A 123,316-nucleotide genomic window follows, 5' to 3' on the forward strand; every position below is an offset into this window, starting at 1 on the left:
TTGAAGTTGGAATCTTTTGAGTTGAATTATACATGTTAATTTTGATTTGAATATGAAAATTCTATGCGGTCAATTTTGAATTGGAATTTGAGTCAATTTGATTTCAGGTCAACAATCTAAATCTATGCAACTCAAACTTGAAATAATTAGAATTCAAAATGGTTTAAACCTGAAGGGTTTTAACATGAAATTAACTAAAAAATTTTAAGGTAAATTGCACCATTAGTCACTAAATTATGGGTAAGTTTTTGTTTTGATCACTTAACTAAAAAAAGTTACAATTTGGTCATTGAATTATTCGAAAGTTTTCATTTAAGTTGCTGAACTATTCAAAAGTTTTTATTTAAGTCATTGGGTTATTAAGTTTTTTTTAAAGTCCAACCAGTGAGTTTTAAGTGACGATTTGATGACTGATACGGTGGATCAATACTAATCGACGAGAGTAGAAAAGCATACCTTTAATCCAATTTGATTTGGCGGTTAGTATCGAAGATCAGAGAAAAAAGTTGTTTGAATTTTGGTTCACAGATTTGTGATGTCTAATGATATTTCATGAAAGAAACTAAATTGTAGAAAAGAGGAGGAAAGAGAGCTTTCGATTGGTGCAGGTATTGCGAACAGAGAAAGTCATAGAGTATCGATTTTAATAGTCTAATGACTTAAATGAAAACTTTCAATTAGTTTATTGACCAAATTATAACTTACTTTAGTTAAGTGACTTATCTATAATTTAATGACTAATAGTTCACTTTACCCAAAATTTTAAAACTAGACCCAAATTTGATTCCACCCAAAACCAATACCACTTGCCAACATATAAAGGTTTAATTTGGGTTAATCCACTAGATATCCTTGAACTATGGCTTAGATTCTAGATTAGTCCATAAACTTTAAAATGTTCTAATTGATCCCTCAAATGATTACTATTCCATCAATCAAGTGCTGATTCAATCAATTTGGAGCAACTACAATAACTTATTTACCGACATTGTGACCATTAAACGGTCTTATTAAAGTAGCAGGACCGTTCTCCAACCCTTCAACAATGTCTTCTACATACTTTATCTTCCCTTCTTTAATGTAAGGCCATATAAACTCCAAGAGCCTCGAATACTGCTGACTCTAATCGCATGTAAAGAAACATGTATGAATTTATTAAACAATCTTTAGCCAAGACTTGTTCCTTTTACTATCTATGTTCAGGGTTCGTGTCTATCATTTCTAACAATGTTATCTCCAAGATTCGAACCTACATTCTCCTCTTGAGAGTCAATGTGTCTTATCATTGCACCTAACATGTACAAATATCAAACACGTCAAAATAGACATAAAAAAAGAATCATTAACATGTAAACTAACCGAAAGGTTAGCAACATTGTAATTAAAAAAAGTGATACATATATAGTAAGACGCATTGCATCTTTAAGAAGAGAATGCAAGTTCGAGTCTTGGAGATGACCTTATTAGAAAGGACAGCTACGCACCCAAATATGGACAACAAAATAGACATGAAAGATACCAAAAACACCTAACATAAATTCATATTATGGATCAATTTATTGATAATGCGTCTATAGTTCACTGTATCAAATACAAACCTTTATTAAAATCATTGCGGGGCAATTACAACCACTTGTTTGCCCACATTGCGACGACTAAAGAGCCCGATTAAAGCTGCAAGGCCATTCTTCAAACCTTCAACAATGTCGTCCACATATTTTACCTTCCCTTCTCTAATGTAAGGCAATATAAAGTCCAAGAACTTCAAATATTGTGGATAGTAATTGAATACCGCGAATCCTTCAATTCGGACCCTTCATGTAAACAATCGACATTAGATCGTGTACCCCTTCAGGTTGATCACGATTGTATTGTGAGATCATTCCACAGATGGCGATGCGACCATGGACTCTCATGTTGAGAATCACAGTATCCAACATTTTACCCCTGAGTTCTCGAAGTAGATGTCAATGCCTTCGAGAAAACACCTGTATTCAAAAAGTCGATTCAAACAACTTGAACTCATATAAAATTTGATTCTATTGGATCATAAAAGAAAGTCGACAATTCAAACATGTCCAACTAAACAACTTGAATCCGAAATATCTAAACATTAACTTGACCTAAATCGAAATAGTCTAAAATGTGTAAACCTAAATTGACCTGATCCAAACTATCGAATTGACAAAGTCTCTATAGAAGTGATTTTTTAGTTAGTTAAATGTATTGAGATAATCAATTACCCAATCTAACATGGTTTGAGAGTTTTTGTATTTGAATCTTGTCAATCACTTTTCCTTTTTATATGTATTCATGTATTTGAATCTTGTCACCATACATAAATTATGAATTTAATTTTTTATTCTAATTTTAGAAGGGTCTAAAGAGGAATTTTCCATTTTTAGAGGCAAGGCCTCTGCCTACCGGCCTTATTACAAATACTCAAAAAGGTAAACTACATATTAGGCCATTAAATTATTGGTAAGTTTTTTCTTTAGTCATTTAATTTTTAAAAGTTATGAAATGGTCACTGAACTATTCAAAAGCTTTCATTTAAGTCACTGTGCTATTAAACTTGTTAATATATGATTTTCGCTGTTCACACCACTCAGTGATTAGATAAAAACTAATAATTAACGAATTTATATACTACTAAAATAAAATAAAAGAATAAAGACTGAATCCGCAACTTATAGCACCTATGAACTGAAAATTTCAACATTGGTTCTTCATCGAAAGTCGCATATAAGGATCATGATAAGTAATGCGATAATTACAATGCTCTAACGCCGCAATGAAGCCTTCTCTAGGCAGACAATTACTGCTCCCTTCTTCACTCGATAGTACGAACTTTTTTCTGTTTTTTTTTTTTTTCATTATGCTCCATTTTTTTTTATATCAGATGTTGCTCATATTAGAGTTGGGTCTTACTATGAAATTGATCATTCCAAGCTTCCCACTGAAAATCCAACCACCATCCTTTGACAACATCGTTCCCTGAAAATTCCGACAACACTTTACAGCTGTCCATAGCCACCACCTTGTTCCAAATTCCAATGCTATAGTCGCCCAACTTGGACTGAACCTCTTCCGCTTCCTCACTACTGGATCCTCTGCTCCGCCTCAAGTTGCTCTCGGACCCAGATGAGGACGATTGATCATAACAGCAACATTGACCTTTAGACGTAGCAACCAATTCATCCTCTGTAACCTTCATTGAACTCACCCCACCTCTTTGCCATAGTTTGAACAAGAGTTCCTTTACATGAAACCCATATCCTTCTACTGTCAAGCCAACACTTTCTCAGACCAAATGTCTCTTCTTTCAAACATTGATCCAGAGCATCCCGCCTCTCATTTTGAATCATCTGGTACCCTTCCAAATCATTGAACTCTACAAGCACAATGGATCCTGAGATTCTGTAAATCCTAAACCCAGAGAAACCTTTCTTCGTTATTTGTTCAGAAAATAATACTCGTGACGCCATCCAACCAAGCAACGTTCAAGCCTGTGTAGCATTTCATCATCAATGACTCCAGTAATGGAGCCGTCATCTGTTCCTTTTTCCACGGACGATCCATCCTCTCCACCTTTATCCCCATTCGGTTTACTACTTTCCCTCTGGGTGTAAACTCCAATAACAACATCAGCTTCTCTTAGTATCCCTATCCTTTCTTCTCTAAACTCTTTTCTCGGCTTAAACTTTGTCATATTCGCTCTAAGCTTAAACTTAAAGTGCCAAGCACCATACAATCTATTCACAACATTTCGAGCCTGCTCCATTGTTGCGAACCTCGCAAATTCAAACCTGCTACCAGCTTTACTTCATCCAATACCCTGTCGAATCTGGAACACTATTTATTAAAATGAATTATATTTGATATACTAACATAAATTTATTTCTGCAATGGTAAGACATAATGCAATCCTAAGAAGAGAATGCAAGTTCGAGTTTTGAAAATAATATTATTAGAAAGGGTAGCCACAAACCCCAAACCCCAAACGTGGATAGTAATATGGATATAGAAAATGCTAAAAACAACTAACATAAATTCATATATTATGAAACAATTTATTGATATATAATGCGTCTAAATACAGTTCACTATATCAATTTATATATTGTTAATGTATCAAACACAAAATTTTATTAAAATCTTTGCGGGGCAACTACAACCACTTGTTGCCTACGTTGCAACCAAAACCTTTATTAAAATCATTGCGGGGCAACTACAACCAACAACCACTTGTTTGCCTACATTGTAACCAAAACCTTTATTAAAATCATTGCGAGGCAACTACAACCACTTGTTTGCCCACATTGCGACCATTGAAGAGTCCGATTAAAGCGGTGGGGCCATTCTCCAAACCTTCAACAATGTCTTCCACATACTTTATCTTCCCTTCTCTAATGTAAGGCAATATAAAGTCCAAGAACTTCGAATACTGTGGATAGTAATCGGCTACCGCGAATCCTTCAATTCGGACCCTCTTGTAAACAATCGACATTAGATTGTGTACCCCTTCAGGTTGATCACAGTTGTATTGTGAGATCATCCCGCAAACGGCGATTCGACCACGGACTCTCATGTTGAGAAGCACAGCATCCAACATTTTACCCCCGATGTTCTCGAAGTAGATGTCGATGCCTTCGGGAAAATACCTAAATTCAAAAAGTCGATTCAATCAACTTGAACTCATATAAAATTTGATTCTATTGGATCATAAAAGAAAGTCAACAATTCAAACATGTCCAACTAAACAACTTGAATCCGAAATATCCAAACATTAACTTGACCTAAATCGAAATAATCTAAAATGTGTAAACCCAAATTGACCTGATCCAAATTATCCAATTGACAAAGTCTCTATAAAAGTGATTTTTTAGTTAGTTTAATGTATTGAGATAATCAATCACCCAACCTAACATGGTTTGAGAGTTTTTATATTTGAATCTTGTCAATCATTTTTCCTTTTTTATATATGTATTCATGTAATCCTTTGTTGTCCATAGAACTTGTTTTTCACAAATTACATCTAAAGGGAAATGCCCAAAAAAGCCTACCACTGCACTCTTGGAGGTTTGAACCCAGGTGGGTTCTAGGATGAACAGTCATTAGTCATCAAGCCAATCATAGGAGTTCAAACCTAGTTTAACTATGAATCAAATTTTAAATTTATTCATAAGCTTCAAAATATTTTTAATCGAATCTTCAAATTAAAATATTATTTCAACAAGATCATTCTTCCACTTTAGTAGTCGAATTTAACATTAAATATTAACTTGGATCTGATCAAGAGTGTGGTGGGGGCCATCGCCCCAACCCAGAAAAAATTTTGAAAATTTTAATAAGCTTGTAAAAAGTTTTGAAAGTTAAAATTTTTAAAATTTTAATTAAGTTTGTTCAAATTTTTTAAAATTCTCATTAAGTCTCTCAAAATTTTTGAAATTATGTATTTGAACTCTCAATTTTTTAAGAAAATTCTCATTAGACCCCTCAAAATCTATAAAAATTTTAATTAACCCCCAAAACTAACTATTAGGTCTAAGATACATTTAATGCTAAAACTAACAGCTAGATTAGTAGAAAGTCTTGATTGAAACAATATTTTGAGAATTCTATTAGAAAATTTTGGAGTTTAGAGATCAATTCAAAATTGAACCGATGTCGAATGCAATTAACACTAAAACAATTGGATCATTTCCTATTAACTTAAACACATATGGGATAAATAATCACTACACATATATACTGACCTTTTCACAGCTGCATTCAAATCAGGCTCTTCCTTGTAGTTGAAAGCATCATCAAACCCAAATTTATTCTTCAATAATTCAACCTTGTTTTTTTTTCAAAACAAATGAAAGTTAGTTTTTTAAATATACAAAATATAATGATGTATAAAATAAATAGGATATATGATAGCATGGAAAATTTGCATTTATGGATATTTTCTTTAATTGAAACATAAACAAGCATTTTAAAAAGTAAAAACAGTTGATTGAGTCTTAGTTCGATTGATATGGGTATTGTTATCAATGCAGGAGGACGTGAGTTTGACTGCGCAGAGACACATTATTCTCCTATTTATGGGTTGGGGAGGGGCTATGGGTAGTTCTAGGCATTGTATAAAAAAATAGCAGATATGATCAAAACCTATAATGGGATTAATAGAAAAAAATTTTAGTTGATTGAGTCTTTTCTCAGTTGGCAACGACAATATTGCCGGTACAAGAGGATATGGGTTCAAGTGCACTAAAGCGCAAGATTAATTTATGGTTGAGTATTTGGTATATTGCAATATATATTTTTTATTCCACAAGCAGCCTTAAAAAATTAATGTCCCTTTTTTGTAAATATCTATTTCTTTAATATTTTACTATAGCTCTATAGGATACTTGTGAACCCCTTATCCTTTGATAAAAATAATATTATCCAAAGAATAAAATTGATTATACTATTAAAAAAATATTATTAAGGTTCGAACAACAAAAGTAATTATTATGACTTGAACTTAAGCCGCACCTAAGGTGGTGAACAACCATGACCATTAGGCTGTTACATAGGGTTCCAATATTAATGTTTTTAAAAGAGTTATTACCCATATTTATCATCCACATACTTATATATATAATTGGTTAAAATATGCTTCAAGTCCCTGCACTTTTTTATATTTAGAATTTAGTCCTTTTATTCTTTTTTTTAAAAATTAATTCTGTCAACTCTTTAAATTTAAAAACTCAAGTCCAATTGCTAACATGATTAATATTTTTTCTCTTAAATTCATTGATGTGATATTTTCTAAATTAAAAGGAATTTATAACCTTGTCTTGAGTCCCAGCACTGCCAACAACATAGCAACCCATTAGCTTTGCAAATTGGCCAACAAGCTGTCCAACAGCACCAGATGCAGCTGACACAAACACATATTCCCCTTTCTTTGGTGCACACACCTCATAGAATCCTCCGTATGCAGTCAAACCAGGCATCCCTGTTAAAATTTGAGATTTACTCATTATATTTTAATTTGATATAATTTGATCCTTTTATTATTACAATTTTATCAGTTAATCATTTTGTAAAAATAGAAATTTACTAATAGTTGAATAGTTGGATGATCATTTGTAACTTTTCATAGTTGGACAACTAAAAATGAAATTTACTCACCACTAGTTTAGTTTACCCATAAAAATAAGAGATGATGAAATTATGCCTAATATAGGGACTAATTCCCAAATTATAATACAAAAAAGAAAAAAAGGAAACGAAACCATAATTTCAAGAAATTCCCAAGAATTCTAGTATAATAGGAAAGGGGTATATCAGTATGGTGAATTTTAAAGAGCCCTTCACTTGATTTCAGCAATGAATACTCTTCCCATCCTGTTATACCCCAAAACAAATCTCCTTCCTTCAATTCTGGGTTTCTTGAATCAATAACTTTACTTACTCCTAACCCAGTTATTGGCTGCAAATAATTACACCATTAATAAATAAAAAAATAAAAAGTAAAATTCTGTCATTAATCCATCAACAATACATAAATTATGAATTTAGTTTTTTATTCTAATTTTAGAAGGGTCTAAAGAGGAATTTTCCATTTTTAGAGGCAAGACCTCTACCTACCGGCCTTGTTACAAATACTCAAAAGGGTAAACTACATATTAGGTCATTAAATTATCGGTAAGTTTTTGCTTTAGTCACTCAATTTTAAAAAGTTATGAAATGGTTACTAAACTATTTAAATGTTTTCATTTAAGTCACTGTGCTATTAAACTTGCTAATGTATGGCCTTCTCTATTCACACAGCCTAAGGACTTGAACAAAAATTTTTGAATAGTTTAATGACTATTTTATAATTTTTTAAAGTTAAATAGCCAAAACGTAAACCTACTAATAATTAATGAATTTACATACTACTAAAATAAAATAAAAGAATAAAGACTGAATCCGTAACTTATAGCGCCAGGAGTGTATGGATCGAAGATTTCTGTACTTTGGTTCTTCATCAAAAGTCGCATATAAGGATCACATGATAAGTAATGATTCTTCACGAGAATATTTTTAGAATCATCGGTGACCTTCAATTTTAGATTCTCGTCAATGGTGACCACCATGTTTGATTCTTTTGGAAACCCAGAAACATAATCCTTGAATATCACCTTTTTGTTGCTCACCACTGCATTTTTCTCACTACCATCCGCCATTGTTGTTTTGCTTGGTGCTTTTTTTTTTCTCTATGGTGAATTTCACATTCTGAAATAAGCCGAGCTTCTGTTCTATTATAAAGTAGGTCTGAAAGTGGTCAAATTATGATTTTGGTCGTTCTATTATTTTCAAATTTGAAAATTATATAGTCTATGTATTTTAATTTGGTATAATTTAATCTTTGTAATCTTATGAAATAGTTAACTATTTTGTCAAATTTTATACTATTGGTCTTTATACTTTCGTACTGTTTGAATTTTGAAATTTCAATCTTAATCAAGATGGTATACACAATCCTAATCAAAATGCCATATCAGTTTGTTATTTACACAAAATAAAAAAAATCTTTTTATTTTTAATCCTTCTAGCAGAATCTAACCTAATTGTTCTAATTAAAATGCGGATTTGATTTTTTCTAAAAAATATCCCTTGAAAAAAAAAGAAATAAAAAATCCATGTTGATGGAAGAATTTGAGTAAATACTTTTTTTTTGAAAAATCCTCACCAATATTTTAATAAGAAGGGTTATATATTTTAACTATTAGATTTACTAATGACGTTATAAATATAGATGACTACATTATGATAATTAAAATATAAAAACTAAATCTCATATTTGATTATAAGAGAGGGACTAAAATCAAAATTTTACCTTTAAATTTCTATTTTAATTTGATTGCGTATTGTGTCTTTATTGTGAGGTTGAAAAGTTAGAAGGGATATTTAAGTCCAATAAATTTCGACCAAACAATCTTTCCTTTTCAAAAAACTTCATGCCTACACGTAAGTAACTTAATAAAATTTGAGTTTTGACCCCGAACATGAATTACAAAATGGATATGGAAGATACAAACAAGAAAACTTAATATAAATTCATATTTTGAATCAATTTATTGATAATGCGTTTAAATATAATTCATTGTATCAAATTATATATTATCAATGTATCAAATACAAACCTTTATTAAAATCATTGCGGGGCAATTACAATCACTTGTTTGCCCACATTGCAACCACTAAAGAGACCGATTAAAGCGGCAGGACCATTCTCCAAACCTTCAACAATATCTTCCACATACTTGACCTTCCCTTCTCTAATGTAAGGCAATATAAAGTCCAAGAACTTCGAATATTGTGGATAGTAATCGAATACCGCGAATCCTTCAATTCGAACCCTCTTGTAAACAATCGACATTAGATTGTGTACCCCTTCAGGTTGATCACGGTTGTATTGTGATATCATTCCACAGACGGCGATGCGACCATGGACTCTCATGTTGAGAATCACAGCATCCAACATTTTACCCTCGACGTTCTCAAAGTAGATGTCGATGCCTTCGGGAAAATACCTAAATTCAAAAAGTTGATTCAATCAACTTGAACTCATATAAAATTTGATTCTATTGGATCAAAAAGAAAGTTGATAATTCAAACATGTCCAACTAAACAACTTGAATCCGAAATATCCAAACATTAACTTGACCTAAATCGAAATAGTCTAAAATGTGTAAACCTAAATTGACCTGATCCAAACTATCCAATTGATAAAGTCTCTATAGAAGTGATTTTTTTGTTAGTTTAATGTATTGAGATAATCAATCACCCAATCTAATATGGTTTGAGAGTTTTTGTATTTGAATCTTGTCAATTATTTTTCCTTTTCATATGTATTCATGTAATTTTTCGTTGTCTATCGAACTTTTTTTTCACAAACTACATCCAAAAGGAATTGCCTAAAAAAGCCTAACACTGCACTCTTGAAGGTTCGAACCCAGGTGGAATCTAGGATGAACAATCATTAGTCACCAAGCCAATAATCATAGGAGTTCAAATGTACCTCAACTATGGATCAAATTTTAAATCTATTCATAAGCTTCAAAACATTTTAATCGAATCCTCAAATTAAAATATCATTTCAACAAAATCTTTCTACCACTTTAGTAGTTGACTTTAACATTAAATATTAGCTTGGATTTAAACAAGAGTGTTCTGGGGGCCATTGCGCCCAACCCAGAAAAAAATTAGAAAATTTTAATAAGTTTGTAAAATTTTTTAAAAATTTTAATTAAGTTTCTTAAAATTTTCTAAAATTCTCATTAAGCCTCTCAAAATTTTTGAAATTTTTATCGAACTCTCAATTTTTTTAAAAAAAAATCTCATTAGACCCCTTAAAAATTATAAAAATTTTAATTAACCCCCAAAATTAACTATTAGATCCAAGATACATTTAATGCTAAAACTAACCGCTAGATTAGCAGAAAGTCCTAATTGAAACAATATTTTGAGAATCCCATTAGAACGTTTTGGAGTTTAGAGGTCAATTCAAAATTGAATCTATAAATTGAGGGTGTCCAATGCAATTAACACTAAAACAGTTGGATCATTTCCTATTAACTCAAACACATATGGGATAAATAATCACTACACATATATACTGACCTTTTCAAAGCTGCATTCAAATCAGGCTCTTCCTTGTAGTTGAAAGCATCATCAAACCCAAATTTATTCTTCAATAATTCAACCTTGTTTTTTTCAAAACAAATGAAAATTAGTTTTTTAAATATACAAAATATAATGATAAATAAAATAGATAGGGCATATGATAGCATGGAAATTTTGTATATTTGGATATTTTCTTTAATTGACACATAAACAAGCATTTTAAAAAGTAAAAATAGTTGATTGAGTCTAAGCTCAATTGTTATGGGCATTATTATCAATGAAAGAAGGCATGAGTTCGAGTTTGTTTAAGACTAAGAATTGTGATGCTATACTCATATGAAAGGAAGCATATATAAAAAAAGATAAATTTATGGGTGAGATTTTAGTGTATTGCAAATTTTTTTATTTCACAAAGCCTTAAAAAATTGAGATGTCTCTTTTTTGTAAATATCTATTTCTTTAATATTTTATTATAGCTCTACAGGATATTTGTAAACCCTTTATTCTTTGATAAAAAAATAATATTATCCAAAGAATAAAATTGAATATACTCTAAAAAAATTATTAAGATTTTTTTTTATGAATTACAATAACAGGGTAAAACAATAAAGGCAACTAGTGCGACTCATACCCAAACCACATCTAAGACGATGAATACCCTAGATCATCATGCCATCATGTTTTTTAAAGAGTTATTACCCATATTTATCATCCACAGACTTACATATATAATTGGTTAAAATATGCTTCAAGTCCCTGCATTTTTTTTATATTTAAAATTTAGGCCTTTTATTATTATTATTTTTTAAAAAAAATTAATTCATCAACTCTTTAAATTTAAAATCTCAAGTCCAAATTATGTTAAATTCATTGATGCGATATTTTTTAAATTAAAAGGAATTTATAACCTTGTCTTGAGTCCCAGCACTGCCAACAACATAGCAACCCATTAGCTTTGCAAATTGGCCAACAAGCTGTCCGACAGCACCAGATGCAGCTGACACAAACACATATTCCCCTTTCTTTGGTGCACAAACCTCATAGAATCCTCCATATGCAGTCAAACCAGGCATCCCTGTTAAAATTTCAGATTTATTCATTATATTTTAATTTGATATAATTTGATCCTTCTATTATTATAATTTTCTTAATTAATTATTTTGTAAAAATAGAAATTTACTAATAGTTGAATAGTTGGATGACCATTTTGTAATTTTTCATAGTTGGAAAATCAAAAAAGAAATTTATTAATAGTTGGATGACTATTAGTGTAGTTTACCCATAAAAATATGAATTGTGTCCAATATAGGGACTAAGTCCCAAAATTATAATATAAAAAGAAAAAGGAAACGAAACCATAATTTCAAGAAATTACCAAGAATTCCAGCATAGTAGGAAAGGGGGTATATCAGTATGATGAATTTTAAAGAGCCCTTCACTTGATTTCAGCAGTGAATACTCTTCCCTGTTGGGTATGGGTCCCACTATGTGGGAAACCCATAGTTTCTGCCATAATGTTTTGTCAAAAGCCATTATGGGGTTTTTAACGGGTATTGGGCAGAAAATTTGATAGAGAGCAAAAAAAAAAAAAAATCTCAAATTAAAACAGAGAGAAAGAGAGAAGAAAATTTCAGTTTTTCAAGTTTGGTGCAGCAGTGATCAACTCTTCGATCGAAGGTTCATCTGTGGTTCGATTGAGCTGATTTTTGGACAGCAGCTAGGCGATAAGGTGTTCTTGACTTTGTACGGTCGGATTTTTCATCCGAGTCTTGTAGCGTCGGAAATACCCATTTTTCAGCAGCTACGTTTTTGGTGATGTTCTCTCATTTTTCTCTCTTTTGCTAAAGATTACATATTGTTAGCCTTGTCGGAGTTGAATGCTTGTTGTAGGCTTGATATTGTGATCTTGTAGTAGAACATTTGATGATAGTAGAGCTCTTTATCGGACTCTAAAGTCCCGTGGTTTTTTACCCTTGATTTAAAGGGGTTTTCCACGTAAAAATATCGGTGTCTCTATTTATTTTTGTTGTGGTTGCATTAGTTGATTTGTGGTTGATTAAGGTTGCTAGAGAACATATCTTGTGCTATTGTGCTTGCCATAATTTTTACAGGAGTTATAAGGAGAGAAAGAACACCGGTTGTGCTTTCGCTTTGTTTCGGTTGTTCGGTTTCTTCCCAACAAACTGGTACCAGAGCTTGGTTATTGTGTCAGATAATTATGGAAATTAATACGAGCAAGATGATTATGTTGAATGGCACAAATTATCAACTTTGGCGGAATAAAATGAAGGACTTGTTGTTTGTGAAGGCTTTGCATCTTCCGGTCTTTACTACTCAAAAACCCGATTCGAAAAGTGATGAAGAATGGGAATTTGAGCATCAACAAGTGTGTGGCTTTATTCGGCAATTTGTTGAAGAAAATGTTTACAATCACATTGATCAGGAGACACATGCTCGAACATTGTGGGAGAAGCTTGAAAGCTTGTATGCTTCGAGGTCGGGCAATAACAAGTTATTTTTGCTGAAGAAAATGATGGCGCTGAAATATAAAGAAGGAATGTCTATAGCTGACCATGTTAGTGAATTTCAGAGTATGATGAATCAGTTGCTTGGTATGGGTGTCAAATTTGATGACGAGATTTTAGGACTTTGGTTGCTTGCTACTCTACCAGACTCTTGGGAGACCTTTCGAGTCTCACTCATTAATTCTGCCCCACAGGGTATTATTACTTTGGATTTGGCTAAGAGTGGTGTGTTGAATGAAGAGGTTAGAAGAAGATCTCAGGGTTCTACATCACAGTCCGAGGTGTTGGTTATCGAGAACAGGGGGAGAAACAGAGACAAAGATGGAAAGGGTAGAGATAAAAGCCGAAGCAAGTCAAGATCGAGATACAAGAATCTTGAGTGTCATCATTGTGGTAAGAAAGGCCATATCAAGAAATATTGCTTCAAGTGGAAGAAAGAGAACAAAAGTGGTGGTGATAAACACGACCGGAATGACGATGAAAAATTCGAGCGTGTTGCTACTGTTACTCGTGAAGATTTGTTAGTTATTTGTGATCAGAATTTGGTCAACCTAGCATGCGACGAGACTAGTTGGGTGATTGATACTGGTGCATCACTTCATGTCACGTCGAGGAAGGAATTCTTCACATCTTATACTCCTGGTGATTTTGGGGTATTGAAGATGGGTAATGATGGTTTGGTTTCGGTTATTGGTATGGGAGATGTTAGCTTGGTAAGTAACAATGGAACAAAGTTAACTCTCAAGGATGTCAGACATGCACCGGATGTCTGTTTGAATTTGATTTGTGTAGGAAAACTTGATGATGAGGGATTCTGTAACACCTTCAGTGAAGGGCAGTGGAAGCTGACTAAAGGCTCCTTGGTTGTGGCTCGAGGAAAGAAGAGCTCAAATTTGTACTTGATGCAAGCTTTGACTTCTCGAGAGACGGTGAATGTGACACTGAATGACAACTCAACTGAGTTGTGGCATAAACGACTCAGTCACATGAGTGAGAAGGGGCTTAGTTGTTTAGCGAAGAAGAATCAACTTTCGGGTTTAAAGAATGCTACACTGAAGAATTGTGCTCATTGTCTAGCAGGAAAGCAGAAAAGAGTTTCATTTAGAAGCCATCCTCCTCATAGGAAATCAGAGTTGCTAGAGTTGGTCCATTCAGATGTTTGTGGTCCGATAAAAGTAAGATCACATGGTGGTGCACTTTACTTTGTGACTTTCATTGATGATTGTTCAAGAAAGCTATGGGTTTACACTTTGAAGTCTAAAAATCAAGTCTTTGAGGTGTTTAAACAGTTTCAAGCATCAGTTGAAAGGGAAACTGGGAAGAAGTTGAAGTGCATTCGTACTGATAATGGTGGCGAGTACACAGGGTCGTTTCATGAGTATTGTCTGCGACAGGGAATCAGACATCAGAGAACACCACCAAAGACTCTACAGTTAAATGGGTTAGCTGAAAGAATGAACCGAACATTGATTGAGAGAGTCAGATGTTTGTTGTCAGATGCAAAGTTACCAAGATCGTTTTGGGCTGAAGCTTTGAATACAGTGACACATGTGATAAATCTGTCTCCTAGTGTTCCTTTGAAAGGTGATGTGCCAGATAGAGTTTGGTTTGGTAAAGACGTGTCATATGATCACCTACGTGTGTTCGGTTGTAAAGCATTTGTTCATGTTCCAAAGGATGAAAGATCCAAGTTGGATGCCAAGGCTCGACAATGCATTTTTATTGGTTATGGTCTAGATGGTGAGTTTGGTTATAGACTCTATGATCCAGTTCAGAAGAAACTCGTGAGAAGCAGAGATGTTGTCTTCATTGAGGATCAGACCATTGATGACATTGATAAGACGGAGAAAGTGGATTCACAAGGTAGTGGTGACTTGATCGATGTAAATCCGGTTCCCCTAGACTCTTCACCAGATCCTATCCAGGATGATGTGCATGGTGATGTTAGTGGTGACCATCAGACTATAGGTGACTTTGATACTCCCATAGATGATGTTGTGAATGATCAACAACAAGCACCTATAGCTCCACCAGCAGTTCCACTTCGAAGGTCTTTTAGAGATCGACGATCTTCTGTCAGGTATTCTCCTGATGAATATGTTCTTTTGACTGACGGGGGAGAACTTGAATGTTATGAAGAGGCTATGGAGAGTGAATGCAAAGATCAGTGGGTTGAAGCGATGAAAGGCGAACTTCAATCATTGCATGAGAACCATACTTTTGAATTGGTGAAACTGCCTAAGGGCAAAAGAGCTTTGAAGAATCGGTGGGTTTACAGGTTGAAGCAAGAAGAGAAGTCTTCATCTCCACGATACAAAGCTAGATTGGTCGTCAAGGGTTATACTCAGAAAAAGGGGGTTGATTTTGAAGAAATATTTTCTCCGGTTGTGAAGATGTCCTCTATCAGAACTATACTGAGTTTGGCAGCTTGTTATGACCTAGAGGTTGAACAAATGGATGTGAAAACTGCTTTTCTTCATGGTGACTTGGAAGAAGAGCTTTACATGGAGCAGCCAGAGGGTTTTGTTGCACAAGGGAAAGAGGACTATGTGTGCAGATTGAAGAAGAGCTTGTATGGTTTGAAGCAAGCTCCAAGGCAATGGTACAAGAAGTTTGAGTCTGTTATGGGGGAGCAAGGCTACAAGAAGACTACTTCTGATCATTGTGTGTTTGTTAAGAGATTCTCTGGTGATGATTTTATTATTCTTTTGCTCTATGTTGATGATATGCTTATTGTTGGTCAGAATGCTTCTAGAATTGAGAAGTTGAAACAAGAGTTGAGTAAATCCTTTGCAATGAAGGATTTGGGGCCAGCAAAGCAAATTCTTGGCATAAGACTGACACGTGATAGAAAGGCCAAGAAATTATGGTTATCACAAGAGAGGTACATTGAGAAAGTACTTCAAAGGTTTAGTATGGACAAAGCTAAAGCGGTGAATACTCCATTTGCTATGCACTTTAGATTGAGTGTTAAGCATAGTCCTTCCACAGAAAAGGAGAAGGAAGAGATGCAGAAAATTCCTTACTCTTCAGCCGTGGGTAGTTTGATGTACGCAATGGTTTGCACGAGACCAGACTTGGCTTATGCCGTTGGTACAGTTAGTCGGTTTCTTTCTAATCCAGGCAGAGAGCATTGGAATGCAGTGAAGTGGATTATGAGATATCTTCGTGGCACTTCCAACATGAAACTTTGTTTCGGCAATGAGAAACCTGTTCTTGTTGGGTATACAGATTCAGACATGGCCGGAGACATTGACTCGAGGAGATCTACTTCAGGTTACTTAATCACTTATGCAGGGGGAGCTGTGGCATGGCAATCGAGACTGCAAAAGTGTGTTGCATTGTCCACCACCGAATCAGAGTTCATTGCAGCAACCGAAGCGTGTAAGGAGATGCTTTGGATGAAGAAGTTTGTGCATGAGCTTGGTTTTACTCAGAAGAAGTATGTCCTGTACTGTGATAGCCAGAGTGCTATTCATCTTGGTAAGAACTCAACTTTTCATGCTAGATCTAAGCATATTGATGTGAGGTACCATTGGATACGAGATGTTCTTGAAGCTAAGCTGTTAAAGCTTGAGAAGATACACACTAATGATAATGGTGCTGATATGTTGACGAAGGCCTTACCAAGAGGAAAGTTTGAAGCATGTTGTTTGACCTCCGGCATGGAGGCATTCCCCACATAGTTGGAGGGGGAGATTTGTTGGGTATGGGTCCCACTATGTGGGAAACCCATAGTTTCTGCCATAATGTTTTGTCAAAAGCCATTATGGGGTTTTTAACGGGTATTGGGCAGAAAATTTGGTAGAGAGCAAAAAAAAAAAAAATCTCAAATTAAAACAGAGAGAAAGAGGGAAGAAAATTTCAGTTTTTCAAGTTTGGTGCAGCAGTGATCAACTCTTCGATCGAAGGTTCATCTGTGGTTCGATTGAGCTGATTTTTGGACAGCAGCTAGGCGATAAGGTGTTCTTGACTTTGTACGGTCGGATTTTTCATCCGAGTCTTGTAGCGTCGGAAATACCCATTTTTCAGCAGCTACGTTTTTGGTGATGTTCTCTCATTTTTCTCTCTTTTGCTAAAGATTACATATTGTTAGCCTTGTCGGAGTTGAATGCTTGTTGTAGGCTTGATATTGTGATCTTGTAGTAGAACATTTGATGATAGTAGAGCTCTTTATCGGACTCTAAAGTCCCGTGGTTTTTTACCCTTGATTTAAAGGGGTTTTCCACGTAAAAATATCGGTGTCTCTATTTATTTTTGTTGTGGTTGCATTAGTTGATTTGTGGTTGATTAAGGTTGCTAGAGAACATATCTTGTGCTATTGTGCTTGCCATAATTTTTACAGGAGTTATAAGGAGAGAAAGAACACCGGTTGTGCTTTCGCTTTGTTTCGGTTGTTCGGTTTCTTCCCAACATTCCCATCCTGTTATGCCCCAAACCAAATCTCCTTCCTTGAATTCTGGGTTTCTTGAATCAATAACTTTACTCACTCCAAACCCAGTTATTGGCTGCAAATAACTACACCATTAATCAAAAAAATAAAAAAGTAAAATTCTGTCATTAATCCATCAACCATACATAAATTATGAATTTAGTTTTTTATTCTAATTTTAGAAGGGTCTAAAGAGAAATTTTCCATTTTTAGAGGCAAGGACTTTAGCTACCGGCCTTGTTATAAATACTCAAAAGGGTAAACTACATCAAAGGTAATTAAATTATTGGTAAATTTTTGCTTTAGTTACTCAATTTTAAAAAGTTATGAAATAGTCACTATACTATTCAAAAACTTTCATTCAAGTCACTGCTAATGTATAACCTTCTCTGTTCGCACACCATTTTGTAATTTTTACGTACTACTAGAATAAAATAAAAGAACAAAGACTGAATTTGTAACTTACAGTGCCCGGAGTGTATGGACCGAAGATTTCTGAACTTCGGTTCGTCATCAAAAGTCGCATATAAGGATCACATGATAAGTAAAGATTCTTCACGAGAATGTCTTTAGAATCACTGGCAACCTTCAGTTTTAGATTCTTGTCGACAGTGACCACCATGTCTGATTCTTTTGGAAACCCGAAAACATAATCCTTGAATATCACCTTTCTGTTGCTCACCACTGCATTTTTCTCACTACCATCCGCCATTGTTGTTTTGCTTTGTGTTTTGGTTTTTTTTTCTAGTCTGTTATAAGCTGAGCTTCTAGTCTGTTATAAAGTAGGTCTTAAAGTGGTCAAATTATGGTTTCGGTCCTTCTATTATTTTCAAATTTGAAAACTAGTCTATATATTTTAATTTGATATAATTTAATCTTTTTAATCTTATTAGTTAGTTGAAATAGTTAACTATTCTGTCAAATTTTATACTATTGGTCTCTGCGTACAGTTTGAATTTTGAAATTTCAATAACTAATCAAAATGGTATTTGCTAAATTATGATATTTTCTAAAGCTTATGTGGCAAATATATTATCAAATGTGTAATGCTATGTCAGTTTGTTGTTTGCACAAAATAAAAAAAAATATTGTTATTTTTAATCCTTCAAGCAGAATTTAACCTAACTGTTCTAATTAAAATGCGGATTTGATTTTTTCTTAAAAATATTCCTCGAAAAAAATCATGTTGAAGAATGAATTGGAATAAATATTTTTTTAGAAAAACCCTCATCAATATTTTAATAAAAATGGTTAAGTATTAGATTAACTAATGATATTATAAATATATATGACTACATTATGATAAATTAAAACATGAAAGCTAAATCTCATATTTGATTATAAGATAGGGACTAAAATCAAAATTTTACCTTTTAAATTTACTGTTTGTATTGTGAGGCTGAAAACTTGAAAAGGATATTTAAATTTGGACCGTAGAATTTCTTTTTCAAGAAACTTCATTTAAAATCAATATAGGGCTCCAATGCCTCCACGTAAGCAACCAACGTGATAATCGTTTGGGTAAATTATTAAGAAAATCGAGTTTTATTAGATGTTGAAGTTTATTTTCATAATTTTCTTAAAGACAGATTCAGCCGCTCTTATGGTACTTAGAAAAATATTGGTCAACTGTCTCTCAAGATACAACAATAATATCATCAAAAAGCAGTAGCATCTCTGCAGTGATCAATTAACAAACCTTGCTTTCTTCTATCACCGAAACATTTAAAAATTTAGAGAGAAAAAGAAAGAATTTTGAGAGTGAAATAAATTCGTTGTGTCTTTAATGAATTCTAAAGATATAAATCTACATTAAATGAGCCTTTAAATCAATTTGATTGGAATCAAATCAAATAGAGATATTTGTCCTTTTAAAATAGGTTCTATATAATATCTATTGAGAAAAAAATAAATTATATATTAGACTAAAATATCTACAGGCCCAAATATTTCGCATTGTGAAGTACAAACCCAACCTCATTGAATTTGGATTCGCACCCCCGCTATGCACAAGGGAGAGCACTAAGTTGATTTACATATATATACAAGCTCCACATTTGATTTCCAATCAATGTGAGACTAATATTTTTCATTTTTCTCAACATAATTCACAAATAGTTTACTTTAAGCATAAATTTCTCATTCGCCACTCAAGCATTTTGAGCATATAATATATTGTTGTAAATGTATCATGTAGTAGAATATAAAACCATAATTTTATGATTCAACTCTCTACCTTTACCAATCTAGAATATACCTTAAAGTTTCTAAAAATTACATTTTTTTCCAACGTACACTTCAGCGAACGAAATCGGGGCAAAGTGGATGCAAAGTTGTTACCAAAATTAGATTAACAGTACACCATCGGATCGGAGATTGTTGGAGATGTTTTATATCGTAGGATTTTACCGCATGTGGTTGCAGTGCAAAGGAATCAATAGAGTTTTTGGTTAATGGAGGTTACCATATTTTAAACATTTGACGGTCCTTTAAAATAAGTCAAATCCTAGGATGTTATGTTAAAAACATTTTCCCAGGTTTTTATTTTTATTTTATGGCATCATCGTCACCTACCCCTAGGAGATCAATGTTGTTGCTTATTTTCAGATTGCAAATCACAGTTTCAATACAATTCGTTGATTATTATTGAATCCAAACTAATTAATTCTGTCCATTTTATAATGTATGATCTTATCTGCTCGCACCGCTAAGTGACTTAAATTAAAAATTTTGAAATAATTCAATGACCATTTTATAACTTTTTAAAGTTGAACGACCAAAACGAAATAATTAACAAATTTACATGCTATTAGAATAAAATGAAAGAATAAAGACTAAATCTGTAACTTATAGAGCCTGGAGTGTATGGACGGAGGATTTCTGAACTTCGGTTTGTCATCAAAAGTCGTATATAAGAATCACATGATAAGTAAAGATTCTTCACGAGAATGTCTTTGGAATCACCGGCGACATTCAGTTTTAGATTCTCGTCGACGGTGAGCATCATGTCTGATTCTTTTGGAAACCCAGGAACATAATCCTTGAATATCACCTTTTTATTGCTCACCACTGCATTTCTCATTACCATCCGCCATTGTTGTTTTGCTTGGTGCTTTTTTTTTTTTTCTCTATGGTGAAGATCACGTACTGAAATAAGCTGAGCTTTCTTCTATTATCAAGTAGGTCTAAAATTGGCCAAATTATGGTTTTGGTCCTTCTATTATTTTCAAATTTGAAAATTAGTCTATGTATTTTAATTTGGTATAATTTAATCTTTGTAATCTTATTAGTTAGTTGAAATAGTTAACTATTCTGTCAAATTTTATACTATTGGTCTCTGTAGTATTTTGTTCTGTTTGAACTTTGAAATTTCAATCCTAATCAAAATGGTATTTGCTAAATTATGATATTTTCTAAAGTTTATGTGACAAACATATTATCAAATGTGTAATGCAATATTAGTTTATTATTTCCACAAAATAATAAAAAATATTATTATTTTTAATCATTCTAGCAGAATTTAACCTAACTATTCTAATTAAAATGAAGATTTATTTTTTCTGAAAAATATCCCTTAAAAAAAATCACGTTGAAGGATGAATTGGAATAAATATTTTCTAAAAAAATCCTCATCAATATTTTAATAAAAATGGTTAACTATTACTATTAGATTAACTAATGACCTTATAAAATATAGATGACTATATTATGATAAATTAAAATATGAAAAATAAATCTCATATTTGATTAGAAGATAGGGACTAAAATCAAAATTTTACCTTTTAAGTTTCCATTTTAGTTTGATTGCGTATACCGTTTGTATTGTGAGGCTGAAAACTTGAAAAGGATATTTAGTCAATAAATTTTGACCGTACAATCTTTTTCTCAAGAAACCCGTTTAAAATCAACATGCAATGCCTACATGTAACCAACCTAATATGATAATCGTTTGGTTAAATTATTATCATTTTTCGATGAATGAGATAATTACAATGCTTCACGAGTACTTTTATTTGTATAAAAAATATGTAGGACAAAACACAAAGCACACGTTAACGAATAAATTTTATAAATAAATATTTATATCTATGTAAAAAACAATAGATCTAAACAAAATAAATTAAATAAATATTTATATCTATTTAAAACATCAAATTTGGAAAAACAATTAAGCGAATTGAGTTTTATTAAATTTTGAGGTCTATTTTCACAATTTTCTTAAAGAATTGTTTGTCGTCTATCTCTCAGGATATAACAATAAAATGACCGCGACAATAGTACCTCTGCAATGATTAACGAACAAACTTTGTCTTCTTCTATTACTGGAACGTTTGAAAATTTGGAGATGAAAATGAAGATGAAAAGTCTCTTGATATATCTTTGAACTCCATCACTAATGTTGTAGAGAGGAATGATGCAGGAGAAGCCACAATAATAGAGCATTTCAAGCATAATCACTACTTAACCTTAAGTGACAAAATCAAGGAGCATGGTGATAAATGTTGTGATGGGTGCATGTTGCTAATCTCGGCTGCATTCTACTATTGCTTTCAGTGTCAATTCTTTCTTCATAAAGATGAAGCCTGTTTGGCATCATGGATGCCAATTAGAAGCCCTTGTCTTGACTTCAGACAACATTTTCAAATGTGAAATTTGTTGTTTCCTTTCTAATGGCTTTGCCTACAAATGTAACGAATGTGGAGGGTATGTTTGCCTTCGTTGTGCGACACTTCGTCCTGATGCTCTAACATGTCCAGGACATGATCATCCCCTTCTTTTCTATTATGATTTTAACGGGCAGTGTTGTGCTTGTGGTGAGGATATAAAAGTGGCATTCAACTGCAAGGATTGCAATTATTCTGTAGATCCTAACTATATGCTACTACCAATTAGAGCTAGACACAAATGTGATGAGTATCTTCTTGCACTCAGTTATCACGAGATAAATGATTATTTAGAACATTATTACTGTGACATTTGTGAGCGAAAAAGAGATCCGAAGAGCTGGTTTTATCATTGCACAATTTGCGACACATCTGCCCATGTGAAATGTGTTCTCGGTGAATCTGTAAAGAAAGGGATCATCCGCACCCTCTCCCATTTGTGAAGAAGATAAATTACTACCCTGGATGCACTAAATGTAGAGAACCCTGTGAAGAGCTCGCTCTTGAATATGCAGAACCAGAGTGCAACTATCTCGTTCACTGGAAATGTATGAAACCATATGGCTTTGAATATGGATGCTTGATAGGTAGAGGCTTTTAATTGGCATTTCAATTGTAAGTTGAAATAATGTAATTTAGCCAATTGATTGGGTTGAAACTTGTGTGGTTTGGGTTAAAACTGTAATTGAATCAAATTGACTTCAATCTGTAATATTTTTTTGCTGAAACAAAAAACAAAACAACTTTAGCAACAGTTACAATATCAAAAAAAATCATTAGCTTTGTCATTATCAATGTCTTCTAATAATTTCATAGAAATTAATGTTGTCAACACATTAACTCTCGTCATATCAACAGAGACCATTTTGAAAATCCTGTTAGCAACACAATTAGCTTCGATTAAGATGTTTTTAACCGCCCAAAACTCTCTATGTCGTAGTAGCTTTTGGATTTGCCTAACTAGTGTGGAGATTGAACTAGCTGAAGAGTCCCTTTTTATTACGTGGAACACCTCGAGATTATCTGTATGAATCAAAATTCTCTCCAACTTTGTTCTTTTAATAGGATAAGACTATTCAAAATACCCCATAACTCGGCATTAAAGACAAAGCATTTTTTCAAGAAGTGGTTAAACCCCACAATCCATTTCCCAGGGTAGTTTCTCATTACTCCCCCAGTGAATGTATCTCCTTGGCAGGGACGTAGTGTTGGCAAGGGTCTCCTAAAATAGAAAAATTTATGTTTAGTTCCTTCAAATTTTTTAAAATTTTAAATTAATAAAAGTGAAATTACACTTTAATCCCCTAAAAATAATAAAAATTTAATTTAATTATTTAAAAATTATAAAGATACAGGGTATTTAAATAGTGAAATTGTATTTTTACTATCGTTACAAAATAAATTTAATTTCAGTCCCTCTAAAAAAAAATTTCTACCTTTATCCTTGGTCGTTGGTGAACACTTCCATTTCTCAAACTCGGGAGTATCACTGAAGCACATGACATTCATGAGCTCCCTGTCACTGTTGTGAAGGAGATCTATTACTATCCAAACTGCAGTAAGTGTGGTGAGCCCTGTTTAGATTTGGCTGTCGAATATACTAAATGCAACTTCATTGTCCATCATAACAAGCTCACTTCTTCAGATTGGGAGGACTAAGGTGGCGTTGTGGTGACTATACTCCAGAACCACCACTTTTCTTTGGCGGGGAACACAGAGTAATGCTGATTGTATTTATTATCCAAACTAGGTTTCCTATTTGAAGTTGAAATGTAAGGGAAGCATGTTTTAAGTTGGAAAAGAAATTCAAATCTTAGAATCGGAAAACATGAAATTGTTAAATATCGGGCCGTGGGTTATGGGAGCCCACTTGTTTATGTGTGCCCTACTCTTTATGTTTTGGGGGCAGCAAACTCTAAGCGACCCTCTGCCTCTGCCACTTCCTGAATCATTAGCTGTCTTCACTTGTATTATTGTTTTCCCATTGACACTTTGCTCCCAAAATCAAGCTTTTCCTTTATTTATATTGCTCGGGGAAGCAAAAATGGTGGGGTCTAACAATTATGGCCACCAACATCCCCTGCTTCTTTTCGTGAATGAAGATCAGCTGCTGAATGTAGCTAAGTGCTCAAGATGTGGCGAGAAGGTGTCAATTCCATGTTTTAGCTGTGCCGAGGATTGTGTGGGGTTTTACCTTCACAAGGTATGTGCTGAGGCACCTTTGGAGCTTAATCACCCTTTTCATCCTGATCATCCTCTTCTTCTTATGCAAGATGCACCTTATTCTGGAGGGTACGATTGCAAATTTTGCGGTAAATACGGTAATGAGTTTGTTTATCACTGCTCTTGCGAGTTTGACTTTCATGTTAAATGTGCTTTGTTTACATTTAATATTGCTGAGAATAATTTGAAAGTGCTTGAGCATGTTGCCCTTCAAGATGAAGAACTTGAAGATGATAGTAAGTGCTTTGGGTGTCGGGAACCATTAGCAAAGTATACACACTTTTCTCTTGACTGTGTATTTAATTTACATGAGAAATGCCTGAGCTTCTATTCAAATAATATTATTTAAATAGTTATAATTTTTTAATTAATTATATTCATTCATTTATAGCTATTACAACACTATAAATATTTAGAAATGTTCCGACAAGCACTATAACAGCTTAACCAAGAATGACAATAAACATGGATCCCTTCTGCCAGCTTCTACTTTGGGATTCCATTCCTTACACCTAATGTTTTAGCTATTTTCCCATCTCTTTTTTACTCTCTTATATCACAACCTTGTATCAAATTTCCTTACTCCTTTTCTCTGGGATGGCAACTCATTCTCATCTTAAACATCAGTCCTATTTGATTGCATGATTCAAATATATAACCAACTTCCATAGTACAATTTATCCCATTAAGATGGACATAGATGCAGCATTTGTTAATCATCTTCTATAATAAATCTATAAAATAAATTAAAAATTACAAAAATATACTAGTTTCTATTCAAACCAATCATACCATGTTAAAGCAATAAAATATTATATCAAACACAATAATTTGCATCTCATACTACAAATTATTATCAATATATGATCACATGATTATACATAATAGTAATACTAGAAATTATACATATTTACATAAAAATTAATTACAAACTAACATTATCAACTCAATTTTGATTTCTGAAGTCAAAATAATAATAAAAAATCTCGATTTCTGAAATGAAAAATAAATATTCTTAATTTTGATTTTGATTTCTAATAGCTGTATGGACCCAAGTTTGAAACTTTTTTCATGGTTTTAAATTTAAGATTTCTCTCGTTTAACTTTAATAACTCAATATATTTTTCTCTCTCATTTTGTTTTGGAACTGACTGACAACAACAAATTTATTTTTGAGACTTGGAAGATTAGTTTAGAAACAAATTTAGTACTGCCACACTGTTAGGCGACACCCTCCCCAATGTGACTCACGAAGCCTCAACATTTTCATTTTTTTTATAATTTGATTTATTTCTTCGGCATTATACGAGATTTAAAGAAAATGCAAATATTTTTTAGTATTGTCTAATAATGTGGCACCACCACTTAAAAAATGTTTTTTTTCATCTAGAATGAATGGATGCTGATGGGTGGATGATGTTGTCTAACAAATTGGCAAAACCTAAATTTACCGTAAAAAAATGCTATTTACGTAAATAATCTATAACATGCCTTATTTTCGTAATTAATTTTTTTATTTAATTCCATTTCAATTTAAATTAAAATAATAAAAAATTATTTGTTAATGTAAAAATGTTTTATATATGAAAATATCAAATATTAAGCGGCAGCAGCAGCTATAGCAATAGCAATACTGAAATTAAAAAAACAATAAAAAAACATAAAAGCAGCAATGACATATTAATTAATTAAGACAATATGTAAACAAACCACAGCAAGTCATGTACTGTAATAATCATATCTTATATTACATAAATACATGGCACATGCTACTCAGCTCCAAACCCAATACCACACTAATTACAATTATTCTTGTCGAAATCATCCCTCGATTTTAAAAATTTTAATTTTAATGAAAAATGGTGAAATCGACTTTTTGAAAAATGAAAATATGGAGTCGCCACTGATATTTTGTTTTGGTGTGATCGGATCACCTAGGAATTTGGTTATTTTAATAAAACATTTTGGTTTACTAAAATAACAATTCTGGTCTACGAAAATATGAGAAAACGGGCTCGGGAGTCGGTTACGTATGAGGAAGGATTAGCACCCTCACTACGCCCAAAATTGGTACCAAATCGATTAAATATTGTCCTTATGTCTAAAATCAAAAATGTTTTTGAAATGTGGTTCTTGTTAATAACATTTGAATAACCCGAGTTGGTTGCTAAAAATCTTCTTGTTTCGACATCCGAAAATTTATAATTCGAAAATCACAAAAGGATGCTCAACTATTCAGTCCAACAGAAAACCGAAACCCAGCACAGTAGGGTACGATTCTTCGAATTTCCAAACATCGACCATTGCCTTACTTTATAAAATACGTGGGAAAATTCCGAGGAGATATTCGATTATTTTGGACAAATGAAAAAGCGCAACCCAGCACGATAGGGCTCGATTCTCAAATCGCTAAACATTGAACATCGTCTTCGTTTTTAAGTATTATTATTTTTAAACATGAGTGAGAATATAAAGAAATGTTCGATCGTTTTGAGCAAACGAGGAATCACAACCTAGCACGTTAGGGCATGGTTCTCGAATTATCAAACGCTGAATATTGCGTTTGTTTTAAATAGTTTTTAGAAGATACGAATGAAAATTTGAAGGGATATTCGATTATTTTAAGCAAACGCAAAATTGCAACCCAACACGTTAGGGCACTATTCCGCGAATTGCCAAATATCGAATTTCGCCTTCGTTTTAAAGAATTCTTTTAAAAGGCATGAGGGAAATCTTGAAGGGACATTCGATTATTTTGAGCAAACGCGAAATTGCAACCCAACACGTTAGGGCACTTTTCGCGAATTGCCAAATATCGGATTTCGCCTTCGTTTTAAAGAAAATTGTTTTAAATGGATACTTATAAAACTAGCTTAAAACATATTAATGCACTTTTGAAATGAGACGAAATTGATTATATGTAACAGCCAAATTTTTCAGTGGTGTCGAAAACAGTGATTCGAGATCACTAAATCTGACGAGTAAGTTTAGAAATTTTAACAAATAATAATTATAGGCCAAGCGCGAACTTAAAATAATTATTTTTAATAAAAGAATTAATCAGGTAAATTTGGTTGAAAACGAGGTATCGAGACCTCGGATTTATAAACCGAGCTATAAATATTTATGGAGTATTATTAAGTTAGTATTAAAGTTTCGTTAGAAAATTTTAACGTTTGGTTAGTCAATTAATTAAAAAGGACTAAATTGAAAATAGTGCAAAAATTATTAAATTGTGATTAAATAGTTTAAGTGATTAAAAAGGAGGGATTTAAAAGACAATTGGACCCAAATTGTATGGGCTGGACGGTTGGGCAAGAAAATCAGCAAAAAAGACAAGGAGAAACAAGGGCAAAATGGGAAATTTTGCAAATTAAACATATAAAACAAGACAAATTTGAAAAATCTAGAGATATCATCATTTTTCTTCAGCAAAAACGCCATGGGAGGTCTGAAGCTGCTGGTTTTTCATACTTTGACATATGTGAGTTCAATTCTTACCCTTTTCTTTGAGATTTTTATGTTTTTGTGACTTTTACAATTAGGTCCAAGTGTTTAATTCATTAGTTTTTGATTTTATGAACAAAATTAAAAGCTATAAATGATAAGTTTTGGCTGTTTATGATGAAATAAAATGAATTTGAAGCTTTGATTTTGTTTTTTGATGATTTTATCAAGTAATTTCAATAGAAATTGATTTTAGGACCTAATTGTGAAAAAGTTGTGAATTAAGGTTTAGAGTTAAAATGATGATTTTCAAAGGTTGTGTAATAGTTTATAATGATGGAATAAAATGTTAATTGAGAAAAATTAGCTTAATAGATGGGCTAATTGAGCAAGGACTGAATTGTATGACCTTTGAAATTTAGAGGAAAAATGGTAATAAACATCTTGAACTAAAACAATATTGGACAGCAGAAGTAGACTAACTTTGAAAAATCACCATAAATTGTAAAAATTGAATTATAAGATGAATAAAATATGAAATTAAAGCTTATTGAGTCTAGTTTTTCATAGAAGAAACAGTGTAAGCAATGGATTTGTAAATTATGAGATATAATGAATTTTGTGAGACAAGGCTAGAATGAATTCGGGTTCTCCTGTTTTAACTTTGAAAAATCACCAAAAATTGGATAAAATTAATTAGAGTCTCAAATTTATATTCTTAGAATCCTTAATGAGTCTATTTTCAATAGAAATCAATGGGAACATTATCCGAGTTTTGTACTATGATATAATTAATTTTTAGTGAAGAGAGGTCAGAACTGTTGGATAATGAAACAGGGGAAACTTAAATGAATAAACTGTACTAATTGGCTAAACCAAAAATTCTTAAAATTTTATGGTGGAATGATATGTGAGTCTAGTTTTAGGGAAAATTTACGGATCTTAATTTTGAGCTCTGTAGCTCTAATTATAAATAATTGAGTGACTATGACTCGTGTGAACAGATTGATGTGAGTATTAATAAGTAAATTGTGAAATCGTACTTACAAGAATGTTATATACATTAAGGATGTGGAATGGAGAGGAGGAGGAGGAAAAATATATATGAATTTTCAGTTAGCATGGCTAATTTGCATGTTTTAAGCTAATGGACTAAATTGAATAAGAGTAAAACTTTAGGGGGTAATTTTGTAAAAATATTAAAAATGACTAAATTGAAGAGAAGAAATTGTTTTATTATATAAATTAATAAATTGAATGAAATTATCAATTTAAGATTGGGTGAAATTTGGGAAAATGGTAAATTACCAATATGCCCCTAAATCTTGGTATTTCTGCAATTTAGTCAGGTAGGTTCGGATACCCTGAATGAGCATGTAAATATGAAAATTTAATATCGTATCGTATTTTATATGATATTTTGAATTGAATATATGAAAAGGATGTTACATGAAACATGAAAATGAATACTAAATAATATAAATTAATTGAAATTATTCTGAAAATTTCGGTAATGCCTCGTATCCTATCCCGGTCTCAGGTACGGGTATGGGGTATTACATTATAAAGATTTGAATTTTATAAAACCACATTTCGAAAGTCAAATGGAAGACGATGAATGAGGTAATATGCATCTACGAGATGTGATCAACTAACGTACTAATAATTAAAAATAGCTAACCTAAAAGCGTAATCCGATCGCAATAATACATGGAGAATAGCTACTATGAAACAATGAATAAATGGATAATGCCACGATAACATACATGGGAAATAAAATGATTAACATTAGATATACGAAACAAAATGCAAATTAAAGAAGCAATGTGGCATAAAATCATTCTAAGGTAACGACGAATAAAATGGTACTTAAAACGTGGATTGACAAATTTGTGCATATACAAGAACTAAGGCTAGATATATATATTTTTTTTGAAATGGATGTTAAGGAATGAAAATTCGAATCAAGCTGCATGTAAAAACATTTTAATCACAAATGCGTTTAAAAGTTGACAAAGTACATGGTTGTCCAAATAATATATATAATATAGAAAATAATAGTGAAGATACATACAACAAGACATAACATACAAAATAGATTTATAAAACATATGTACATGTAAGTTTATTGTAAAAAAAAAAAAGACATGAAATTAATAATAAGATATACGAATTTTTTAAATAGTCCAAAAATTATACACACCCCTACATTAAAACATTTGAATGATAGGATACATAAAGAACCAAAGCGATGTAATATAAAGAAACATAAAATAATAATAATAATTTTAATTGAAAGAGTTTCTAAAATTATTTCATATGTATGAAGATAAGGTTTGGTAAATCACAAAGAAAAGGTATTTTAACATAAAAGAAAATCTATTACAATAAGTGTTAATACGTATATATATACATGTAAATCTAAGAGTAAATACATACAAATCTTCACTAAAATATTAATAACATGTTTAGATTTAATAATGTATATATCGGATATAAATGTCTATAAACATATACGTACATAAAGATAATTTAGGAGATGTGTTATATAGGATTGTGTAATAAAATACAATAATAAGTTTAAGAAACATATGAGTAAAATAGCATAAGGCAAACAATGTATATATATATATATATATGAAGTAAAATTAACTCAAATATAAGGTAAAATATACGTATATGATGGCATGAAAGAAATGAACATTTGAAGTATATTAAATGTAATATTAACATTACGCAAAGAAAAAAGAAAATCACAATGAAAAGGGTAACAATTACCAAAGACATTTAAACAATACAAATAACTGATTAGAAATAAAATGGATTATAAAACAATTAAGACTTAATTAAAAATGAACTAAAACAGAGGGGATAATTCGAAAATAAACAAAAATGATAATAGGGACCAGTATGCCACGCACGTAAGTGCATAGGGGCTCAAACTGGAAATAATCTAGGCCCTACAGCACTGCGTTTAAGCGCAGATTCGATTGCAAGTGAACACAAATGATAGGGCGAATTTAAAAAACAAAAGAAATACAAAAGTAGTTGATTGAAATACATCTCAAAATAGGAGGGACTTATGTTGAAAATATCCCCTCACCGCAAAAACGAGCGGATCCCAGGGGTCGGGCGTCGGGTCGGGTCAAATGGGCTTATACGACGCCGTTTTGAGGCCGTGGGGACAAAGCCTTAAACAACGTCGTTCTCACGCGCGTTTCATCAGACTTTCAATGCTCCAAACCCTAACCCTTTTTCCATCAGCCGCTTACATGAGGAAAATAAAAAAAAAAGATCTACACTTCTCCCTTCAATATTAGGCCGACCGATGGTTACCCATGATTGTTCATCTGCCTCTCACTTCGACTCCCTGGAACGGTCGATCAAGGTTTTATTGAACCAAGGAGATTCATGGGTCTCGCTTACCAGCCCCAAATCGCCACTGTGTTTCGATGGTGGCGAAACAAGCGGAAACTCGAAGGCTTCGGAACGCAGGTAAGCTTCATCACTTTTCTTTTTTCTTGTTGATGATGAAGTAACAGAGGACTCGAGTAGATAAAAAAAACAGGAAGAGCAGAGAGTTTAAAAAAAGAGAAGGGAAAATCACCTTCTTTTCGTCTATTGCTTTTTCTTGCTTTGCTATTGCATATGTTTTCAGTATCTTTTCAAAAGGGGAACCCCTTCTTACAATTGAAACAAAGGCTTTATAGCCGAAAAGAAAAGAGAGAAAACCAAAAGGAAAAAATAAAAAATCGAAATACAAATTTCATTCCTCTCTCTTTGCTATTTTTTTTGTTTGTTTGTATTTGCTGTGCGTTTGTATGTTTTTGCAGGTACGGGGCATGTGTACGAGGGCTGGGCGCTGGCGCTGGAGGGTACGGAGACTGGGGCGATGTAGCTGCTGAGGCGCTGGCACCGTGCGGGGTCTGGAGGCTGCAGAGGGCTGCGGCGCAAACAAGGGAGGGATGACCTAGGGTTGCTGAAACCTTTTGGGCCATTTGGGCTCATTTTTAGTATTGGGCCATCAGATTTGGGCTAGAGGGACTGTTTTGCATATTTGGGTTTGTAATAGGACATTATTGGCCATGTAATATTTGTTGGGTTTTTAATTGTATTTATTTAATTACTTGGTTCGTTTGTAACGGGCCCGGGCATATTTGGCCCACTACAATTCTTTTATACTGAAATCAGTCAAATTAACGTTAACCAATGCTTATTTTATTACAATTTGAGTTTTAATAAAAAAAATATTGGACTCAAATATAAATTTAAATAATAAAAATTCATTTAAAATTAATACAATATGTAAACAAAGCACAGCAGTGATATTAGACATGTACTGTAATAAAATATATGAAAATGATGACACGTTGTTTACACTCAAAAACTTTTTTAATTGTAAGTTTTAGGTATAAAAAAGACATGGCATTGGCACATGCTACTCATCCCAAAACCCAAAACCCAATACCCAATCCCTACTGCAGAGCTCTACAACAAAAAAGGTAAGATAATAGCATTGACTAACCTAATTGAGTTGACCTCTGTTTACCATAAGCGACCCTCTGCATCTGCCACTTCCTCAATCTTTATCTTTCTTTACTAGTATTCTTGCTTTCCCAGTCAATCTTTGCTCCCAAAATCAACCTTTTCCTTTCTTTATATTGCTTGGGGAAGGTGAAATGGAGGAGTCTAACAATTATGGCCACCAACATCCCCTGCTTCTTATCTTGAATCAAGAGCAGATGATCCACAATCAAAGCGGTGTAACTGATTGCTCCAGGTGTGGGGAGAAGGTCTCTGCTCCATGTTTTTGCTGTGCGGAGCTCTGTGGGTTTTATCTTCACAAGGTATGTGCCGACGCACCTTTGGAGCTTAATCATCCTTTTCATCACGATCATCCTCTTCTTCTTATGGATTCACATCTTATTACAAAACCGAATTATTCATCAGGGTTCAACTGTGATTTTTGTGATGAAGAGGATAATAAGTTTGTTTATCACTGCTCTTGTTGTGAATTGGACTTACATATTAAATGTGCTTTGTTTACATTTAATATTGCTGAGAATAATTTGAAAGAGCTGGACCATGTTGCCCTTCAACATCCTTTGATTTCCACTGAAAATGGTGATGAAGAACTTGAAGATTATATTGAGTGCTTTGGGTGTAGGGAACCATTAGCAAAGTATACACACTTTTCTCGTGACTGTGGATTTAATTTACATGAGAAATGCGCCGAGCTTCCTTTCAGACTGAATCTTGTGTGCCATCAAGAACATCCTCTTGTTCTACAATTTTATAGCGAACAGCTTTCTTGCAAGATATGCTGCCTCGAAACAAGGCGAATAGGATTTGTTTATGGTTGTTCTCCTTGCAAGTTTGTTGTTCACGTTGAATGTGCATCGCAATCACCATTACATACAAATCATGAACATCCATTTACCTTGTTTAACGGGCATCAACATCCCTTGTTTCTTATGTTGAATCAAGAGCAGCTGATGGACAATCAAAAGGGTGTAACTGATTGTTCGATGTGTGGGGAGAAGGTGTCTGCTCCATGTTTTTGCTGTGCGGAGCACTGTGGGTTTTATCTTCACAAGGTATGTGCCAAGGCACCTTTGGAGCTTAATCACCCTTTTCATCTCAACCATCCTCTTCTTATGCAAAATGCACCTTATTCATCCGGAATGTACATTTGCAATTTTTGCAATAAATCTGGTCACAAGTCTGTTTATCGCTGCTCTTCTTGTGAATTGGACTTTCATATTAAATGTGCTTTGTTTACATTTAATATTGCTGAGAATAATTTGAAAGAGCTTGAGCATGTTGCCCTTCAACATCCATTGATTCCCACTGAAAATGGTGATGAAAAACTTAAAGATGTTTCTAACTGCTTTGGGTGCCGGGAACCATTAGCAAATTATACACGCTTTTCTCCTTTCCGTGGATTTAACTTACATGAGAAATGCACTGAGATTCCTTTCAAATTGAATCATGTGTGGCATCGCAAGCATCCTCTTGTCCTACAATTTAATAGCGAACGGCTCTCTTGCAAGATATGCTGCCAGGTAACAATGCGAAGAGGATTTGTTTATGGTTGTTCTCCTTGTAAGTTTGTTGTTCACATTGAATGTGCATCACAATCACCATTACAAGTTATTAAGAGTACAAATCATGAACATCCATTCACCTTGTTGTTAAGACAGGTTCCATTCACATGTGATGGGTGTGGCACTGAAGGAAATCATGTTGCCTATACATGTGGTATATGCAACATTATAATCCATAAAAATTGCATTTCATTGCCTCTCATTATCAAAAGTAAGTGGCATGACCATCACCTTCTTCACACATATTTCCATCATATTGAAGATTTTAGGGTTTTGAATTGCCTAAGATGCCATGATGAAGTCAATACAGAGCATGGTAGTTACTATTGTTCAAAGTGCAATGGTATATTCCACGTGAAGTGTGCATTGAAGGATAAAGATTCATATGAAATAGTAGAAAATGAAGATGAGACTGAGATGCCCAATGAAAGTTCCATCATTGTTATTGAGAGCAACGATGCTGGAGAAGCTACAAAAATAAAGCATTTCAAGCATATGCATAATCTAATGTCAGGTCCCTTTGTTGGAGGATATGAAAATAGTTGCGACGGGTGTATGTTGCCAATCTCGGATCCGTTTTACTACTGTTCAGAATGTGTTTTTTTTCTTCATAAAGCGTGTGCCGAGTTACCTAAGATGAAGAATGTTTGGCATCATGATTGCAAAGAGCCTCTAGCCCTTATTTCTGACAAAGCTTTTGTGTGTCAACTATGTTGGCACATATCTAATGCCTTTGCTTATGAATGTTGTGGATGTAAGAGAAAAACTTGTCTCCGATGTGTGATTGCTCTTACTCCTGGTGCTCGAACATGTTTGAAACATGAACACCCCCTCTTTTACTACACAAAGCACAATGGGAAATGCAATGCTTGTGGTATGACTAGACATTGGGGTATGGCTATACAGGGGGCATTCTGTTGTAAGGATTGCGATTTTGTGCTACATCTTCGTTGTTTTTCACTTCCAATTACAGCTCGTCACAAATGCGATGAGCATCTTCTTTCACTCACTCATCATGATGATAACAGTTATTCAGAACATCATTATTGTGATATCTGTGAAGGAAGTCGAGATCCAAATTATTGGTTTTATAATTGTGCAACATGTGATACTTCTGCTCATGTTTATTGTGTTCTTAGACAATATCCATTCCTCAAACTCCGGAGCATTTACGAAGAAAATGATCATCCACACCCACTCACCTTTGTGAAGAAGAAGTATTATTACCCAGATTGTGATAAATGCGGTAAGCCTTGTGAAGGTATGGCTCTTGAATGCTCAAAGTCAGAATGCAAATATATTGTTCACTGGCATTGTGTAAGATCCATTTCTCTATGGGATTGATGAGTGTGGTACAAGCGGTAATTCAGATGTAATCATGTTTGAAACCTACCACTTCGTTTGCAGGAAAACTCAAGACTAGAAAACAGGGTTTAATCTTTTCCCTGTTACTTGTGATATTAGTTATTGTTGTAACTGTAATTTGGTTTTTCCAACTTTTTAAGTTTTAAATAAATGTCATGTAAAAACTTGGAGGTGAAAGTTGTGAGGTTTGATTATTGATTTTAGAATTTCTTATAATTTGGGAGTGTGACTGTGCTTACAATAATAAAAGCGTTGTTTCTCTTTGTTTTTTTATATAACCCTTTTCTGAAATAATTTCTCTGTTGCTGCAACAAAATTACGTTTAACGTTTAGCTCTATGTATTTGATAAAGAAACGAAGGACGTGTCTCCTTCAAAAAACCAAACATGTCTTTTAATGATATATTTCGCATATTAAAATTTTATTGCAGAATTTATGAAGCTTCATCATACCTTAACCCTATTATTGCCTTACCATATAATTTTGAAAACAAAAGATTCAACAGCCTCCCTAATCTTTCAATCTACCTTCTGTAACAGATAAACTGAAATTGCTACAGTCCCAAGTAAAATTGAAGGATTAGTTCATTTTTTCCATAAAAAATACATATTAAGACAAAAAAGAAAATGCAAAGCCGAGAAAGGTCATCATCCACACAATTTCACAACAGCTCAAACCAGTAATCAATGGAAGGAGTGATTATGGCCCAAACACTGCAATAGCTTAACCAAGAATGACAATAATATGAATAATAAACATGGTTCCCGTCTCCAAACACAAATGAGTGACACTACTGCTTCTACTTTGGGATTCCATTCCGCACACCTAATGTTTTAGTTATTTTCCATCTCTTTTTTACTCTCTTATCTGGGATGGTGTTGGAGTTTAGAGAAGTTGAGAGAACAAAATACAGAGAAAACAAAGAAAATTACTTAGCGGAATTTTTTTGACTGCTATCAAATTTTCTCATATGCTTTTCATTCAACAAGAAATACAATATATATAGGGGTGTAGTGGTTACAAGAAAGTCAACAAACCCCACTAATACACTTTGAAAATACAAAAATATAGCTTGTACATAAACTGATTAGGTAAAAGTCAATAGCTAATAAACATCAAATCAACACTAACTCTGCTTATCTAACAAGTGATCTTAGCAAGCACTAATACAAAAATCATCATCAGCATATGCAAACCTTTCTTGAAATACGTCAGGTGGTTTGCCAACAACACATAACAGCTCACACTCTGATAAGCTCGCAACTTCAATTGAGCTTGCACTTTTGGTTGAGTCTGCAGCTTTGATGAGCTCGCAAATGTAGAGCTTGTAGGTGTAGAGCTCACAACTTCAAGTGAGCTCGCAGCTTCGTAGGAAGAGTTTGCCATTGCAGAAATGAACACTTCGCAACACTCCTCCCAATTCATGGGATTAAGATATGATTTAAACAAATATCTTAAAATTATCCAAACTCAAGTGTCAAATTCAAATAAAAATCCAAAATGACTCGAATCAGTATACTCAATGACCCAGACTCGAAAAGTTGATCCTACTAATATGAATCCATATCCGACCAACCTAGTTTGACCATAAAAATTAACAATTTAAATCAGAAATAACAATAATACAAAATGATTTAAACCAGTCCGAATCCCAAACCCAAGATTCTTCAAATTCTCAAATTTAAAATATTCAAATCATTTTGGTTTGGGTTAGTTTCACATTCAGATCAATTTCAATTTAGGATCTTTTCAAATTTGATCATTTTAGACTCATATTGAATGGTGTTGGATTATTTTTTTAGTCAAACAGGGTTTTAAAATTTCTGGATCATTTTAGTTATGGTTAGTTGCAAGTTCAAATCATTTTACGTTCAAGTCATTCGGTTTTGGATAATTTCGGGCTTATATTGAACGGTGCTGGAAAAAAAAAATTAGTCAAATCGAGTTTAAAATTTCCAAATCATTTTGGTTCAGGTTAGTTTCAGGTTCAAATCAATTTCGGATTTGATCATTTTGGGCTCATATTGAACGGTGTTGGGTTATCTTTTTTAGTCAAATCAGTTTTAAAATTTCCGGATCATTTTGATTCGGGTTAGTTTCAAGTTTAAATCAATTCCGATTTCAAATTTGATCATTTCAGGTTCATATAGAACGGTGTTGGATTATTTTTTAATCAAAACGGGATTAGAATTTCCAGGTTTCGAATTTGACCATTTCAGGTTCATATGGAACCGTGTTGGATTTTTTTTAATCAAATCAAGTTTTAAAATTTTCGGATCATTTTGGTTCAAGTTAATTTTCGGTTCAAATCAAATTCGATTTCAGATCATTTCGAGCTCATATGTTACTATGTTGGATTATTTTTTTAATCAAATCAAACCATATATAATTTGTATTCAATTTGATAAAATCGAATTTCTAAATTCAAATCAAAATTAACCTATCACATCAATCACAATTTTTAAAAAAAAACTAAACTGAATCAAATCAAAATCAACCTCAAATATCTCTCCTTTAAATTACAAGCCACTTTGTAAATCTAGATCTCTCTCCATAGTAATCGTTACCAAGTAAAATGGCGACGGGTGGCATGGATGAAGCTAGCAACATGAAGGTGGTACTGAAACACTATGCATATGGTTCAGCACAAGAAACTGATATGCATTTGACAGCCAGAAACATCAAACTCAAAGTACCAAAGGATTCTAATTCCATCATCCTCAAATCTCTCATGCGATCCCTACATAATCTTCAAAGGTTCAGCCGTTCTCTCATGCGATTCTTTGCAATATAGAAATAAAGGTGTGAAGAGCTTCAAAGATAATTTAGAGTCCAATGAGGGGGCAGGGGCTCTCCCCACCCCTAACCCCTAAAATGAGAATTTATTGCTTTAAACTCCTCAAAATTTATAAAATCTTAGGTTAATATAGTTTGGCCCTCCAAAAATGCTAGAATTTTGGTTTAATTCTCTATGAAACTGTAATTTAGCTTTTATAAAAATATATAATTTAATTTGGGCCTCCTCTACAAAAAATAATTAGAGCAGGCACTGATTAAATTACTTTTAGACTCCTTGGAAAATCATAAAATTATAAATTAATATAGTGATAAATTTATCTTTTAACATCTCCAAATAATTTATAATTCAATTCTAGTCCTCTAAAATTTTTGAATTATAAAAAGGAGGGCAAAGTCTTAATAGCAACGCGACTAGCGCGACTCAAACCCAAGCCACACCTGTGACGATTAACATTTTGCCCATCAGGCCAACATACAAGATTCTTTTTACACTAGATTCTTTAATTTCATTGCAATAAGTGAACCAAATAATAACACTTGATCAAAATATTTTAAAATTAAATTCATTTAACTTCATTTTTAATGTTATGTAATCACCGATAGTGTCGGTATGCATATTATTAGTAATTCAGATACACACGGACTAATTTTAGCTCGAATTTGCAGCCTATAACTGGATATGGAGTGGCTAAAGTTTTGGATTCAGCACATCCTGGCTTTGCAAAGGATGATTTGGTGTGGGGAATAACTGGTTGGGAAGAGTATAGCCTAATTTCAGACCCTAAAAATTTCTTTAAAATCCAACAGACCAATGTTCTTCTTTCCTACTATGCTGGAATTCTTGGTAACTATCAATTCTATTCTATCTTAGGTTAAGGTTGTTCGGGATTGAATTGCTCCTAATTACTGGAATTAAGGGTCCATCATTTTACCAACAGATCACAAATTGAATTTTGGTGTTAGTCCTTTTAATTTGGTATAATTTTATCTATATATATATATGTTATAATGTCATTAGTTAGTGCAAATACTTAAAATCATTAACTGTTTATGTTAAATTGTTGATATTGATTTTTCCTTAAAAATCATCCTTCCAATAAATAAAATGATCCAATTGGAGGGGGTGTTTTTAAGAAGAGAAAAAGCCATGTTAGCAACATTTTAATCAGAATAGATAAGTATTTGGACTAATCAATGACATCAAAAATAGAAATGCTAAACTGTGTTAAATTAAAGTATGAGGGTTAAATTCAAATTTCGAGCATAGTAAAAGGATCACAATGACAATTTGACCCAAATCATGGGGTAAGAAATGGTTAAATTCTACTATTAATCCCTCTACTTTGTTAAAGTTATGGATTTAGTCCTTATACTTTTATTTGATCAATTTTAGTCCCAATACTTTTTTAAATTTGAAACTTTAGTCTTGACCCAAACAATAGTAGTTAAACTTGTTTAGTTAATTTCCACTAAAAATGAGAATAAGTTGAAAGAGATTGAGTATGTTGCCCTTCAACATCCATTAATTTCCACTAAAAATGATGATGAACTTATACATGCTGTTAACTGCTTTGAGTGTTTGTTGAAAGCTGGACTGCAATGCAACATGGAGCCGGAAGCATGCTACTGTCGAGACCAGCAGCTATCGAGCTCAGCTCATTTTGCTTGGTGCGCACGAATGGTTTTCAGACCAAATGAAGCAACTGATATTGCTGTTTTGTTTTGATGTAACTTAGTTCAGTTTGATTGTAACTAGCTTTAATAGTTAGTTGGATTAAGTTTGTGATTGGATTGATGATGTAAAAGCTGATATGTCAGCTTATTTTGTATTTGACTTAAGCTTGTATTAGTTTAGTTTAAGTGGGAGTAGTTATGTCATTAGGTAACTGTCAAATGAACCAAAAATTTGTAACTCTTTTATATATTCAAATTTTGAATGAAAAATGAGTAATGTTCAGTTACAACTTTGCTGAGTATTTAATTTTGTTCATTGCTTTGCTTTTTCTTTGCTTCGATTCTTCTTGCTTCAGTCTTACAAATACAGTTTTGTAACTTTGTTTGATGTTTGCTGCTGCCATTGTTCCAACAAATGGTATCATGAGCCCGAGTTTTTGAGGGGCCTTTGTATGCAATCTGTTGTGTTCGAATCAAAACCAACAGCAAGTTCAAAATTTGGTAAGATCGAAGCATTTGGATTCAGTCTAGCAGGATGAGTTTCACTCCACCTCCTCCATCTGTGTTCACTGGAGAAAAATATCACATTTGGATAGTCAAAATGAAGACTTACCTCCAGGCACATGATCTCTGGAGTGTGATCGAGAATGATGCTGAACCACCTCCATTGAGAGCCAATCCCACCATTGCACAGATGAGGCAGCATGCTGATGAGCGAGCCAAGAAGCATAAGGCTATGGCCTGCTTGCAAAATGGAGTCTCTGATGTGATATTCACTCGTATCATGGCCTGTGACTCACCAAAACAGGCCTGGGAGAAGCTGAAGGAGGAGTTCATGGGGACTGACAAGACAAGGCAACAGCAGGTGATCAACCTCAGGAGAAACTTTGAAAATTTGAGGATGAAGGAGTCTGAGACCATCAAGCAGTACTCAGACAGGATAATGGCCATTGTCAACAGCATTAGGCTCCTAGGAGTGGACTTCACAGATAGCAGAGTTGTTGAAAAGGTCATTACAACTCTTCCTGAGAAATTTGAGTCAAAAATCTCTTCACTTGAGGACTCGAGGAACTTATCAGCCATTTCATTGTCTGAGCTGATAAACTCCCTGTATGCACTTGAGCAAAGGAGGGCAAATAGGCAGGAGGAGAATCCTGAAGCTGCTTTCCAGGCTAAAGCCAGTGAAGGCTCGAGTGTGAGTGCAAAAGGCAAGAAGCCTTGGCACAATAGAAGGGTCAAGTCAGGAAGAGATGAAGCAAAAAGGGTGTTCCCACCATGTGTTCATTGCAAGAAGACAACACATTCAGAAAAGTATTGCTGGTTTAGGCCAGATATTCAGTGTAGAAAATGCAAGCAGTTTGGCCATGTGGAAAAGGTGTGTAAGGGCAAACCAAGGGAGGCTGCTCTGCAACAAGCTAGACCTGCTGAGGACATTCAAGCTCAGGAGGAGTAAGTGTTCACAGCAACTTGTTTTGTTGGCACAACCAAGGCCAGCAATGATTGGCTACTAGACAGTGGCTGCTCACACCATATGGCAGCAGATGAGAAGCTGTTCAAGGGCCTAGACAGAAGCTTTCACTCGAGGATTAGAATTGGAGATGGCAGGCTGATTGAGGCTAAAGGTAAGGGCAGTGTGTTGATTAGCACTGGTTCAGGTAACAAGCTGATCTCAGATGTGTTTTTTGTACCTGACTTAGACCAGAATTTGCTTAGTGTAGGCCAATTAGTTGAAAAGGGCTATACATTGGTTTTTAAGAATGGTTGCTGTATTGTTCAAGACATGAATGGTCTGGAGTTAGTCACAGTCTCTATGACTGATAGGTGCTTCATGCTGGATGTTAGCCAAATAGAAAGAAAGGCATACACCAGCCTTGTTGAAAGCACTGACTTGTGGCATAGGAGACTGGGCCATGCAAATTTTAGATCCATCGATCTGTTACATAGGCTGAATTTGGTTGATGACATTTCAAAAATTGAAGTTAGTGGGAATATTTGTGAGGTTTGTCAGCTTGGTAAGCAGGCTAGACTACCTTTTCCTGCTGACAGTGCTTGGAGAGCTCAAAACAAGCTCGAATTGGTGCACTCTGATGTTTGTGGCCCTATGAGAACACCTTCAATCAGTGAGAACAGGTACTTTGCCCTGTTTATAGATGATTTAACAAGGTTGTGCTGGGTCTACTTCTTGAAGCAAAAGTCAGAAGTGTTTGAAGCCTTCTGCAAATTCAAGGCTTATGCTGAAAATCAGTCAGGCTGCAAAATTAGAGCCTTGAGGACTGATAATGGCTCTGAATATGTGTCTGAGAGATTTCATAAGCTTTGTGACAGTGCTGGGATTCACCATCAGCTCACAACAGTCTATACTCCTCAACAGAATGGAGTCTGTGAGAGAAAGAATAGGACTGTACTGAACATGGCCAGGTGCCTCTTGTTTCAAGGCAAGCTTCCAAGTCAGTTTTGGGCTGAGGCAGTCAACACCTCAGTGTATCTGCTCAACAGACTGCCAACTAGAGCAGTCAAGGATAAGACTCCTTTTGAGGCTTGGCATAGAGTCAAACCTGTCGTAACACACTTGAAAGTGTTTGGCTGTGTGTGTTATGCTTTTATTCCAGTGGAAAAGAGGACTAAGCTCGAGAGCAGGGCTACTCCAGGAATCTTTGTTGGCTACAGCAGCAACAAGAAGGGCTATAGAGTGTATGATCCTACAGCAAAGAAGGTTTTAGTCAGCAGGGATGTAAAGTTTGATGAGGAAAAGGTGTGGAATTGGAATGGTGTTGAGGCTGACTTGTCTGAATTGGACCAGTTAGACTTGGTTGCTGAACCTGCAGAAAAAGGACCAAGTAATGATGCTGTTGATGATACACCAGTGAGGGGCACCAGAACTTTGGCTGATGTCTATCAGAGGTGCAATGTTGCTGTGATTGAGCCCTCAGACTTTGAAGAGGCTGCCAAGGACAAAAGCTGGATGAAAGCTATGGAAGCTGAGTTGGAGATGATCAATAAAAATCAGACTTGGGTGTTGGTGAGCAGACCAGAACACAAGAAGGTCATAGGAGTAAAATGGGTGTACCGGGCCAAGTACAATGCTGATGGCTCACTGAGCAAGCACAAGGCCAGGCTTGTGGTGAAGGGCTACAGTCAGCAGTATGGTGTGGACTACTTGGAGACTTTTGCTCCAGTGGCAAGACTGGATACAATTAAGCTGCTGTTTGCTTTAGCAGCTCAGAAGTAGTGGAGAGTTCACCAATTGGATGTCAAATCAGCATTCCTGAATGGTTTTCTCAAGGAGGAGATCTTCATCGAGCAACCTAAGGGTTTTGAAGTTGTTGGACATGAAGACAAAGTGTATAAGTTGAGAAAGGCCCTCTATGGCCTGAAACAGGCACCAAGGGCCTGGTATGACAGAGTTGATGCTTACCTGACCAAACTTGGATTCGTGAAGAGCCTTAGTGAGCCTACTCTGTATGTTAAAAGGTCAGAACATGAAACCTTGCTGATTGTCTCCTTGTATGTGGATGATTTGCTTGTGACAGGGAGCAAAGTTGGGCTCATTGATGAGTTCAAGGTCCAAATGCAGCAAGTGTTTGAAATGACAGATTTGGGGATCATGACTTACTTCCTTGGCATGGAAGTTCACCAGTCTGATCGAGGTATCTTCATCAGCCAACACTCATTTGCTTTGAAGATCCTAGACAAATTCTGCATGCATAACTGTAAAGCAGTCAGCACACCTGTGGCCCAAGGAGAAAAGCTGACTAGCAGTGGTGATCAGCAGAGGGTTGATGAGAGGCACTATCGAAGCCTAGTTGGTTGTCTGTTGTATCTAACAGCAACCAGGCCAAACATCATGTTTGGTGTCAGCCTGTTATCGAGATTTATGCATTGTTGCAATGAGGCACATTTGAAGGCAGCAAAGAGGGTCCTTAGATACATCAAGGGCACTGCTAGTTTTGGTGTAATGTTTGAAAGTGGGAACCAACTGAAACTAGAAGGCTACTCTGACAGTGACTGGGCAGGATCCCTCGATGACATGAAGAGTACCTCAGGATACTTCTTCACACTTGGATCGGGGATGTTTTGCTGGAGTTCAAAAAAGCAGCAAACTGTTGCTCAGTCCACAGCTGAAGCAGAATACATTGCTGTAGTAGGAGCAGTTAATCAGGCCATTTGGCTAAGGAAGCTGCTTCATGACCTTAATGAAACTCAAGATGAAGCAACTGAAATTTGGGTGGATAATCAGTCTGCAGTTGCAATAGCCAAGAACCCTGTGTTCCATGGTAAGACTAAGCATTTTAAAATCAAACTGCATTTTGTTAGAGAGGCTGAACAAGCAAAGGAAGTCAGCCTTGTGCATTGCAGCTCAGGGGCACAATTGGCTGACATGATGACCAAGTCCTTGGGGGCTGCTCGATTTGAATCTTTGAGAAGTGCAATTGGAATGTGTTGCATACAGTCCAAGGAGGAGTGTTGAAAGCTGGACTGCAATGCAACATGGATCCGGAAGCATGCTACTGTCGAGACCAGCAGCTATCGAGCTCAGCTCATTTTGCTTGGTGCGCACGAATGGTTTTCAGACCAAATGAAGCAACTGATATTGCTGTTTTGTTTTGATGTAACTTAGTTCAATTTGATTGTAACTAGCTTTAATAGTTAGTTGGATTAAGTTTGTGATTGGATTGATGATGTAAAAGCTGATATGTCAGCTTATTTTGTATTTGACTTAAGCTTGTATTAGTTTAGTTTAAGTGGGAGTAGTTATGTCATTAGGTAACTGTCAAATGAACCAAAAATTTGTAACTCTTTTATATATTCAAATTTTGAATGAAAAATGAGTAATGTTCAGTTACAACTTTGCTGAGTATTCAATTTTGTTCATTGCTTTGCTTTTTCTTTGCTTCGATTCTTCTTGCTTCAGTCTTACAAATACAGTTTTGTAACTTTGCTTGATGTTTGCTGCTGCCATTGTTCCAACAGTGTTGATAACCATTAACAAAATATACACACTTTTCTCTTGATTGTGAATTCAATTTACATAAGAAATGTGCTGAGCTACCTCTGGAGATGAGTCATATGTGCCATAGACAACATCCTCTAGTTTTGCAATTCAATAGCGAACGACTCCTTGCAAGTTTTTTAGGCTATAATGAAACACCGATCAGGTTCTTACTGATAGCCAAGGACAAAAGTTGGATTCTTTTGAGGCTATTTCTACTGAATTGGTACATTTCTTTAGTAATACTCTTGAAACTGTGGATAATAGGGTACGTTCTTTTCCAGTAGTAATAAGGCCTTAGGGCCAGATGGATATTCTGCTAAATTTTTTCAAGCTACTTGGGGTATCGCTGGGAAGGATTTTATGGAGGCTGTGAAGTATTTTTTTTCTTAAGTAGAAAGATGCTAACTTCTTTTTTATTCTAATCATATTTGAAATCTGCGGCTTCATTTGCCGGAAAACTCAAAATAGGAAAATAGAGTTTGATCTTTGCCTTATTACTTATGATATTAGTTGTTGTGGTTGTAATTTTGTTTGTTATGATATTATATTACAAGTTACATAAACATATAATATATTACGTAAATACATGGCACATGCTACTCAGCTCCAAACCCAATACCACACTAATTACAATGATTCTTTTATAGTGAAATCAGTCAAATTAACGTTAACCAATGCTTATTTCATTACAATTTTTGATGTAAAATGAGCTAAAATTATGGTGTATATATATACATTCACACGTATACATATGGTGTATTGTATAATATAATATGGGAATTTCGAAATAAAACAACAAAGGATTTATTAATAAATCTCATAAATATCAAATGAACCCACCATGAAAAGCAAGTGTAACCTTGAATAAAAGCATCGACTGGCTAATTGAGTTCACCTCTGTTTACTATAAGCAACCCTCTGCCTCTGCCTCTAAATATCAAATGCTTTCCCACTTCCTTCTTCACTTCTGATATTGTTTTCCCATTGACACTTTGCTCCCAAAATCAAGCTTTTTCCTTTATTTATATTGCTTGGGGAAGGAGAAATGGAGGGATCTAACAATTATGGCCACCAACATCCCCTGCTTCTTATCTTGAATCAAGACCAGCTGATCCACAATGAAAGTGGTTTAACTCATTGTTCCAGGTGCGGGGAGGAGGTGTCTGCTCCATGTTTTTGCTGTGCGGAGCACTGTGGGTTTTATCTTCACAAGGTATGTGCCGAGGCACCTTTGGAGCTTAATCATCCTTTTCATCACGATCATCCTCTTCTTCTTATGGATTCACATCTTATTACAGAACCGAATTATTCATCAGGGTACATTTGTGATTTTTGTGATAAAGGGGATAATAAGTTTGTTTATCACTGCTCTTGTTGTGAATTGGACTTACATATTAAATGTGCTTTGTTTACATTTAATATTGCTGAGAATAATTTGAAAGAGCTGGACCATGTTGCCCTTCAACATCCTTTGATTTCCACTGAAAATGGTGTTGAAGAACTTGAAGATTATATTAAGTGCTTTGGGTGTAGGGAACCATTAGCAAAGTATACACACTTTTCTCGTGACTGTGGATTTAATTTACATGAGAAATGCGCCGAGCTTCCTTTCAGACTGAATCTTGTGTGCCATCAAGAACATCCTCTTGTTCTACAATTTTATAGCGAACAGCTTTCTTGCAAGATATGCTGCCTCGAAACAAGGCGAAGAGGATTTGTTTATGGTTGTTCTCCTTGCAAGTTTGTTGTTCACGTTGAATGTGCATCGCAATCACTATTACATACAAATCATGAACATCCATTTACCTTGTTTAACGGGCATCAACATCCCTTGTTTCTTATGTTGAATCAAGAGCAGCTGATGGACAATCAAAAGGGTGTAACTGATTGTTCGATGTGTGGGGAGAAGGTGTCTGCTCCATGTTTTTGCTGTGCGGAGCACTGTGGGTTTTATCTTCACAAGGTATGTGCCAAGGCACCTTTGGAGCTTAATCACCCTTTTCATCTCAACCATCCTCTTCTTATGCAAAATGCACCTTATTCATCCGGAATGTACATTTGCAATTTTTGCAATAAATCTGGTCACAAGTCTGTTTATCGCTGCTCTTCTTGTGAATTGGACTTTCATATTAAATGTGCTTTGTTTACATTTAATATTGCTGAGAATAATTTGAAACAGCTTGAGCATGTTGCCCTTCAACATCCATTGATTCCCACTGAAAATGGTGATGAAAAACTTAAAGATGTTTCTAACTGCTTTGGGTGCCGGGAACCATTAGCAAATTACACACGCTTTTCTCCTTTCCGTGGATTTAACTTACATGAGAAATGCACTGAGATTCCTTTCAAATTGAATCATGTGTGGCATCGCAAGCATCCTCTTGTCCTACAATTTAATAGCGAACGGCTCTCTTGCAAGATATGCTGCCAGGTAACAATGCGAAGAGGATTTGTTTATGGTTGTTCTCCTTGTAAGTTTGTTGTTCACATTGAATGTGCATCACAATCACCATTACAAGTTATTAAGAGTACAAATCATGAACATCCATTCACCTTGTTGTTAAGACAGGTTCCATTCACATGTGATGGGTGTGGCACTGAAGGAAATCATGTTGCCTATACATGTGGTATATGCAACATTATAATCCATAAAAATTGCATTTCATTGCCTCTCATTATCAAAAGTAAGTGGCATGACCATCACCTTCTTCACACATATTTCCATCATATTGAAGATTTTAGGGTTTTGAATTGCCTAAGATGCCATGATGAAGTCAATACAGAGCATGGTAGTTACTATTGTTCAAAGTGCAATGGTATATTCCACGTGAAGTGTGCACTGAAGGATAAAGATTCATATGAAATAGTAGAAAATGAAGATGAGACTGAGATGCCCAATGAAAGTTCCATCATTGTTATTGAGAGCAACGATGCTGGAGAAGCTACAAAAATAAAGCATTTCAAGCATATGCATAATCTAATGTCAGGTCCCTTTGTTGGAGGATATGAAAATAGTTGCGACGGGTGTATGTTGCCAATCTCGGATCCGTTTTACTACTGTTCAGAATGTGTTTTTTTTCTTCATAAAGCGTGTGCCGAGTTACCTAAGATGAAGAATGTTTGGCATCATGATTGCAAAGAGCCTCTAGCCCTTATTTCTGACAAAGCTTTTGTGTGTAAACTATGTTGGCACATATCTAATGCCTTTGCTTATGAATGTTGTGGATGTAAGAGAAAAACTTGTCTCCGATGTGTGATTGCTCTTACTCCTGGTGCTCGAACATGTTTGAAACATGAACACCCCCTCTTTTACTACACAAAGCACAATGGGAAATGCAATGCTTGTGGTATGACTACACATTGGGGTATGGCTATACAGGGGGCATTCTGTTGTAAGGATTGCGATTTTGTGCTACATCTTCGTTGTTTTTCACTTCCAATTACAGCTCGTCACAAATGCGATGAGCATCTTCTTTCACTCACTCATCATGATGATAACAGTTATTCAGAACATCATTATTGTGATATCTGTGAAGGAAGTCGAGATCCAAATTATTGGTTTTATAATTGTGCAACATGTGATACTTCTGCTCATGTTTATTGTGTTCTTGGAAATTATCCATTCCTCAAACTCCGGAGCATTTACGAAGAAAATGATCATCCACACCCACTCACCTTTGTGAAGAAGAAGTATTATTACCCAGATTGTGATAAATGCGGTAAGCCTTGTGAAGATGTGGCTCTTGAATGCTCAAAGCCAGAGTGCAAATATATTGTCCACTGGAATTGTGTAATACCCATTTCTCTATGGGATTGATGAGTGTGGTACAAGCGGTAATTCAGATGTAATCATGTTTGAAACCTACCACTTCGTTTGCAGGAAAACTCAAGACTAGAAAACAGGGTTTAATCTTTTCCCTGTTACTTGTGATATTAGTTATTGTTGTAACTGTAATTTGGTTTTTCCAACTTTTTAAGTTTTAAATAAATGTCATGTAAAAACTTGGAGGTGAAAGTTGTGAGGTTTGATTATTGATTTTAGAATTTCTTATAATTTGGGAGTGTGACTGTGCTTACAATAATAAAAGCGTTGTTTCTCTTTGTTTTTTTATATAACCCTTTTCTGAAATAATTTCTCTGTTGCTGCAACAAAATTACGTTTAACGTTTAGCTCTATGTATTTGATAAAGAAACGAAGGACGTGTCTCCTTCAAAAAACCAAACATGTCTTTTAATGATATATTTCGCATATTAAAATTTTATTGCAGAATTTATGAAGCTTCATCATACCTTAACCCTATTATTGCCTTACCATATAATTTTGAAAACAAAAGATTCAACAGCCTCCCTAATCTTTCAATCTACCTTCTGTAACAGATAAACTGAAATTGCTACAGTCCCAAGTAAAATTGAAGGATTAGTTCATTTTTTCCATAAAAAATACATATTAAGACAAAAAAGAAAATGCAAAGCCGAGAAAGGTCATCATCCACACAATTTCACAACAGCTCAAACCAGTAATCAATGGAAGGAGTGATTATGGCCCAAACACTGCAATAGCTTAACCAAGAATGACAATAATATGAATAATAAACATGGTTCCCGTCTCCAAACACAAATGAGTGACACTACTGCTTCTACTTTGGGATTCCATTCCGCACACCTAATGTTTTAGTTATTTTCCATCTCTTTTTTACTCTCTTATCTGGGATGGTGTTGGAGTTTAGAGAAGTTGAGAGAACAAAATACAGAGAAAACAAAGAAAATTACTTAGCGGAATTTTTTTGACTGCTATCAAATTTTCTCATATGCTTTTCATTCAACAAGAAATACAATATATATAGGGGTGTAGTGGTTACAAGAAAGTCAACAAACCCCACTAATACACTTTGAAAATACAAAAATATAGCTTGTACATAAACTGATTAGGTAAAAGTCAATAGCTAATAAACATCAAATCAACACTAACTCTGCTTATCTAACAAGTGATCTTAGTAAGCACTAATACAAAAATCATCATCAGCATATGCAAACCTTTCTTGAAATACGTCAGGTGGTTTGCCAACAACACATAACAGCTCACACTCTGATAAGCTCGCAACTTCAATTGAGCTTGCACTTTTGGTTGAGTCTGCAGCTTTGATGAGCTCGCAAATGTAGAGCTTGTAGGTGTAGAGCTCACAACTTCAAGTGAGCTCGCAGCTTCGTAGGAAGAGTTTGCCATTGCAGAAATGAACACTTCGCAACACTCCTCCCAATTCATGGGATTAAGATATGATTTAAACAAATATCTTAAAATTATCCAAACTCAAGTGTCAAATTCAAATAAAAATCCAAAATGACTCGAATCAGTATACTCAATGACCCAGACTCGAAAAGTTGATCCTACTAATACGAATCCATATCCGACCAACCTAGTTTGACCATAAAAATTAACAATTTAAATCAGAAATAACAATAACACAAAATGATTTAAACCACTCTGAATCCCAAACCCAAGATTCTTCAAATTCTCAAATTTAAAATATTCAAATCATTTTGGTCTAGTTTAGTTTCACAATCAAATCAATTTCAATTTCGGATCATTTCAAATTTGATCATTTTAGACTCATATTGAATGGTGTTTGATTATTTTTTTAGACAAATAGGGTTTTAAAATTTCTGGATAATTTTAGTTCGGGTTAGTTGCAAGTTCAAATCATTTTAGGTTTAAGTCATTCGGTTTTGGATAATTTCGGGCTTATATTGAACGGTGTTGGAAAAAAATTTTAGTCAAATCGAGTTTAAAATTTTCAAATCATTTTGGTTCAGGTTAGTTTCAGGTTCAAATCAATTTCGGATTTGATCATTTTGGGCTCATATTGAACGGTGTTGGGTTATCTTTTTTAGTCAAATCAGATTTAAAATTTCCGGATCATTTTGATTCGGGTTAGTTTCAAGTTTAAATCAATTCCGATTTCAAATTTGATCATTTCAGGTTCATATAGAACGATGTTGGGTTATTTTTTAATCAAAATGGGTATTAGAATTTTCAGGTTTCGAATTTGATCATTTCAGGTTCATATAGAACGGTGTTGGATTATTTTTTAATCAAATCAAGTTTTAAAATTTTTGGATCATTTTGGTTCAAGTTAATTCCCAGTTCAAATCAAATTCTATTTCAGATCATTTCGAGCTCATATTTAACTATGTTGGATTATTTTTTTAACTAAATCGAACCATATATAATTTGTATTCAATTTGATAAAATCAAATTTCTAAATTCAAATCAAAATTAACCTATCACATCAATCACAATTTTTTTTTTAAAAAATAACTAAACTGAATCGAATCAAAATCAGCCCCGAATATCTCTCCTTTAAATTACAAGCCACTTTGTAAATCTAGATCTCTCTCCATAGTATTCATTACCAAGGAAAATGGCGACGGGTGGCATGGATGAAGCAAGCATCATGAAGGTAGTACTGAAACACTATGTATCTGGTTCACCACAAGAAACCGATATGCATTTGACAGCCGGAACCATCAAACTCAAAGTACCAAAAGATTCTAATTCCATCATCCTCAAGAATCTTTATCTCTCATGCGTCCCTAAATGATCTTCAAAATGATGAAGCTCGAACGACAATTAACTGATCCTTATGTCTTCGGTTCGGTAATTTTAATCACTTTCTTTCATCTTCATCATCGTTATCGTAATCAAGTTTTATTATGTTTTGATATATTTTCTTGTTTATCTTTTTGAAAAAATCGAAAATTTAATATTTGATTTTCAACATCCGTCAAAATGAATCGTGGTATGATTGTAAAAATGAAATGTGATTGATTTTTGTTTGGATTTAGCCTACAAAATACTCAACTACGTTGTCAAAGATCCGAGATTGTTTCAATGAGTGTAGAAATTAATTAAGCCTCATAAATTTCTATCAACTTTTCATTATTAGTGATGGATATTTATAGCATTGCGTCGAGTGCTAAGAAATTTGATATTTCTTTTCGATTCTTTGCAATATAGAAATAAAGGTGTGAAGAGCTTTCACGATAATTTAGAGTCTAATGAGAGGGCAGGGGCTCTCCCCACCCCGAACCCCTAAAATGAGAATTTGTTGCTTTAAACTCCTCAAAATTTATAAAATCTTAGGTTAATATAGTTTGGCCCTCCAAAAATGCTAGAATTTTGGTTTAATTCTCTATGAAACTGTAATTTAGCTTTTATAAAAATATATAATTTAATTTGGGCCTCCTCTACAAAAAATAATTAGAGCAGGCACTGATTAAATTACTTTTAGACTCCTTGGAAAATCATAAAATTATAAATTAATATAGTGATAAATTTATCTTTTAACATCTCCAAATAATTTATAATTCAATTCTAGTCCTCTAAAATTTTGAATTATAAAAAGGAGGGCAAAGTCTTAATAGCAACGCGACTAGCGCGACTCAAACCCAAGCCACACCTGTGACGATTAACATTTTGCCCATCAGGCCAACATACAAGATTCTTTTTACACTAGATTCTTTAATTTCATTGCAATAAGTGAACCAAATAATAACACTTGATCAAAATATTTTAAAATTAAATTCATTTAACTTCATTTTTAATGTTATGTAATCACCGATAGTGTCGGTATGCATATTATTAGTAATTCAGATACACACGGACTAATTTTAGCTCGAATTTGCAGCCTATAACTGGATATGGAGTGGCTAAAGTTTTGGATTCAGCACATCCTGGCTTTGCAAAGGATGATTTGGTGTGGGGAATAACTGGTTGGGAAGAGTATAGCCTAATTTCAGACCCTAAAAATTTCTTTAAAATCCAACAGACCAATGTTCTTCTTTCCTACTATGCTGGAATTCTTGGTAACTATCAATTCTATTCTATCTTAGGTTAAGGTTGTTCGGGATTGAATTGCTCCTAATTACTGGAATTAAGGGTCCATCATTTTACCAACAGATCACAAATTGAATTTTGGTGTTAGTCCTTTTAATTTGGTATAATTTTATCTATATATATATGTTATAATGTCATTAGTTAGTGTAAATACTTAAAATCATTAACTGTTTATGTTAAATTGTTGATATTGATTTTTCCTTAAAAATCATCCTTCCAATAAATAAAATGATCCAATTGGAGGGGGTGTTTTTAAGAAGAGAAAAAGCCATGTTAGCAACATTTTAATCAGAATAGATAAGTATTTGGACTAATCAATGACATCAAAAATAGAAATGCTAAACTGTGTTAAATTAAAGTATGAGGGTTAAATTCAAATTTTGAGCATAGTAAAAGGATCACAATGACATTTGACCCAAATCATAGGGTAAGAAATGGTTAAATTTTACTATTAGTCCCTATACTTTGTTAAAGTTATGGATTTAGTTCTTATACTTTTATTTGATCAATTTTAGTCCCAATACTTTTTAAATTTGAAACTTTAGTCTTGACCCAAACAATAAAGTTAAACTCGTTTAGTTAATTTCCACTAAAAATGATGATGAACTTAAACATGCTGTAAACTGCTTTGGGTGTTGAGAACCACTAACAAAATATGCATACTTTTCTCTTGATTGTGAATTTAATTTACATAAGAAATGTGCTGAGCTACCTCTGGAGATGAGCCGTATGTGCCATAGACAACATCCACTAGTTTGCAATTCAATAGCGAACGACTCCTTGCAAGTTTTTTAGGCTAAAATGAAACACCAATCAGGTTCTTATTGATAGCCAAGGACAAAAGTTGGATTCTTTTGAGGCTATTTCTACTGAATTGGTAAATTTCTTTAGTAATACTCTTGACACTGTGGATAATAGGGTATGTTCTTTTTCTGTAGTAATAAGGCCTTGGGGCCAGATGGATATTCTGCTAAATTTTTTCAAGCTAGTTGGGGTATAGCTGGGAAGGATTTCATGGAGGCTGTGAAGTATTCTTTTTCTTAAGTAGAAAGATGCTAAATTCTTTTTTATTCTAATCATATTTGAAATCTGCGGCTTCACTTGCCAGAAAACTTAAAATAGGAAAATCTTTGTCTTATTACTTACGATATTAGTTGTTGTGGTTGTAATTTAGTTTGTTTTAAATAAATGTCATGTAATAATCTGAAATTGCATTAAAATTTGATTATTATTTTAGGATTTTTTATAATTTGAGAGTGTGATTTTAGAGGTGTTGTTGGAAGCTTGTCTTTGTTTCTTTATATAAGCTTATTTGAAAATACAAGATTTTCTGAAACTATTTGTCTCTTCTCTTAATATTATAGGTATTACATAAATACATGGCACATGCTACTCAGCTCCAAACCCAATGCCACACTAATTACAATGATTCTTTTATAGTGAAATCAGTCAAATTAACGTTAACCAATGCTTATTTCATTACAATTTTTTATGTAAAATGAGCTAAAATTATGGTGTATATATATACATATTCACACGTATACATATGGTGTATTGTATAATATAATATGGGAATTTCGAAATAAAACAACAAAGGATTTATAAATAAATCTCATAAATATCAAATGACCCCACCATGAAAAGCAAGTGTAACCTTGAATAAAAGCATCGGCTGGCTAATTGAGTTGACCTCTGTTTACTATAAGCGACCCTCTGCCTCTGCCTCTAAATATCAAATGCTCTCCCACTTCCTCAATCTTTATCTTTCTTCACTTGTATTCTTGTTTTCCCATTGACACTTTGCTCCCAAAATCAAGCTTTTTCCTTTATTTGTATTGCTTGGGGAAGGAGAAATGGAGGGGTCTAACAATTATGGCCACCAACATCCCCTGCTTCTTATCTTGAATGAAGACCAGCTGATCTACAATCAAAGTGGTGTAACTCATTGCTCCAGGTGCGGGGAGAAGGTGTCTGCTCCATGTTTTTGCTGTGTGGACCACTGTGGGTTTTATCTTCACAAGGTATGTGCCGAGGCACCTTTGGAGCTTAATCATCCTTTTCATCACGATCATCCTCTTCTTCTTATGGATTCACATCTTATTACAAAACCGAATTATTCATCAGGGTACATCTGTAATTTCTGTGATGAAGAGGATAATAAGTTTGTTTATCACTGCTCTTGTTGTGAATTGGACTTACATATTAAATGTGCTATGTTTACATTTAATATTGCTGAGAATAATTTGAAAGAGCTTGACCATGTTACCCTTCAACATCCTTTGATTTCCACTGAAAATGGTGATGAACAACTAGAAGATGATAGTAAGTGCTTCGGGTGTAGGGAACCATTAGCAAAGTATACACACTTTTCTCCTGACTGTGGATTTAATTTACATGAGAAATGCGCCGAGCTTCCTTTCGAACTGAATCTTGTTTGCCATCGCGAACATCCTCTTGTTCTACAATTTTATAGCGAACGGATCTCTTGCGAGATATGCTGCCGGCGAACAAGGCCAAGAGGATTTGTTTATGGTTGTTCTCCTTGTAAGTTCGTTGTTCACATTGAATGTGCATCGCAATCACCATTACAAGTTATTAAGAGTACAAATCATGAACATCCATTTACCTTGTTTAACGGGCACCAACATCCCCTGTTTCTTATGTTGAATCAAGAGCAGCTGATGGACAATCAAAGGGGTGTAACTGATTGCTCGAGGTGTGGGGAGAAGGTGTCTGCTCCATGTTTTTGCTGTGCGGAGCACTGTGGGTTTTATATTCATAAGGTATGTGCCAAGGCACCTTTGGAGCTTAATCACCCTTTTCATCTCAACCATCCTCTTCTTATGCAAAATGCACCTTATTCATCCGGAATGTACATTTGCAATTTTTGCAATAAATCTGGCCACAAGTCTGTTTATCGCTGCTCTTCTTGTGAATTGGACTTTCATATTAAATGTGCTTTGTTTACATTTAATATTGCTGAGAATAATTTGAAACAGCTTGAGCATGTTGGCCTTCAACATCCATTGATTCCCACTGAAAATGGTGATGAAAAACTTAAAGATGTTTCTAACTGCTTTGGGTGCCGGGAACCATTAGCAAATTATACACGCTTTTCTCCTTGCCGTGGATTTAACTTACATGAGAAATGCACTGAGATTCCTTTCAAATTGAATCATGTGTGGCATCGCAAGCATCCTCTTGTCCTACAATTTAATAGCGAACGGCTCTCTTGCAAGATATGCTGCCAGGTAACAATGCGAAGAGGGTTTGTTTATGGTTGTTCTCCTTGTAAGTTTGTTGTTCACATTGAATGCGCATCACAATCACCATTAAAAGTTATTAAGAGTACAAATCATGAACATCCATTCACCTTGTTGTTGAGACAAGTTCCATTCACATGTGACGGGTGTGGCACTGAAGGAAATCATGTTGCCTATTCATGTGGTGCATGCAACATTATAATCCATAAAAATTGCATTTCATTGCCTCGCATTATCAAAAGTAAGTGGCATGACCATCGCCTTCTTCACACATATTTCCATCACATAGAAGATTTTAGGGTTTTGAATTGCCTAATATGCCATGATGAAGTCAATACAGAGCATGGTAGTTACTATTGTTCAAAGTGCAATGGTATATTCCATGTGAAGTGTGCACTGAAGGATAAAGATTCATATGAAATAGTAGAAAATGAAGATGAGATTGAGATGCCCAATGAAAGTTCCATCATTGTTATTGAGAGCAACGATGCTGGAGAAGCTACAAAAATAAAGCATTTCAAGCATATGCATAATTTAATGTTAGGTCCCTTTGTTGGAGGATATGAAAATAGTTGCGACGGGTGTATGTTGCCAATCTCGGATCCGTTTTACTACTGTTCAGAATGTGTTTTTTCTCTTCATAAAGCGTGTGCCGAGTTACCTAAAATGAAGAATGTTTGGCATCATGATTGCAAAGAGCCTCTAGCCCTTATTTCTGACAAAGTTTTTATGTGTCAACAATGTTGGGAGATATCTAATGCCTTTGCTTATGAATGTTGTGGATGTGAGAGAAAAATATGTCTCCGATGTGTGATTGCTCTTATTCCTGGTGCTCGAACATGTTTGAAACATGAACACCCCCTCTTTTACTACACAAAGCACAATGGGAAATGCAATGCTTGTGGTGGGACTACACATGGGGCATTCTGTTGTAAGGATTGCGATTTTGTGCTACATCTTCGTTGTTTTTCACTTCCAATTACAGCTCGTCACAAATGCGATGAGCATCTTCTTTCACTCACTCATCATGATGATAACAGTTATTCAGAACATCATTATTGTGATATCTGTGAACAAAGTCGAAATTCAAATCGTTGGTTTTATAATTGTGCAACATGTGATACTTCTGCTCATGTTTATTGTGTTTTTAGACAATATCCATTCCTCAAACTCCGGAGCATTTATGAAAAAAATGATCATCCACACCCACTCACCTTTGTGATGAAGAAGTATTACTATCCAGATTGTGATAAATGCGATGAGCCTTGTGAAGGTATGGCTCTTGAATGCTCAAAGTCAGAATGCAAATTTATTGTCCACTGGGATTGTGTAGTACCCACTTCTCTATGGGGTTAGTGAGTGTGGTACAAGTGGTAATTCAAATGTAATTATATTTGAAATCTGCCGCTTCATTTGCAGGAAAGCTCAAGACTGGAAAACGGGGTTTAATCTTTTCCCTGTTACTTGTGATATTAGTTATTGTTGTAGCTGTAATTTGGTTTTTGAGACATTTTAAATTTTAAATAAATGTCATGTAAAAATCTGGAGCTGAAAGTTGTGAGGTTTGGTTATTGATTTTAGAATTTCTTATAATTTGGGAGTGTGATTGTACTTACAATAATAAAAGCGATGCTTCTCTTTGTTTTTTTATATAAGCTTTTTCTGAAATTATTTCTCTGTTGCTGCAATAAAATTAGGTTTAACGTTTAGCTCTATAAGGACCTGTCTCCTTCAAAAAAAAAAAACATGTCTTTTAATGATATATTTCGCATATTAAAATTTTATTGCAGAAATTGATTAAAAAATTGATTAAACAAATTTTAGGATCCCATTCCCCACACCTAATGTTTTAGCTATTTTCCCATCTCATTTTTCCTCTCTTATATCACAACCTTGTATCTAATTTCCTTACTCGTCTTGTCTGAGATGGTGTTGGAGTTTAGAGAAGTTGAGAGAACAAAATACAGAGAAAACAAAGAAAATTACTTAGCAGAATTTTTTTGATGTAGTTACAAGAAAGTCAACAAACCTCACAAATAAATACACTTTGAAAATACAAATGCATAGCTTGTACATAAACGAATTAGGTAAAAGTCAGTACCTCATAAATATCAAATCAACACTAATTCTGCTTATCTAACAAGTGATCTTAGCAAGCAGACTAATACAAAAATCATCAGCAGCATATCCGAACCTTTCTTGAAATACGTCAGGTGGCTCGCCAACAACACATAACAGCTCACACCCTGATGAGCTTGCTACTAGACTGAGCTTGCACTTTTGGTAGAGTTTGCAGTAAGAAGAGTTCCCCACCACAGAAATGACCACTTCGCAACACTCCTCCTTAGCCATAATGTTGTGAACTCCATTATCTTGTCTTAGCTTCTCAAACCTCATTCTTCCAAGAGGTTTTGAGAGAATATCAGCAAGTTGGACATCTGAACGACAATGAACCAACTTCACCTCATTCGATTGCTCGACTTCTGTAAAAGGTCCTCGGTCTTAGGTAATATTACTTGTAGGTCCAAGGTCTTTTATAGTAGTTGTGTTGGGCTCATCGAGTTCCCAACAAAAACAAAGAAAGCAAAGAAATCTAACAGGCCTGGTCAGAGATGAGCTATAATGATAATTGATTTAATGTTGTTTTTAATTATTTTTCATTTATATAAAGCCGATTTTTTAATGAATATTAATAAAGCGATGAATCCGCTCTGCAAAGCATATTGGAGCATATGAAGCAGATGCGAGCAGTGGCTGGGAAGCCTATACTGCGCTCAAAATTGGTGACTTTCCTAGACGAAACTATGAAGATTAAGAGACAAGGTAAGGTGACTAGACTGTTGACAGACCTGGTGGGGATGGTCGCTCTCGACGGTGAACAGATATGCAAAATGGCAAAAAATCGCAGGAAGAACGGGGCTCACGAATTTACATGGAACAAATCATAATGATGCAGCAATTAATAAAATTTTTTGAATGAAATTTACATGGTCAAATCTTTAGAGTGTGTTATTAACAATAAAATAATAAATAAAAATTAAGATATGGAATCAAATTAAAATTTGAGTATTTCACGAGATTAAGATATAATTTAAACAAACAACTCAAAATTATTCAAATTCAAGTGTCAAATTCAAATAAAAATCTAAAATGACTCGAATCAATATACTCAATAACCCAGACTCAAAAAGTTGATCCTACTAATACGAATCCATATCTGACCAACCTAGTTTGACCATAAAAATTAACAATTTAAATAAAAAATAACAATAACACAAAATGATTTAAACCGGTCCGAATCCCAAACCCAAGATTCTTCAAATTCTCAAATTTAAAATATTTTGTTCGGGTTAGTTTCACATTCAAATCAATTTTAATTTCGGATCATTTCAAAATTGATCATTTTAGACTAATATTGAATGGTGTTGGATTATTTTTTTAGTCAAATCGGGTTTTAAATTTTTTGGATCATTTTGGTTCGGGTTAATTTTAAGTTCAGGTTCAAGTCATTTAGTTTCAGATAATTTCGGGCTCATATTGAACGGTGTTTGAATAATTTTTTTAGTCAAATCGAGTTTAAAGTTTCCAAATCATTTTGGTTCAAGTTAATTTTGATCATTTTGGGCTCATATTGAACGGTGTTGGATTATCTTGTTTAGTCAAGTTAGGTTTTAAAACTTCCAGATCATTTTGATTCAGGTTAGTTTCAAGTTTAAATCAATTTCAATTTCGGATTTGATTATTTCAAGTTCATATAGAACGGTGTTGGATTATTTTATAATCAAATTGGGTTTTAAAATTTTTGAATCATTTTCGTTCTAGTTAATTCCCGGTTCAAATCAAATTCGATTTTAGATCATTTCGAGCTCATATTTAATCATGTTGGATTAATTTTTTTAATCAAATCAAACCATATATAATTTGTATTCAATTTGATAAAATCGAATTTCTAAATTCAAATCAAAATTAACATATCACATCAATCACAATTAAAAAAAAAACTAAATTGAACCAAATCGAAATCAACCCTAAATATCTCTCCTATAAATTACTAGTCACTTTGTAAATCTAGATCTCTCTCCATAGTATTCATTACCAAGGAAAATGGCGACGGGTGGCATGGATGAAGCAAGCAACATGAAGGTGATACTGAAACACTATGTATCTGGTTCACCACAAGAAACCGATATGCATTTGACAGCCGGAACCATCAAACTCAAAGTACCAAAGGATTCTAATTCCATCATCCTCAAGAATCTTTATCTCTCATGCGATCCCTACATGATCTTCAAAATGATGAAGCTCGAACGACAATTAACTGATCCTTACGTCCTCGGTTCGGTAATTTTAATCACTTCCTTTCATTTTCATCAGCGTTATCATAATCAAGTTTTATTGTGTTTTGAAAATCGAATATTTGATATTTGAATTTCAACATCCGTTAAAATGAATAGTTGGATGATTGTAAAAAAGTGAAATGTGATTGATTTTTGTTTGGATTTAGCCTACAAATTCTCAACTACGTTGTCAAAGATCTGAGATTGTTTCAATTAGTGTAGAAATTAATTAAGCCTCACAAATTTCTATCACCTTTTCATTATTAGTGATGGATATTTATAGATTTTGTTGAGTGGTAAGAAATTCGATATTTCTTTTCGATTCTTTGCAATATAGAAAATAAACACTGTGAAGAGCTTTCACAATAATTTAGACTCCGATGACGGGACGAGTAGGGGCTCTCCCCCGCCCCTAAAATGAGAAATTGTTGCTTTAGACTCCTCAAAATTTATAAAATTTTTAAGTTAATATATAGTTTGGCCCTCCAAAAATGCTAGAATTTTAGTTTAGTTCTCTGTTAAACTGTATTTTAGCTCTTATAAAAATATATAACTTAATTTCGAACCCAAGTCACACCTAGGACGATAAACATTTTGCCCATCAGGCCAACACACGAGATTCTTTTTACACTTGATTCTTTAATTTCATTGCAATAAGTGAACCAAATAATAACACTTCATCAAAAATTTTTAAAATTAAATTCATTTAACTTCATTGTTAATGATATGTAATCATTGATAGTGTCGGTATGCATATTATTAGTAATTCGGACACACGGACTAATTTTAGCTCGAATTTGCAGCCTATAACTGGATATGGAGTGGCTAAAGTTTTGGATTCAGCACATCCTGGCTTTGCAATGGATGATTTGGTGTGGGGAATAACTGGTTGGGAGGAGTATAGTCTAATTTCAGACCCTAAAAATTTCTTTAAAATCCAACATACCGATGTACCTCTTTCCTACTATGCTGGAATTCTTGGTAACTATCAATTCTCTTCTATCTTAGGTTAAGGTTGTTCAGGATTGAATTGTTCTCTTCTATCTATGTACGTGTTATAATGTCATTAGTTAGCCCAAATACTTAAAATCATTAATTGTTCATGTTAAATCGTTGATATTGATTTTTCTTTAAAAATAATCCTTCCAACAAATAAAAGGTTCACAATAGTATGATGAGTTGGAGGGGGTGTTTTTAAGAAGAGAAAAAAACCTGTGTTAAATTAAAGTATGAGGGTTAAATTCAAATTTTGAGCATGGTAAAAGGATCAAAATGATAATTTGATCCAAATCATAGGGAAAGAAATGGTTAAATTCTAATATTAGTCCCTATACTTTGTTGAAGTTATGGATTTAGTCCTTATACTTTTATTTGATCAATTTTAGTCCCAATACTTTTCAAATTTGAAACTTTAGTCTTGCCCCAAACAATAGTAGTTAAATTCGTTTAGTTAAATTCAATTACTAGTCCTATACTATGTGTACGATTGTAGATTTAGTTCATTTTCTCCAATTGGATCATTCTATGTCTATACTTTTCGAATTTGAAATTTTAGTCTTGACACAAATGACAATCATTAATCCGTTAACTAGATTTTTAGTGAGTAATATGTAAAAATAATAAGCTGACATAGCATTACACATATGATAACAAATTTGGTACATTAGATTTTAGAAATAGCAGAACTTAATATAAGAATGTAACCAAAGAAAATCTAAGAACATATAAGAACGAATGCATAAAAGAGGGAATTGATATATAATAAAATAGGTTACTTAGACTCCGTGTGAGTGTTGAATACAGTTATGTAATATCGATAATAAATGTAAGATGGTTAATAGGTATGCCTGGGATAACAGCATATATTGGTTTCTATGAGCTTTGTGCTCCAAAGAAAGGAGACTATGTGTTTGTTTCAGCAGCATGTGGTGCAGTTGGTCAGCTAGTGGGGCAATTTGCCAAGCTCCATGGTTGCCATGTTGTTGGAAGTGCTGGTAGCCCAGAGAAGGTAGCCTCTTTGCATGCTATTCCTATTCTTTTTAGGGTTAATATACTATTTGATATCTAGATTTGGCTTAAATGTTCAATTTGGTATCCAGATCAATCACCATTATGTAGCCCGTATTGAATTGAATATTAAAACTAAACTCAAGAGGAGCCTATATTCATTTCTGATATTTATACCCCAGTGTTTTACCACTGCTTACAGCAATTCTGACAAAAGAGAAAACATTTTTCAATTGGATTGTTATTGCATTTGAAAGAATAGAGGACTTTGAGTCTTAATACTATTGTTTCCTTTAAGGTCTAATCCCGGTTTTAGTCCCTCTATTATGCTAAAATTTGGATTTAATCCCTTTAATTTGCCCTAATTCTTTTTTTATCTTATAATGTTATTAGTAGGTAGAAATTGACTTCTTTGGCCATGTAGGTAGGAATTGATAATATCATTAGTTGATGTGGTTAAAGTGATGACATGGATTTTTAAAAAAAATAGGGTTAAGCATTCGATTGATATGTAACTTGATTATCGAATGAGGTTAAAATATGCTCCAAGTCCCTGTACTCTTGTACATTTGAATTTGGTCCCTTTACTTTTCAATTTTAAAAATTCTAATCAATTATTAACACTAGTAAAATCCTTTTAAATTCATAGGTGTGACATTTTGAAATTTTAAAAAAGAAACCCATTTGAGACCCTTGGAACAAAAAATGACGTTATAATGGACCTTATTACATTTTTAAATTAAAAAAGTAGAGGGTTAAATTTCTGAAAATTTAAGTAGGAGATTAAATTCCAAATATACGAAGAATACAGAGACTTGGAGCATATTTTAACCTATTGATTGAAAATGGTTATCTAGGATTCTAAATTGATAGCATTGCTAGTTAACAAATAAAATTTTGAAAAAATCCATGTCATCACTTTATGATGGCAACTAATATGGTTAAAAATTGAGACCAGATTACATCAAATTAATGTAAAGGGATTAAATCCCAAATTTCAACATAGTAGAGAGACCAAATTCATAATTAGCCTTTTTTTTCACTTCTTCAATGTAAGGTTGATATCTTGAAGAACAAATTTGGTTTTGATGAGGCTTTCAACTATAAAGACGAGCCCAACTTCGATGCAACATTGAAAAGGTTAGTAACGCACAATTTCTCACACTCATGCTCGAATCCAAGCACCATAATCGAAATCTAACGTCGACCCTTTATTTTCGAAACAGGCATTGTCCTGAAGGCATTGACATTTACTTCGACAATGTCGGCGGGAAGATGCTAGACGCGGTGCTACTCAACCTGAGACCCCACGCCCGCATTGCGGTGTGTGGCATGATCTCGCAATACAACAGAGAACAACCCGACGGCATCCAGAATTTGTCGTCGATGGTATTGAAAGAAGCTCGAATGCAAGGCTATCTAGCGACGAACTACTACCATCTTTACCCCAAATACCTAGAAATAATATTGCCATTGATCAAAGAATCCAAAGTAGTTTATGTTGAAGATGTTGCTGATGGCTTGGAAAATGCTCCCAAAGCGCTCGTCGGGATCTTTAGTGGCCGTAATATTGGTAAACAAGTGGTGGCTGTTAATTGCTTGTAATCGAAATTTTAGATCAAAACGCTTTATTTATAATTTTGCCCATAAAGTATATTCGATTTCTCATTTTGGTATATGAATTATCATTGCGGCAATAAGAATGTGCTACATGTCATGTTCTTATTGTTAAATTTTTTATTTTTAGGGGTAAACTAAGATGAAAAGGATAGTTTAGTATCAAAGTGGGACAAAAGTTTCATATACTAAAGTGGGAAAATGAATATAATTTAAAGGTCAAATCGTGAATTAAGCTAAATCAAAATATGGACACTTTTGGGCTAGAATTTTTTTTGAATGTATTTTTTTATTTCTAAATTTATTTCATTAGGAAAAAAAAGCATAAATTATTTTAATTTTGCTTGTGAAATTTTTTTCTGTTTTTTTTAAAGAAAATACTTTCATTAATAGAAATCATGAACAATAAGAATATAAAGGCACAATATATTGTGCAAATGATAAATAAGACACTACAAACTGATATTCAACAAAGTCCGAAAAAATAATCCTCTAAAAGGAGAAAGGCCATCTGACAATAATAGCAACACTTGAAGAATTCTGAGACAAAACAGAAATGTATCACATTGATCAAACCGTTAAAATTTACATCCTTGCATTGTCATCATTATCGTTAAAAATAAAAATAATAAAAAAATAAAAGCAAAAACACCCTTAGACCCTTCCTTTTTATATATATAGTAGTGTAGATATATGTTACCATATAATAAAATTCAATTGTAATATATTTTACCATATATGTGTATGTATATATATATATATTATAAGACATTAGTTTATATGGTAAAATATTATAGATAGTAATATCATTTATTTATCATTTATTTGTAATATATATATATGGAAACATATAAATACACATAATGGAAAAATCATATCAAATCTAATGTATCAAAGTTTCCTAATTTATTATTTTAGAAATTAGGAATATATTATTTATTTTTAAGAAATATAATTTTGCTTGGATTATTATTTTATACACGGTTAGTTGAGTAAAAGAACGTCGTATATTAAGCTCGACCTGGTCCGAAATATAGGTTTAAAATTTTATCTATATTTGTAAAAAAATTTATTTAAAAATTATTTAACAATTTTATACATTTTTTATTTATTGAAATTTTTTATATAATCATCTTAACATTATTTTACTGTTTACATTAGAGTAGTATTATATATTTAGTATAAATTTATTTTTTTAATATGTTCTAAATTACATAATATATAAAAATAACATAATATAAAAAATTATAAACTTAAAAATGAGTTGGGTCGAGTTAAGCTAGAGCCTTCAATGTTACTCATATTTTAAACGAATCTAATTTTTTTGTTCAAACTCACTTTTCAAGTTTAATATTTTTTTTCGAGCCCTTTGACCTAGACAAATAACTCGACTTATGAACAAGTATAATTTCCCCTCGAATAAAATATCTTTCTAAAAGGTTTCCCTTTAAAAAAATATCTTCCCACCTTCACTCTCTTTTTCTTTTTTTTCTTTTTTTTGTTTTTTTATCAATTATTTTCTTTGATATAATCACCCGGTCATTTCCATCTTTTTAACTTTTGCCATTAAAGTCTCACTCTTTTTTTCTTAAAACTTTGAATCTTTTTTTTTTTTTTTTTTTTAGTTTCAAGCAACAAAAATGGCTGATGAAGCGTTAGTGAAGAACAAGCAAGTGGTTCTCAAGAACTATGTGAATGCCGGTTTGCCCAAGGAATCAGATATGGAAATTAAAGAAAAAAGCATCCAATTGAAAGTTCCAGAAGGGACTAAAGATGCAATTTTAGTGAAAAATCTCTACTTATCTTGCGATCCTTACATGAGAAATCGTATGAAGAAGCTCGAAGATTCGTATGTGCCGTCTTTTGAGCCCGGATCGGTGAGTTTCATGAATCTGAACTGAAAAAATTTCCCTTTTTTCCCATGTTTTTATTTTCAATTTTGATCTGTTTTTTTTTTAGTAAATAGGTTTTGTTTGATGACTTTGCTGGTACGGTTTATAAGAAGCTTGGTAGGGGAATTTAATGAGAATTTCAAAAAGAAAAAAATTTGGAGAGTTTAATTAGAATTTTTAGCTCAAATCAAGGTTTTTAGTTCCCAATGCTGAGTTCTGGCTGTTTAGGATTGAGTTGATTCAGTGTCAAATACGTGTATCCAGTGGTAAAATTGCACTTTGACCGCCAAAAAATGATAAAATTTTGATTTAATCCTGCCGGCCCCCTAAATCCGACCAGTACAAATGTTGCAATTTGTCAACCGAGCTCGTAACATAATGATAAAGTCTTGGTTAACATCAGATCTAGATCCGTAGACACCTACTGTCATAATCAATTTCGAGTAATAAAAGATCAACATTTTATCGAACAATGCCTTAATTTACCTGTTAACTAGTTACATTACGCAGCCTATATCCGGCTATGGAGTGGCCAAAGTCGTGGATTCGACTCATCCGGAATACAAAAATGGCGATCTCGTGTGGGGGACGACCGGTTGGGAAGAGTATTCTCTCTTAACGGCGCCTGGTCTTTTGTTCAAAATTCAACACACAGATTTGCCTCTTACCTACTATACTGGACTTCTTGGTAAGTTGATACTCGGACTCGATTGCTGGGTGTCAGATATATGTATGTGCGACACAAAGTCGAGTCGCATGGTTTAGATTCGTGCCACTTATATGATCTGGGTTATGTTTCATGGTTAGTAATAGGTTAATCTTGATAACGTAATAAGAACATACGTGTGCTCGTTTGATTGTTCATTGATTTCATCATTATAGGTATGGCTGGTATGACTGCTTATACTGGTTTTTACGAAATCTGCACCCCGAAGAAAGGGGAATATGTCTATGTATCGGCTGCATCCGGAGCAGTTGGTCAGCTTGTTGGGCAATTTGCGAAATTGTTAGGCTGTTATGTTGTTGGAAGTGCCGGAAGCAAAGAGAAAGTAAGTTCTCGGTTTTGTCATTTATTCCTCCATTTCTTGTTTCTTCCCCTTTTTATCTAAACGTCTTTGATGATTTCCGTATCAAAGATTGATCTGCTGAAGAATAAGTTTGGGTTCGATGAGGCATTCAACTACAAGGAAGAGCCGGACTTGGATGCTGCTTTAAAAAGGTCAGTAGTTACTAGAACTCAGATTGGTTCAACAGACGAATCACATGATCTATTATCTGACTTTGATCGGATGTGATATGTTTTGCCAGGTACTTCCCAGAAGGCATCGATATTTACTTTGAAAACGTCGGGGGAAAGATGCTCGATGCAGTGCTGCTCAACATGAGAGTCCATGGTCGTATCGCTGTATGCGGAATGATCTCACAGTACAACAATGACAAACCCGAAGCAACGCACAACTTGATGTACATCATTCCGAAACGGGTCCGGATGCAAGGGTTTATCGTCAGTGATTTCTATCACTTGTATCCCAAGTATCTAGAAATGGTTATACCTAGCATCAAAGAAGGGAAGATAACGTACATTGAAGACGTAGCCGAAGGTATTGAGAGTGCTCCAACAGCTCTCATTGGCCTCTTCATCGGTCGCAATGTCGGGAAACAGTTAGTCGTCGTCGCCCGTGATTGATGCACTTATACGGAAAATAACACCGGTATAATTCGTGCATGTGTGTTGTGTTTTATTTCAATGTATTTTGTATTTATGTTCGGATATGCGTTGGACATGTGCGTTTGAACAAGAGTCTATTTGGGGTTTTTCATACAAATAATATAAAAAAGTTAATTACGAAAATGATATTGGATCTAAATTATTTATAAAAATTGAATGTTTTTTATAGTAAATATGAGTGTCGCCAACCTATCAAGCAGCACCACTCTAAATTATTTCCTATTATTAGTCAATAATACAGTTAAAAAAAGGGCTTAACAAAAAAAAATGTGATAAAAAAATGTGATGTACATTTGAAGGTATGAAGTCGTGATCAATTAGTCACATCGGCAGCAGGCTGGTGCCGCTTGACAATCGATCACGGCTCCCTATCCTAAAATGCACACTTGATTCTTTTCTTAAGTTACTTACCCATTTTATATGATACTGGTCCTCTCCATATACAACATGGGATTTGAGTGAAGTAGAGTGATTTCTTTTTTTTTTTATATTTAGTTGTTTTGTGTTGGGATTTGGGAGGAAAAAATTGTTTGGGCTGAAATTTTAGGAAGAAATTATGTAGTTTTAATGGATGTTTTCATTGTTTGTAATAATAATTTGTATATTATATTTAAATAAAATAAAAATAAAATTATTTACAAAAATGGGTTGTGGTAAATATTATTATGTGGAAGAGTTTATGTTCTAAAATGATATGTTTATTCAATTTTGCTTGTTCAAATGTCGAAATGGGTTTATTGAGTAGAGCAACCAATCATACTGCCACGATGATTGATGTCCCAGTAAAAACAAATTGTTACTTGCTACTCATGGGCATTTTACAAATTTGCACGGCTTTATTTTTTAATTAGCATATTTAACTAATATGGCAATTTGTTATGGACAGGGTGAGTACCGCATCTTGAGAACACGTGTCCATGGTCTAAGCTAGTAGTCGGACGAATGTATTTTCCCCTATTTGGATGCCGTAAGATTTGGAACGACGACATTGATTAGGATGTTTGAGCTTAGGACCAACTTGACATCCACCTTAGTTGAGAGGTAACGCCCGGAGACACACATTTTATTTGTTGTGTGGGGAGTGCACCATCATCTTAGAAGATGTTACATTGCAATTCGAGCTCCCAATTGATGGTGTTGTGGTCATGAGTTAAAGTAAAGTGATCGAACGTACATCGTTTTGCTATCAGTTGCTTGGACAATCGTTGGGTGATGGTGTTGTTAAATTTACCATATTGAAATTTTTCTAGCTAGAGCAAAATTTCAAAACTTTACCAGTAGTGTCTCACAATGGGAGAAAATGTGCGTTGTTCGGGTGTATATGCTGAAGCTAATAAGGGGTACTCATGTTGGATGCATGTAATAATAAAGTCCACTTGATGTACATACCTCTGTTGGTTTATTTTCAAGTTGCTCCTTCATACAGTTTGGGTTTGGCACTATTAGCAACGTTGTACGTCAGGCAAAAAAAAATGATACACAAGATACAAGCACCAAGTAGGTAAAAAAAAATTAAAACATCGAATAAGAATTATTTTTTTATGAAAATGTTATTTAGATGGTGTACTTGTTTGGGGATAGGAAAGTCGAAAACCTTCATTGTGTACAGACAAATGATTGAGGCATATGTCGAAGAAGAGATAATTTTTTTTCAAAATAAAATTATATTCATGTCATGTAATTGTTTTAGTTATTTATTTCTGATATTTCTATAATCATGTTATTAATTATGTAGTTCGTGTGGATGTCATATATTATGTCAAATGTTACAAGTGTAATTCCTAGTTGGTTTACCACCATTCATATATGTGGTGCATTAATGCACCTGTTATGAATTCTTCAACCGTTGAGTGGTACAACGAGGACCGCTCTGCGATAATTCAAGTGTAAGCAAAATGTTTTGGGCGTTCCAGACAACTTCGACAATGTCCATGACATTAATAAGTAGGGAAAATATGCAAAGAATTGGACATTGGAGCATCAACAATGAATTGTAATGTGAAACACCCGAATGGATAGGAGGCCCCGGTTAGTACATGGAAAACGGGTTATCATGTTTGTTTGGTGAGCAGTCGATAGTAGTCTCTAGACACATGTACTGATGAGGGCATTAATAAAGTGGGCCAAGTCGATCCCATCCTTGCCGAAGACATTCGCCTCCTCCTCCCGACCCTGAACCCAAACCTGTAAGGACACAAGCACAATAGGAGGGTAGTTCTTATCATCCGAAGTTGCGTAATGAAAGTTTTATGCCAAAATTCCAAAGGCTACCCTTATCATCTAAAGATACCTTATTCCACTTCTGATTATCAACAACCGAGATCATCAATGATGGTTGATATGCTTAGCTCAGCAGCCCAATATACCACACAATCAATTTTTTTACATTTCAAACTGATGCAACTGGACAGGTTGGCAACACCACCTTACATCACCTTTTTCTTTTCTTTTTTTTTTTTTTCCTTTTTCTTTGTTATTGACAGCACCACTATAAAAAAAATTGTAATCGTATAATATTTGTTTCGTATTTAAAAAATATTCGTATTTTTTTGGGCCGCTTGACCACTTAACAATACTAGTTAAAAATTTTTTTTTTTACTTCACCGGGATTGATGGCAGCAAATAGCAGAAAGTCTAGGGTGGCGCTGCCTGATAATGTAGCGACACCCAAGTTTACTGTAGAATACGGTCTATTCTTGTAATTAATCGAGATCTTATGCCATTTTCATATTTTTTTTCATATAATTTTGATAAATAAATAATAATAAAAACCATCTATTTCACTAGAGTTCTGATTATTCAAAATATAACACAAACTGTATACAAAGAGCAAAATATGTCCTACATATCACACCAATACCTTAAAAATACTTTGAAATTTTATAGAGGAAAAGAGTATCCACGTAGATATTTGGAGTCGACACCCGACTCTCTCACCAGTGCGAGACGTCCAGTTCGAGCAACCTAAATATGTACAAAAAGAATGAAGGAATGTCGTTATACTGTGAAGATAGATGATGTGATTGTTACACTGGATGCCAAATGTTATTGACGAACCTCACAGATACCGTAGGGCTCCAACAATCTCTGCAGTGCAACCATCTTGTCTAGATCTCCTGTAAGCTGGAATATGCATACAAACATATTGTTATACTTGGACTTGGAAAAGAAAGTGTCAAATACAGATAAGCTCAAGTTTGCTTTTACATATTTGGACCTCCATGTTATGTATGAATGTGTCAGAATACGGATATCAGACACATATTTTAGGGGATGAAGGGCTAGAGTAACGTAGACAAATGCAATGGGTTTATGCTGTTCGGACTAAACGTATCGGATACGAACATGCTTTTCCATATGTTATACCAAAGATTAACACCTAAGTGTCCAAATAATTACCTCGAGGGTGACCGTGTGGTCAGAAACATCAACAGCCTTGGCCCTAAAAATGTTGGCAATGTCAAGGACATCTCGTCGAGCAGTGGCATTCACAGCAATCTTTATCAACATTAGTTCTCGTTCAGCAAATGGCAACTGTGTAAGATCCCGTACCTAAGAAGTGAAATCAATTGTCAGCCGTTGAGTTCACTCAAGAAATTACGGAGCAAAGGCTAACATCATTGCAAGTTGGTTACGGAAGTTAGTCGGTATCGAACACAAAATAGTTAAAGTATGTTACTCAGATTCAGGTGTAAGAAATTAATAGTTTTAAAGTTGCTTCACTAGTGAATGATTCGAAATGCACCCTTCGGTATAATCTCACCTCATGCATATCTACGAGCTTATAGAGTTGCTGCACTAATTTGCTAATTGATTCATCAGTACCAGGGACAACAGTTGTAATACGGGAAAGCCCCTCAACTTCAGCATGTCCAACAGCCAAACTCTGATGATGGTAAAAAGATTTAGCCGATTAAAACCCCTAAAAAACAAAGCAGGAAAGAGATAAGAAATAATGACAGCAAACTCACCTGAAGATTATAGCCTCTTCGAGCAAAAACACCTGTAACAAGGTTTAGAACTCCCGGAGAGTCATTTACAAGCATGGATAAAGTATGAGATTGATGTCCACTTGTCTGAGAAACATTAGCAAAAATGTTAATGTTAAAATAAGATACCATGAAGATACGTTTTAAACAGTGACTCGTGAAAAAAAGGTTGCTCAGCACCAATAGGGACATTAATCTTGGAACATAGAACCAAGCATGTTCTAAGAACAAGTAAAATTTCAAAGTGAAACTAATTCATTCTCTCGAGTCATGAAGCTTGTGGCTTACTTGTTTATGCTTAACAACTAACAGAACTTATGATGACCCATGTACTAGGAATCAAACTACACTTCATCTCCTTTACTAAAAAAATTGAGCAACTTAATTCTTGTACGTTAAATCAAAGGGCAAACTAGTCCTTTCAGTTAAAATTTTCATCCTTTTCTATTATTAAAAATTGGTGTGGTTGACGAAATAACTAGACGGCTACACATGACGTGCCACATGTACCTCAATTCGACGTACAATAACCAATTGTTAACAGAAATACCAGTTTGCTCTTTGATCTAACATATAGGGACTAATTTGCTCATTTTTTGAGTAAAGGGGACAAAACGCAATCCGACTCCAAGTAAATGTACCTCCATGATACTTTTACCAACTTATGATCTATTAGTGTGGATATATGTGTAACAAAGAGAGAGGAGACACTTAACAACCAGCAATAAGCATGCTTACATCGTCATCAGTGAGAACACCCCAATGAGCATCAAGAACTTGATTGATCGTAAAGCCATCAGGCGACTCCACCGGATAGACGTCTCCCTGCATGAGCAGACAAAAACACATAAAACTATAGATTTTGGAGCAGAAGGTATATCAATTATGCAATGACAGAATATAGGAGCACAGAAAGGCTTACCCCTCCAGAAACATCGACCTCACTAAATACTGATTGCTTTCTAGCCCCTGCAAAAGCGTTATCAGGTACTGTTTCTTCAAGATCAGGATATGAAGCTGCTGAAAATCGCCAGAATGGAGCAGATGCACCCATTTTTTCTCTTCTAAGAGCAATCTAATAGGAGATTTGAGGATAAACATATGCATTACTAGCCTTGAACTAATAAAGAACCAACTAGAAATTTTCATCAAGCTCATTTACCTTTCCTGTTCTAGCAATTTCTTTGATCCCAAACTTGCTTAAATTTCTTTGCACAGCAACCATCTTCCCTGGATCACCTGTTACCTGTGTTTAACACATGATATGTAACTTATGATTCAACACTGAAGAAACATAATTAAATCTTTTAGTCCAAAATTTGAAAGAAATGCTTTAAGTTTGGTAAAAGTACCATGGAGACTTTTGTACTAAGAGCAAATTAGTATTTATACGTTAAATTAAAGAGTAAAATAATCTTTCTGTTAAAAATTCCATTCTTTTCTACTGTAAAAAACTGATCCCAATACATCAGCATGAGGTACTTTTACCCCTCAAGTTTATTAATCTATTGAATAATAATTCATCTGCAGGCAATTAACACCAAAAATTCTGAAGCAACAAGAAGATAATCCATTCATTACCTCAATAGTTAGTGAATGTTCTGAGATATCCACAATCTTTGCCCTGAAGATGTCCACTAACCACATGATCTGATAAGCAAGAAAAGGTCAGCCAATCAAAGGGAAATCTAGAAGGAACTCTTAAGTCTTAACATTCTAAAAATCACAAGCAGGATTTACCTCAGCTCTGAACTTTGGGTCTGCATTCACTTTTATTAGCATTAGCTCACGTTCAACCTGAGGCTCATTTGAGAGATCTTCAACCTATGCATCATATTAAAAGAAGTAAATTTAATAAATTGACATATATAAAAATGTCATCAACCCTTTTAAGATATTGGACAATCTTGAGATACTTAAAAACTTCATAAGGTGTGTTGAGAGGAAATCGACTTCTTCCACGAAAGTCTACAAAATGTCATTGGTCTGGAGTCGGCAGACCCCTCAACGTGTCAGTATGATCCCCTGGTCGAGCTGGGATTATGTTTCTTGACTCTCATGAAAGCCCGAACCAAAGGCAAAGTTTACAAGACAAAAATGTCTTGTTGGATTGGACATCCATTGCGCACAACCTCCTACCAAAGAAACATGAGCATCCACGCACGGTAGGATTTGAACTCTTACCCACTATGGGCACATATGCTGCTACTTGATTAAGCTAGATCAGGTGGTAACATGCCTCCCCTCTAGTGACCTATATGTTAAGGTCGGGGATTCAAATCATACCATAGGCAAATGGCTATCATTCCTTCCATAGGTGACCATACACTACACAAGGTCCATTTTGAAGTCACTCTTACTCTGTGGACCCGTGCCCTAGGAAGCCTCTTTAAGCACTCTCTGCAGAGTCGAAAAACAAAATCTCAGCTCGTCTCGAAGACAATACCGGCCCATTGAAGAGTCAGGTCAGCTTCAAACCAACCACACTTTGCAGACTTCACCTAAAGAAGTCTTCCTCTCAAAGGCGAATCTAAAGAGGGCAGGTAGGAGCCTGGCCCCGAAAATGAAAACTTTTAGTTCAGCCCCTTAAGAATTATTAAATTATAAATTTATATATGATAAATTTGCACTTTGGCCCTAAAAAGTTTCTGTTTAGCACTTTTCAAATGATAAAATCATAAATTTATAACTGATAAAATTAAATTTTAATCTCTCAAAAATTTATAATTCAAATCCTACCCTTATGCACGTTAACAATGGCATGGCAGGAAAGGAAACTACTTTCTTTCCACCCCTATCCTTCAATTTTATCATGCCTAATAAATATCACTACAATATAATGAAGAATTTTCAGGATAAGATCATACCTTCCAAACATTCACAAGCTTTTGTAACTGCTCCACAACTTGCTGAAGCACTCTATCAGTACCAGACACAACAATGGTAAAAAGTGCCTTATCTTTATTTAAACCAACCGCAAGTGACTCAATATTATACCCTCTTCTAGCAAAAACTCCAGCAATCCTATTAATCATCCCACTTTCATCCCCAACAAACACCGAAATCGTATGCCGCCTCACCCTTTAATTCACCATAACCAACAGCAAAGCAGCAAGTATAGTAAGTAAACTGAAGCAAAAACAAAAACCCAAAACGTAAAATGTAAAACGTAAAACAAAGAGGTTAGATTAAAATACGTACTTTGAACGAGTTGGAGTTGAAGGAACGGGTCCATTGGCAAGGAAATTGCTGTTTGAGATCTTATCGTCAACACTCTTTGGGGAAAAGACCAGTTTTTTCGGGACATGGATGATGGGTCTTATTGTTTTTGAAGGGAAAGTAATGGGTTTATGAACTGAGTCTGACTCGGTCTTTGAGCAGTGGATCTGTAGGTGTGGAACAGTGGAGAGAGCCGCCATGACAACAAAGAAAGGAAGCAAAAAAAAAAAAAACGAGATACGATACTGTTACTAAATTAGAGTAAGATATAAATTGAGGAAATAAAACTGGTTAAATTTCTCTATTAGTCCCTGCATTGTTATAGTACTGGTAAAATTCTTTCATTAGTCACTATACTTTGCAAAAGTTGTGTATGTAGTTCTTGTACTTTGCAAATTTTAAAATTATAATCTTCACCAAACGATAATTGTTAAATTCATTAGTTTAAGTTTTGTTATTTCCAATATCTAATGAGGCATACATATTGTCATATATATAATGTTACGTCAGCTTGTTATTTTCACATATTACTAAAACTTCAGTTAATGGATTAACAACGGTCTTTTATGTAAGTCTGAAATTTTAAATTTTGAAAATTATAAGGACTTAGAGTAATCTAATTAGAGAATATAGACAAAATCTACAAACGGACGCATAGTACGAGACTAATAATTGAATTTAATCAAATAGATTTAGTTGTTACTATTTGGATCAATACTAAATTTTAAAATTCGAAAAACACAGGATTTAAAATTAAACAATTAAAAAGTATAGGAATAATATTGATCAAATTAAAGTACAAAGACCAAATCTACAAATTTTATAAAATATAGAGACTAATAACAAAATTTAACCTATTGTATTTTATTTTGGTACTTTTTGTTTTTCTTGTAATTTTTAAATTTTGTAATTTCAATCATCATCAAGTGATAGTAGTTTGATTTAGGGGTTATATCAGTTTGATTCGATCAGGGTTTTTGGATTTTGTGAATCGTCTATCATAATTCGATTAGATTCTCGATTTTTATATATTAATTTTTAGTTTTGGATTTTTAGACTTTTAAATTACCTTCACTAAATATAAAATATTTATTTTTATATCATATAAAATTAAATATTAATATATATTAAAAAAATAAAATTTAGCTCGATTTCGAGTAATCACGATCTTTAAACTTATCTTCTATAAATCATCCAAACACCTCGATTTGAGTCAGTTTTCGATTTTTCTTGCTAAGCCCTTAGATTTATTAAGCTAGCATTTGGGAACTTGAATTTTAGAATTTAGATTTGGATTTTAAAAATAGCGTGAATTGAATACTTAAATAGTTAGAAATGAGAAATTCATGATAATTTGTTCATGATAATTTGTGCATTTTATTCTTACTATTTATATAATAAATAAAATTTAAATAGGGATAAATATCGAAATTATACATGAACTTTGATTCATGTGTAATGTCATACATTAAAGTTAGTTTTATGCGATTTTATATTTAAAAATTTAATTGGATTTAATTTTCACAAATCACTAATAACATCATCGAATTAACACAAGTTTACATTCGTATATTGCATACATAACAAGGTAGTCAGTATCGTATCGGTGGACGCATAGTCCACACATTAAACAATAAAATTATCCACAACATTATTTTAAAAAATTCACAATAAAATCATTCCATACTAAATATATAAAATGAAAGTTTAACAAAAACATACATAATATGTTGTGTTCGAGTTTAGTACTTTTTAATATTCATTATTTTTCTACTTAAAATTCTAAAGTTGCTATTTTCCCTTAGTTCAAATTTAAAATTTAAATTGATTAATAAAAAATATTAAAGTTGGTTAAAAATAATAAATTTTATCTATTTTTTAACGTTATTCATGTATCGATCGGTTAGCAATGCTTCAGCTAATGCAACTGAAATTGGCCAGAATGAGCTGGTGCAATCGGTATAGACTGGAATTTACACCGGTGTGGAAAAGAGAAGTAGTCATCCTGGTTTGTTACAAGAATGGCACTCCCCGGTTGGTGCAATTGGAATCAGTGCAGAACCGACTATATTGATACACAAACAATTATATTAATCCAATATAAAAATAAATGCATGTACTCATTTATTTAAATGTTGACAATTGAATGAAAATCAAAGTTCTATATACACATATGAATCATAATTCAAGTTTCATGTATATAATTGCATCAAATCAAAGTTCATATATCCAATTACACATTGGACTAAAGTTCATGTATAAATTTGATAATTTTCCCTTCTAAATACGATGCAGTAATCATATTATCATATTGTAATGTCATATATTACTCATAAAAAAATAATTAATAGATTCAATAGTTTTCATTTGTATTTAGATTGAAAATTTGAAATTCGAAAAGTATAGATACTAAAAACGATTCAATTGGAGAACAATGACTAAATCTATAGTTTTATGCATGGTACAAGACTAATATCACAATTTAACTAAATGGATTAGACTACTATTATTTAATTCAGGACTAAAATTTAAATTTTGAAAAATATAAGGATTAAATTTGACCAACTGAACTAAAATTGATTCAATTAAAATATATGTACTAAATCCATAATTTACACAAAATATAGGGATTAAAAACAAAATTTGACAGAAGAGAAATGGCCGGATATGTTGTTCGGTAGCTTAAACGGCGCCGTTTGGATTTTTCCATTTTCCCTTTTTAGAATCAACTGATTTTAAGGGGGTACAAAAGAGGAAACTTACTCATAAACAAACATTTTTAGCCTCTTTACAGCTAAAATATATTTAATTCATTTTTTTATTTTTATATTTTTTATTTAAATTCTCTCGTATTTTCAACAAAGGTTTAAATATTCATATATGATAAGACTCAAACATACGATTACAAAGTTTTTAAAACTTTAATTTTATGTCTATTGAGTCTTAGTTTGATTGACATTGACATTGTTGCTAGTGCAAGAAGACATAAGTTTGAGTGTGTTGAAACATATTATTCTCCTATTTAAAGGGTGGAGATAGAGTATTATATATATATATATAAACAAATATGAGAAGAACGTGAAATTAATGTAAAAAAAACTTTAATTTTATCATTGAACAAATGATTTATTAACAATATAATTTAGTATTTTAGTAATTATTATTATATATGTCCGTATCATATTAATTATCTTAATGTTATATAATTGTAGACTTGTTCATGGACGGACTATCTGTCTAGGCTTAAAGGCTCATCCAAAGTTTGAAAGGCTTTGGACTAAAATATTAGGTATGAAAAATTAGTTTGTGCAAAAAAAAAAATAAAGCCCATTTAAAATATGGGACAAGCTAGAGTTTAAACATTTAACGCCCGAGCTTGGTTCGACCTGTTTTTTAAATTTGTAATATTTTATATTATGTAAGTTATGACACATAAAAATATAATACTATTATAATATAAATATTAAAAAACGTTAACATGATTATATATATAATTTTAATAAATAAAAAAGTATAAAATATTAAATATTAAACTAAAAAATAATATGGGCATATCAAAAATGACCTTTGATTAATTATTTACAAATATTAATATATTTGGATAAAATTTTAGATTTATATTTTGAGCTACGTCAAACTTAAACAAATATAAAATGTGTTAATATCATTCTTATGTCCAATCCAACTTAATTTGATACGGTTTATGAATAATCGAACCCAAAACTATTGATGTAATAATCAATCCCAACATTATACCTAGCCCATAAAGAATAGCTAGTACCTATACATGTGTGAAATGGGCTAAAATTTTGCCTCACTTTGTTAATACTTATTCTCCATCACTGAAATTCTATAAAATTCATCGTTAATTGGTGTTTAAATTTTAAAATATTTTAATTATATCATTAAATTATCAAAATTATATTAATAAAGTTTTTTTATTACTAAAACTATTAAAATCGTTAAGTAAGATATGAAATATTTTGTGGTATAATTTAAAATGAAAACTTTAAAAGAAAATGAAAATCATAAAAATATTGGTTTTTATGTTTCCGGAACTTTTATAAAAGCTTTATTGTTCACACATTTTGTTTTTTAATTTTATTTAATTTTTAATTTTAACTTTTAAAAGTTATGTAGAAAAATTATATTTCTCTTTAAAATTTTCATTTTAAATTATGACAGATAAAATTTACCATGTCATTTAAGAATTAAATTAACGATTTTAATAATAAAATGAATTGATTAATATAACATAGATAAGTTAATTCAATCACGAATGAAATGATAAAGGATTGATTTTTTTTTTAACAATTTCATTATAGATTCTGATCATATTTGCTCTTTTTCACACAATACCTAGAACTACCCATAACCTCTCCTTAACCCATTAATAGGAAGATAATGCATTTCAGCGCATTTGAACCCATGTTCTACTGTATTAACAACAATGCTCTTGCCAATCGAACTATAGCTCAATCGAGTAAAGGATTAATTTTAATTTAACCTTCAGCATTTTAAAAGGAGTCGAATTTGACCAACAACCCTTTTAAAAGAGTTGAATTAATGTTTCAATAAAAATACTGACTCAACTGTCAAACTTTTAAACATGGCAGCCCAAATAATGATTCGTATGTATTTTATGCTATTTTTAAAAAAAATTATGAACTATATATATTTTTGAATTTTTTTTTATTTTATATGTTTTTATAAATTTTAAATTATTTTTTATATAGAATATAAAACAAATAATTTCATGTCAACGATTAAAGAACAACTATTTTTAAATTTATTTTTTTTAAAATTTAATATTTTAGTTAGTATTTTCATTAAAGAACAATGATTTGACTATTTTTGAAATGTTAGTGACCAAATTTAACTTTAAAAAGGACCAAATTAAAAAAAATATAAACATTTGCATTACACAATTAAATCCACTCGAATTTATTATCTTTCTAAAAAAAAAATTAGATCAGCATGGTTGACAATGAAGCTATTAATATACCATTCACGTGACTAAAGAAAATTTTGAGGTTCTCATAGCTTATCTCCTTTCAACGATGCTAATTTCTTTTATCCACATGGATAGATCCGGTTATTAAGGACAAATGTTTAAATTAGGTTAAATTCTAATTTACTTCAAGTTTTTATTCTTTTTGTACAATTAAAATTGAAATTGAATAGGTATCGCTGGTGGTGTGATCCGAGATACAATTGATTTGTGGTTTTTGAGATTAGCAAGAAACATCGAGATGTGCAATGAGTATGAGGTAGAACTCTAGGACATTCTAGATGGCCTTGACTAAGCTTGGAAGTTTAGATGTCGAGATGTTTTGTTAGAAACAGAAGCTACACTATATTAAGAGGAACCTGACGATACATTAAGCAGAATCATATGTCGTTAATACGATTTGAAATTTGTTGAGTTGTGCTTGGGATACTAACTTAAAATATGTGCATCGAGAATGCAATAAGTTGGCTGATTGCTTAGGATAAGCTGCAGAAAGAATGGGCATTGACATTCGTTGTTGGTTTCAACCCCTGATTTTGCTTTGAATGCATTGCATGAAGACCTTAACGGTTTGTCTATTACTAGACTAATTGCTACGTAATAGTCTGTATTGCTTTTATTTAAACAAAAAAAAATTGAAATTAAAAATATTTTATTTTATTTTTAGAAATTTAGTAGCTTTACTTTTCATATTTTAAAATTTCTGTCAAAATGTTAAGATAGTTAAAACTTTTCGGTAAATTTTATTAGTGTGACACTTTAAAATAAAAAAATGCTCAGCTTCGTAATCATTTAACAAAAAAGAATGATGTGTGTTATACATCTAGTTCTCAGAGGCACTCCTCATCTTTACAAGTCGCATAAACAAACGTGAACACTAGCGGATCCCACACATTAACCGCCATTCTCGATTTCAACTACCATATCCATCTAATGTAATTGGAAGAATATCTCATTGCCATCTTAGGATCATAGCTTGGGGTATATAAACCCCCAGCTCCGCCAAAAAAGGGGACCTCTCTCTCTCACCTTCTTTTTCATCCTCAATATTTGACTCCACCATAGCCATAACCTAAACACCCTCTAGGATGGCTCTTCACCTTGCCTAAGCAAGGTGAATTGCACGACACAACCGTCATCTCCACCTTGTTTGATCTTAGCATCAAGCCATCAATAATGTTAAAATGAGCTTGAATTTAACAGTGTTAACAATTGGACTTGCATTATTAAATTTGAATAGTAGGGGACCATATTCCTTGAAATAAAAATAGAAAGACTAAATTTCAAATGTACAAATGTACTTGGAAAATATTTTATCCTTTAAATTAATATGAAAAGTACTTAGAAAGGGATTAGATTGAAACAACTAAAGTTTGAAGAAATATATTTCCAGAAAAATGGTGGTTCAGTCTAAGAAATGTAAGATTATTGGTAATAAGAATTACCTTAATGTAATATTATTTAGCATATTATCGGGTATGTTACATTACATTGATAATTTATTTTGATCAAATTGGTCACTCCACTATTAGCCTATCTCTTCCATCGTTCTATTTATTTTTTGTCATGGAGTCAATCCACTACAAGTACCATCACTAAACTCCCCATTATATACGAAAGCAACTTAATTTTATGTATTGCCCAATAACATTGTCATAAGTATATTACTCTCATAGGATATCTTTAATCTCTTTCGATTAAATCCGTTCGTCCAATATGATCCTATTTTATCTCGTAGTCATAATTGCATCTCTCTATGATGAAAAAAGATTATTACTAACAAACAGTAATAGCAATCATTTATCTTGACAAATGACTTGTGATCACGTTCATTTTTCATAATCCATGTAATGTCAATGAAAAGATGTCATTTACTCTTTAAACGAGCTATAAATTCCACTATCGTAAATGAAGCCATGCAATACATAAGTCATATACCTAACTATTAACTTTCGACTTAGACATCAACTAAGCTCAAACTTTCAATATTTCAAAGTAAATGAGTTACATATTCATAGCCAATTACTTAGTCGGAATTAAGGTAAGCCACATTATGAATGTCACAAATGAATTTACCCATAAACGGATTTCGTATTAATTCAACTTGAGGTTCTATTTGATCTATTGTCAAACCAGACAATCACACCTATGTATCTCTCCAATTGAACTTGATAGACAACATAATACTCCATCTAATCAATTGCTTATTTTGATTCATTAAATTATAAGTCATTTAAATTACCTACTAATATAAATTGTCTTCTCGCATCATAATCTAACATTACGATGCCACTTGGTATTAGTTAGACCTTAAGTAATTTTGAGTCAATAATTGCTTTGTTCATTTTACTTTTGGTGCAAAAACATATGATAATAAAATACAAAAGATAATAATTATAACTATGGAATTTTATTAACTAATCTTTTTGAAAAATTACAAGCATATATGACAAAATAATTACACTAAAGACACAAAAACCTAATAGTAATGTGCTAAGTGATTATTTACATTTAGACAATCCTATTATTAAAAAAAAATTACATTTTGTAAGCCAAACGCCTCCTAATAGTACTGTTCTGGATCCAGGCTGGATTGATCAATAGATCAATTAGATAAAAAATCAATTGATATATTGGTCTAAACAAAAATATTTGAATTGACCTTTACGTGAACTGTTTGTAAACAATAAAATTTAAAATCAAGACAAAAATTCGGTGGTTGAATCAATTTATAATTATTTAACAATTTTTATAAAATTTTAATTGTTAATTTAATTACTGTTTAAACCAAAAACTATTCAACTACTAATCTAAATTTTATAACATAACCTAATGACCCTTCATAAGTAGTATGAATTTTTTTTTCGTCTAAATTAAAATATTAAAATACTAATCAACAAGTGGTTGGATTCAAATGTTGAAGACAACGGGACAGTCACGAGCCTCGAACATAAATCATGAAATACATAATATAAAAAAAATATTAAAACCGGATGGCAACAATAATTAAAAAGAGGATGGGTTCAAAGGCTTGAAAATTGAAAGGTAGAGAATTCCACATGTTAGCTTAAATGTGGGGTTACCCATCGTCATGACTTATTTATGGAGTCTTTCTGTATCTCAATTATTGGTGACCCCTAACCCTTTTCACTTATCAACAACCCAAAATACTTTGTTATTATAAAAGAAAATTAATTGATTAAATATTAGGTTAATTTACATTATATTATTAATTTTAAAAAAATTTATTGTGGGTAATCACAATTAATTAAAAATTTGAAGGTTTCAAAGATAATTTAATAAAAATATTTTAAATTATTCCAAATTATTAAAAAAAATAAATAAAAAGTAGGAAAATGATATCCACTTTGATTGAAATGACTCAATTGAAAACTATATTCAATTTGAGGTCGGCCAAAAGCAAAAGTAAACTTTACAAAGAAAATATAAAAACAATGAAAGAAGCTTTAGCCTAAAGCATATACGTACATATATATATATATAAACAATGAAGAAAAAAACAAATGATTTATTGTCTGAAAGGCTCGTGATTGCCAACACAACCACCTTTGATTTATACAAAATTTATGAATTGATAGGATTACATATTTTAATAACAAAAATATTCTCTTTTCTTGTAAAAAAACAAAAAAAAATATACATGGATTGAGTCTTAGCTCGATTGATATTGATATTGTTGTTAAATTAGGAAAACATGGTTAGTTCTAGACATTGTGTCAAACTGAACAGATATGATCAGAATCTATAATTAAATTGTTTAAAAAAAATAATGAGCTTGTTTTATCCTCGTTTTTTAAGGTTGGGGAGGGATTATGGTTACTTCTAGGCATTTTACCAAAAATATCTTAATATCATGGTTTATCTCATCAGATAGCCTCAAATTATGACATTAATTTTAAATTGGTCCTCAAAATTCAAGGCATTGTAATTGAGTTCCTAAAGCATTAATATCATATCAATTAAGCATTTCTATCGATCTAGCTGTTACCTTGGACGTTAAATGGAAGATCAAATCAAATAGGGAATAAATTTAAAATATGCGGATCAAATTGTAAACATATGTATACTTATTACATGGATAACTTTGATTTAACATGTTAAAAAAAAAAAAACATTTCCCTCTTAATTTTATTGGCATTATCTAGCTTTCTAACATGTTGAGTCCAAGTGGAGGTACACATGTGTAAGTCATATGAATTGATTGTGACGTTTAGAGCTTAAATTGATGGCTACAGTGATAAAACGTCTAAAACTTATGGACCAATTTAAACTCTGAACAAAAGTTTGAGTATGTTTGATGAAATTAACCCTAACTATTAATATAAAATAATCTATTCATTTCACATGCCAAAAATCTTAACTAACTTAAACCGATTCTATTTTGATCGATCTTATCCGTTAAAACCGATCTTTGCTTATCCTAATAAAAAAAGTTGAAATATGCTATTAGTCCCTGTAATTCTATAGAAGTTGAGAATTAGTCCTTATACTTTAAAAGTTAAAAATTCAACCCTCCTACTTTTTCAATTTAAAAATCTTAGTCATATATCAACTTAACATATTTATTTTCCGCCAATCATATGTCACGTGTCAAGTCGATGAATTTTGACAGAAAATACTAACAATATGTTAATGATTATGTTACGGGTTTTAAATTAGAAAAGTAAGTGACTTAGTTTTAACTTTTTAAGTAGGTTAAAATATGTCACAAGTTCATGTACTATTCGTAAATTTGAAATCTAGTCCCTATACTTTTATTTTTAAGGATTCAATCCCTCTACTTTTCAAAATTCAAACTTCAAGTCCAATTGTTAACATTATTAAAACTATTTTGTTAAATTCAATCTCATTACAACATTTTTTTTAGTTACATGGCTACTAAGTGAATATTTTTTTAATTTCAAAATGTCACACAAATAAAATTAATAAAAATATTTTAATAGTGTTAACAATTAGACTAAGGTAAATGGACTAAATTTCAAATTTGGGAAGAGTAAATAGACTGATGACATATTTTAACCTTTTAATTACGGTGAATGCATCTAGGAAGTCCCTCTATAATAATGATCGAATTAGTCCCTCTGATATTATTAAAAAAATCAAATAAATCCAAATAAAAAAATAGTTAACATTTACTGTTTAATAAATGACATGAAAATTACTTTTTCATTCACAGTTCAACTCAAAACAAAAATATTTTTTATCATAAGAAGCCTTCAAAATATAACTCTATTAAACAATTTAATAACAATTTTTAACCGTAACTGTTAACTCTGTTAAAATTTTGGCTTATTTGATTTTTTTAATAATATAGAGACTAAATTGATACATTTAATAGTAGAGGGACTAATTTGGTACAATCTATATAATAAAACAACCTACCAAGTAGATTTACCTTTTTAAGTAAAATAACTAAATCTCAAAAACTAAAAACTTGAATGAGAACGGAGTAAAAGCTAAAAAGCAAAAGGCTTTGTTGTCGTCTAAAAAAACCAAAATTTTTCCACCATTTTCCCACTTTTTTCTCTTTCACCATTGTTGGCTATGCGTTTACTTCGGAGCCAAAGAAACCAAAGTCATCTTCTTCCCTTCATCATCATCAACATCACTTGTTCATCATCATCTTCATCATAATATCATATTTGTTTCCCTTTCCTCTGTTCCATTATCGAGAGCCCCTAAGCTTAAACTCTTCTTCCTTTTTTTGGCTCTCGATCTTTTTCAGAGCTAAAAAAAAAAGAGAAGAATTAATCATTTTTACACTTTGGGTTTTCTTAAATGAAAATGGAGAACTTAGCATCGCAGTTAAAACGGGGAATTTCCCGGCAATTCTCAACCGGGTCTTTAAAGAGTTTAAGCCGTCAATTCACTCGGCAATCGTCGCTTGACCCACGGCGGAACAATTTGCGGTTTAGCTTTGGACGGCAATCATCGTTGGACCCAATTAGACGAAGGAATAGTCAAGATGAGATGTCGGTGCCGGAGAATTTGGATTCGACTATGCAGCTTTTGTTTATGGCGTGTAGAGGGGATGTTAAAGGAGTAGAAGATTTGTTGAATGAAGGGATTGATGTTAATAGTATTGATCTTGATGGTCGTACTGCTTTACATATTGCTGCTTGTGAAGGTCATGTTGAGGTTGTTAAGCTTCTTCTTAGTAGAAAGGCTAATATGGATGCTCGTGATCGTTGGGGTAGCACGGTACATTTCTTATTTAATTTACTTTTTTCGTGTTGAGCGGAAGTTGATTCTTGTATATAGAGTTCGTATGGTCTTTTATCGAGGTTTTTTCTTTTTATCGTGTTTGAGGCTGCCTGAAGAGGTGGTCTATCGGGGTTTTGTCTCCTTAACCTACGGAAGAGCTCCAGTGTTTGAGGCTACCAGAAGAGGCAGCAAGCTCAATAAAACGAGATCTCATTGGTGCACCGAAGACTTCTTTAGAAGGACTCAATATAGGAATGGGACTATGATCATTTAAATACACGAAAGAACTTAGAAAAATATTGAAAGTTGGACGCATTGGCTTTGATTAATTTTGTGGGTCAAGTACATGGGGATATGTCCTAAGTAGCTTTGATTAATATGCATATATGGGATTCAGGATATTCCCTTCTAGACACATGAAAAAACTTTTAAAAAAATAGAAAGTTGGACACATTAGCTTTGATTAATATGGTTTGGGATTTTGTGGAGGTCAGTGAATAATCTGGTGTTGTTGGATTTGGCAAATTAGGATGATATATATGCCTTGACAACACTGTTTATAACTGATTACTTATCAATTTTCATGATGATGATATGAACGAACGTTGAACAATGTAAATATACTTATATTCTTATATGGCCAGGCAGCTGCTGATGCAAAGTACTATGGCAATGTAGAAGTGTACGAGATTTTGAAGGCCCGAGGAGCCAAAGTTCCTGTAAGATAATGAATTTTCTTCCTATTCTGCTTCTATCTATACGTCATTATGCGGTAAAAGTATCATAGAGATACTTGTACCAAGAGTCAATTGCATTTTGCCCCCTCTACTAAAAAAATAGGTAAATTAGTTCTTGTACGTTAGATTAAAGAGCAAACAGGTCCTTGTATGTAAAGAGCAAACAGGTCCTTGTACGTTACCATGTGTAACTGTTTAATTATTCTATCAGTCACGTCAGTTTTTAACAGTAGAAATGAATAAACTTTTTAGCAGAAAGGATTAATTTACTTTTTGGTCTAACATATAGAGACTAATTTGACTCTTAGTAAAAGGACTTCCATGGTACTTTTCCGTTATTATGCATGTATGAAGATTGTTATTTACTATCTACCATGATATTAGAAAACCAGGAAGACGCCAATGACAGTTGCTAATCCTCAAGAGGTGCCTGAGTACGAGCTTAACCCAATGGAGCTTCAAATTCGGAAGTCTGACGGTATAACAAAGGTATGGATTCCCCATCATTTCATTTTTCGGGATTGATGCTGTCGGAAACTAATGTATGATCCAATAAGAAAGACGGTTCGGTTGATTTGCAGATGGTATTCTGCATTTCATCTTGCATCCACTAAAGTATTGACAGATTAGTAGACATGTGCTCGTATTTTCGTTTGAGCGAACTTCGACACGTATTTTAGGCAATCATGGTTGTTTCCCTCTGGGGTGGCAATTTTTTTTTTTTTATTCTATGCCTTTTTATAAGTTGACATTTCATAAATCACTTGCCAGGGATCATATCAAGTGGCAAAATGGAATGGCACTAGGGTATCTGTAAAGATATTCGATAAGGACAGCCATTCAGACCCTGAAAGCATGTATGCACTTACCTTGGTTTCTTTTCAGATATGTACTTTCCTCTTCGATATCCGTTCTTTACACTTCCGATGTACTTTGTACACTTTCGTGGGATTCAAAGTGTTTGTCATTCCTGTTTAATGTATATTTGTGCATACACCAAAAGTAGTTCTTGCAGGGCCTAACACTGAGTTACATTCACAATTGTTCCCTTAACAGAAATGCTTTCAAATACGAGTTGACTTTGCTAGAAAAAGTTCGACATCCAAATGTGGTTCAATTCGTCGGAGCCGTTACACAAAACATTCCCATGATGATTGTTTCAGAGTATCATGCAAAAGTAAGCATGTCCTTTTGTTATGTTGATTCGTCTATTTAACCAGTATATATGCATTGCTGTTGACATTACCATGGCGACGATCCTCGTTTCAGGGCAACTTCCAAAACTACCTTCAAAAGAAAGGGCGTCTATCAACATCCAAAGTTTTAAGATTTGCTGTTGACATTGCCAGGTATCATATTATCGTATACAGTATATATATAATCATACATAATCATACATGGGACAGCTTCGATGACCGTCGTTTTCTTGATATCAGGGGAATGAATTACCTTCATGAATGTAAACCGGATCCGATCATCCATTGCAATTTACAGCCAAAGTAAGAGAATGCCTTGCAGGTTGAATTACTTGAATGCTACGTTATTGTAATGAACTGTCCTTTAATATTTGAAATTTTGCTAAGGTGCCAGAAATGTTTTGCTGGATAATGGTGGTAAGTTGAAGATAGCCGGTTTCGGTTTATTGAGGTTATCGAAATTATCAGCTGACAAGGCCAAATTAGCACGTCCAGATGATCAACTTGATCCGTCAAGTATGTTATGTGACAAAAAAAAAACTTCCCTCTGGATGTTATAATCTTTTCTGCTAATGGTTTAGCTTCTGTTTCTGTTGTAGATATATATATGGCACCCGAAATTCATAAAGATATGATATTTGATCGAAGTGTTGATGCATATTCTTTCGGTGTTATGCTATACGAGGTAACAAACACGATGTTTAATTCATTGTGATCATGCCCAGATTTCACGGGGTATTGACTGATTTTTCCTATATGAGTGTTCAGATGATTGAAGGAGGAGTGCCATTTCATCCTAAACCCACCGAAGAGGCCGTAAAATTGATGTGTTTCGAACAAAAGAGACCGCCACTCAAGATCAAATCGAAAAGTTGTCCTTCGGAATTAAGGGAGTAAGTCTTGGAGACTTTCCTTGCTTTCCAAGCTTCAAGTTCATTAGTGCAGTTTATCTTGTATTCTAAGCTTTATTTCAATTATAATGTATGAACAGGCTCATCGGAGAATGTTGGGATCCAGAACCATTCATAAGACCAACTTTTTCGGAAATCATCGTACGATTAGAAAGAATAGTTGCCAGTTGCACGAAACAAGGGTGGTGGAAAGACACTTTCAAGCTTCCTTGGTATGGTTCTATAACTTGATTTTCTCGATTTAAGTGGTCGTTTCTATATGTTGGATATGAATGACATGTTATCGGACTACTTTGACATGGTTACAATCTATGTTGCTTGGACACGGGTGCAAGAATCAGGTTTTTTCGGGGTCATACATGATAGGTAAATGGATACCTACATGTGAGTGACAAGCCTACTTAAATCGTGACGGTTAACGACCGGATTCGACATAAATCCAAACTTACTGAATACCACCTACATTGCTCTCATTCTTTCGAGTTCCGAGTTTTGACCACCGGGTAGCCTTGGATAAATGTCTTAGTAAATATGTTTTGTTGTTGCAGGAAATGAGGGGAAACTTGGCTTCATTCGGAAAAAGCAAAAACCAGACGAGGATTTCATGGGAGGTTCCGATTTTGATATCGAGTTTTCAAACCTTCATCTTCGAGATTGTATGTTATAAACTCGAGCTAGACAAAATACTGAATCATGTTCACATTAAAAGGAAAAAAAAGAAGATGAACTTCCTTCTCTTTTTAGTCTCTTTCTTTGTTGTGTTTGATGGGTAAAAGAGCTTAAAAATGGAACAGAGTATATATATCCAAAGGTTTACTGTAATTTTACTTAAATCACGTTTGGGATAATTACACTAATAGTACATAAACTATAACAAATCTTTCAATGTGATATATGTACTTTTAAATATGCATAATCATATTTTGACATGTGGCATTGTATAATAATACGATACGTCTTAACAAATAATTATTTATTAGCACGGTCCATCCAGCTTTGCGTTGGGTTGATTATTTTTTTATGTTAAATCATAGAGTAAGATTAAAATATACTTTAAGTAATGTTTTTAGAACCAGATTGATGGTCGAACTAATCAGGTCACTGATTCATACGGTTCAATTAAACACTAAAAATCATAAAAATAAAAATATATATCTTAAAAAAATAAAAAAAATTTAGTTCGATCAATTTTTTAGCCTAGTTCAATCGGCGCTTACTGGTCTATGGGTCAACTAGTTTAATGCCTCTCTCTGGATTGGTTTCTTGATTGGTCTGATCCGATTCAAACAACCATGACTCTAACTCTTTATACTTCATACGTTTGGAATTTAACCCTCCTACCTTTATTTTTAATAATTTAATCCCTCTACATTTTGGATTTAAAAATCTATTTTCAAATTATATAATATAATCACATGACACTTTAATTGAGAAGTTAACGATATTAACTATTTGAATTAATCAATAACATTACAAAATATTAAACTAATTAATAACATTATAAAAATATAAATACTAAATTAAGTTAGAAATTAAAGTATAAAGATTAAATCTCAAATATAAACATATTAAAAGGACCAAAACTAAAAATTAACCATTTTGAGCCTAGTACGTGCACGTGGATGCTGGACCTTCCTCTACCATATGGGTATATAGATTGACAAAAAGCATGAACGTACGGCATCATTTACAAATGACAATAATTTTATATTAACGAAAAATATATAATGATTTTTTGAAAATTTAAAAATAGAACCAAATTGATATAATATGTAAACATTGAGGATTAAAATGATATAAGGTAAATTATATACAATGTTATTAAATTATTAGTAAGTTTATCTTTTGGCCAATAAACTTAAAAAAATTATAAAATTGTCACTAAACTATTCAAAAAATTTTATTTAAGTTAATAAAAGATAAAATGAGTGACAAAATGAATACTTATTAAATTTAGATTACTAAAATGAGTGTACAATAACATTTAATTAACGACAGGTGACTAAAATAAAAATTTATTAAAGTTGAGCAACTAAAATAAAAACAGTTGTTAACAATATAGGATCTTTATATTTTATGATCACGTGACGAGAAACTAAGGTGTCAATAAGACACTGCTAAGAAGATAAAACGAGAAACTAAGGTGTCAACAAAACATTGCTAAGAAGATTTCAATGATGGGAATTTTATAGTGAAGTACTTTTTCAGTTTAAAAACAAAAATGAAGGGTAAATATTGAGGATCAAAATGATATAAGGAAAGCTATATCTAATGTTACTAAATTATTAGTAAGTTTATTTTTTAGTCACTCAACTTTAAAAAATTATAAAATGGTCACTAAACTATTCGAAAATTTTCATTTAAGTCATTGAAAGATAAAATGAGTGACAAAATGAATACTTGTTAAATTTAAACGACTAAAATGAGTGTACAATAACATTGAATTAATAAAAGGTGACTAAAATGAAAATTTATTAAAGTTGAGCAACTAAAATAAAAATAATTAACGATAGTACCCAATTTGTAATTTTTTTTTATTTTCAAATTAATAGATGAAGTGAATTTTAATTGATTTAGGGTGGATTTGAATGGTAGGAATGGTGCATTTAGCTTATATTTTGTCTCATATTATAGCATCGTTACGGTATTTAATCTCATCGTCACCATTGTTTTTACATTAAGAGTAGATAATGCACCGTTCGTGCAAATCCACCCTTACGATGTCCTCGGTTTACCTTTTTGAAATAAATTTCCCAAATTAAATTTTACAAAATTTACACATTTAGTACCATATCTTTTGTTACATTTCATTTCCCCAATATGTAATTTATTCATTTGTATACTCACTGCTACGAACAGTCTATTAACACTACGAGAGTTTAGGAACTCCACGATCTTCTCTTATTTTATTCCAATTTCTGTCCCCTTTTTTTAAAAAAATTATGTCTTTCATGGTGTAATTGAGTAATTTGTAATCAATCTAGTCTTTTAGTGAATGTGGAACAAAGATTGATTTTGGAATTGGGTCATTTTTCATTTAGGGTTTATGTGATTTTTTATTCTTTAATATCAGATATGTATTTGCTTAGCGTTCACAATTTAAGGTTCGATCCCTTTTCTCTCTCTCTCTCTCTCTCTTTTTGTTTTGGATTGTAGGGTTTTCATTCGTCGCTAAAGTTTTTTATGTTGGAAGTTGAAATTTGTCAATCTGCCGAGTCAAATAAAATAGAAATTGGGGTTTTTTTTTGTTTGTTTGATGGATTAGAAAGTTGAAGAACCCTAAGATTTTTTGGTGTATTTTAGAATTTAATTATAATCCCAATCTCAATTATCATCTCAATTTTTCAGGGTTTTTCAGTTCTCATGCATGAACTTTGCGTCATTGGAACTGAATCATTGATTCTCTGGAGTCTTTCCCTTTGGATTTTATATATTATCAACTAATGGATAACTTTGATCAGAAGCTTGGTCCAGGTAAGCTCTCATTCTATTTTTGCAATAAATCACTTTGTTTAGTCTGTAATTTTGATTTGTGTGAGATAATTATGTTTCCATTTGTCTCAACTGCAGAATTTTTCAAGAATCTCTCAGCGGAAGCTGTTACGCCATTAAATGTGGTTCATGAAGAGATATATGAAAGTTCTTCGAAGCGACCGAAAACGACATCCAAAGTCTGGGATATTTTCGAGAAACTTCCTGCGCAACAAGGAGATTCAAAGGCGATATGTAAGTTATGCAGGAGAATATATACTGCTAAAACTACTAGTGGTACTTCTCACTTGAGACGTCATATTGAGGCTTGCGTTAAACGTGGTAATCATGAAGTAGATCAGCGCTCAATAGAAGCATGCTTTAAACCTGTTAAACGGAATGCCAATCGTCTCACTCTTTCGCATGACACCTTGATTTCTGCTACTACATCCTTAAAGAACTATAAACTAGATGTCGATGAGATTCATCGGGCGATTGCAATGATGATCATTGTTGATGAACAACCATTCAGTGTGGTTGAAGATGCGGGTTTTAGACGTTTACTGAGTGCTGCATGTCCTGAATTTCCGGTGCTGAGTAGGAGTTCTATTAAAAGGGATATAATTTCCATATACGTGAAGGAGAGAGAGAATATTCGTGAATTGTTAGCAACATGTCCTGGTCGGATTTGTTTGACATCCAGCACATGGAAATCCGATTCCGATGATCACTTCAATTGTGTCACCACTCATTTCATTGACCATGAATGGAGGTTGCAGAAGAGGATTTTAAGGTTCAAGCTTATGCCTCCTCCATATGATAGTTTGTCTGTTGCTGATGAGATAGCTTTGTGTATGGTTCAATGGAACATCGAGCACAAGGTTTTCAGTGTTACGCTGGAGAATTTGTCGAGCGATGATTGTGTGGCTGACATGCTGAGATCACGACTTGCTGCGAAAAAGTATCTCCCTTGTAAGGGTGTGTTTTTTCATGTCAGTTGTTTCTTTCGCATTTTGAATTCGATTGTGCAAGCTGGTTTGAACCTAGTTGTTGATATCATTGCAAAGTTGAGTCTCGGTATTAAGTATGTGCAGCAATCTCCCCATAGGAAGAAGAACTTTTACATAGTTGCTAAGACTTTGAACTTGGATACTCAAAGAAAGTTGTGTCTCGATACCCCTGCCAGATGGAATTCCACATATGACATGATAGAAGTTGCTTTTTGTTATAAGAATGCATTCGTGTACTTGGCGGAACAAGACAAAAACTTTCTACACAAATTATCAGAAGATGAGTGGGAAAAGATGAGTGTCTTATATAAATTTCTAAAAGTCTTTTATGAGGTGACGTGTGTATTTTTTAGAAACAGACAGCCGACTTCAAATTTGTATTTCAAAGCAGCATGGAAAGTTCATAGTCGCTTATTTGATATGGTTAGAGGTCCAGAAAATTTCATGACTCGCATGGTCAGAGAAATGCACTCGAAATTGAACCACTACTGGTCAGCTTATAATTTGATCTTGTCATGTGCTGCGATTTTGGATCCTAGATACAAGATTAAGTTTGTTGAATATTGTTACACCAAACTGTATGGTAGTGGTGCTCAGAAATATGTTAGCGTAAGCGTTAACACTTTGTATGGCTTGTTTGATGAATACATGCAAAATTCAGCACGCCCTTCTCAGACTACCTTATTGTCAACTGCTGCCAGTAAAATATCCAATGATAAAGACGAAAACGATGGGTTTGAAGATTATGAAACCTTTCAAAGTGCCAGGTTCCGAACTCAAGTGGAGAAGTCTCAACTTGATCTTTATTTAGAAGAACCAAGCCATGATCTAAACAGTGAAATAGATGTCTTGGAGTATTGGACTTTATGCTCCTTGAGGTATCCAGAGCTTTCAAAAATGGCCCGTGATGTTTTAACCATTCCAGTGTCCACCATTGCTTCTGACAGTGCATTTGACATTACTCCTCAAGTGATTAGCGCTGATCGTAGCTCTTTAAAACCAAAGATGTTACAAGCATTGGTTTCTCTTCAAGATTGGATGTTGGCTTCTGATAGAACAAGTAAGTCACCTTATTTGATCGCATATGGTAATTGCTGTTATACCATGCATAACTGCTTTGTTTAAAATTTCTGTAGGAGGTTTAGGCTCTATGGAAAGCAAACCTGAAGATGATAGCTCCAGTTCTAGTGATGGTGATGATGATTATTAGGTAATTTTCGTTTTAATCATACATCTATTTCTGTTTTCTTGTAACTGATTTTCCCCGATTTAGAACTTCATCTGCATTCTTTTGAGGGATAAATATCAAATTTATACATGGGCTTTGGTCCAATGTGCAATTTTGATGCATGAACTTTTTTCACATGAAACTTGAATTGTGGTTCATGTGTATTCGTGAAACTTTGAATTGAATCAATTGTACACATTTAAAGAAATGAATGTACACATTTATTTTCATATTGGATTAATATAATTGTTTGTGTATGCAATATAACAACATAAAATGGTGCTAATCCGATACAGTTGTTTGTGATTTGTGAGAGTTTAATCAAATTAAAATTTCATGTATAAAATCGCATAAAATCAAAGTTACATGTATAGTTTTGATATTTATCCCTTCTTTCTGCTGACCACATCTTTGATACTGCAAAGATTAGTATGTTCTAATATGAACGAGCATACAGGGTTTTTGAACTCATTTCTTCTTCTTCCAGCTTATCTGAAGTGTTGCAGAAGAGCCATCTTGCTTCTAGGAAATTCTGACAACTGATTAACAATGAGGTTCGATTGACATGGATACGACGCGGAGTTATAAACAAATGATGAATCATCTCCAGCATAATGTTCAAAGAAAATGGAGCAATGGACTCATAAAAAGGGACCCCAAAACTCCAAAAATCAAATGATAATATATGGCATTAACTGCCCCAAGATCGTACACATAATGCGGCTCTCTGAAAGGCCTGATTTCGGAGCTGATGATAAACACTTGTGGAAAAGATCACAGCAATTTGTTTATTTGTTTCTCAAAGAGCTTAGCACAAGCATTGGACAAACTGGTAATGGTGTTAATCTTTCCATGCTAATATTTGTGCTTTCATCTTCTTCAAATTAGGAGCTTGTTGAAGGAAACGAAAAGCTTTTGCTTGAACTTGATGTTGGTGATTAGGCTTTTTTGAGGGGTAAGTTCTTAAAGAATTGCAGCATTTAATTTATGCTATAATTTGTGTTTGGTAAATAAAAATATCTACTATTTGCATCATTCATCTCTATTGTGGGAAGATTTTAAAAGCAATTTTAGAATGAAAAAATCAATTGATTAATGAATTTTTATTGTTGTAGTTAAAGGGCAGCCCTCATTGGCTTTAGGTTGTGTTTTGATTATAACAGGATCACTGGTTTTTCTCTTTTTAAGAAGAAAAAAACTTCACAAGCAATATTGTGTTTGCAAAAAAAAAAAAAAACCAGAAAAGGTCACATGGCTACGTGCATATGTCTTAGATTTGCTTGTGGAGTATTTTTATTTCACCTACAATGTATAGAATAATTATCCTAGTCTTCTATATTATATTCAAGATTTTAGTTGAGTTGGTGTTCTTCATCAATTGCATCTCAACTCAGTGGTAAAGTTATAACTTCATCAATTGCATCTCAACTCAGTGGTAAAGTTATAAAAGAATCTCTTATTTATCTTAAAATAAAGCCTTCTAAGCCAAGTAAAATCGACAACTTAATCACCAAGTAAATGACTCAAAAAATAAAGATAAAACTTTATGGGATAAGGTAAGTTGATCACCAATCTTTTCTTTAGCCAATCTCGATCAACATCATTAATGTAGGGATAAAACATATTCTAAGGGTCATTTGTTTGGAGGTCAAAGCTATCTTGAAGACATGTCCGGATTATTGTCTAAAGATCGCGAGAATAAACAAGCAGATCAAAGAGCTGTTGGAACATGGATTGAAACGTCAACACCAAGACATTTAAAGTCTCAACAATCTTCTGCTTTGACTCTTCGACAAATCATAAACAAATGATGAAAGGTAAACTCCTCTTACCACCATGCCAGAAACATATGATATACCAAAATAAAATGGCATAAGTAACTCATAAAAAGGATGTTCAATACATCTGAAAAATGATGACCAAATGTTGGAACATTTTATCAACTGTCCACATGATTTTTATCAGGAATTGGATGATTTTGTAGTGTTTTTATCTGGGTATTGGTTGTGTTTACTTATGAGTGATTATATGAATATATAGTTTTTCGAGTAAAATATTTTGTGTTCTAAGTTATGCCTAAAATTATTTCAGTGTCAAAACAATGAAAAAAATATAAAATTATAGATTTTAAGGGTAAGATGGCAGATTCACAAATAACACATCACCCCTCTTTACATCCATTGTACCAAAGAGAGCCGAATAATCATATAGATTTAAGAGATTTTGAATAAAATTTGTGTTTTGATCATAATTGAATCACTCGTAGCTTTTACCTATTTTCTAATAACATATAATGTGCATTATTGCATAAATCAATTGAACTAAGTCTTAGATTTGTGATTTTAAATATTTTGTTTACTAAGAACACTAACCCTATTTACATCTTGCCAATATTTTAGAGACCAATTCATCAATATTCTTGTCCGAACTTCCATCTTCACACACTGCTTCCACAGCCAATTCCTTCCATTTCATAGCATTTCTTTTCATTTCAATCCCTTGTTCCCCTTCCATAACTTGTCTAATACACCTCTCTATTTCATCTCCACTCACAATCCCATCCTCCCTGACATTAACTCGAACCCCAACTTTCCAAACATCCTCAACTAGCTTAGCATCCGTGGTTTGGTCGGTCCACTGCGGCATCGCCACCATCGGTACCCCCAAACACAAGGCCTCAATCGTGGAGTTCCACCCACAATGCGTGAAAAAACACCCTATGGCCTCATTCGCAAGTACCTCGGTTTGTGGTATCCAAGTAACTATCAATGCTTTATCACCCATTTCCTCAATGAAACAGTGTGGGACTTTCGGTAACTCGGAAGGCCGAACCACCCACAAGAAATGAAACCCAGTTTGCTTTAAACCCCGTGCAAGTTCCTTCATTTGGTCGATGGTTAGGTTAGCCATGCTTCCAAATGAGACGTAAACGACCGAGCATGGTGGCTTGGTGGTCAGCCAACATGTACTGGTAGAGTCTAGTTTAAAGAGATTGAGATCGTAATCTTTGTCCTTTTCAAGTCTTTTATCTAAATACATGGATGGGATTGTTGGGCCTATCGTTAACAATGGTTGCGTCATCACCTTCGACATCGAATCAACAACCTGTTTATATCAAAGAGATCATTACAAAATGGTGAAAGTACCTTGCATGTCCCTATACCACTTGCTGCATTTTGGTTTTTATATTTTTAAAAATAATAGCAATATAATAGCGAAATAATTACAAATCAATAAAAAACAGTGATAAAATAGTAACATTTTTTTTATTTTACAAATTCGGGCTGAGCCTGGGCAAAAAAGAGCTTACCCATTTTCCGAGCTTATATTTTTGCCTAAATCCTCACTTTTCGAGCTAGCCTTCTGGAAAAACTGGGCGACTCGGCCCATGGATAAGTCTAGGTTTTAGTTAGGCTTTTGAAACTAGTTCTCTAGCTATCACTACCACCAGGGTGAATAAAGATATTTTTTTGTCTCAACTTGGTACTTAAGTTTAGCTTAAATATTCAATTTGATATCTGAGTTTTTTTTACCCCAATTAGGTATCTGTGTTTTTCTACAAGAAAACACATGTCAACCATTAGGCAATATGATGTCGTTTGGTTTGGATACCAAATTGAATATTGAAACTAAACTTAAATATCAAATCGAGAAAAAAAATCTTAAATGCCAAATGATATATTAACGGCTTGAATTTCTCGAAAAAAAAAGATAAATTTAATATAATAATAAAATGAAATATTTAAATACTGTTAATTTATATTGATACTATTGACATCTACAATTATTATTAATTGAAGTTATTATTAACTAAGCCCCAAAATATTAGAGCAGAACTCATTCAAGTCCTATAATTGAGAAGAAAAGAGAGAGAGAGAGCTTTATATAGTTATAGTAAACTAACCTCTTGTTCCAACTTGTAGAAGGTATTAACTACAATGAAATCAGCTTTGTCTGTATTAGAGAATTGATTCAACACCAACTCGAAATAAGATGGATATGAACCCGCAACATAGATAAATGACGGCATGTCTCGAAGATCAAGCAACGGCAACCCGGGAATGCCAATTGGCGTCATTGACGATGAAATCGGAAGACTCAAAAGCCCATTATGAGCATAATAATATATGTAATTCACAGCGCACGCCTGCGTGAAAAAAGCAATTCCAACAAGACCAAATTGTTGGGCAACATCAAGAACCCATGGAAGGAAAGCATCATAGAGTATGCAATCAATAGGACGGGGTGAGTTCTTATGCTTTATGATAAGTTCGGTCAAGGTTTTTGACCCAACAGTTTGTAATCGTACAAGGTAATCGTCAACACTCCCGACTTCAAAGAATCCGCCTTTATCACAACCGTCTGATATCGTGTCGAAATCGATGTCGGAGTTGAGTACTTCAGGTTTCATGGTTTCGGAGATGAAGACAGTGGTGGCAAAGGTTGCTTTGAGTCCTTTGGAGGATAAGCGTTTGGAGAATTGAAGCATTGGGTTAATATGGCCTTGGCTTGGATAAGGAATGACCAATACATGAACCCTATTGTTTGCTTTTTTCTCCATTTGTTTTTGTTCTCCAATATAATTTATGATTTTCAAGAATATTGGACTATGCTATTTATATAGGAATGTGTAAATTAAATTAACAGATAAAATACCACCATCGGTAGAGTGTGTAAGACCACGATTAATCTTGAAAAGAATAGATGAAAAAAGATTATGTCATATCAATGGATAGAGCTTTGCCGCCCCAATTATATGGAAATAAAAAAGTAACGAGCTTTTCTTTGAGTTGTTTATCTTCATAACCGATAGAATATTTTTTGATACAATGCATAGAATTATTTATAACTCCTAACCCTTAAATAAGTGAATAAACGTGCTTCAACACACTCGAACTCACGTCGTCCTACATTGACAATAATTTTCATGCCAATCGAACCAATACTGAATTTGAGATATAAATTTACAACTTTGAAAGGATTTGGATCATAGGATCTCAGAAAAATATAGATAAGTTTTATTAATTAAGATGATTTCATCCACACGAAACATAGGCAATATTTTCAACTTTACACCGAATACAAACAATGTTCCTTAATTGAATGTAAAATTATTCAACCATCCACCCCTTTCATGATAATGAAACCTTTTGGGTTCAAACGTTAAATAATTCAACAAATAATCTTCTACCACATACCAAACGTAGACTTGTACAGCTCGACCCGGAGGTCTATTCGAAAAATAAAAATATTTGGATAAAAATATAAGTTTAAAAGATGGGTTTTGACAAAAAGATAAGGCTCGTTTAGAAAATGGATTGAGTCCCAGCTAAAGTTTTTTTGACCCCGAGCCTAGCCCGGATACATGTCTAAAAATATCAATACCCTTAACAAAGTATTTGTACTTTCACCAAAATATCGATACCCTGCCTGGTATCAATTCCATTTTAAGGTAAGATGTTTTGGAAATTAAAGAAAAATTGCTTGAGTGTCGATACCCTTTTCAAGGTGTCGATACCTCATAATGTATCGATATTATAGGCTTTAATACAGGTCAAGTCGGGCTAGGCCCGGGGTTAGCATATATAATCTAGGCCGGGTTTGAGTAAAAATTAACACTCATTTTTTAGCCGAACCTAAATTTTGTTGAAACCCGACCCGACCCATGAATTTCACTTCATTCCGTATTGAATTTTGATTAATTTAGAGTTGAATCTAATTAAATTTCTAAATGAGAAACAAAACTCATTTAATATTGTTGTCTCCATTCATAAAATTTGAATTTTATATCTCGACATAATAAGCATTGATAGAGACAAGGATGAATCCAAAAATATTATAAAAGAAGTAAAAAATATTACTAATGGCAGCAATAGAACCACTTGATCAATTTTTCAATTTTATAACATTTTATTTTTTATGTATCATAAGAATACTAAAAATATAACACAATAATATAAATATTAAATAATATTTAAGTTTAAATATTATAAAATTCAGTCCATGCAAAAAATGTTCATCTCTATACTCATGTTGTAAGTTCGAGTCACATGAATCTGTATATATTTGGCAATGGTTTGCTACTATCAGTGGCACGTGTGCTGTACTAAATATATATGTAAATCAAAATAGGGTACCTAAACAAATTTGAATTAATCATTTGAAACTATTGTATATATGAAACTCGATTTTGATTTAAATATATAACTCTTTGCTTATAAAATATGTAAATATAAAATGATATTTTCTCGCACAAATGAAAGTTAGTGTAGTTTTGAGATCTTTTTTCCTTTTTCATGCAACAATTATTAAATAATGTTGGCTTAACTACAATATTAGACCCTAAAATTTTTTTTTTCACTTCGGTATTTAATTTTTTATTAAAAATAATACCTAATTTATCAGTTTCATCTCATTTTACCTAAAAAGGTGTATGAAATCCAATAAAAACATGCTATATGCCACATTCTTTTTGGCCATTGTCGTGTTTTGGGATAAAATGAGATAAAATTGATAGTTTAGATTTAGAGATGCTCATGCGTCAAGTTCAGGCTGGGCATAAGCATGATTTTAACATATTTTATATTTGTCCAAATTCGGCCAATAATATAGGCCCAAAATTTTGGCCAAACCTGCATATTTGTAAAAGATTAACTCAAGCCCAATTTAGTCCCACCAATATTATTTTTTAAATTTTTTTAAAAATATTTATATTATATTATTTTAATATTTAATAATTTTATACATTTTTTATTTATTGAAAATTTTTATATAGCAATCTTAACATTATTTTAATGTTTACATTAAAGTAGTATTGTACATTTAGTATAAATTTATTTTTTTAATGTGTTATAAATTATATAATATAAAGTATTATAAACTTGAAAATAGGTCGGGTTAGGCTTGGGCCTTAAATGTTTAAATTTGAGCTCGACCCATATTTTAAACGAGTCTAATTATTTTACCCAGACCTATTTTTTAGACCTAATATTTTTGCTCAAACCCTTCTAAATTTTGGGCCGGCATTCAGGATTGAACGAATAATTCGGTCCATGAACATGTCTAATTTAAATACCACTTTTAACTGAAAAAACCCTTTAGAAACTTAAATAAAAAAATAATACACTTTGAGGTCCAACTTTGCATTTAAGCCCATAAAGTTTTATAATGTGGACTCAAGCCCAATCCAATGAGAAAAAAAAACCCATATTTCAGCTCGGCCGAAAATTGCTGTAGTCATGAACCGCCAATATTTTCTATTCTATTTATTTATTTTATATAAAATTATGAATTTTTATTTAATAAATAACAAAATTATACAAAAACTAGTTCAAATAGACTTCACAATTCTCCAATCGACTGCTTCCTTTTAGGTATGTTTTTTGTTTGCAATTGAAATTGAAATTGAAATTGATTTCGGTAACGATTTACAATTTCAATAATTTCTAATTTAGATTTGATTATAGGGTTTACTGCAAATTTATTCAACTTGATATTGGTTAGGGTTTACAGTCAATTTTATTCAATCTTGCAGAGGATCTGATTTAGGGAAGATTTGAAAATTCATCGTAATTGAGGATTGGGTAATTGATTTGGTATCTGAAAAATGGCATTGAAGTTTCTGAACAAGAAAGGATGGCATACCGGTAGCTTGAGGAACATCGAAAACGTGTGGAAAGCGGAACAAAAGCACGAGGCTGAGCAGAAGAAATTGGAAGAGCTTCGTAAGCAGATTCATGAAGAGAGGGAACGCTCTGAGTTCCGTCTTCTCCAAGAACAAGCTGGCCTTGTCCCGTAAGTCTATTTCCTTGTTTCCCCCTTTTTGTGATTCGAAAATTAGGGTTGAGGGTTTTGATTCGATTTCAATTTTTCTTAAAAATTTTGTAGGAAGCAGGAGAGGTTGGATTTTCTCTACGATTCTGGACTTGCTGTTGGGAAAGGTGCTAGTAGCTCCGCTGCTGGAGGTAGCGGAGGTGGAGGTTTCAAGGCTCTCGAAGAAGCCCTCCCGGGGTCGAAGGCAGGTACTGATGGTAATGCCAACCAGTCGTCTTCTGCGCCCAGTGCGTTGTTTGAAGACAAACCTCACTCGGCTAATGATGCCTGGCGTAAGCTCCATTCAGATCCATTGCTTATGATTCGCCAGCGCGAACAAGAAGCACTTGCTCGTATCAAGAACAACCCTGTCCAAATGGCCATGATTCGCAAATCTGTATGTTATTCATCTATTCTATTGCTTTTAATGTGTGTTCTTATAGGTTTCATTGTGAATATGATTCTACTTTTAAGTAGGAGTAGAGAACCCATTGATCTTTGAAATTACTGTTGCAATTACTAATCATTTTTCCATTTTGGTTAATGGTTTAATAGGTTGTAGAGAAGAAGCAAAAGGAAAAATCCCCTGATCATAAGGAACACCGTAAGAAGCATCACCGTAGTAGTTCCAAGCATCGGAAACATTCATCGTCTAAACGGCATTCATATTCTGAAGATGACACTTCTAAGGAGGACAAAAAAGATAAAAATCACCATCGCAAGAGGTCAGATTATGAGGGGCACTATCGCAGAACAGAATCAGATTCAGAACATGAATTAAAGGAAACAGAAAGGGAAGAGAAGAGTCACCGCAGGCAGAAATATGGATATGATGATCAAGATGTTGATAAGAGGAGCCATGACAAGTCTAAGCGTGATAAATATTCTTCTCAAGCTTCACGAAGTATAGATGCAGATAAAAATCAAGAAAAAGATCGACGGTCTTATGACCATAGAGATACTGGACCTCGGGATAACAAGCGCCGGGGTGTTTCCCATAAACTATCTGAAGAGGAGAGAGCTGCCCGGCTTCGTGAAATGCAAGAGGATGCTGAGTTGCATGAAGAGCAAAGGTGGAAGCGGTTGAAAAAGGCCGAGGAAAATGATGCTCGGGAGGCTACACTGTCCAGCACATCTGTTGGCAAAAACTTCTTGGATGCTGCCAATAGAAGCATTTATGGTGCTGAGAAGGGTGGAAGCTCAACAATAGAAGAGAGCGTCCGTCGTAGGGCGCATTATTCACAAGGCCGTTATGAATCAGAAGGAAATGCTTTTAGACGTTGATGTTGTGTTTCCGATATATTCCGGTAAATGCTGTTTCTAATAAATTCCGGTTTATGCTTGTTTTGGTTTATTGTTGATACTGAATTCTATTCATCTGTTCAAATTTTCAGTTCTCAGCAGGCTTCAATTAAGCAGCGAGGTTTCAGTTCTTGTTGTACCATTTTACTTCAGCATGGAATGAGACGATGATTATGGTCTCGCTGGAGATTTCAGTTTCTTTATGTCCGAAGTTTATATGAGCGACTGGTATGTTACTACCCTAATGTTCATATTAGTTGATGCGATTCTATTTATATTTTATGTACACTTTGTGACTGAGTTGTGTGACCTCTAAAGGGATTCACATTCACAACATTTCCCTTTGAAAATCTTCTTGTATCTCTCATCAAGGTTCAAAAAAAGGAGAATTATAGCTATTTGGTCACCTGCCTTTTCTGTGTTTACATGCTTTGGATTTTACCAGTAAAAATACGGTGGTCCTTGTACTAAAAACCAGATTACATTTTACTCTTTTCTACTCAAAAATTGGGCAAATTAGTCTCTATATATTAGATCAAAAAGTAAACTGGTTCTTCTACTACAAAATTACATCTATTTTTACGGTTAAAAACTAGTCATGTACCTCAAAATGAGGTGCACTTGGCATGTCAAATGTGTAGTTATTCCGTTTATCACGTCAATTTTTAACAGTAGAAATATATGAAAATTTTAATAAAAAATATTAATTTATTCTTTGATCAAACATATGGAGATTAATTTGTTTATGGTATTCTGACCTTTGGACTATGCTAATACAAGTTCAAAGGATCATGAAGGTTTTTTTTTTTTATGTATATTTCAGATTATTTAGAATGCCTAATAGGTCTGGGTTTATAAGATATTATTGAATTTGGACTAGTTTGATCCGTTTGAATTATTAATTAATTATAAAAATATTGTTTTTTATTTACTTTTAATGACAAAATTATATAAAATATCTATATTGAAATATTTTTATAAAAGCGAAATGTTGAATCAGGTCAAAGGTTTTCATTAGTCAAATAAAAGACTAATCCTTTTTTAAGGTGCCGAAATTAGGACAAGTCTTTTCTTTATGGGTTTATTTCTAAAGTCTTTTAATGATGTATATCAGCTTCCAAAAATTATGTTTTTTTTAAAATAATATTTAATTTAGCTGTTATATATTTATTTTTAAATACATCATTATTCACTTAATTTTATATTATAAATTGAAAAACTTTTATTTAAATATTTTCAAAAAATATTATCTTGTTTTATTATATTCAAAAGTTTAGCCTCAATTTGAGCCATCAATTATTTGGACCTGATCAAATAAAACACGTGGCAGTATTTCAATCAAATATTTCAATAATTCCAAAATATTTAAAATAATAAATGAAAATTATGTTCTCCCCTAAATTTATCAAACAGTCATCAAATATTTATAAAATAAATAAATATTTTATTTAATATTTCAATTTAATCAAACAAAAAATAATAATGATTCATGAATTGGATTTCCAAATTGCTTTCGGTCGACTTTTTAAAGCGAAAGTGTACCAATAATATATGAAGAAAATGAGGAAGTTTTTCAAAAGAATAATCAAGAATATTCAAGGGCCAAAATCGAAGGGACCAAATTGTAAAAATAAAAAACTCATAAACCCTTAAACAACAAATTTGAAAAAGACAGAGAGAATCTAGCATGTCCTTTTCTTTGTCTTTCTTAAAACCGCCCCACTTTCCATGTCTCTGCTTTTCTGAGCGCTCTATCATCTTATCCACGTGTCGACATTGTGTTGGTTCGTTGATGTATGGGTCGTGTGGCTGGTACTTTGTGGTCCCCACTTTGTGATGAAATTGATACTACACACGGTCACATCCACGTCCCTCGTATCGTCTCCTTTACCTTTTTTTATCGTCTCTCATCTCTTGATAAATTCAAAATCTCCTCATTTCAACCTTTTTAACTAGGGTAAATTACACCTAATGTCGCTAACTATTAGTAAATTTATATTTTTATCACTTAATTTTAAAAGCTTGTAAAATGATCATTGAATTTATTGAAAGTTTTTATTTAAGTCACTGAATTATTTGAAAGTTTTCATTTAGCGAGCTTCAAGCAACAATTTAACAATTGATATGGTGGATCAGTACTCATCGACGAGTAGAAAAGTATACTATAAATCCAAATCGATCAAGCAGTCAGTGTCAGAGTTGAAGAATAAGTTGGTTGGATTTTGATTCGAAGATTTGTGGTGTTCAAATTCGTTTCATGGAAAAAATGAACTATAAAAGAGAATGAGAAGAAAAGTTTTCGATTGGTATAGGCAATGCGAACAAAGAAGACCATACAACAACAATATTAAAATCCCAATGACTTAAATAAAAACTTCTGAATAGTTCAATGACCGTTTTGTAACTTTTTGAAGTTGAGTGATCAAAATGTAAACTTACTAAAGTATATTTTCATATCGTACACATTTAAATAAATAAATACTCACATTTATTTTCACATTAGATTAATATAATTGTTTGTGTATACAATATGTCAACGTAAATTGATGTTAATTTGATAATATTGTTAGTGATTTATATAAATTGAATCAAATTAAAATTTCATGTATAAAATCTCGTAAAATTAAATTTCATTTATACTATTACACGTTAAACTAAAATTCAAGTATAATTTTGATAATTATTTTTTTTAATTTTAAATAAAATTAAAAAGATCGTAGCTTTCTTTTTCTCCTTTTATCATCATTTCATCTTTTTGTACCTTTCAAGTTATCTTCTTTTTTTTTTCAAGCACACCACTAAAAGGTGAAAATAATTGAATTTTTTTTTGTCAAAAAATGAATAAAACGTTTAAAGTATTAACAATATTTTTATTTTTTTTAGAATTATATTTATATTTGGAACAAAATATGGAGAATATGAGAATATTTTTTCCTTAGCTATACGAGCACTATTGTCAATACAGAAAGTTGTGGATTTGAATGCGCTAAGATGTATTATCTTTCTATTTATAAGTTGAGGAGGGACTATAAGTAATTTTAGCCATCGTGTTAAAAAGAACCGATATAACCAGAATTTATAATAAAATTATTCAAATAATAATAACAATAAAACCCAAAAAATATTTTTTTTATAAAAAAAGTTGGTAGTTCAAAAGTTTTGGTAAAGATAATTTATAAGGCAAAATATTAAAGCAATTTAGAAAAAATTGGAAAAAAAAAAGTTTGTCAATCAAAGTTGCCATTATCTAATATTTTTAAAATAAAAGTTTGCCGACATTCCCAAAATAGCCTTTTTTGGTAGAGATGGGATGTTGATAAATAAAAATGTTATCTAGATATGGGAATTAGGTGAAAGGGATGAAAGTGAAAAGGAAGAGACAACATTTAATAGATTTTTAATTCTAAATTAATTTGTTAGCTTAGCTATTAATTTGAGGGTTTAATTTTGTTATTAGCACCTATTAGTCCTTTTATTTTTTCAAAATTTAAAATTTTAGTCCTCACCAAATAATATTTATTAAATTCATTAAGTCAAGTTGTGTCATTTTTAAAATCTGATGCGTCAAACATATTATCATGTGTAATGTCATGTCAGCTTATTATTTTCACATATTTCTCACTAGAATTAACCAAACAAAATTAACTGTTATTATTCGGGCCAAGACTAAAATTACCAATTCAAAAATACAGGGACTAAAATTTATCAAATAAAAGTAAATCCACAACTTTCACAGAGCATAAGGATTAATAGCATATTAATTTAACCTTAGTTTGAGTGTTAAATGGTAGCCCAAATTCGATCTGAAACATGTTTAAAACAAGCGGATCAAATTGTAAACATGTAAATTTTCAGAATTAATCTAATGATAAAGTGTTAAAGATAATTACTCTTTAAGTGGCTAATTAGTAATAAAGATTCACGAGGAGGGATCCACTTATACCGGTGTAAAACTAAAGTAGCTTTATACCATTTCATAAATTTGTATAAGATTAATATTTTAACGATCTAACTGTTAAATTTGTAAATTACACCCAAGGTCACTAAATTATTACTAAGTTTACATTTTGATCATTCAACTTCAAAAAGTTACAAAATGTTCAATGAACTATTCGAAAGCTTTCATTTAAGTCACTGGGCTGATAAGTTTTTTTTATATACAAAATTCTTACTAGTAAGCTCGAAGCTATAGTTTGATGATGAGTACGGTGGATCAATACCTATCAATGAATAGAATAATATACTTTGGATCCAAGTCAATCAAACGGTCAATGTCGAAAATTGATTAAGAAAGTTTTTTAAGTTTTGGTTCGCAGATTGAGACTTTCAAAGTCGTTTCACAAAAAAAAAATTAAATTGTAAAAGAGAAAGAAAATAAAAGTTTTCTATTGGTACAATCGGTATGAGTAAAAAGGGTCGTACAATAACAATTTTAATAACCCGATAACTTAAAAGAAATTTTTTTAATAATTTAAAGATTATTTTATAATTTTTTAAAGTTGAATGACCTTGCCATAATTGACTATCATAAAACGATATATTGAAATATGAAATTTATCACGAGATATAAATTGTGTACTTTATTAATAACAAAATTATTTATTTATTTATTTTATTACAATTCTCTCGTCTTCTCCGCTTTGAAGTCTCATAAACCAAACTCTCTTTCTCTCCTTCTCTTTGCACTGAAACTGCGTCGTTTTTCGAAGCTCCATACACCAATGCTCTTCTAGCAGTTCATCATCCAAAAGGTAAACGAAGTTTTAAGCTTTGCTTTGCTCTTCTTTTTAATTCCAATTTTCTTTTAAAAAAAATCATTTCATTTCTTTTAAAGATATATTTATTATCGATCATCATCGTTTTTCTCTATTTTTTGGGGTTTCAATTAATTTTTCTATATATTTTAGTGAATATATAATTTTATAATTTATTTTTTGTAATATAATAATTTTCTTTCAGGTTCTTCAGCTTAGAAGAAGATCGAGCAAATTTCGATTGGTTTTTTTTTCTTTTACACAGAAGATTTTCCCGCTTTATTTATAAAGGTACGTTATTTTCCCGGAAAATAAAATATCAGTAAGAAAAAAAACTCATATAAAGGCTTAAAACTGAAGTTATTTATTTAATTAATTTTTTTCGTGAAACTCTTATTTTATTCATATTGGAATTGGGCGGTTGAGATTTTCTTATTTTAGCTCTGATTATTTTAATCTTTTTTAATCAACTTATTATATTATGTAAATCATAAGATAATAATACTAAGATTCATTTTACTAATTTATTCCATTTTTTTATATTATTTGATTTTTTGTTCTTGTATGTTGATTGTTTTAAAGAATATCTTAATTCGTGTAATACGATTCGAATACACGAATTTTCAAGTCTTAGCCCTAATTTGATACTTTTCCCTCTTTGGTTCTGTTAAGTTTTCTGCTTTTTTCTTATTGATTTTTCTTAATGTTAACTTTCCTTGTAGGATGATATTTTTTACATTAAAATGGTGCAACCTTAAGATTCCATTCAAGAAAAATTATATATATATATTGATGAATTTTTATACATATAATCATCTTGCAAGTTCATGTTCATTAGTTTATTATAATTCGAGTTTTGTTCGTAATTTTGGTTGATTCCTTTGTTTAAATCTACTTTTTAAGCTTATCTGTTTGATTTTTTAGTGCAGGTTGTTCTCTTTGATGGCTTCACCGGTTACTGATTCAGCCGGTTTATCACCCTGTATCGAAACTGTGTCATGGAATGCAGATATGGTCGGTACTTTGCCTATGCCGGAAGCGGAAGCTCCGATGTCTTCTTCGGTGTTGAACAACTGTAACATACCGAAACCGCCGCCTCTTCCGAGTAAGATTGTAACGAGAAACAAGCATCCCAAATGGCCTCCCGAGAGTAGCTTTGCCCCAAAGGAAACGAAAGATATGTGGGACAAGCTTTTCAAGGACGGTAATGGTGCGGATCTTTGCATTTTCACTGAGGATAAATCGTGTATTTTTGCTCATTCTAGTGTTCTGGTGAGTTGATCATGTTTGTTTTTAATGTTTATTGACCGGACTCGGAATCGGGAATCCGAGCTTGTGTGGTGAAGTTGAAGCTATATATATAATTCTTGTTTGCAGAGTATTGCATCGCCTGTGCTCGGTTATCGTATTGGGAAATCAAAAATCAAGCATGGCATGAAATACATCCAAATCCCGGGATTACCACACGATGCTGTTCGAGTATTCATTCGTTTTTTATATTCTTCATGGTACGTTTCGAGACTCTTTTTTGCATACTAGTTACCAGAAGTTTCAAATAGTATGCAAACTGAGTCCAAAATCATTATAGGAAGATAGTTTTCTAGCTGTTTTAAACTTGTTAGTGTCCTTTTCCAATTTTCTCGGGTTATGCAAGTTGTAATCCGGTATACTCAATGTTTTTTTCGATATGGAAATTGCAGCTATGAAGGGGAAGAGCTGAAAAAGTATGCACTCCATCTATTGTTGTTGTCGCATTGTTGCTCAGTTCCGCAATTGAAACGAGTTTGCATTTGTTATCTCGAGCAAGACTTTCTTACCACTGAAAATGTGATTGATACCCTTTTGTTAGCTCGGAAATGTGATGCACCAAGGCTCGTCCTCATTTGTGTTCGTTTGGTCGTAAAGAATTTCAAATCCGTATCTTCAACCGAAGGATGGAAATTAATGAAACGTATTTATCCAGATATTGAGCAAGAACTTGTCGAGTCTGTTGTTGAAGCGGATTCTGTATGTCGAACTCAAGCCCTTATCGTTTTCGATTTATGGTTATATTGTTATAAGATTGACTTGTTTTAATTGCTTTCTTTTTCCCTTAGAAAAAGCAAGAGAGGCAAAGGAAAATCGAAGAGAAAAAGGTCTATACGCAATTATATGAAGCGATGGAGGCCCTTCTTCACATATGCAAAGATGGTTGTCGAACAATTGGTCCTCGTGACAAAATGCTAAAAGGAAACCAAATTGCCTGCAATTTTCCAGCTTGTAAAGGACTCGAAGCTTTAGTCCGTCATTTCTCCGGTTGTAAGACTCGTGTTCCCGGAGGATGCAGTCATTGTAAACGCATGTGGCAACTTCTTGAACTTCATTCCCGTATGTGCAATGAACCCGATTCTTGTAAGGTTCCTCTTTGCAGGTAAGCAAACCTTCGATCAGAACTCAAATTTGTGTCATATGTCAATCGAAATGTTGGTTTCTTTAGAACACATCAGTGCCATAAACCGGACCGACAGCCGATTCGAGGGACTAAATTGTTGTTCTTTTTAATGATTCGTAGGCATTTTAAGGAGAAAATACAGCAGCAATGCAAGAAAGATGAGACTAAATGGAAGCTATTGGTTAACAAAGTTATTGCAGCAAAAAATGGAAGCTATTTGTTCTCCTCTAGGTGATATATATATATATGGCATTACCATGTATTTTTAGTGGAATGGTTAATGCTTCATATGAATTACAGAAGTTTGAAAATGGGAAAATAATAAGAGAAATGTTAATATGAGTTAATTACAAAATAAATACTCTTATTTTGTTGTTCTTCCATTTTCTTTAAATGTTCCTTATTTAACTAATTGCAAGAACAGTCCTTTTATTTTTCATATTTTAAAATGTAAATCCAGTTATTAATGCCGTTAAATTTTTTTATTAAATTTGCTGGTGTGATATTCAGACATAGAAAGAATACTCACTTGATAAGTAACAAGAAAACAAAATTGTTATGAACTTGAATTTAACATAAAAAATATTTAACTATGTTCATAGTTGCACCTATATTTTTAAATGTGTACTTGTCACCTATGTTTGATATAGATATCCACCCGAAGTCCAACTAATTTATGTTACATATGTCTTCTATATACCGAAGTGTTTCTCGATCGTCATCTCCAAATCCGATCGTCCATCATTACTCAACCAACGATCACTCAACGAAGGCAAAATGCTAAAGTCGTAATTGATTCTAAAAGTTTTACATATGGATGATTCCATTCCGACATGAATTCTTCAACCTAAACAACCAGAAACCAAAAACAATTATAGAATTAGCTTTAAATTAATAATCGAATCAAATTAATTAAAAATTATATGTTTTTGGGGTTTAACAAATTAAACCTGTTGATGCGAGAGTTTTCTTAATGCTGCGACATCTTTATTCCTAGCAAGCTCTTTGGCATTGTTCAACAGTGAAACGTATTCATCATACATGCTATTCTGAATCAATAGATAATCATGAAAATCAAATATTTTGACCAAATATATATAAAGATATACACACTGAAAATCCAAATTTTAAGTCGGTTTAGATTTATATCAGATTATGTCACACCCAATGACTTAAATGAAAAAATTTGAATAATTTCGTGATCATTTTGCACTTTTTTAAAGTTGAATGACCAAAATGTAAACTTATTAATAGTTTAGTGACTTTGGATATAATTTACCCATAATATTCTTTACTCATTGTAAATTTATCAATCATGGCAGATTAGATTTCCAATGGCCCTAAGTGATCCGGATAACAATAATAAAAATTCATATCATCACTTTAACAACTACAAACCAACAGTATTATCAATCTAAGCCTACTAATAATATTATAAAACACGCTGAATCAAAGTGTAGGTATCGAATCATAAATTTCAACATAAAAAAAGGACTAAAACCATAATTAAATAAAAGTTAAAATTTGTGTTTACCATCTCAACAAAGGTTTGCCTCAGTTTCAAAATGCAATATTGGGCTGCTTCTTTTTGCTTCAACATCTCTCGTCGTTGATCATAGTAACCAGACACCTCTTCTTTCATAGGAATAAGTTCTTTCTCTAAACCTTCAATGGTTGATTTCACTTCACGTTGCTCGATTCTTAGTTCTAGTGATATTTTCTTAACTATCTACCCATGTGAATATATATATACAGTTAATTTTATTGGACATCTTCAACCTATGACTCGAATTTTGAAATGGTTTCAAATTTTAAAATATTTTAAACGAGTTTTCGAAATATCATTATTGTTTCAATTGTGTTCTTCTCTACAGCTTAACCATTACCTTGAGTGTTAAATGCAAGGGCGAAGGTAAGGGGATAGGTAGTGACCTTGCCCCTCAACATGGTCAAATTTCTCCTTTAGCTCCTTTAGAATTTATGAAATTACAAATTGATGGTAAAATTACATCTTAACCCCTAAACAATTATCATTCAATTTTGTCCCCTAAGTAATATTCTAGCTTTGCCTCTAGCTTAAATATGACATAGAGCATGTTTGAAACACTTTGATGAAATTGTCAACACCTATGTGCCTATTGAGTAGACAATTTGAATTTGATTGTTAACAAAAATTATTGTCTTAAAAAATTATTTTCTATAACACATCATATTCAAGTTGTCTATACAATAGATACACACATCATATTTGAATTGATATTTAATGTCTAAATCTACTAATTGTTGAGGGGAGGCCGACTCTTTCCGGAGAAGTCTTTGAAGTGTTGTTTGTTAAGAGATGTTGGACCCCTCAACGGGTTATTATTGTCCCTTATCAGGGTTTTGTCACCCAACTTTGCAAAGAGCCAGAGGAGGTTCAACAGAATAGAAGTATCTCTTAAACCTACCAAGCATAAATACTTATATTTACTTGGTAGGTGATCGTGTCCGACCAGGTGCTCCCATTTTATTGAACCTATTGCCTTTTTAGGCAGCTTCAATCAAGCTCTCCACAAAGTTAAGAGGCAAAACTCCTATCAAGGACAATACAACTCATTGAAAGGTTTGTCAACTCTCAACGGATGAACACTTTGAAAACTTACAAAAGAACCTTATTGATATAACAATACTTTGATTACTCGATTAAAATCTTTATCACACATATTTGAGAGACATGTAGATAAAATGAAAACATAGGATTAAGTATAGGGAATTTACTTTGATTTGCTCCTCTATCGCATTTCTCAGAGTTAAGGAATTGAAAATGTTGGGATTTTGGGCAAAATCAGCCAAAGCTTTCTCTTTTTTCTCTTCAATTTGTTTAAGCTCTTCAAGCATATGGCTATGCCCGGATTTATCTATATTTCCCCAATTAAAACAACCAATCTGCCAATGCCATCATTAACAAGAAAAATAAGTGAAAAATGAAATTCATGCACTAAAACTTTAATAAATTATAATTATCTTACAAAGTTTTGTAGTAATGATGTAGTGCTTAGATCAAGATCATTGAGTCTAGGTTGCCTTCTACCCATCTCTTTAATGAGCTTCCTTTCTATGACGAAATTATTACTTCCATGGGAAATACACCTTTGAAAGCCCTACAAATATTATTAAATTATTTGTGAATTTTGATACCGAATTAACAATTCAAGCTGGTTGAATCCAAACCTGAATTAATTAGAACTTGAAATAATTCGAATTTAAAATAACTCGAATAAGTAAACTCATGGGCAACGCTGCTGGGAGATAGGGGCCTGATCCCCTAAAATAAAAAATTTCACTTTTGGCCCTTTGGAATTGATAAAATTTTAAGTTAGTATATGATAAAATTACACTTTGATCATTCAAATGATAAAAAAAAATTCTAACTTCACCCTTAAATAAACACAAAATAACCCAAACTCGAAACGATAAGAATATATAGTGACCCAACTTAAAAAACCCAAACCTATAACCCTAAATCCGAAATGATATGAAAATTTCAAAACTTGAATTTAATCTAGCTACAATGAATGTAGCTTCAACTTCTGTTTTCCAAAACATACAAAAACATGAATATAGAAATATAAACACTCAACAACCATTCAACCACATGAAAAATATACTCAAAAATTTAATATTTTCTTATAGAACACTAATTATTATTTGATACTCTAACTCGAATCTGAATAACTTAACAAAAAAAAATACACACAAAAAAGGCTAAAGTGTATTATAAAGAGCAACTTACTTGAGTATGATTTGGTCCTCCTTTGTGCTTAAGAGGAATCTTGCAAGCTAAATTAAGCTTATCCAAAACAAGTAGCAAATGATGCAACAAGTCTTTTTGCAAATTCAATCCATAAAAAATGCTTAATTTTCTATTGCTTAGACGATAAAGTTGCGAGTGTGTGTCTCTCCATTTCAACTGTCCACAAAATCCCACCACAATAATTTATGATAGCTTATCCAAATTTCGAAAAAGAAATATCAAGTATAAATATATATTGAGTTAAATTGTATTTTGTTCCCTTCACTAATAAATAAATAAATAAATAAATTAGTTCATGTATGTTAGAGTTTCTATTAAAAATTTCATCAATTTTTATTATTAAAAACGGGCCCTTTTACTTCCATATGAGATACACGTGAACATCACTAATTTTTAACAAAAAAAACTAATTTTCTCTTTAATCTAACATACAATGACTATTTTTTTTATTTTTTGAGTGAAGGAAACAAAATAAAATCTAACTCCGAATATAGTGCTTTCTGTGTTCCTTTCACAGATTTTTCATATGTTAAAAAGATGATACTTTCGAATCTGTATTTCATAAAACATACCTTTAAATGTTTGTAGTCTTGGCCCATTCGATTCAACTTTTGATCCACTTCTTCAACCAGTTGCTGAGATTTTGAAATTTTGGATTCTTCATCTAAGTCTTTATATGGCCAAAACTTGACGAAATAGAATTGATGAACCTTTTTTTGAGGCTTATTAGTGGCTTCATAATTAAGAGTTGGATCAATTACGGTCGAATTTTCATGTTCTTTGCCTCCGAGAATTGGAACTTTGTGTAGAACTAGCTTCTGAACTGGCCATTGCCATGTTTATTTTTCTGCATACATAAAATTTGCTTTCAAAGTTGAGATACAAGAAGCTATGAAATTGAGACTACGAATCGGCATAAAAATCGAATGAAAATTAGATACGAATATATGTTGGATATGAGGAAAGAACAAAGGAATAAGAGCATACAAAATACAAATAGTTGGTTACCTTGATTTGGCCTTTCAAAGGCAACTAAAACAGATGCTAACTGCAAATATTGTGGAACATCATTCACAAATAAATATGATAAATTAAGAAATGGTGTGAACTATGTAGCTTAAGACTTTAAAAGGCCTTGCACCCCACTCCAAGTCATGAGTCAACTCTTTTGCCACCACCTTCTCACTATATTAATATATATAAAAAAAAATACCTTGATATCATGTTTGGATTGAATTGGACTGTTATTGATTGAATTTTCCTAATAAATTATTTAATTGAACTAATCAAATTGACAAATCGATAGCTTGATCTGTTTGATCGTTGATTCGATTCTAAAAATATTGATAAGGTACCAAGATAAGTGTTTGTATTGCATTGGTTCATGAAGTAAAGACTCAAAATATTGTCCTAATATATGATTGGATGAGGCTTGATCTTAATCTTACGAGATTTGACTAGGAAAGTAGATGAGAATTTGGTGAACATTTATAATTAAGCAAGCCTCCATGGATGAAAGTGATTGGGTTGTCAAGCGAGAGATACTTAAGTATAATGGCTAAATGATAAAAAATTAAAGATAATATTTTAAAATTGTAGAAGAAGACACAATCAACGACATATATCAAAATCAACATGATGAATCATTACATATTCAAACTAAATCATCAAAACAAATTCAGATAAAATATTTGAACCCAAATACTTCACAATACATTTACACTTTGGTATTTGGGGTTTGGACAATGGATATGCATTATGGATGGCACATACATTTTAATTATACATTGATAATGAGTTTTTTTTTACTTTAGAAGCGAAGTTGAGATTTAAATCAATATTTATTAATGTGATAAGATGTTAAATTATGTATAAATAAATATAAATTCAAGAATTAAATAATTAGAATATTTTTTTCCCATGGAAAAATATAGACTTTTCTGAATAAAGAAATAGCATTTGCCTTATTCGTAATTTCTAAGATATCTAGAACTTCAATAAGAGGGAGGTCAAAAATTTGCGAGGCTTCTTTTTAGACCAAAGCTATTTTAGCTAAACAATTTGCAACTTGATTATGCTCTCTGGGAATGCAATGTAAGAGCCACTATTTTTCGTGCACCAAGATGGTTTGAATTCTCTTAATCAAGGTTGAATTAGAAGTAGTGAAGACACTTCCTTGGATAGCTTTAACAACCTCCAAATTGTAAGATTGGATAGTGACCTTTCTATGACCTCTACATTGAATAAGTTTGAGACCCTCTAGAATAGCCCAAAGTTCGGCATCAAAGATTGAGCATCTCCCAATATATCGATTAAACGAGAGATCCACTCTCCATTATTATCATGAAGTACCCCTCAGCTGTTGTGTTCCTTGAGTCCAAGTGTACGGCACCGTTGGTCTTAAGGATTATATGTTGTCTAAAAGGTCTGTCATCAATGAACAAGTTATCACAACGCATTGTTTCATCATTGAAAGTTGAGAAAAACTGTTTGGTCCAACTTTACGAAGCTTTGACTATCTCGTTTGATCTCCAAGTTTTCCCTCGCAAAAATAAAAAGATTTTGGTTCTTCCAGATGCATCAAGTTTTCCAAAAACGAAAGCCCAACTAGCTCCTCCCTCATGACCAAATAAGCTGTAATTTGCATAAGCTGTAATTTTAGTACTTGTAATTTAATTTGATCAATTTTAGTTCATTTACATTTTGAATATTAAAATTTTAATCCTGATCAAACAATAACAATTAAATCTATTTGATTAAGTCCATGTTCCCCATCCGGACCATTTCTTAGTTGTTTTATTTTTTTTAAATTTCAAAATATTGATCTTAATGAAAATAACAATTGTTAAATCTATTTACTTATTTTTTTGTAACATATGAAAATAATAAGCTGACATGACATTTCATATGCGATAATATATTTGCCACATCAAATTTTAAAAATAGCAAACTTAATGAAGTTAATACAGCCATTTGATCAAGACTAAAATTTTGAAACTTTAAAAGTACAAGGACCGAAAATGACCAAATTAAAATATATAAACTAAAGTCACAACTTACACATAATACAGGGAGTAATGGTAGAATTTAACCAATAAAAAGACTTGTGCATTTGAAAGAGAATTGACATTATGGCAAAAAGGAGAGTCCTTCAATTTGTAATAAAAATCAACATACAAACTTAGAATAGGAAATGGGCACATTGGTGTTGAAATTTAAGTGTAAAGACACTTTCAATGTCTAAAACTCTCAACACACTATGCAGCCAATTCCCTCCCTTTACAAAGCAAAGAACTCCAAATACTCTATAATTTTTTATTTTTTATTTTTTGTGAAATTACAATAAGGAAATCCCATAAATAAGCAAACAATGACGACCCTAAAGGCAAGTTTCAACTAAGACACTGCAAACATCTAAAATCATTAAATTTAATTTTTTTTATAAATGAAAGCAATTCGAATGATGCGAATACAGCAAGCAGTAAATACCTTTTTAGCTCGGCACCTCTTCCGTAATAAGCTCATAGAGCCCTCTAGCCGTTTCTCCATGGACCTGCCTAACCTGCCTACTATGACCCCATCGAGCATATCAGGGGATTTCAACTCAGACCTGTAGAATCTTTCTTAGGTAGCCAAAAACTCCATTTGCACTTCAACCTCATGCTGTGGAATGCAACAACATATCTCCATATATCTCCAATACCATGGCGTACTGTTCATCTAATGAGGGTAACTTCTTCCTCCAATCCCACAGCATGATGTTGAAGTGCAAAAGAATCAATGGAGTTTCTGGGTACCCAAGGAAGGATTCAACTGTTCTGAGTTGAAATCCCCAGATACGCTCTGATGGGGTCAACCTAGGCAAGTTACGCCGGTCCATGGAGAAATGGCTAGGAGCTCAAAGAGCTTATTAAGAAAGAGATGACCTTGCTAATAAGATATGCACCAATTTTATCATCCACTACTTGTTGGTATTGGCCTTTATATGTGGTATTCATCTAAAGAGTGTGAGTGAAGTGTAGGTAGAGGGGAATAAATGGAGTGAGCACCGAAAACGTGATCGATACCCTTTTAATTTGTTGGCTCGGAAATGCGATGCACCAAGGCTCGTCCTCATTTGTGTTCGTATGGTCGTAAAGAAAATCCGTATCTTCAACCGAAGGATGGAAATTGATGAAACGTATTTATCCATATATTGAGCAAGAACTTGTCGAGTCCGTTGTTGAAGCGGATTCTGTATGTCGAACTCGAGCCCTTATCGTTTTTCGATTTATGGTTATATTGTTATAAGATTGTCTTCTTTTAATTGCTTTCTTTTTCCCTTAGAAAAAGCAAGAGAGGAAAAGGAAAATCGAAGAGAAAAAGGTCTATACGCAATTATATGAAGCGATGGAGGCCCTTCTTCACATTTGCAAAGATGGTTGTCGAACTATTTGTCCTCGTGACAAAATGCTGAAAGGAAACCAGATTGCCTGCAATTTTCCAGCTTGTAAAGGACTCGAAGCTTTAGTCCATCATTTCTCCGGTTGTAAGACTCGAGTTCCCGGAGGATGCGGTCATTGTAAACGCATGTGGCAACTTCTCGAAATTCATTCCCGTATGTGCAACGAACGCGATTCTTGTAAGGTTCCTCTTTGCAGGTAAGCAAACCTTCGACCAAAACTCAAATTTGTGTGTCATATGTCAATCGAAATGTTGGTTTCATTAGAACACATCAGTGACATACACAATGCTTCAAAACCGGACGGATAGCCGATTCGAGGACTAAATCGTTGTTCTTTTTAATGTTTCGTAGGCATTTTAAGGAGAAAAAACAGCAGCAATGCAAGAAAGATGAGACTAAATGGAAGCTATTGGTTAACAAAGTTATTGCAGCAAAAAATGGAAGCTATTTGTTCTCCTCTAGGTGATATATATATATGGCATTACCATGTATTTTTAGTGGAATGGTTAATGCTTCATATAAATTACACAAGTTTGAAAATGGGAAAATAATAATAGAATGTTAATATGAGTTAATTACAAAATAAATACTCTTTTTTTTTGTTCTTCCATTTTCTTTAAATGTTCCATATTGAACTAATTTCAAGAACAGTCCTTTCATTTTTCATATTTTAAAATGTAAATCCAATTATTAATACCGTTAATTTTTTTTGTTAAATTTGCTGGTGCGATATTTTGATATAGAAAGAATACTCACTTGATAAGTAACAAGAAAATGAAATTGTTATGAACTTGAATTTAACATAAAAAATATATTTAACTGTGTTCATAGTTGGACCTATATTTTTAAATATGAAAAGTAAATGAATTAGATTAATTTCCTAAAATAAAAATAAGAGGATTAAATTATAAATATACGAAGAATACAAGACTTGAAGATATTTTAACAAAAAATTTAATAAAATAAGTATTTAAATTTTATGTATATTGAATACACATAAAATTAAAATCTTTTAACAAATAAATACTTTTAATGTAATTATATATTCTATTTTTAAAAACAAAAATATTTTGAGAAGCCAAATGAAACTTAATCTTCTTTTCTGAATATAATTCAGCTTTCGTAATTTATCATCATCAGAATCATCATTTACGTCTTCGTTTCTCCGTGTTTATCCGAGAATTTGTACATGTCACCTATGTTTGATATAGATATCCGTATCTAACACTCACTCGAAATCCAATTAATTTATGTTACATATGTCTTCGATATATCAAAGTATTTCTCGATCGTCATCTCCGAATTCGATTTGTCCATCATTACTCAACTGATGATCACTCAACGAATGCAAAATGCTAAACTCGCAATTGATTCTAAAAGTTTTACCATACGAATGATTCTATAACCCATCCCTAATCAATAAATAGGAGGATAATGTGCTTCAACATACTCAAACTCACATCCTCTTGCATTGACAACAATACCCATGCCAATCAAGCTAAGACTCAATCAACAAAATTAATTTTTTTTTAAAATTATGTGTTTTTGGGGTTTAACAAATTAAACCTGTTAAATGCAAGAGTTTCCTTAATGCTGCAACATCTTTGTTCCTAACAAGCTCTTTGGCATTGCTCAACAGTGTAACGTATTCATCATACATACCATTCTGAATCAAATAGATAGTCATGGACATCAAATGTTATGAACAAATATATATATACACACTGAAAATCCAAATTTTAAGTCGGTTTAAATATATACTAGATTATGTCACACCCAATAACTTGAATGAATTTTTTTTAATAATTTCGTGATCATTTTGTAATTTTTTTTAAGTTGAATGACCAAAACATAAACTTATGAATAGTTTAGCGACATTAGGTGTAGTTTACGTACCCACAATATTATTGACTAGCATGTAAATTTATTAATCATGGTAGATTAGATTTCCAAGCATCCACAAGTGATCGAATAACAATAATAAAAATTCATATAATCACTTTAACAACTGCAAACCAACGATTTTATCAATCTAGGCCTACTAGTAATATTATAAAAGTAGATAAATCAAATTACGCTGAATCAAAGTATAGGTGTCGAATCATAAATTTCAACATGAAAAATGGACTAAAACCACAATTAAACCTCTAAGACGGGCAGATCTAGGGGGTTTGTAGGGTCCCTTAAAATGAAAAATTTTCTATATAGGCCCTTTATAAAGTATAAAATTTTAAATTAGTAATAGTGAAATTACACTTTGGCCCCCAAAAATGATAAAATTTTGATTTAATCCTTTAAAAATTATAAAAATTGTTCAAAAAATTTGTTGTCTTGAAAAATTATTTTTTAAAACACATCACATTTAAATTGTCTATGCAATAGATTATTTTAAGAGACTATTTTAAGCCATCATTAAAAAGAAAATAAGGGAAAAAAATGAAATTCAAGTACTAAAACTTTAATAAATTATAATTGTCTTACAAAATTTTGTAGTAATGATGTAGTGCTTAGATCAAGACCATTGAGTCTACGTTGGCTTCTACCCATCTCTTTAATGAGCTTCCTCTCTATGACCAAATTATTACTTCCATGGGAAATGCTTTTGAAAGCTCTGCAAATATTATTAAATCACTTGTGAATTTTGGTCCCAACGCTAATTCACTGAGCTGGTTCAATGAATTAATTATAACTTAAAGTAACTTGAATAAGTAAATCCAGTGGCAACGTTGGTGGAAGGCACGCACCTGATCCTCTAAAATGAAAATTTTCACTTTTAGACCTCTAGAATTGATAAGATTTTAAGTTAGTATATGGTAAAATTATACTTTAACCCCTCAAATGATAAAAAAAGATTAAGTGCCAAATTAAAAAAAAAAAGAGTCAAGTTCGGGTACCAAATTGGATCCCAAAAATTTAAGTACCAATTTAAGAAAAAAGTATCAAGTTTGGATACTAAATTTGACAAAAAAATATTTAGATATCAAATTAAGAAAAAATGTAAAGTTTAATTAGATACCAAATGTTATATTAAGCGATTATTTTAGTAACACATTATTAGCCAAAAACTGACTACTTATTATTTTAAGCATTTAACGCGTGAATTCCGCAACTATTTTTAAATTTTTATCAAATTTATATTACAATTTGAATAAAAAAATTATCTCATATTTTTAAATTAAAAAATCAAATAAACAAATAAAACGGTTAGAAATGTAGTATTTTGGATAGTAAATATGGGGTTTTAAAATTATTTGTATGAATGATAACACCTACGATGATAAAATTCCTATAGCTTAACCCAAGTGTACTAAGTGCTTAGAAACCTAAGACTTAACCGAGACTTATAATTAGAAGAGAAAAGAATACTTTTATTAATGCATAATACAATAATAATATGGCATATACTTCTCTATTGCACACGTTTAGTTATCTCTTTTTTATTATCACATGAATGAAAGTTCTGACCCCTATTTATAAAATTTAGTAATCGTTAGATTGTCGACACATGTCAACATCCTTACCATTAATTTCAAAAATGTCTATTAACTAAAATGTTCATATATAATATCTAATCTTCTAGAAAATATGCTATTTCTTTATTATATATATACATTCTAGAATATTCCAAAGAAACTATCTCTTAAAAGTTAAGTTTTACTTTTATATAGAAGTTGCATTGACTTTCAACACTCCCCTCAATGCAAACTTCTTTCTACTGATGATTTGCAGATCATACCGAGTGCTTATCTGAACTTCTCAAACTTTGGTTAATTAGACTCTTCGTGTTTATGTCTGCAACTTGCTCATCTGCCTTTGTTCGCACTATCTTGATCTCTCCTTCAAGGACATTCTCACGAATATAATGATAGTGCACTTCTATATGTTTTTTTCTTGCATGAAATATCAGATTCTCTGCTAGACGTATGGTTGATAAATTATTGCAAAGAAGCCTTACTTGATAGACTATTGGCTGATGAAGTTCTTCCATCAGTTGTTTCAGCCAAGTGTACTCTCTTGTGCCGCTAATGTTGTCAATCGATATTCTGCTTCAGTGCTTGATAATGACATTGTTGGTTGTCTCTTGCTGCGCCATGATATTGCTCCTAATCTAAGACTGAAGATGTACCCAGTTGTTGATCGTAGCGAATCATAGTCACCAACA

At 32.9% G+C, this 123,316-nt stretch overlaps 12 protein-coding genes, 1 long non-coding RNA gene and 1 pseudogene across 24 annotated transcripts; 9 read left to right on the forward strand and 5 right to left on the reverse strand.

The window, feature by feature from the left end:
* Positions 1–2,700: 2,700 nt before the first annotated feature.
* On the reverse strand, positions 2,701–8,261 carry LOC107935930 (2-alkenal reductase (NADP(+)-dependent)). Of its 2 annotated transcripts, XM_041087604.1 has the most exons (5): positions 7,949–8,250; positions 7,270–7,455; positions 6,828–6,994; positions 5,760–5,842; positions 2,701–4,664 (listed from the first exon to the last, which is right to left on the reverse strand). In XM_041087604.1, the coding sequence occupies exons 1-5, from the start codon at positions 8,208–8,210 to the stop codon at positions 4,286–4,288; spliced, it is 1,077 nt and encodes a 358-aa protein (XP_040943538.1). In that variant the 5' UTR covers positions 8,211–8,250; the 3' UTR covers positions 2,701–4,285. The 2 variants fall into 2 exon arrangements, with proteins under 2 accessions (XP_040943538.1, XP_040943534.1); XM_041087600.1 differs by lacking the exon at positions 7,270–7,455 and having other exon boundaries at positions 7,961–8,261.
* An 812-nt stretch (positions 8,262–9,073) lies between these two features.
* LOC107935948 (NADP-dependent alkenal double bond reductase P2) lies at positions 9,074–18,346 on the reverse strand. Its single transcript, XM_041087612.1, has 5 exons — positions 18,077–18,346; positions 17,548–17,686; positions 11,562–11,728; positions 10,651–10,733; positions 9,074–9,560 (listed from the first exon to the last, which is right to left on the reverse strand). Exons 1-5 carry the CDS (start codon positions 18,320–18,322, stop codon positions 9,182–9,184), a joined length of 1,014 nt encoding a protein of 337 aa, XP_040943546.1. The 5' UTR covers positions 18,323–18,346; the 3' UTR covers positions 9,074–9,181.
* Positions 18,347–30,753: 12,407 nt separating this feature from the next.
* LOC121214025 (uncharacterized) lies at positions 30,754–57,638 on the forward strand. 3 transcript variants are annotated; one of them, XM_041087617.1, is made up of 2 exons: positions 30,754–34,975; positions 56,976–57,638. In XM_041087617.1, exons 1-2 carry the CDS (start codon positions 32,624–32,626, stop codon positions 57,393–57,395), a joined length of 2,772 nt encoding a protein of 923 aa, XP_040943551.1. In that variant the 5' UTR covers positions 30,754–32,623; the 3' UTR covers positions 57,396–57,638. The 3 variants fall into 3 exon arrangements, with proteins under 3 accessions (XP_040943551.1, XP_040943553.1, XP_040943554.1); XM_041087619.1 differs by lacking the exon at positions 56,976–57,638 and having other exon boundaries at positions 31,150–31,439; positions 31,778–35,688; XM_041087620.1 differs by lacking the exon at positions 56,976–57,638 and having other exon boundaries at positions 32,562–32,791; positions 32,895–35,688.
* On the forward strand, positions 51,119–52,913 carry LOC121214027 (uncharacterized). Its single transcript, XR_005909621.1, has 2 exons — positions 51,119–51,537; positions 52,568–52,913. It is a non-coding gene; the product is annotated as an uncharacterized lncRNA (long non-coding RNA).
* A 2,324-nt stretch (positions 57,639–59,962) lies between the features above and the next one.
* LOC107927428 (2-alkenal reductase (NADP(+)-dependent)) lies at positions 59,963–64,122 on the forward strand. The gene is made up of 5 exons (XM_016858475.2): positions 59,963–60,380; positions 61,180–61,357; positions 62,218–62,384; positions 63,441–63,523; positions 63,610–64,122. The coding sequence occupies exons 1-5, from the start codon at positions 60,144–60,146 to the stop codon at positions 63,986–63,988; spliced, it is 1,044 nt and encodes a 347-aa protein (XP_016713964.1). The 5' UTR covers positions 59,963–60,143; the 3' UTR covers positions 63,989–64,122.
* A 1,319-nt stretch (positions 64,123–65,441) lies between these two features.
* On the forward strand, positions 65,442–67,744 carry LOC107927492 (2-alkenal reductase (NADP(+)-dependent)). The gene is made up of 5 exons (XM_016858570.2): positions 65,442–65,877; positions 66,403–66,580; positions 66,775–66,941; positions 67,029–67,111; positions 67,201–67,744. Exons 1-5 carry the CDS (start codon positions 65,641–65,643, stop codon positions 67,577–67,579), a joined length of 1,044 nt encoding a protein of 347 aa, XP_016714059.2. The 5' UTR covers positions 65,442–65,640; the 3' UTR covers positions 67,580–67,744.
* Positions 67,745–70,380: 2,636 nt separating this feature from the next.
* LOC107927325 (acetolactate synthase small subunit 2, chloroplastic) lies at positions 70,381–75,099 on the reverse strand. The gene is made up of 12 exons (XM_016858389.2): positions 74,812–75,099; positions 74,478–74,691; positions 73,351–73,434; positions 73,192–73,260; positions 72,773–72,856; positions 72,533–72,685; positions 72,349–72,435; positions 71,593–71,697; positions 71,385–71,507; positions 71,021–71,173; positions 70,679–70,744; positions 70,381–70,585 (listed from the first exon to the last, which is right to left on the reverse strand). Exons 1-12 carry the CDS (start codon positions 75,027–75,029, stop codon positions 70,502–70,504), a joined length of 1,440 nt encoding a protein of 479 aa, XP_016713878.1. The 5' UTR covers positions 75,030–75,099; the 3' UTR covers positions 70,381–70,501.
* Positions 75,100–85,324: 10,225 nt separating this feature from the next.
* LOC107927513 (integrin-linked protein kinase 1) lies at positions 85,325–89,652 on the forward strand. Its single transcript, XM_016858600.2, has 12 exons — positions 85,325–86,062; positions 86,710–86,784; positions 87,187–87,291; positions 87,574–87,659; positions 87,859–87,979; positions 88,072–88,151; positions 88,239–88,301; positions 88,393–88,514; positions 88,598–88,683; positions 88,767–88,891; positions 88,990–89,121; positions 89,458–89,652. The coding sequence occupies exons 1-12, from the start codon at positions 85,640–85,642 to the stop codon at positions 89,462–89,464; spliced, it is 1,425 nt and encodes a 474-aa protein (XP_016714089.2). The 5' UTR covers positions 85,325–85,639; the 3' UTR covers positions 89,465–89,652.
* A 2,071-nt stretch (positions 89,653–91,723) lies between these two features.
* Positions 91,724–99,407, forward strand: LOC107927461 (zinc finger BED domain-containing protein RICESLEEPER 2). Of its 5 annotated transcripts, none has more exons than XR_005909629.1 (7): positions 91,733–92,013; positions 92,258–92,383; positions 92,480–94,450; positions 94,527–94,600; positions 95,106–95,573; positions 96,273–96,435; positions 98,542–99,407. XR_005909629.1 is itself a non-coding variant. In XM_016858518.2 (5 exons), the coding sequence occupies exons 2-4, from the start codon at positions 92,353–92,355 to the stop codon at positions 94,598–94,600; spliced, it is 2,076 nt and encodes a 691-aa protein (XP_016714007.2). In that variant the 5' UTR covers positions 91,724–92,013; positions 92,258–92,352; the 3' UTR covers positions 95,106–95,653. The 5 variants fall into 5 exon arrangements, 1 of the variants encoding a protein (XP_016714007.2); XR_005909631.1 differs by having other exon boundaries at positions 91,764–92,013; positions 96,250–96,435; XR_001692445.2 differs by lacking the exon at positions 98,542–99,407 and having other exon boundaries at positions 91,764–92,013; positions 96,231–96,612.
* On the reverse strand, positions 96,765–99,179 carry LOC107927462 (UDP-glycosyltransferase 74F2). The gene is made up of 2 exons (XM_016858519.2): positions 98,523–99,179; positions 96,765–97,723 (listed from the first exon to the last, which is right to left on the reverse strand). Exons 1-2 carry the CDS (start codon positions 99,177–99,179, stop codon positions 96,992–96,994), a joined length of 1,389 nt encoding a protein of 462 aa, XP_016714008.2. The 3' UTR covers positions 96,765–96,991.
* A 2,482-nt stretch (positions 99,408–101,889) lies between the features above and the next one.
* Positions 101,890–104,138, forward strand: LOC107927486 (pre-mRNA-splicing factor CWC25 homolog). Of its 2 annotated transcripts, none has more exons than XM_016858555.2 (5): positions 101,890–101,991; positions 102,153–102,412; positions 102,506–102,827; positions 102,986–103,737; positions 103,825–104,138. In XM_016858555.2, the coding sequence occupies exons 2-4, from the start codon at positions 102,225–102,227 to the stop codon at positions 103,712–103,714; spliced, it is 1,239 nt and encodes a 412-aa protein (XP_016714044.2). In that variant the 5' UTR covers positions 101,890–101,991; positions 102,153–102,224; the 3' UTR covers positions 103,715–103,737; positions 103,825–104,138. The 2 variants fall into 2 exon arrangements, with proteins under 2 accessions (XP_016714044.2, XP_040943571.1); XM_041087637.1 differs by having other exon boundaries at positions 101,982–102,037.
* Positions 104,139–108,329: 4,191 nt separating this feature from the next.
* On the forward strand, positions 108,330–111,300 carry LOC107927506 (BTB/POZ and TAZ domain-containing protein 3). Of its 3 annotated transcripts, none has more exons than XM_016858589.2 (7): positions 108,330–108,483; positions 108,692–108,777; positions 109,411–109,758; positions 109,864–109,994; positions 110,187–110,493; positions 110,583–110,896; positions 111,038–111,300. In XM_016858589.2, exons 3-7 carry the CDS (start codon positions 109,429–109,431, stop codon positions 111,150–111,152), a joined length of 1,197 nt encoding a protein of 398 aa, XP_016714078.1. In that variant the 5' UTR covers positions 108,330–108,483; positions 108,692–108,777; positions 109,411–109,428; the 3' UTR covers positions 111,153–111,300. The 3 variants fall into 3 exon arrangements, with proteins under 3 accessions (XP_016714078.1, XP_016714077.1, XP_016714079.1); XM_016858588.2 differs by having other exon boundaries at positions 108,342–108,483; positions 109,416–109,758; XM_016858590.2 differs by lacking the exon at positions 108,692–108,777 and having other exon boundaries at positions 108,347–108,483; positions 109,416–109,758.
* A 121-nt stretch (positions 111,301–111,421) lies between these two features.
* LOC107927507 (uncharacterized) lies at positions 111,422–114,909 on the reverse strand. 2 transcript variants are annotated; one of them, XR_005909638.1, is made up of 6 exons: positions 114,690–114,909; positions 113,926–114,057; positions 113,675–113,842; positions 112,452–112,582; positions 111,868–111,966; positions 111,422–111,764 (listed from the first exon to the last, which is right to left on the reverse strand). XR_005909638.1 is itself a non-coding variant. In XM_016858592.2 (6 exons), the coding sequence occupies exons 2-6, from the start codon at positions 113,989–113,991 to the stop codon at positions 111,681–111,683; spliced, it is 612 nt and encodes a 203-aa protein (XP_016714081.2). In that variant the 5' UTR covers positions 113,992–114,057; positions 114,690–114,909; the 3' UTR covers positions 111,422–111,680. The 2 variants fall into 2 exon arrangements, 1 of the variants encoding a protein (XP_016714081.2); XM_016858592.2 differs by having other exon boundaries at positions 112,452–112,646.
* A 3,505-nt stretch (positions 114,910–118,414) lies between these two features.
* On the forward strand, positions 118,415–119,759 carry LOC107927420 (BTB/POZ and TAZ domain-containing protein 3-like; annotated as a pseudogene).
* Positions 119,760–123,316: the final 3,557 nt, after the last annotated feature.

This window comes from Gossypium hirsutum, chromosome A02, assembly GCF_007990345.1.
Source record: "Gossypium hirsutum isolate 1008001.06 chromosome A02, Gossypium_hirsutum_v2.1, whole genome shotgun sequence".
In the NCBI taxonomy this organism is placed as follows: Eukaryota; Viridiplantae; Streptophyta; class Magnoliopsida; order Malvales; family Malvaceae; genus Gossypium; species Gossypium hirsutum.

Coding starts and splice junctions, on each gene's coding strand:
- LOC107935930 (XM_041087604.1), bottom strand. CDS start 8,210: ATGGCGGATGGTAGTGAGAAAAATGCAGTGGTGAGCAACAAAAAGGTG. Junction 6,995..7,269: donor TTTCTTGAAATTATGGTTTC/GTTTCCTTTTTT, acceptor AAATTTTAACAG/GGATGCCTGGTTTGACTGCA. Junction 5,843..6,827: donor GTGCTGGGACTCAAGACAAG/GTTATAAATTCC, acceptor AAAAAAAACAAG/GTTGAATTATTGAAGAATAA.
- LOC107935948 (XM_041087612.1), bottom strand. CDS start 18,322: ATGGCGGATGGTAGTGAGAAAAATGCAGTGGTGAGCAACAGAAAGGTG. Junction 17,687..18,076: donor GTCCATACACTCCGGGCACT/GTAAGTTACAAA, acceptor AGTTATTTGCAG/CCAATAACTGGGTTTGGAGT. Junction 9,561..10,650: donor TTGAATGCAGCTTTGAAAAG/GTCAGTATATAT, acceptor TTTTGAATTTAG/GTATTTTCCCGAAGGCATCG.
- LOC121214025 (XM_041087617.1), top strand. CDS start 32,624: ATGGAGGAGTCTAACAATTATGGCCACCAACATCCCCTGCTTCTTATC. Junction 34,976..56,975: donor AGGGGGCATTCTGTTGTAAG/GATTGCGATTTT, acceptor TTCTGTTGTAAG/GATTGCGATTTTGTGCTACA.
- LOC107927428 (XM_016858475.2), top strand. CDS start 60,144: ATGGCGACGGGTGGCATGGATGAAGCAAGCAACATGAAGGTGATACTG. Junction 61,358..62,217: donor CTACTATGCTGGAATTCTTG/GTAACTATCAAT, acceptor GATGGTTAATAG/GTATGCCTGGGATAACAGCA. Junction 63,524..63,609: donor TTCGATGCAACATTGAAAAG/GTTAGTAACGCA, acceptor TTTTCGAAACAG/GCATTGTCCTGAAGGCATTG.
- LOC107927492 (XM_016858570.2), top strand. CDS start 65,641: ATGGCTGATGAAGCGTTAGTGAAGAACAAGCAAGTGGTTCTCAAGAAC. Junction 66,942..67,028: donor GTGCCGGAAGCAAAGAGAAA/GTAAGTTCTCGG, acceptor TCCGTATCAAAG/ATTGATCTGCTGAAGAATAA. Junction 67,112..67,200: donor TTGGATGCTGCTTTAAAAAG/GTCAGTAGTTAC, acceptor ATGTTTTGCCAG/GTACTTCCCAGAAGGCATCG.
- LOC107927325 (XM_016858389.2), bottom strand. CDS start 75,029: ATGGCGGCTCTCTCCACTGTTCCACACCTACAGATCCACTGCTCAAAG. Junction 74,692..74,811: donor TCAACTCCAACTCGTTCAAA/GTACGTATTTTA, acceptor GGTGAATTAAAG/GGTGAGGCGGCATACGATTT. Junction 70,586..70,678: donor AGCCCTACGGTATCTGTGAG/GTTCGTCAATAA, acceptor GTACATATTTAG/GTTGCTCGAACTGGACGTCT.
- LOC107927513 (XM_016858600.2), top strand. CDS start 85,640: ATGAAAATGGAGAACTTAGCATCGCAGTTAAAACGGGGAATTTCCCGG. Junction 87,660..87,858: donor CATTCAGACCCTGAAAGCAT/GTATGCACTTAC, acceptor TTCCCTTAACAG/AAATGCTTTCAAATACGAGT. Junction 88,684..88,766: donor TCGGTGTTATGCTATACGAG/GTAACAAACACG, acceptor ATGAGTGTTCAG/ATGATTGAAGGAGGAGTGCC.
- LOC107927461 (XM_016858518.2), top strand. CDS start 92,353: ATGGATAACTTTGATCAGAAGCTTGGTCCAG. Junction 92,384..92,479: donor TGATCAGAAGCTTGGTCCAG/GTAAGCTCTCAT, acceptor TCTCAACTGCAG/AATTTTTCAAGAATCTCTCA. Junction 94,451..94,526: donor GTTGGCTTCTGATAGAACAA/GTAAGTCACCTT, acceptor AAATTTCTGTAG/GAGGTTTAGGCTCTATGGAA.
- LOC107927462 (XM_016858519.2), bottom strand. CDS start 99,179: ATGGAGAAAAAAGCAAACAATAGGGTTCATGTATTGGTCATTCCTTAT. Junction 97,724..98,522: donor TCTACAAGTTGGAACAAGAG/GTTAGTTTACTA, acceptor TGATATAAACAG/GTTGTTGATTCGATGTCGAA.
- LOC107927486 (XM_016858555.2), top strand. CDS start 102,225: ATGGCATTGAAGTTTCTGAACAAGAAAGGATGGCATACCGGTAGCTTG. Junction 102,413..102,505: donor GAACAAGCTGGCCTTGTCCC/GTAAGTCTATTT, acceptor AAAATTTTGTAG/GAAGCAGGAGAGGTTGGATT. Junction 102,828..102,985: donor TGGCCATGATTCGCAAATCT/GTATGTTATTCA, acceptor ATGGTTTAATAG/GTTGTAGAGAAGAAGCAAAA.
- LOC107927506 (XM_016858589.2), top strand. CDS start 109,429: ATGGCTTCACCGGTTACTGATTCAGCCGGTTTATCACCCTGTATCGAA. Junction 109,995..110,186: donor CGTTTTTTATATTCTTCATG/GTACGTTTCGAG, acceptor TGGAAATTGCAG/CTATGAAGGGGAAGAGCTGA. Junction 110,494..110,582: donor CTGTTGTTGAAGCGGATTCT/GTATGTCGAACT, acceptor TTTTTCCCTTAG/AAAAAGCAAGAGAGGCAAAG.
- LOC107927507 (XM_016858592.2), bottom strand. CDS start 113,991: ATGGGTAGAAGGCAACCTAGACTCAATGATCTTGATCTAAGCACTACA. Junction 113,843..113,925: donor CATCATTACTACAAAACTTT/GTAAGATAATTA, acceptor TGGCATTGGCAG/ATTGGTTGTTTTAATTGGGG. Junction 112,647..113,674: donor CGATAGAGGAGCAAATCAAA/GTAAATTCCCTA, acceptor TCACATGGGTAG/ATAGTTAAGAAAATATCACT.